The sequence below is a fragment of the Pyrus communis genome, chromosome 10, assembly GCF_963583255.1.
Source record: "Pyrus communis chromosome 10, drPyrComm1.1, whole genome shotgun sequence".
NCBI lineage: Eukaryota > Viridiplantae > Streptophyta > Magnoliopsida > Rosales > Rosaceae > Pyrus > Pyrus communis.
This window is the reverse complement of record NC_084812.1, coordinates 9,564,843-9,679,869: the sequence shown is the minus strand read 5'-3', so window position 1 is coordinate 9,679,869 and position 115,027 is coordinate 9,564,843. Positions and strand designations below refer to the sequence as shown.

General features: G+C 36.8%; 16 protein-coding genes and 1 pseudogene across 16 annotated transcripts; 11 read left to right on the top strand and 6 right to left on the bottom strand.

Annotated features, from left to right (window-relative positions):
- Positions 1-7,137: 7,137 nt before the first annotated feature.
- Positions 7,138-9,557, bottom strand: LOC137748973 (GDSL esterase/lipase At2g23540-like). The gene is made up of 5 exons (XM_068489158.1): positions 9,172-9,557; positions 8,758-8,888; positions 8,396-8,644; positions 7,918-8,173; positions 7,138-7,620 (listed from the first exon to the last, which is right to left on the bottom strand). The coding sequence occupies exons 1-5, from the start codon at positions 9,437-9,439 to the stop codon at positions 7,388-7,390; spliced, it is 1,137 nt and encodes a 378-aa protein (XP_068345259.1). The 5' UTR covers positions 9,440-9,557; the 3' UTR covers positions 7,138-7,387.
- Positions 9,558-11,497: 1,940 nt separating this feature from the next.
- On the top strand, positions 11,498-15,206 carry LOC137748951 (uncharacterized). The gene is made up of 5 exons (XM_068489139.1): positions 11,498-11,985; positions 12,339-12,575; positions 13,058-13,141; positions 13,898-14,027; positions 14,115-15,206. The coding sequence occupies exons 1-5, from the start codon at positions 11,696-11,698 to the stop codon at positions 14,859-14,861; spliced, it is 1,488 nt and encodes a 495-aa protein (XP_068345240.1). The 5' UTR covers positions 11,498-11,695; the 3' UTR covers positions 14,862-15,206.
- A 7,885-nt stretch (positions 15,207-23,091) lies between these two features.
- Positions 23,092-26,968, top strand: LOC137746937 (uncharacterized). The gene has a single exon (XM_068486946.1). It carries the CDS (start codon positions 23,778-23,780, stop codon positions 26,640-26,642), a length of 2,865 nt encoding a protein of 954 aa, XP_068343047.1. The 5' UTR covers positions 23,092-23,777; the 3' UTR covers positions 26,643-26,968.
- A 3,078-nt stretch (positions 26,969-30,046) lies between these two features.
- On the bottom strand, positions 30,047-30,481 carry LOC137747822 (MFP1 attachment factor 1-like). The gene has a single exon (XM_068487964.1). The coding sequence runs from the start codon at positions 30,479-30,481 to the stop codon at positions 30,047-30,049; it is 435 nt and encodes a 144-aa protein (XP_068344065.1).
- Positions 30,482-30,983: 502 nt separating this feature from the next.
- On the top strand, positions 30,984-34,631 carry LOC137747692 (uncharacterized). Its single transcript, XM_068487848.1, has one exon. The coding sequence runs from the start codon at positions 31,399-31,401 to the stop codon at positions 34,267-34,269; it is 2,871 nt and encodes a 956-aa protein (XP_068343949.1). The 5' UTR covers positions 30,984-31,398; the 3' UTR covers positions 34,270-34,631.
- A 780-nt stretch (positions 34,632-35,411) lies between these two features.
- Positions 35,412-40,088, bottom strand: LOC137748857 (uncharacterized; annotated as a pseudogene).
- Positions 40,089-41,355: 1,267 nt separating this feature from the next.
- Positions 41,356-43,277, top strand: LOC137747821 (B3 domain-containing transcription factor VRN1-like). The gene is made up of 4 exons (XM_068487963.1): positions 41,356-41,826; positions 42,281-42,629; positions 42,728-42,900; positions 43,008-43,277. The coding sequence occupies exons 1-4, from the start codon at positions 41,356-41,358 to the stop codon at positions 43,275-43,277; spliced, it is 1,263 nt and encodes a 420-aa protein (XP_068344064.1).
- Positions 43,278-45,489: 2,212 nt separating this feature from the next.
- LOC137746847 (B3 domain-containing transcription factor VRN1-like) lies at positions 45,490-47,519 on the top strand. The gene is made up of 5 exons (XM_068486855.1): positions 45,490-45,597; positions 45,675-46,190; positions 46,301-46,574; positions 46,912-47,132; positions 47,271-47,519. The coding sequence occupies exons 1-5, from the start codon at positions 45,490-45,492 to the stop codon at positions 47,517-47,519; spliced, it is 1,368 nt and encodes a 455-aa protein (XP_068342956.1).
- A 1,088-nt stretch (positions 47,520-48,607) lies between these two features.
- LOC137747820 (B3 domain-containing protein Os03g0619600-like) lies at positions 48,608-51,902 on the top strand. The gene is made up of 7 exons (XM_068487962.1): positions 48,608-48,718; positions 48,836-49,399; positions 49,499-50,075; positions 50,235-50,437; positions 50,558-50,834; positions 51,165-51,268; positions 51,663-51,902. Exons 1-7 carry the CDS (start codon positions 48,608-48,610, stop codon positions 51,900-51,902), a joined length of 2,076 nt encoding a protein of 691 aa, XP_068344063.1.
- A 3,625-nt stretch (positions 51,903-55,527) lies between these two features.
- LOC137746536 (B3 domain-containing protein At1g49475-like) lies at positions 55,528-56,562 on the top strand. The gene is made up of 2 exons (XM_068486554.1): positions 55,528-55,637; positions 55,724-56,562. Exons 1-2 carry the CDS (start codon positions 55,551-55,553, stop codon positions 56,267-56,269), a joined length of 633 nt encoding a protein of 210 aa, XP_068342655.1. The 5' UTR covers positions 55,528-55,550; the 3' UTR covers positions 56,270-56,562.
- Positions 56,360-58,004, top strand: LOC137747819 (B3 domain-containing protein Os11g0197600-like). The gene is made up of 4 exons (XM_068487961.1): positions 56,360-56,588; positions 56,678-57,220; positions 57,324-57,532; positions 57,660-58,004. Exons 1-4 carry the CDS (start codon positions 56,360-56,362, stop codon positions 58,002-58,004), a joined length of 1,326 nt encoding a protein of 441 aa, XP_068344062.1.
- Positions 58,005-60,619: 2,615 nt separating this feature from the next.
- Positions 60,620-64,136, top strand: LOC137747818 (putative B3 domain-containing protein Os03g0621600). Its single transcript, XM_068487960.1, has 5 exons — positions 60,620-60,934; positions 62,403-63,008; positions 63,204-63,296; positions 63,424-63,477; positions 63,873-64,136. The coding sequence occupies exons 1-5, from the start codon at positions 60,620-60,622 to the stop codon at positions 64,134-64,136; spliced, it is 1,332 nt and encodes a 443-aa protein (XP_068344061.1).
- Positions 64,137-66,587: 2,451 nt separating this feature from the next.
- LOC137747188 (protein root UVB sensitive 4) lies at positions 66,588-69,507 on the top strand. The gene is made up of 10 exons (XM_068487237.1): positions 66,588-67,163; positions 67,374-67,520; positions 67,700-67,846; positions 67,943-68,005; positions 68,106-68,182; positions 68,321-68,426; positions 68,588-68,690; positions 68,784-68,935; positions 69,035-69,100; positions 69,232-69,507. Exons 1-10 carry the CDS (start codon positions 66,687-66,689, stop codon positions 69,469-69,471), a joined length of 1,578 nt encoding a protein of 525 aa, XP_068343338.1. The 5' UTR covers positions 66,588-66,686; the 3' UTR covers positions 69,472-69,507.
- A 208-nt stretch (positions 69,508-69,715) lies between these two features.
- On the bottom strand, positions 69,716-74,393 carry LOC137747187 (extra-large guanine nucleotide-binding protein 1-like). Its single transcript, XM_068487236.1, has 8 exons — positions 73,022-74,393; positions 72,787-72,924; positions 72,596-72,700; positions 72,313-72,498; positions 71,557-71,737; positions 70,980-71,209; positions 70,691-70,854; positions 69,716-70,419 (listed from the first exon to the last, which is right to left on the bottom strand). The coding sequence occupies exons 1-8, from the start codon at positions 74,129-74,131 to the stop codon at positions 69,828-69,830; spliced, it is 2,706 nt and encodes a 901-aa protein (XP_068343337.1). The 5' UTR covers positions 74,132-74,393; the 3' UTR covers positions 69,716-69,827.
- Positions 74,394-78,320: 3,927 nt separating this feature from the next.
- On the bottom strand, positions 78,321-79,891 carry LOC137749063 (protein JINGUBANG). Its single transcript, XM_068489246.1, has one exon. It carries the CDS (start codon positions 79,753-79,755, stop codon positions 78,496-78,498), a length of 1,260 nt encoding a protein of 419 aa, XP_068345347.1. The 5' UTR covers positions 79,756-79,891; the 3' UTR covers positions 78,321-78,495.
- Positions 79,892-82,057: 2,166 nt separating this feature from the next.
- LOC137746544 (uncharacterized) lies at positions 82,058-102,062 on the top strand. The gene is made up of 36 exons (XM_068486562.1): positions 82,058-82,530; positions 82,643-82,727; positions 82,881-85,093; positions 85,673-85,787; positions 85,971-86,831; positions 87,368-87,653; positions 87,733-88,112; positions 88,269-88,395; positions 88,477-88,601; positions 89,240-89,904; positions 90,028-90,142; positions 90,289-90,405; positions 91,244-91,338; positions 92,033-92,190; positions 92,893-92,948; positions 93,045-93,258; positions 93,828-94,247; positions 94,332-94,609; positions 94,789-94,874; positions 94,965-95,051; positions 95,153-95,414; positions 95,554-95,961; positions 96,071-96,167; positions 96,582-96,901; positions 97,689-97,805; positions 97,964-98,131; positions 98,335-98,457; positions 98,567-98,656; positions 98,776-98,882; positions 98,957-99,105; positions 99,467-99,549; positions 99,640-99,735; positions 99,815-99,937; positions 100,498-100,581; positions 100,987-101,130; positions 101,610-102,062. The coding sequence occupies exons 1-36, from the start codon at positions 82,250-82,252 to the stop codon at positions 101,937-101,939; spliced, it is 9,465 nt and encodes a 3,154-aa protein (XP_068342663.1). The 5' UTR covers positions 82,058-82,249; the 3' UTR covers positions 101,940-102,062.
- Positions 102,063-105,757: 3,695 nt separating this feature from the next.
- LOC137748676 (uncharacterized) lies at positions 105,758-107,658 on the bottom strand. Its single transcript, XM_068488845.1, has 5 exons — positions 107,523-107,658; positions 107,382-107,434; positions 106,387-106,566; positions 106,195-106,275; positions 105,758-106,094 (listed from the first exon to the last, which is right to left on the bottom strand). The coding sequence occupies exons 1-5, from the start codon at positions 107,577-107,579 to the stop codon at positions 105,926-105,928; spliced, it is 540 nt and encodes a 179-aa protein (XP_068344946.1). The 5' UTR covers positions 107,580-107,658; the 3' UTR covers positions 105,758-105,925.
- Positions 107,659-115,027: the final 7,369 nt, after the last annotated feature.

Below are 115,027 nucleotides of genomic sequence, written 5' to 3'. Positions count from 1 at the left end.
AAAATCTAATAAATCTTGTAAAATGTTTCTTTAAAACTCATACTACTTTGTGTATCATAGCATAGCTGGACCCCTTCATTTCTTGTAATATGTACAGTATGTACCTCAAAAATAATTAACGACACAATTAAGCTTAATAACCAACCACAAGGGGTTTGTCTAATGGAAAGCAAGGAAATGTTTGACACTTTTAATTCGTGTTTAAACTTTTATGAATGTATTGTGAGGCTACCTGACTTTACTTTATCGTACTTTTTGATATAGGGTTCAAAAATATGTTACAACCTCAGACGGTACTAACGTTGCATATCGTACTTTTTGATATAGGGTTCAAAAATATGTTACAACCTGAGACGGTACTAATGTTGCATAAGGAGAAAGATTAGTATGCCATCAATGAATCTCAAACAACTTGGAGACCATGGCTTGTGTGTAATCTTAATAACCAAACCACATACAGTACTAACGTTGCATAAAGAGAAAGATTAGTATGCCTCTATGAATCTCAAACAACTTGGAGACCATGGATTGTGTGTAATCTTAATAACCAAACCATGCATGCTTTATTTATCGTGTAAGTTTAAATATAAAGCCATGCATGTATATATGACCTAAAGTTGAAAACAAATTGATATAGAAGTTCATGCAACGATCCGAATTCATGCATTTATTAGACTTGTACTACGTTGCAGATAGAGGTTACATGGGGACAAACTGTTTCTAACAATTTGAAGGGTGTGTCGAAGAAAAATTTGCTCCATTATGTAGAACCCTAAAGTAATATGTGGATGAATGTTTTGTTATATCCTTTTTAATTTTTTACCAAGAACGTTCTCTTTTAAAAATACACCATAATCTTTTCAACCATAATGACCGGTGCCAAATCTAATTATTAATGGAGAACTTTGTGTTGCCATGCCATCATGAATGGAACTACATGAATGGAACTAATTATTAATGGTTAACTATTAGGCTGAACTTAGTATTTGTTAAGGAGGGATAAAGATCTTTTTTTATTTTTTATTTTTTATTTTTGGGGGGTTAAGTATATAAACTAAGCAATTTTTAGGGGTAATTTCAAATTAGTTTCGGTTTTTTTAGAATATTTTAAATAATTATCTAACGTTTTAATAATTTAACATCCATTAGGTCACTATTGTTAAGTGAGAACCTTGACAAGTATTGAAGCGAGATTTCATTCCACGCCATTTATAAAGCCCTAAATTTCCAAATCAATCCTTTTTAACTAGACAAAGTTAGCGTTTAACTTAGCTAAAACATGTCAATTTAAGGATTTAGAACTCTAAAATGATGTGTTAGTGAAAATTAGACTTAATATCTGTCCATACCATCACTTAACTTTAATGACATTGTCAATTAGCGGTAGTGACGTTATCACTTAATGTCGGTGACCTAACAAGTGTTTATTTTTCAAAACGTTAGGTAGTTATTTGGAATATTTTAAAAGGTTGAGACCAATTTGGAATCACCTCTAAAGGTTGAGACCAATTTGGAATCACCTTCAAAGTTGAGTAATTATTTGTAATTAACCATTTTTTTAATATCTAATAACATTTATCTCTATATTTGACATAAAAAATTAAAAATAGGTGGGTCATAAAAATATTGTCCGGAGAAGCACTAGCTATCTTAAAGAAGCATTTCGACGCATTTTTCCAAAAATTAATCACTTCTTAAAAAAGCACATGAATAGGCTAGCACTTAAGTTTTTAATAAGAGTAATGTTAGAGAGACTAAATTTGTAGATTTGCTAACTAAATGATGTGTCATTAATATAAATGAGCACATTTATCAACGATTAAATAATAATTCAATCATCAACTTCCATGTTATTTACTTTACAAAATTTTATTTACAAATTTAATATCCCTAATTTACCCGTTTAATAAAACTTAAGTACGTTATAAAAAGATAACTTCTAACAATAACACTTATGAGCTACTTGTTATGTAAGTTGACATTAGTCGATTTGGTTAGTTAACCATATTCATGTTTGTAAACAACAATAGATAATTAAGCAATACTAAGTGATAGTTTACCCGTCGGGGGCAGATCCATTACTGAATTAAGGTGGTCCCGAAAGTCAGGAAAAATGTTTGAGAAGGTCTTTCGAGGACCTTCCAGATATTTGGTATGTGGTCCATAGTGTCCATCAAGTGTCAACGAAATACCAACTAAAGAGATCTCGGCAACACTCATGAGTCATGAGCAGGTGTCAACAACACTTAGACCTGGTTTGGTACTGAGGTGATTCTAAAAAAAATTGGTATAAAAAAAAGCTGGGAGCTATTTTTTTGTTTGGTAAACATTCAGCTTCAGCTTTTTTTCACAGTTTTGGGTGAAAAAAAGCCAAAAACAAGAAGCTGCAAAACCTAACTTTGAAAAACTAGCTTTTTTTCACATCCATTTTACATAAAAGTTTACCAAACATTATAATACTGCTTTTTTTTTTTCAAAAGCACTTTTACAAAAAAGTTTACCAAACACTCTGCTACTTTATTTCACAGCCGCTTATTCTTACAGCACAGCAGAAACAGTTTTTTTTCAAAGCACAGCAATACCAAACCAACTCTTAGTAGGTCTTGCTTACAAGTTGTTGACTAGCGTTAAGCGTAGCTAAACAAATGATCACATTCCAACTAAGAACTCAACGAAATACCCCACTTAAAATCTGTTTTATAAGATACACGAAAAACTTGTATGTTTTACACAAGAGATCTCAAAGGTTCATCATGGATGTGTCATTAGTGCCAATATTGTGTGTTTAGACAACATTATATATACGATGTAAACAATGTCTAATTAACATTAGACAACTTCAAAATAAAAAAGCAATAATGCGTATTATGGAGATTTCTAGTAACGTTACCAACCTTTCTGTTTGGAATATTTTTTCAAACAAACATTAGATCAGAATTACTAGTTTTTGTTTTGCAATTGCAAAATTTTGATGAACAAGTTTGAGAACGGTACTCAACACATCTTTTTGGGTTTGAATAGGACCAACCCTAATAAGAAAAACAAGAACGAAAAAACAAAAAGAGAGGGAGAAATTGGGATTAGACACTAAATTCTTTTAAAGATTTAAGATTAGAAGTACATCAAAGTAGTTTTTATACAAACAAATGCAGATACAAAAGATTGTATTATACTTTTGTCTCCATCGCAAAGTCTTGGATAAGAATAAGATGAAGGATTCTCCCTCTAAAATCAGCTCCTATGAACAAGGTATATAGGGGGCCCTATCACAGCGACACACGGCGGAGAAAATCAAGTGGCCTGGTTGTCGGTCAAGAGGATAATAGCACGCTCAGCCACAGAGGGCCACAAAAATGTCTCCGGCAATCAATCATAGGTCGCTTTCAGCCCTGTCAGTCTCCATCCACTCCTCCCCTACTGCTTACTGCTCACAGGTTACTGCTTACTGCTTATTCGATCTCCGATCAGCACTGACAACGCCTCCGTTTTCTTCCTTTCTCCATCAGTTGAGAGTTTTGATCAAGGTTCTAAAAGACGGTTGGCTCTAGTTGGGCGGCGAGTTGAGGTCTAGCGTCCAGACGGCTAGGCGGGGTTTAGGCAGATTAGGCGAATTTAACTAAATTCATTATATTTCATGTAAATAAGTATATGTGTATACTTAAAATATATATAACTTCATCATAAACTACAAAATAGAATGACACATATTATGAAGTATTGGACCATAATGAAAATATGAGGAACAAGCATATAATGTGTTCTCATTTAAGTATTTAACAAATCTCTTACAATTTATTGAAAAAAAATAAAATGCAAAATGAAAGTTATCTATTTTCTGCCTAAGTGAGTCGCAACCTAGCTGAGTGCCTAGGCGGACGCCTCAGCAAGTCTAAGAGTCATTTCTTAATTTTCAAACGCTTAGACATTAATCTGAACGGTGACCAGTCACCTAACGCCTAGGCGGGGATTTTTGGAACAATGATTTTGATCGCTATCTATGTCTCTCTTAATTTGTCTCACTTTGGGTTGTATTTGGCTTTTTTCTTATTTCTTACTTAAGTGTTGATAATTTGTCTCTCTTAATTTGTATAGTATACAGTGATTTTGATTGCTATCTATGTCTCTCTTAATTTGTCTCACTCTGTGTTTTATTTGGCTTTTTTCTTATTTCTTACATGGAATGATACACATGTCTCTCTTAATTATCATTGATAAATGTGATCATTGATAATTTGTCTCACTCGGGGATTCTTACTTAAGTGTTGATTAACATGCTTATTTCTTATTGGTAATACAGCATTTAGTGTGCAAATTTAGTCTACAAATTTAATCTACTAGCATTACTCAATTTTAATATACTAGATAATTAGTGTTGGCATTTCTTGAACTAAATACAGAAATCGAACTGAAAATTACAAAATCAAAATTACCAAAACCGAAATATATCCAAACCAAAATTTACCACTTTTCGGTTCGATTTCGGTAAGCAAACTATAGTTGTGTATTTGGTTGAGATTAATCTCAACCATTGGTTCATAAAGAAGGTGAAACCGAACCGAAATCTATTTTTTAGAAATATATAGTATATTAGTGTGTTCGGTTGAGATTAATCTCACTCATTAGTTCATAACAACAAACTCATTCAATCATTCTCTCTCTTTTACCAGACCACCGCCATTTGCTACTGCTGCAAATTTTGCTGAATTTTTTAAGTTACATAAAAATTTTACATTCCAATTCAAACTCTCAAGCTCACATAAAAATTTTGCCAAACTTTGACACTCAAAATCTCTTAAATATGGGCTAAATTAAGATAGCCTAAAAACTTCGACCTAACAAACAGAGGCCAATTCAATTTTTCGTTTACCAAAGTAAACCGAAACCAATTCAAATTTTCATTTTATCAAACTTTGGATCACCAAAAATTTCGGATCATTTTCGATTTGATTTTTAGTTAATCGAAATTTTGTATTGATTTTCAGTTTAACATTTTTGGTTTGGTTACCAAACCGAAACCAGCCCTATACTAGACTCAGTGCATAATATCCTTTGAACAAAAAATAAAGAAGGCTGCATGTTAAATTTTGTGGTGATAGCGGTGCACATTGTCATAAAACAAAAGGAATCTTAATTAAACATTTCCGGTACTGTTTACTTTTAATGTTAAGAACATTTAACTTTGAAAAGTCATTTCTAGTACTATTTACTTACACCTTTATTTTATCATTTTGATTAAAAACTAAAATTTTTAAGAATTTTTCATCAGTTTTCCTTAAAACAAACCTTTGGTAAGAAACCTATAACTGCCGTACACAAATATGAATTATTCAAGCATGCTTGATGGCGCCAGGTGAGACATCTTCCAGCATCTTGAAAAACGTCTTCAAACTGTACAAGCTTGTGAACGTAAGATTTAGATTCAACATGAAAGCTTGAATTAGTTGAAAGAGACATGGATGTGCAATATATAATTTCACACCACAAGACTCAAAAGTAAGTTCTAAATGATTTGGTTGCAGAGTTGATTTTGCTGGGGAATGAAATAATACTTCCACGTTCTTGTTATTTTTTTTGTTACATTGGAAGGGACATCGAACTCTGAACTCAAGGAATTTTTTCATTGTGACAGGAACATAAGTAGTATACCATGTGTTTTAATAAAATTGGTTTGAAATTTTATTTTTAAAGTTATTAACTTTTTAGCACACATATCCCACTATTTATATGGTAACAGGTGGTGTACCACCCCATGTACCGATCACATTGAAAAATCTCTCCTGAACTAAAGGTTTTCATACATTGTTCTCTATTCCAATTTGAACGTAACTACTTACACATTTAAAGTTCATCGAACCAAAATTTAATAAAAATCCTAAAACCAAGTCCCCAAATCTCCCAAACCAAATAAGGCATAAACATTATTTGAAAAAGGGCTAGCATTTGTTACACCAGTTTACATAATAAAGGCATGCATGGTTGTACCCACTCGCCTAACCAGCAAGTCGCCCATGCACAAATTCTTAATAAAAGGAGAGCCCTGCGAAGGGTGGAGATTAATCTTAAGACTGGAACTAGATTGCTGGAGGGTGTAGAGATGGGTCAATAGTTAAGCTGAAAAAGAGCCAGCTTTCAAACTTGTTTGGATAGAGCTGGCTCAACTTAAGAAGAGAAAGCAGAATCAAAGCTAAAGTCAAACCTTTTCATTGCTACCTCAAGAAAGGCAGAAACTGGATCACTAGAATGTGATGGAAGAAAATTCCAACTGAATCATTAACCCTGTTTGGACTAAAAATAGACTCTTGGGACTATCCAAGGCCCATATGAATTATGTCTGAAGCCTAATGGTTGTGCAACAAATAAACAGTGCATGACCTAAAATTTAAAAGTACTTTATGACATGGCAATTGTGGGTGGCAAAAACCCTCTATCACACAGAAGGAAAATTACTTAGTCGAGTTTCACAGACAATAAGTACTTTCCAGTCGCAATTTCTTAGTTTCAAGGGGATAAAAGCTCAAGTATCCAAGTGAAAACTCATCATCTAACAGCAATCAAATCAGCCACTTGGATTAGAGGGAATGAACTAAAAGGGCTTACTCTGGAAGAAAGAGGCTGTTCTTAAAAGGTAGCAAAAGTAAGAAGAAAATTACATTCAACTCAACATACAAAAAGACTTCAAAGCTCTGTAAACCTACTTTTTACAAATTCCCTTCGTAGTTCAAACACTCTTTATATTTTTAACTCTGCTGCTTTCTTTGTAGTATCGATTTCCTGTATTGAATTTCCTTTCTCAACACATCTTGTACTTTCAAGAACTTGCTAGACTAGCGAGTAGTCTTGCCCGAATGCATGTATTTACTGTATATCTTTAATTCATTTACCTTTCATGCAAGTTATTATTCTGTTGATTCAAAATCTAACATGCCTTTACTTTTCATCACTTTAAATACTTTATTTTTCAAGCTAATTTGTCTTGTTTTCTGTCTTTACATTTACATGAGAATTGCAAACTGACTTAGAATACAGTTTGATTAATTTGTGGTTCTCCCTTGGTATCAACATACAGAAATTATAAAAGTCCTTGTCACCAAGTCATAAAAAAGAACTTAACATAGATTTAACATCCTTATGGTACAATCCTTTTGATAATGAAATTGAATTACTTATGGAGTAAGCAAACAACCTAAATCAAACAACCAATCATTCAATCTGTTGGTATGGGCCTATAGTAGCATGCCTAAAAAACACTAACTCATTTAAGATAGCCTGAAGGCCTACTCAAGGCTTATCAAAGGCAACCTTAAACTGACACAGAGTTTACCACAAATGCAGGGGTATGTCACCAACAAATCCAGCAGCACATTAAGTTACCCACCATTACATTAAGTTACCCTAATCCATGGTCTCTGAGTTGTCTGAGATTCATTGGAGAAATGATTCTTGTGTCTCCATCAAGCAATTTTTTGGCAAGTATAAGGTTGGCAGCTTCACTTGGATGGTAGGGATCCCAGAAAACATGCATCGACCGATCCTTGCAGAGACTGGATTGTGGACCACATGGAATTATACCTGCGTATTGGCCACCAATTCCACAGCATGCTACACTTGCTGTTGTAAATCCTGCATATATATCAATACAATTAGGGAAAATTGGAACATTTACGGAAGTTCTAACGGAGTTATTCAAAATGGCTATTGTTTCGCATTGTGACAGGTTCAGAAACCAATATTCACTGAGTCTAATATAATAGGTTTGAAATTTAGTTTTGATTTTCTTCTCAGAATCCATACGATTGTTGTTATCACTCTAGGTATCGAACTCATCATCTATATGGGTAAATGCTAAGACTAGCTCTAGATTATAGTGTCACTAGAAATATATAGCTCATTAAACATGTTAGGTTTATTTGGGCTTACCATATTTGTCATAATTTGTAATGACATCCATCACTACATCATACACGTTTGCATAAACAAATGTTGATCCTGGAAGGTTCTCACTCAGTTCAGCAAGTAAGCCCTTCAACCGCCCATTGTACTGAAGAGCTAGCTTATTTGGCAAATCCACACACTGGTCTGGATTCAGTTGATTTAGGGTCTTTTGGTAAGGTATGCATCCAATAGGTCCAACATTTCCAATCACAAATTTGCGAGCATCCAATTGATAAAGTCTCTGCACAAATCAATTAGTCAATAACCATAATTAAGAACCCAATTAATCAAGAAAAGTGGTAGTGGATTAACTTAAATATGTATGTACAGATGTGGGTTAGGTAATAAAAGTGTGACCGCCTTTATACGCCAAGGTTGAATATCCCTTCCACTAAATTATAGTAGTTTAGAATATCCTATTAAAAAAATTAAAATAAAAAAACTTTTAACAAAATATACGTACAGTAAGTTGGACTCTGAAGTGAGAGATCAAATCATCAATAAAAGCATCTGGGCTCTGAGAAATTCTTGCTCCAATGTAGAGGACTGGTAGTAGATAATTGTTCAAAAAGTCATTGGACCCAATTGTGACTGAAAAAATAGATCTTTTCATAATGTACTCTTTTGCCTGTGATGGACCTAATACGTTGTCGATCTGCATCCTTGTCTGGTTGAAAAAATCAACTTGGACATCCATTCCCACCCTATTAACCTGCAACATTTATGGTTTAATCCTCTGTGATTAGACAAAACATGTGTTATTTAAGTGCATAAATTAAACTAAAGCAAGGTTAATCCACAGAGGGTTGAGAGCTAGCTAATTACAAATATTCTTCCTGTTGCATTCATAATCCCTGCTGCTCCTGATGCATAATTCACCCCAACCAATAGGGCTTTCCCCTTGGCATCTGGTGACAAATATGGGAGTGCATACTTTGGTTGCCCCAATTCTTCTCCTGCATAAACAAATAACACACCCCAAGTTAAAAACTATGTTTCACAACGTTGATAAATGTCTCAAATTTATATCGTCCTCTACAGTCGATAAAAAATAAAAACTCCCATGCAACATGTTATACACCCCTTTCTTTCATCTTACTCGTCATATATACTAACTATGCAATGTACAAGATAAAAAGAAATGAGTATACAACATGACATCTGTAAGTTTTTCCCGTACGCACGTTAGACCGGCTTATATTGGAGAAGAGGTTATACTACCAACAAGGATACCCTTACCAACAATATCACCAATGGTTCTGCCATTGGTAAACCTTCCAGTTGGTTTTCCTCCAGACGCCTTGAAATCAATCCCGTTCGGAACCATATTGGCCTTCGACAACGTGGGCAAATAGTTGTTGTTTCCAGCATCAACCAGAGAATCACCAAAGATAAAAGAAGCTCCTAACCCTTGATTCTCAGCAGCATTTCCCAAATAACTCAGATTAAAAACGATCAAAAGAACAAACCCTACGCAGGCCACAGTGTAAGAATACTCCATGGCCATGCAGTTTTGAAGCTTCACAAAGTCGATGATATGAAAACTAAGTCCTAAAAAGTAACTATATATGCAGCAGCTTCTTGCTACGAGAGAAGCTAAAAGAAGCCATTGGTGAAAACTTGTAAGATTTATACTGTTCTAATTTTCCAGCTGCTGCTGCATTTGGTGTGGCCTATTTGTAGAGGTAAAGTCCTGATCTATGAACACGTTTTGATGAGTTTAGTTGACCAACATTGGTGGGATTTTCTCAACCGTTGAGGACATTTTGAGGTTGCTTCTGCAACCATGCAAACAATGACTCACTCGCGTCATAGAATCATAGACAGTCATAGGGGGAGCTTCTTGTTGGCTTTGTTAGAAGTTGATACAACTGCTATTTAATTTATCGATTTAATTATTGATCCGCATGCAGTGAGTCCATATCTCATACTATAAAACCAGATTTGATTAGGTTTTTTTTTTTTATAAAAAATTATACTAGCATAACTCCTTACTTTAATCCTGAGAATGAAAATTGATAGAGGTCTTTAATTTGTTCATTGTAAATTATTTTGGTCATTTCGTGAAAAATATGTTAATATCCTCATTAAATTGTTACATAAACGACCACGTGACTACCTTTTAAAAATTATTTTTGTCAATCTAAAATCTTCACTTGACGAGGATTTTGACTTATTTTTCACAGAATGATCAAAATGATATACTGTGGACAAACACAGACTACTTCTATTGAATTTCATTATTAAACATCAAAGCGAGAAGTTATGCCAATTTCAAAAATTATTTTAACTAAAAACCGGTTTTGATTAATATATTTAAAAGATTTTGAAACCCAAAAGTTGAAAATTTTAGATCCAAACCTACATATTGACCAAAAAAGAACCCAAACCTACCTCTAGACCCACACACCTTCAGTCGTACAGAATTATATTGTTGTTCATGAGATAGTGTTCTGTCCAATAAAATTTGGTCAGAAAAATAACTACCTGAAGAAACTCAAGCCCAAACGAAAAACCAAAACAAAACACCGCCAACACCAAACAATCCGAGGCTATAGGCAACCCAATCTCCTTCAGTGAATATTAATTATCTAAATGTATATTTATGCTTAAATTGAATAGTCAACCAATTAAAATATTAATATTTTTTATAAAAATTTATAAATAATAAAATATAATTTATAATTTTTTTTAATCACTTAATTATTCTAGACCATTGTGACACATATACCAATGGCAACAATTCCAATTTTTCTGATTTTTTTAATGCCAAAAAACCTGGACCATTGATTTGGAAATCCAACTGTCCAGATACATCATCTAGTCGTTCGGGTCGAATTTCAAAATTTTTTTACCATTAGAAATCCAACGATCCAGAAATATGCCGTTGGAAATTCAACGTCCTAGATTTCACCACGTCACTCCTTTTTTTGGAGCCGTTAGTGCGCCTGCATGCCAACCTAACTCGTTGAAATTCTATCATAAAAACTAATGCGCTATTACAAAAAGTCTGTAGCATTTTGACGGTCAAAGCTCGAACTTTGTCAGTGACCGAGTTGAGCAACGAAGTCTAATAACAAAACTTAAATTGGTTACCAAAAAACTAAAATTGGTTGCCAAATAAATCTTTTAAAATTTTTAAATAACATTAAATATGGAAAAATTAATAACCAAATCTTTTTTTTAGTACAAATAACGAAATCTTTGTTAATAGGAATTAATAACGAAATTTGAAAAAAGGAAATAAACAAAAATGATTATGAAATGGATGGCATTACATAAATTCGTGCACTTAATTTGTGCACCAAATGATGTCGCATAATCTATACCGTATAAATTTTTATTGCAACTATTAATCAAATTTCAGTTTGAATTAAAGCACATATTTAATTAGTGACTCATTATTTTGCGTACTTAGCATTATTCTTATTAAATTAGTCGTATTTTCCATTAATCAATAAAGAAAAAAAAAACAAGCCAATAGAAAAATATAAACCCCATGCCGAACATGCCCCAAAATGCCAATAAAGAAAAAAACACACTGAAAAAGGTGCGTCCTAAATTAGGAGTCCTAATGCTTAATCTCTCTCCCCTTGTTTGCTAAATAGGGGAAAATCCACAATTTGGGCTCCAAATTTGACCGTTGGAGCGAGGGATTCAAATCGCCCACTGCGACTCAGAGTCCAAGAGAGAGAGAGAGTAAATTCAAGTCACCCACACCCGCAGAGACTCATCAGATTCCCAGAGACAGAGAGAGTTCACGATGCCAACTCTGGGAATGAAGACTGTTGCCCTAGAATCCTCAGCAAACCCTAACCCTCGAAGCAACAATGAGCACCCCCAAACCCCCAAGTCTCTGTACGAGCAGTCCAGAGAAGATCGAATCAGAGAAAACCGCGAAAGAATGCAAAAGCTCGGCATCGTTGATATCTCTCTTCAGCTCAAATCCAACTTTCAATCAATTAGATCAACGAAGAGCTATTCCGGCCGAAGTACGACGCTGTCTGGACCCACTTCCGTTCGGTCACGAGGACCCACTCGTCGTTCGTCTAGGTAATCTTTCCCATGCCCTCTCTGTTAACTTCTTGGATTACGAAAATTTTCCCTTAGAAATTAGAATATTTAACCAAATGGGTCTCTGATTCTGGTGGATTTTTACTGTCTCTGGTTTTGAATGTTTGATGGGTTCTCAAAATTTGAAAAATTACACACGTTTTTGCTTTAAAGATTGAATCGTTATTCGACCAGGTCTGTGATTGTTGTTGGTTTGAAGCTGTTTCTGAGTGTGAATGCTTTTTGGTACTTGACTTTGGAGAATGTGGATTGGGTCCTCAGTTACTTTTACTTCAATTTTGTTAGAGTTGATTTCTTTTGGTTTTTTCCATGTTTTGGTTTTATGGGTTCAGATTGAAGAATGCGACACCAGTGAGCTACGCAGAGGTGCATGTGTCGAAGAAGGATGAGGCTTCGTACATGAAAGGTATTACGCTGGAGGAGGGTGATAGGCCGGAGATCTACACACAGGAGCATGAGACGCTATTGGGCAACACTGATAAGACCTGGACTCTGTTTGTGGATGGTTATGGAAAAGATGGAAAGCGGATTTATGACCCGGTTAGAGGAAAGACTTGCCATCAATGCAGGTATACATTTTTCTGCCAAAATGCAGCCTTATGTAAATATCGAATGCCTTTTTTTAGACTCGGAGAGAATGATAAGCTAGGATAAAATAAAAGGTTTGGGATATTTAAAAGATGATTAAGGGCTTGTTTGAAAGTGCTTTTAAAATGATTGAAAGCGCTTTTGATGAGTGCTGTTGGAACCAATCCTTAGTAAAATGCAAGTGAAAAGCACTTCAAGTGCTTTTGGAACCCAAAAACATTTCACCAAAAGTGCTTTCAGTCATTTTAAAAGCACTTCCAAATGAGCGCTAATTAGAGTGGAGGACAAGGTAAGGAACATAACCGGTATGAACATGGAATATTATAGTGACAAAGTACTAATGAAATATTCACCCTCCATGTCCATAATTTCAGTGTCATTTTCTTGCTATCAGCTAGTACAGGTCTTTCTGGACTAGTGCATTGGCTGAATATATTTGCAAGATTGAAATTCTGTTTTACAGGCAGAAAACTCTGGGCCATCATACTCAATGCAACCAATGCAACAGGCTCCAAGGGCAGTTTTGTGGCGATTGTCTGTACATGCGGTAAACTTTATACTCTTGAAAGTTTCTTCTCTCATCTACTATCAGTTTGGTCCCATTGGTTTGTAAACATTAGGCAGATTGTTGTAACGTTGCAAAGCGGTTAATAACCGTAGACTCCTAGAATGCTCCTCTTGGGCACTTGCTTTGATTGTCAAACTTTACAACCTGCTGTTTTTTACTACTGGGTTCCCACTTATGCTGTCCCTAATTTGAAGTTGACATGTAGATTCCATTTTTATTTCTTTTATGTGAATTGCAACGTGCTGACCTCAGTGACGCTTGTCTTACAATCCTTATATCAATTTCCTTGCATTTTATGGGAGTGAAACAAGCTGGGTGGAGCTTAGGCTGCAGTGGCATGATGGAATTATAGCAAGTTTTTTTTTTTTTTTTTTTTGTCTGTCAACTATACACAGAGAAGTTCCTTTAGAATACTATGACTGCAGACTGTCAAATTCCAATGAAAGTCAACTTTAAATGATATATAGTATTAATGATTAATGTATTGCATGGACATTCCCCCGGAAGCCCCAAAAGGAAAGGAAAAAAGTGGGTGGCTAACAAAATTTTCATCGGTTGGACTTCACACATCTCGTAGGTTTTGCCTCAGATATGTTCTACACAGTTGGCTTGTATGAATCATCCTTTTTTGCTTTACAAGAGGGCTACGTAACCTCTTTTTGTAATGGTTGACTCATGCATTCTTAAATGTGTTAATCCAATGTTTATACTTATTTATTTATCTTCTTGGAGCAGATATGGGGAGCATGTAATTGAAGCCAATCAGAATCCAGATTGGATTTGCCCTGTCTGCCGCGGAATTTGCAACTGTAGTTTCTGTCGGACAAAAAAAGGATGGCCTCCTACTGGCATCCTCTACAAGAAGGTTCCTTTCAAAACCATGCCACATATTTTTTGTTCCCTCTTTTGTCCCTGGGCAATGGGGCTAAGATTAATTTTGTCTACTTTCCAGGTATCACAACTAGGTTTCAAATCAGTTGCACACTATCTCATTCACACCCAACAAGGACAGACAAATTCAGGAGAAAATCTGGAAACCACAAATCAAGTTTCTGCAAAGAGGTCGTTGCAATTCCCAGATGTAGATGCATCATGTGAAGAAATTGTCAAGGACGACAATGATATTGGAGCGATAAAACTTCTAACTTGGCAAGAAAGAGATGACGAGTTTAAGAGTGAGAAGGAGAATGATATCGAGAATAGCACAAATCTAGATATTAACAACCAAACTTCTGCAAAGAGGGGATTGTCCTTTTCAGATGTGGTACAACAGCCTGAAAGTTTTGGATCACCTGAGGTTGACCACAAGGTTGGTGACCACCTTGGATTGTCAAAGCTTCAATCTGAGACTGAGAGCAGCAGAGATGATCGTCAAGGTGGGAAAGAGAATACAATGCCGTTGATGGATATGAAACTTGGTAGTAGCAATAATGCATTGGAAACTAGCTCAAAGTCTGAAATGAAGCCTGCTCTGGATATTGAACCAAGCACTGATAGTATTGGTGGAAGACTAAGGCAGAGACGCAGGAAAGGAAACGAGCTTAAGGATGATGACTTACGAGAGGAAAAAATGGAAATTCCAGATAGCAGTCCTGCATTGGGCACAGGTTCAAAGCTCAACAAGAAGCGTGTTCTTGCTGAACCAAGTCCAGACAGCATCGGTGGAAGATTGAGGCAGAGGCGCAAGGGCAATGCCTAAGGCAGCATCCATGATGTCGAAAACTAGCAAATAGGACATTTTGTTGATGCAAACACTCTTGGTGTCAGTCTAGGTAGCTGAGAGAGTATTGCAGCAAGACTCTAATCCGTATGATTTCTTTCAGCAAGGATTGAGTCGGGTCTTTTGGTTAGCGTGACAGAATTGCGTATGTTGCAAGAAACCATGTTTTTCTGTATGTTATTGACAGTGGTTTCCAACCTTTTGAATTCAGTCAAGGTCCTATTTTGTTATGAACCAGTAAATTGTAGGTCATTACATTTCAGACGTGTTAATTTAATGACCTTCATTCACCACATATTGGTAATTGTTAATTTGCTTCCCTTATTTGTCGAATTACATGGTAATTATACACTGATGTTGGATTTTCTGCTAATTAAAATAGTAAACTCTGCTAGGCTCCTAAAAAGTCCGTTTTCTGTTAATCATGGGCCATTCCTTTGAGATACTAGATGTATGAACTGGCCTCTCATTGCCAATCCATTATTAGAAAGGTGATCTCATTTACATTGGAGAGATTCTACCGTGCAACCACGGGATATACTTCTGATTACACTCAAACTCTTGCCTTTCTGCTAGCTTTTGGGCCCTCTGCCTCTAGTGAAGTTAGCCACAATAGGTTCTAAGTAGACCATTGAGTTGAGCTTTGCTGGCTTTAGAAAGCACTTTGATGCAATAAAAGCTCAAAAGAAAAAAAGCCAATTGCTTATGAAGGGGAAAAGTGGAATGTAGATGTGATTATCAACTTCATTGGATACTCCAACTTTAGGCAGAATTTCTCTTACCACATCATAGATACCTAACCCCACGTGATTGGTTGGAGTATGAATTTCCATTTGGTAGCTATTTGTAACATTTCAACAATGTCATCTTGCTTTCCAAATATGTACAAATATAAAGGATCGAAAAAACAATTGGTATGGTGTATAATTACGTTTTTAGAGTGCAAAATGATTATTCTGATTTCCTTAACAAAAATCCTGAAATTAATTTTTGGAATTCAAGTATATAAAGCACTAAACCAAAGTCCTAACCATCCACTAGTTAGTTTAGAGCAGTGTATTCGATACCTTGCACCTAAATTTGAATCTTCTTTTATATACATTAAACAAATTTAAAATATCGTCTTATACAAGAGAGAGAGCACACAACAAGGTTTTAGTGCACAAGTACAAATAACATTGAAGAAAGACTTGAAGAGAATCCAATATCTAGAGAAAAGGAAGAGGGGTTGAAAATGTCGTACGTAATATATATGCAAAAGCATTCATATGAAGAAAAGAAAAGGAGGTCACCCTTTTTGCTCATTACTTGCAAGTAAAGATCCCACTTTTGGCAAAGTTGGGTGTTCTTGTGCTTTGAGCCTCTGAGGCACATCATTTTGCATTTACTTAGTTGGCCATTACGTAAAGCAATTTAACCCTTTTCTTCTTTTCGTAAGCATGCAAGAGAAAACATTGAGGCTTCGATATTCGAGCAAATGGTAATCTTGGTAGCTTCTTTAACAACTATCAATATTAATGAGAAACAGTTTAATGATTTAAATTATCGTAAAATATTAATGAGAAACAGTTTAATGAATTAAATTATCGTAAAAATTTATTGTCTTCTAAGTATTGTTAATATAAAATTCAATAATAGTCAAACTTAATAATGAAAACCTAGTAATTTTTATTTTCAAAAATTTAGTGACTTATTTTATAAAATGCAACGTCAATAACTTATATTCGAGAAATTCTTATTTATCGTTTACTACGTTCATGATCATGTCCAACTATTGGACCATTTGATGTAGTCCTCCCTCGTGGTCTGACAAGGCATTGTAGGTTATTCAAAAAGATTGTTGGTCAACCATGCATGCATTATGAATATGATCTTTTGTTGGATTAGAATTATCTTCCCTCATTTTTTTCATTATCTTCATCATCTTTTCTCACATTTTCTTATTTTATTTTTCTTTTATTATAAAAATTTAATATAAGATGTTGACGTGGCTTAACCATGACTGTTCAAATAGGAAGAGAAGGAAATAGAGAGAAAAAAAAGAGAAGAAAGAATCATACTCCCGTATTCTTAAGTTGGCTTCAATATGACAATTGATGTTCCGAATTGTCATATAAAATGTGATTAAAACCACCAAATTCCAACGACCATCAAATTCCAACCATGTCAAAGAATTTTCTTTGATTTGAAGCCCAAGTAACGTGTCCATTTTATATTTTGTAACTTTTTGGGTCAAATTTAAAATTTGGAATATAGTGAGAAGGGAGACTTTTAATTTGTATAGTTTTGGTGGGAATTATTATTGCCTGTTACACTCACGATGGTGTATATAATTGTCCTTGTGTATGAATGACATATGTCTTGGATTGATTTGATCAAGTAGAATTCAGTTAAGTATTTTTATATGGTTAATTAGTATTTTTTATCCGAATTATACATGGTTGACTCTATTTTCTAATTCCTTTTAGACAAAACTATGCGCTTATGGCGATCGTATTGATAAAAACTCAATATCTAAAAACAATGAAAAAAATCCTCAATATCTCAAACGGATAACTTTTGATTGTAGCTTGAAAGTGTGTGACTATTTTATGTGTTTTAACAACTTTTGATTGTAGCTTAAAAGTATCGGGTGTTTCTTTATGAGTACCTAGGGAGACAAGTTATGTTGTAAATTATTTTACATGTTTTAACAAGAATTGGACTACAACCTGATTTGTTCTATTGTTAGGATATATTATCATAAAATTATTCAAATGTTACTTTTTATTTATCGAAAGAAATTTCATTAGAATCAAAACATATATATGTGGCCGACATGTTAGACATCCTCTGGTTTAGTATTGCTGTGCTTTGAAAAAAAAGCTGCTTCTGCTGTGCTGTGAGAATAAGTAGCTGTGAAATAAAGCAGCAGAGTGTTTGGTAAAATTTTTTGTAAAAGTGCTTTTGAAAAAAAAAAGCAGTATTAGAGTGTTTGGTAAACTTTTATGTAAAACAGATGTGAAAAAAAGCCAGTTTTTCAAAGCTAGGTTTTGCAGCTTCTTGTTTTTGGCTTTTTTTCATCCAAAATTGTGAAAAAAAGCTGAAGCTGAGTGTTTACCAAACACAAAAACAGCTCCCAGCTTTTTTTTATAGCAGCTTTTTTCAGAATCACCTCAGTATCAAACCAGGTCTTAGAATTCAAGAGACTACATATGTCAAAATAACATCACAAACCTACAATTATAAACACATAAAAAACACAATATGATTCTTCAATCATGGAGAATCCTTAATCCTAAACCCTAAACCTAGTCATGAGAACTAAACATTGCAAGTCCGATAACTATAATGGAGACTCCACGAGGAAAATACCGCACCAACGTCTAATGATCTTCCAATTTTTAGCAAAGAAACCCTGCTGTCAATCTCCTCCAATAAATGTCGAATTATCTTTTTATAATCCTTTATCAAGCACATAAACCACATACACCATCACCTCAAATATGAGCAACAATCACCACTCTAAAATATTGTACAAACCACGACCACAAAAGCTTTAAGCTCTCCTCGAGAGATGATCATGCATTAATGTTTTGATTATTTCCATCCATCATAAGTTTGTTTCAAGCTTAAAGCTTGTACTTAATCACTTTTAACCTCGAAGCTACACCTGCTAAACACACCTCAAATATGAGCAACAATCACCACTCTAAAATATTGTACAAACCACGACCACAAAAGCTTTAAGCTCTCCTCGAGAGATGATCATGCATTAATGTTTTGATTATTTCCATCCATCATAAGTTTGTTTCAAGCTTAAAGCTTGTACTTAATCACTTTTAACCTCGAAGCTACACCTGCTAAACACACTACAAGTTGAAATGTATAACATATCTTTTTCTTTTTGACTTTTTGGCTTTTTCCTTAACTTTAGTCTATAGTCAATATAATCAGTCCAAAGTCGAAAAAGTAAAACTAGAATATTGCAAAATCGGTTCTTGTGTGGGGAGGCAGGTTCTAGGGCTGTGTGCACCATGTCCAAATCTCTCTGCTATTGAGGAGAGGGGAATCCAAAGGAGCTGTATGCTTATCAATTGTCTTGTTTCATTTGTATGTGTGCTTTCAGCTTTTGCTAGTAAACTAGGACGCTATATATTTCTGCCTAAAACTTGCATGATGTTGATGCACCAACAACATTATCATCTAATTGTTAACATCTCAGGGTTGAGAGATTTTTTAGTGTGACCATCACACAAAGTAGTACACCACGTGTTTTTATATAAATAGTGAGATATGTGTGTTAAAAGATTAATAACTTAAAAATTAAAATTTTCCACCACTTTGATCAAAACACGTGATATACCATCCGTATTCCCGTCATAACTAAAAATTTATCCTCAAGGTTAATGTCACACTACTAATTATTTGTTTCAATTAGAAGTGAAACCATTCAATAAGAACTTTAATTTATTTTGTGAAGTTTTCGAAGTATGGCTCTATCCTCTAACACTAAACATCTTCCACATTGGCCACAACGACTTACACACGTCTAGTTTTCATACGTTGGAAATTGGTTGTCTTCTTGAGTTTAATTTTTACATTGTTTTTTGTAGTAGTTAGAGTTTAATAACTGTGAGAATCATGTTTATAAGAATCAAATTTTTGTGAGTTTTGATTCAAATTTAAGAGAGTCAGGGTCAAAATTTTCGACTGCCTTGAAACGCCTTGAGCTTTTTATTCTATTTATATCATATATATATATATATATATATAGTTTTTTTTTCTCTCTACAACAACGCTAATAGTATTAATAATGCACAACAACATTATAAATGCATGAGATACATGTAGATGATTATTAATTTTGACATGGTCTCATTAAGGAGATTCTTTTAAAGTGAGATTTTTTATAAAATCTTCGTCATCTCATTTTTTTTGTATAATGGTTATAATATAAAAATTAGCACGGAAATTATGTTAAAAAAATAAAGTGGCGAAGAGTTCATAAAAAGTCTCACTTTGAAGAGAATTTTTTAATATTTCTCATGTTTTTGCTTTCTTTTACTAGATCAAACCGATTGTGATAACAAATTAAAAAAAAAAAAAAAAAAAAAAAAAAAACCTACTGCATTAAACTTCTATTGGTAACCTTTGACACAAAAAACAAAAAAAAATAAAACAAAACAAAAAACTGCTATGAATACAATTACTAAGGAAATGTTGTGTCGTGCATTCCTATCTTGAAGACAGTTTTACTTCATCGGTATCCTACATCTTGGAAACGATCATCATAAATTAAAGGGAAAAAACTTCCGGTACTGTTTATTTTAACAAAAAATTATATTTTTACATTAAAAAGTCAATTATGGTACCATTCGTTTTACCCTTTATTTTGTCATTTTCGTTAAAATTTAAAGTTTTCAAGCTCTTTCCATTAGTTTTTTTTAAATTAAAACCTAAAAAAAGCACTCCTTCAAAAGGTATCCATTAATTTTCAACATTCTTCTTTTCAACTCTCATGGGGTACATATTGTATGTAATGGATAACTTTTTAAGATGCCGGAACATGACCTGGTACGCTAACTCTAAGTGCCATAATATAAGCAGTTGAATTTTTTTTTCAAGTATCTAACCATGTGTATTGTGACACTTGATGTACCGAATCAAATTTGCAGCGCACATAAAAATCTCTCTAGGTGATGAAATACCTGACTATTTGCCTAAAAGAAATCATTCATTTTTCACAAGTAAAATACCGTTTGATTAAGTTAACATGTATATAAAGTTTTCTTTTGTGTTTTTATACGTACGTAAAATTGTGATTAACTATTATGAAAGAATGAATCATTATCCATAAGAATGCAAGCCGTGTTCTTATATCTACATCAAAGTTAGTTGTTGGCATATTTATATTTTGAATATTCATTCATAAAAATATAAAGGACCTGCATAATATATAAAGTTTGAGGCTTGCCACTTTCAAACCTCTAGAAGATATGGCTGCGGTACAATAATATTAATATACAACACAAGAAATATCTTATGAGATATATGAATATCAAGAAATGAAGATATTCCAAGCAAATAATACTAATATTATCAAGAATATCATTTTTAGAATGTGCATTGAGTTTAAACCCAATAAATTAAAGAAAATAAAAGTCTTTTACGCATTCATGATGGATATAAAAGGACAAAACACTTTATACCTTAATCAAATTGCAAAGCAACAAATTAAGGGTTTTCATTGGTTTTAAACATTTAAAAAAAGAGGGGATGTTATCCACATACTCATTTGTACCTCTCACACATATCTCTCAATTTTTGGCTGTCAAATCAAATGAATTTAAGAAAATCAATGGACAAAAATTTAACAAGAGTTTGTAAAAGGTAAAAAGTAGTGTACAAATAGCAATACCCGAAGAAAAAAGTGTTGAATCACCAATTGTGGAGACATCAAAGCAAACCAAGTTTTTATTTGTTAATGAAGTGGGGTTAACATTCAAGAACACACTAAACAAAGGAAACCAAAGCCAACTTAAACAAGATTTGAAATCTTTATTTGTCTAATTGATATAAGAGTTGACTAAGTAAGATGTTTAGATGTCATTTTATGGTGGTGGACAAATAATAATAGGCCTAATTGTTTAACTTATGTTTTACTATTTTTTTTTCATGAGGGAATATGCTTATTTAACTAACTGAAAAAGATAGCAAGTGGACAACTTGGAGATGAGATCCTATATGTTCAGATAAGTTTCACAAATAACTAATAGCAATGCAAAATCTTATAAAATAAAATACAATTAGCAAATCAAGCAGGTGAAAATTGTCGAGAAGAGATCCTCTCCGGATTTCTTCCACCAAGGCCACCATATTAAGTGATCCGGACATTTGAAATTTCATCTAATGACCCACCTGTTTTGATCCCTTAAAAGCTATAATAATTTTAGACCATTTCATGAAATTTCAAAGACCCGGATTACTTGATCCGGTAATCTTGGTGGAAGAGATCCGGAGAGGATATCTTCAGATCTCTTCTCGACAATTTGTACCTGCTTGATTTGCTAATTGTATTTTATTTTATAAGATTTTGCATTGCTATTAGTTATTTGTGAAACTTATCTGAACATATAGCTTGAACACAGCAATTTTTACATCATAGAAATATTTCTATCAGAGTGAGAGAAGAACTTGTGGTAATCAAGAATTCCATCAGAGATTTTACATGATATGTTTTGGGAATGCTAAATAAACATATATGTTTTGTTTTGTTTTTGGATAGATTGATAAGATAAGAGACCAATAAGTCAAAAGCTCCAATCCTAAACACTAAACAAGTGTTACTTTCCCACATTCTAAATAGCCTTATATAAAATCATGAGAATTTTTTTTTTTTTAACAAACAATATTATCTATATTACGAGATTAGAAGAGTAGATTAAGTCTCACAATGAATTAACAATAATATGATTCAAATTTGATTTTGGTAAGAATTAAATCTAAAACCTTTCACTTACAAAGTAAAAGAAATATCTATACACCGTAGTACTAAATGACAAAATAAGAGAGATTTAAACATGAACATTATGAAGCAAGGGAAACACACATTTTTGTTAACTCGTTTAACCAACATTTTCTCAAGATTAGTGTTTTAGAAGACCAAATAGTAAAAAAGAAAAAACACTGATTTGCGATTGAAATATACTATTTTATAATATTAACATAAAATTATGACGTGAAATGATATAAAATTTATAGAGAGTTTCACTTTAAGAAAGTCTATTTAGCATTTTTCATATGAATTAGGGATAGTGCTCTTCATACACTCATTTTTACATTCCATATACTCTTATTAATTTTTATTCATTGATCTTTCTTAATTTATTTAATTTAATTGTCAAAAATTAAAAAATATGTGTGAGAAGTAAAAAAAATAAACGTGTGTGGAGATGGCACTACTGCGAATTAAGAGATAGAACTACTGCGAATTAGGCAGCTACCTCCCGCCTAGTTGGACATAAATCAGCTGTTGTAGGAAGCCAAAGCCAACTGATTATTTGACTTTTAAGGCGCGACTGTGGAAGGGATGGTAGTGCCTTCCGTGGGTCCCACCACCAACACAGCTAAACATCAAAGCAACCTGATTATTGTCGATCGATTAAAAAATCGGAAAAGAAAAATAAAATAAAATAAAAATAAATGAATAAATGAACACCATTTTCCTTTTTGGTTTTGTGAAAGTCAATGTTCTTTCTCTCTGTTCGTATTAGGAGGAGCTATTGGTGAGGTAGTTTGTAGATTGGGTCAAAGTTAGAGAGAGAGAGGAGAGAGGAGAGGGAGAGCTTGCAATTAATTGCGTTGCAGTGAAAGGCTTTAATTCTTGAAAGAAATTTCTAACATTTGTGCATTTGGGAATTTCTTCTTCTTTGCAAAAAGTTGGTTCCTTTGGAATTTTGGAGATCTGGGTTTTTAGGGTTTGACCCCCTGTCCTTTAATTTTCACTCCTTGGGGTCGTTTAATTTTCTTCTTTTTTCCCAGAATAATTCACTTTGTTGACGTTTTGTGGAAATTGGGTTTCTTTTAAATGCTATTTTGGGTGGGTTTGACCTGGAAAATTGTTCGAATGCTTCACTGAGCCACCGGCTTTTTTCAGCAGCGGCTTTTGGCTTTCAAGTAAATTCGCTTGCTTTCTTCTTCTAATTTTGCGTTTGGAACCAAAAGCTGCTTCCTTTTGAAAATCCAATTGGAATCCAGAGGTGGTTTTTCTTTGATCTGGCCAAAAATCATCTCTTTCTTGCCTGGGAGGAGCTAGGGTTTGATGGGCTGAATCCAAAACCCTAGTGTTTCTGCTGCTCGGAGCCAATTTTCCCCTCTGGGTATTTTGATTCAGATTGAATTCAATTAGCTTTCATGCATTTTTCACTATGGAAGCCCTTATATCAGTGTGCTGCTCTGCTCATGGACAAGAAGAGCAGCGGCAGCAAACGGAAAGATGGGTCATCGGATTCAAATCTTGGCATCCGGAAAACGACCTCAATTCTCCGAAAACTTCAGGAGAACAAGCTTAGGGAAGCTCTTGAGGAAGCATCGGAGGATGGATCACTCCTTAAATCCCAGGACATGGAGTCTGAGCCCCTTGGCAACCAAGAGGAGGGCCTTGGCCGGTCCAGATCCCTTGCTAGGCTCCACACCCAGCGCGAATTCCTCCGTGCCACTGCACTCGCGGCTGAGCGCATATTCGAGTCAGAGGACGCCATCCCTGAACTCCGTGAAGCTCTATCGAAGTTCCTCACTATGTACCCGAAATACCAGTCTTCGGAGAAGATCGATCAGCTGAGGCTTGAGGAGTACTCACATTTGTCTCCAAAGGTATGCCTTGATTACTGTGGTTTTGGGCTTTTTTCGTATCTTCAGACAGTGCACTACTGGGAGTCTTCTACATTTAGTTTGTCTGAGATAACTGCAAATTTGAATAATCATGCGCTTTATGGTGGTGCTGAGAAAGGCACTGTGGAACATGATATAAAGACTAGGATTATGGATTATTTGAACATTCCTGAGAATGAGTATGGTCTTGTGTTTACTGTGAGTAGAGGTTCTGCATTTAAATTGTTGGCCGAATCATACCCTTTCCAAACGAACAAAAAATTGTTGACTATGTTTGATTACGAGAGCCAGTCTGTGAATTGGATGGTTCAGAGTGCCAGAGAGAAAGGTGCAAAGGTTTACAGTGCCTGGTTTAAGTGGCCAACCCTCAAACTGTGCTCAACTGATTTGAGAAAGCAAATTACGAACAAAAAGAAGAAGAAGAAGGATGCTGCGACTGGTCTTTTTGTTTTTCCAGTTCAGTCTAGAGTGACCGGGGCCAAGTATTCTTACCAGTGGATGGCATTAGCACAACAGAACAATTGGCATGTCTTGCTTGATGCTGGGTCATTGGGTCCCAAGGACATGGATTCGCTTGGTTTATCCTTGTTCAGGCCTGATTTCATCATCACGTCATTTTACAGGGTCTTTGGGTTTGATCCAACTGGATTTGGCTGCCTTCTGATTAAGAAATCAGTTATCGGATGCCTTCAGAATCAGTCGGGGTCAACTGGGTCAGGAATGGTGAAGATTACCCCCGAATACCCAATGTATCTTAGTGATTCTATAGATGGTCTGGACAAGTTGGGTGGAATTCAAGATGATCATGTAGCTGAAAGTGGTGAGAAACCCTCCAACTCTCGCCATGGATCACAGATGCCTGCTTTCTCTGGAGCATACACGGCTGCTCAGGTGAGGGATGTATTTGAGACTGAGATGGATCAAGATAACAGCTCGGACAGGGATGGAACTAGCACCATATTTGAAGAGACGGAAAGCATCTCAGTAGGGGACATGATGAAGAGTCCTGTGTTCAGTGAAGACGAGTCATCAGACAATTCAATTTGGATCGATTTGGGTCAGAGTCCACTGGGTTCTGACAAATCAGGCCAGATTCACAAACAGAAGATTTCCTCTCCTTTGCCTCCATTTTGGCTTCTTGGGAGGAAGAACCATAAGCAACTTTCCCCGAGACCTACTTCTAATATACATGGCAATCCAATATATGATGACAAAGAGGTAAATTCAGGGTCACACGATGACTCCCATGTGCTATCATTTGACGCCGCTGTCTTATCAGTTTCAATGGATTTGGACCGTGTCAAGGAAGTCCCTGAAGAACAATTTGCAGAAGTCAGCCCCACTTTACAGAATGGTAACATTGGTTCTGATCATCATAACGGGGAGATCCGGGAAGGTGGTGGAACCAGCAAACCTACTGGGTCACTGTTGAACTCTGCTACAAATGGGTTTTGTCCCAAGAATTCAACTTCAACGTCTCGGCATTGTAGCCTAGAGAATGGATCAGCCACGGAAAGTTGCGCTGAGATAAGAGAGAGCGCCATAAGAAGAGAAACTGAAGGTGAATTTAGGTTGTTAGGAAGAAGGGAGGGGAGTAAATTTACTAATGGTCGATTATTTGGTTTGGAAGAGACTGAAGCACCAAGCAGGGGGAGACGGGTGTCCTTTAGTGTAGAAGATAACTGTAGAGATCATGGAAGCCATAATCTTGAGACAGGAGAGGTATCTGCAGCTAGTCTGGATGACGAAGATTACACCAGTGATGGGGAATATGGTGATGGACAAGATTGGGACAGGAGGGAACCGGAGATCACATGCCGACATATTGATCATGTTAATATGTTGGGCCTCAATAAAACGACCTCCCGATTGCGATTTTTGATCAACTGGCTTGTGACCTCGTTACTGCAGTTAAGGTTACCTGGTTCAGATGGAGACGGCAGAACAAATTTGGTTCACATCTATGGGCCAAAAATAAAATATGAAAGAGGTGCAGCTGTGGCTTTCAATGTGAGGGACCAAAACAGAGGGTTGATCAATCCTGAAGTTGTTCAGAAGCTGGCTGAAAAAGAAGGTATCGCTCTTGGCATTGGCTTCCTCAATCACATACGAATCATGGATACCTCAAGACAGCATGGGGCTTCGAATCTTCAAGATACTACGCTGTGCAGGCCGATGGAAAAAGGAAGAAAAGGCGGGTTTGTACGGGTTGAGGTTGTAACAGCTTCTTTGGGTTTTCTCACCAACTTTGAGGATGTTTACAAGCTATGGGCTTTTTTGGCCAAGTTTCTAAATCCGGCCTTTGTCAGGGAGGGTGGGCTGTCTACTGTCGAAGAAGAATCTGAGACAAAATCTGAAGCATCTCACGATGAGATTGTTCCGAATTGAGAATCAAATTTCCTGTGTTTGACATGTAAAATTGTTTGGTGGTCTCTCAAAACGTCTAAGCAGATGATTTCCAAGCCAAAGCGGGAATGGTTCTGTTCCTGTATGGGTGGATTCTGTTGTTCGTTTGCTCGGAAAACTCAACAATGCAGGCAGATGAATTTGTTGATTCATATTTGTTATTGCTCTGTATTCCCTTTCTTTCCTGTTTCACTTTTGGGGGTTCTTGTAGAGTTGGTTTAGAAGTTTGTATCATCTTCAGAAATGGTAATGCAAAAGCAGAGTTAGGATTGTAACTACTGCCCTTAGTCCACTTTCTGCTCTTTCAGTATTTTATTTCTTGCAAGGAAATTCAGATTTTGCTCCTCATTTTTCTCTCTGTTTTATCATGTTTCCCCGGAAGATGCATGATAAATTCTGGAAAGTGATTGTGCACTCGCGTTTTGTCCCGCTGCACTTCTCTCTCTATTTCTAGCCTTTTGATTGAATAAATAAAAGAAAAATTGCGTGCGGAGGAGGAAACTGGAATGAAAGTTGCTACCCCAAAGTTTCCCCTTGATTAAAATTGAGAGAGGCCATGGAAGATGGGATCCTTCTGTCTCTATTTAAGTTGAAGATTCATTTCAAATTCAATGTCTATTATGTTTTTCAGCTTCTATTTTTCACCCAACCAGCTGTTTAGTTGAGCGACATTCTAATCTAAACCACGCGGGAATTTGAAATTGGGTAAGGAGGTCGCATTGCCCTAGCTAACTTCATTATGCCAAAGTATGCATAAAACTTGTTATTTTTACCATATGACAACAGCAGAATATGGATACACATTGAGCCATTGAATGAGAATCTTGTCAAACCGAAAAAAGTAGAAAGAAATTAAAGATTAAAGAGCGGCAGATTTAAATGTATGGCATGGAGGTCTTTTTTTTTTAGTAATAATAATCAGTAGGCCATATCCAATGAGTTTTGTTTCCCCTGGAATTACACTGATTAAAGTATATATCATTAGACTTCTCCTTTAGCTTTTTGTGCGTTATGTGGCTCTCTCTCACTCTAAACCATTTCCGACTATATATTTTCACGTATCTATCTCTTTTGCCGAATGACAATGCATGCAACCAGTTAAAAGATAGATTCTCGCTTTTAGTTGAAGTTGGTAGCTTATTGTCACTGCATTATAAGGCAAAAACGCATCCCATATTATAAGGAAAATCTTTTTATTCCAACCAGAATAATACAGAGAGAATGGTAGTTATGGGTTTGACTCCTAATTTTATCTATATTGATAGAAACCAAATTTGGAGGCTATTGGGGAACCTAATTTGTAGATAGAGGAAACCTATTCTTGGTAGCTGGTGGGAAATGAAATTTACCATTTCAATTTTCATCACCCTAGTTTTTTAGTATACTTCGGAATATTTTATATTTTGAGATTTTTAATTGTTACAATCTTGATCAAGAATATAATAATTAAGATTTAATAGTTAAAAATCTCGGAATATAAAATATTATGAACCACCGTAAATTTTTTGTTCAGTGCTGCCCACTTTTTTCATTTAATCGGTTCATTAAAGAGCTGCCTGCATGTTTTCACATCCATTCAGGTGCCACAACCAAACTCCGTATCCAATTGGACCTATTCATATCAGTAAAAAACTAACAAAAGAGCATTAAAGGAAGGATGCTCGAACTCGAAACACATTATAGAGTGGTGTTATCCGCATACCTTTTTTACCTTCACACATTTTTCTCTTAATTTTTGATTGTCTGATAAAAAGTAAATTGATGAAAATCAATGAATAAAAATCAACAAAAGTGTGAAAAGTAAAAAAAATGTGAGAAAAACACTATCCCATATTATAACATTGCGAAAAGAAATATCATTTAAGTAAGAGTAAGTCGACCTCTTTTGAATACTGTGATAAAGGAGAATAGTTATATTTAATGAAAAAGTAAACAAAAAAAGGGGAATTATAAGGGAAAGATTAAACCCCATTTAACCAAAGCATCCAAACAAAACAGGCAGTTAAAAGTTCAAACCAAGAAAGATCCATGCTTTATTTACAGAGAATTTTAACAAAAAAACTTCCGGTACTGTTCGCTTTAACAAAAAACTATATTTTTACTCTAATAAGTCAATCATGATACTATTCACTTACAACGCTTTTTTGTCATTTTCGTTAAAACTCAAAATTTTCAAACCATTTTTTATTAGTTTTCCTTTATTTATAAGCCTTCAAAACTGCAGCATGAAATAATTTAGGGCATTAATTGATGCCTCAAAGCAACCAAACTTCTACTTTTCATGTACAATTTGGTTGTGGATTTAAGGTATTTGGCAGAAAAGGAAAAAAAAAAAAAAAGTAATCTTTGAAGCCACACTCCTCTGCCACTGAAGATACGAAGTGAAAACAATCTAAGTTTACAAATTCAATGATAATAAATGCTTTCTCTTTAGGTTGACGGTTGAGAGATTCTTTCATGTTTCCGTTTTACCATGTGGCAATCATTCATTGAACATTGAGAATATTTTTTGAGTACGTGATGAGTAATTATTGGATAATGACGCCATTTGAACTAAATATCGATTTTACGAGCATACAAAGAATGCTAACAATCTTATTTTTTGCTAAACAAAAAAAAAAAACAAAATTAACCCATCCCAAAATAAGCACCGGATCCCTTCCATCTAATCCTTCTCATCAAATAATCTAAGCCCTTGAAATTTGATCAAGCGGCTAATGTTATTATAACTTTTAAAATGGGCTCGTGTTTTTGGCCGTTGGATCAAATTCAAATGCCCAAATTATTTGATAAGAAGGTTTAGGTGGAAGAGATCCGGAGATGATCTCTTTCCTCAAAATAATCTATTCAAAGGCCAAGAATAAGTTGAAAAAAGTCGTTTTGAGATTGGAATGATAGATTGAGGAGAATGAGGATCCTCTTCGGATCTTTTTTGTGAGGATTCTAAGGATCCTCAAATTGTGTCCATTCATCGTACATTGTGCGGTCAGTTTTCGTCAGATATTATTCATATTTAATTTTAAATAAAAATATTTAAAATGATTTATGATCACACGATGTATGATAAATGGACGCGATTTGAGAATCCCCATCATCCTTACAAAGAGAATCCGGAGAGCATCCTCATTCGGTTGAGGGGTTATGAAAAATCCATTTAGGCTACCAAGTTGGAGAGAATCAGCCTCATCTAGGAGTGGGCACGGGTCTGGCCAGGCCCAAATTTGAAGGGACCAGACCAGACCTGGGTACAAAGGAGACGGGCTGGGCCGAGTCGGGGATTACATTTTCTTATATAGGCATCACAAGAAATCCATGATAAATACGAACAGATCTTGATATGAAAGCCCTAATATGAAGCTAAGAGTGACCTAACACACATGGAGAGATTAGTACTCTTTAGCCTTAGCATCCTCACTAGCGACAGTAGCGGTAGGTTCCACCGCAGAGCTCACAGTCTCGGACTCCGTGGCGTCATTTTGAGTAGTGGAAGCAACGACATTCCTAGACTTGACAGTGTCGGGCATGCGCTTGCTGATCTCCTTGGAGTAAACCTGCAGGATTTGAATCCCGTCCTCCTTGATGAGGTGATGGGACAACGCACTCGAGATGGTGAAGGAGAGGTGACAAATCAAGAAGATGGTGGTGGGGTGGTTGGGTTCTGTAAGTCTGGGTCCTTGGGATGTCAAATCGAGATGGCAAGAGAGAGGTGAGAGAGAGATGACAAATTGAGAAGATGGTGGTCGTCTAGGCCGTCGTGTTGTTGGGGTGGTAGAGGGAAGGAGACGACACACTAGAGACGGAAAGAGAGACTCGATCGACATAGTGAGAGTGACAGTTGAATTCGATAGATTTGAGGACGAGCAAACCTAAAACCAAGGATTCAGATTGGATGGAGAGATGATCTCTTCAATCTCATCTGTCCATTCTAACTACAAACGGGCCAGTCCAGGTACCTGCGTTTCCTATACTTCAGGAACCGGCCCAAACCGAACATTTTAAAGGCCCGCCTTGCCCCGCCGAGTTTCTGTTTTTATAAAATAGGAACCAGCCCATACCCGTCTCCAACCTTAGGTACTCGCCCTGACTTGCGGTTTCTGTACCTGTTTGCCCACCTCTAGCCTCAACCTCAGCCAACTGATCATTTGACTTTTCACCATTGACCGCAATAGGAAAGTGGCTCCAAAGGGTCCCACCTCCAACAGATTAAAAAACCAAAGCCTGACTGTTAATTTGTCATGGATGGATTGATTGATTGAAAATTGGAAGGCCAAAAAAAAATGCACATACAGAGCAGAAAAGCACCATTTTTGTGAAAGTCAATGCCCTTTTTCTCTCTGTTTGTTAACCAGGGATTGGTATGGGAAGAAGATTGTAGAGAGAGAGAGAGAGAGAGAGAGAGAGAGAGAGAGAATTGTAGAGAGAGAGGGTATTGGGGGTTGCCAAATCAACACACCTATGTGTTTTGGATTTACAGAATCTGAGTAAATGAGAGCATTTCGTGAGGTGGTGGTAGTGGTGGGCTTTCTTTCCCATTAAATGTGCTGCTGCACTGACAGTTGACGTTTGGTGGGATTTTTGAGCTGGAAGAAGTACCCACCTTTCCTTTCAAATCGGGGGTTTCCCATCTCTGTAAAAGTTCCAACCTTTCTGAAAATTCAACCCAAATCTCAATATATCAAGATTTGGGTTTTGTTAATCTCCCCTAAATCTCAATTCCCAAAAGAGGAATTAGGGATTCATGCATTTTTCATTGTGGAAGTCCTTCTCCCACTGCGTTGCTCTGTTCCTGGACAAGAAGAGCAGCAGCAGAAGAAAGAAAGATGGGTCGGATACGAACTCCGACGGCAAGAAAAACTCGTCAATTCTCCGGAAGCTTCAAGAAAACAAGCTCAGGGAGGCTCTGGAGCAAGCTTCGGAAGATGGGTTTCTCTTCAAATCTCAGGACATGGAGTCTGAGGCCATTGCCTACCAGGACGAGGGGATTGGACGGTCCAGATCGCTCGCTAGGCTCCATGCCCAGCGGGAGTTTCTTTGTGCCACTGCTCTTGCTGCTGACCGGATTTTCGAGTCCGAAAACGCCATCCCTGAGCTCCATGAAGCGTTCACAAAGTTCCTCACTATGTACCCGGATTACCAGTCTTCGGAGAAGATTGATCAGCTGAGGGTGGAGGAGTATGCACATTTGTCTCCAAAGGTATGCCTTGATTACTGCGGGTTTGGGCTTTTTTCATACCTTCAGACACTGCACTATTGGGATTCTTCTACATTTAGCTTGTCTGAGATAACTGCAAATTTGAATAATCATGCACTTTATGGTGGTGCTGAGAAAGGCACTGTGGAACATGATATAAAAACTTGGATTGTGGATTATTTGAACATTCCTGAGAGTGAGTACGGTCTTGTTTTTACTGTGAGTAGAGGTTCTGCATTTAAATTGTTGGCTGAATCGTACCCTTTTCATACGAACAAGAAATTGTTGACGATGTTCGATTATGAGAGCCAGTCTGTGAATTGGATGGCTCAGAGTGCTAGAGAGAAGGGTGCAAAGGTGCACAGTGCTTGGTTTAAATGGCCAACCCTCAAACTCTGTTCCACTGATTTGAGAAAGGAGATTTCAATTAAGAAGAGGAGGAAGAAGGATTCCGCAGCTGGTCTTTTTGTGTTTCCGGTGCAGTCTAGAGTTACTGGGGCGAAGTATTCTTACCAATGGATGGCACTGGCTCAGCAGAACAATTGGCATGTCTTACTTGATGCAGGGTCTTTGGGTCCCAAAGACATGGATTCACTTGGACTGTCACTCTTCCGCCCTGATTTTATCATCACATCGTTTTACAAGTTATTTGGGTTTGATCCAACTGGATTTGGCTGCCTTCTGATTAAGAAATCAGTAATCGGATGCCTTCAAAATCAGTCAGGGTCAACTGGGTCTGGAATGGTGAAGATTGCCCCTGAATACCCTTTATATCTTAGTGATTCGGTTGATGGTATGGACAAAATGGCTGGAACTGAGGATGATGAAGTAACTGAAAATGGTGAGAAAACCACTGAAACTCGGCAGGGAAAGCAGATGCCTGCATTCTCTGGAGCATACACATCGTCTCAGGTCAGGGATGTATTTGAGACTGAGATGGATCACGATAACAGCTCAGACAGGGATGGGACGAGCACCTTATTTGAAGAAGCTGAGAGTGTCTCAGCGGGGGAGCTTATGAAGAGTCCAATCTTCAGTGAAGACTATTCATCAGACAATTCGTATTGGATTGGCTTGGGTCAGAGCCCAATGGGTTCCGACCATTCTAGTCAGATTAACAAACATAAGATTGCCTCTCCTCAGCCTCCATTTTGGTTTTCTGGCAGGAAGAATCGTAAGCAAGTTTCCCCAAAACCTGCTTCTAGGCTGTATGGCAGCCCCGTATTTGATGATAAAAAGGCAAACTCAGGGTTACATGATGACTCTCATGTGCTATCATTTGACGCCGCTGTCCTATCAATTTCTCAGGAGCTGGACTGTGTCAAGGAGGTCAGTGAAGAACAATTTGCAGAAGCATGTCCCACTTTACAAAATGGTGAAAGGGCTTCTGATCATCATAATGGAGAGATCCAAGAAGAATGTGGAACTATCGAACCCTTGTCCAATGGGTCAGTGTTTAATTCTGGCACAAATGGATTTTGTCACGAAAATTCAACTTCCACTTATCAGCATCAGAACCTAGAAAATGGATCAACCATTGGAAGTTGCACAGAGATTAGAGGTGGTGCCATAAGAAGAGAAACTGAAGGTGAATTTAGGTTGTTAGGGAGAAGGGAGGGGAGTAAATATGGAAATGGTAGATTTTTTGGTTTGGAAGAGAATGAGCAACCAAGCCGGGGGAGAAGGGTGTCCTTTAGTGCTGAAAAAGACCACGTAAGCCATAATCTTGAGACAGGAGAAATTTCTGCAACTAGTTTGGAGGATGAAGAGTCCGCTAGTGATGGAGCATATGGTGATGGGCAAGACTTGGACAGAAGGGAACCTGAGATAATATGCCGTCATCTTGATCATGTTAATACGTTAGGTCTCAATAAAACCACCTCCCGGCTGCGATTTTTGGTCAATTGGCTTGTGACCTCTTTGCTACAACTAAGGTTGCGTGGATCAGATGAAGACAAAGGAACAAATCTTGTTGACATCTATGGCCCAAAAATAAAATACGAAAGGGGAGCAGCTGTAGCTTTTAATGTGAAAGACCAGAATAGAGGGCTAATCAATCCAGAAGTTGTCCAGAAGCTGGCTGAAAAAGAAGGAATCGCACTTGGCGTTGGTATCCTCAGTCACATACGAATCATGGATAGTCCAAGACAGAAAAATGGTGTTTTGAATCTTCAAGATGCTACCCTTTGCAGGCCAATGGAGAACGGCAGAAATGGTAAAAAAAGCGAGTTTGTACGCCTTGAGGTTGTGACAGCTTCTCTTGGATTCCTTACCAACTTTGAAGATGTTTACAAGTTATGGGCTTTTATAGCAAATTTTCTTAATCCAACCTTTATCAGAGAGGGTGGGCTGTCAACTGTCTATGAAGAATCTGAGACGAAATCTGTAACATCTGTCCATGATATTGTTCAAAGTTGAGAAACGAAATGATCAATTTGATGGCGAAATTATTTGTTACCACTGTCTGAGCATCCGAGCTGATGATTTCCATGCTGAAAGGATGGAACGGCTCTAGATCCTGATTTTTCTGTGAAGTTGCATTCTTTTGTTCTTCAACAAATTGCTCATGGATGCAGGTAGATGAATCTGTTAACCTCTGCATTCTCGTTTTTCGCCTTTTAGGTTTTGTTGTAGATTTATGTTTCCTTTGTTTTCTATTTTCTGCTAGAAAGAAAGGGTTGTTGTAGAGTTGGTTTAGAGATGTGTATGGTTTTAGGCAAATTCATACAAATCTCTAATCCAAAAGCAGAATTAGATTGGAATTGTTCCCATTACTCACACTCTGCTCTTGTACAATTCATGGTATAAAATAATTGATTACTTGTGAAAAAAGATCCTTTGATTTTGCACTCTTTTGCTTTTTAGCATTGTTCTTATGAAGATGTGTGATAAGTTTTGCCCTACCAGACTTCGAAAACCGGCAAACGGACCTGGCTAATGACGGCTTGGTTCGGATTGGTTGTCACCGGTGCTTTTTAGTCACTAAATTTAATCGAACCGTGTCCACACCTAATAAAAGAACGTATTTATTTTATTTTATTTGTGTAAGGCTTTGGGGTGCTTTTCTTAAAGAGTTGGTATTATGGAAAATGAAATGATCAATTGACGACGTGTCAATTAAATGGTAATTATTTTAACAATTGAGATTTATAATATGATACTTCCGGCTGATCTTAGTTTTAAATCAAATATCAACCAAACGTTGATGACATATCACTCAAATGTTGACCATTTCAAGAATTGACAATTGAGATTTAAAATCTGATCATTTATGGCTGTCATTGTAAAGAAACAAAGCAATGACACCTAGCCAGCAAATACACATCCCACATTATTTAGGAACCTCTTGTGGGGGAAGTGGGTATTTGGGAAAAGCTAACTTGTGAAGGAAACTTTTCCAGCGTGGGTCTTGACAGTGATCGGTTGACAAACTTGATCCCATTGAATTTTTTCTAGTTGCCAACTGAAACTATTATATCAAGATAGTGACATACTTACATATATATATATATATATATATATATATATATATATATATATTATATGACAGAAAGCTTCTCCAAATAGATAATGTAAAAAATTAAGAGGATAATGCCACCTTTATCTTACCTTTAAATTCAATGACAAATGTACTGAACAAAATATGAACACATTAGTTGAAAGCAACTTATGCCATACAGATTATTGGTTTCCACGTGATAGTGTTCCAGTACCACATGATGGTTTCTCCGGGGATGATCCTTTGTCTTGATTCCACAGGTTGGTTTAGCATAATGAACTAAATTTTAGACCATGTGTATGAAGACCTACAGTGATTGAAAGGGAATCCAAAACTTGAATAGGAAACCGATAAGTTTTGCGCTGATTCGATCCTGGTTGGCCGCTAGCTTCTCTGTTGCTGATGAACAGATGCACTACGGACAGGAAAAGCGAAATCTAGGGTCTATGATTCCATCACCTTTATAAGAAATGCAGACTCCAGTGCCGACTCCTTGCACTGGAGGTACCTGTTTTCCTCCACTTATCTGTCGTTAGATTAAGCAGTAGGAAACTTTAACGAAAAGCTCCATTTTGCAGATTCCCAAACTCCAAACCTGAAACATGTCAAGCAAATAGATCATGAACACGCTGCCAACTCTTTCTGTTTTTCTGACTTCTGAAAATCCTCCTTGTTCATCTTGTGAGAATATTCACATCCTTGCAAAACAGTTAAAAAGTGAAAATTAACGTAGGGCATATGAAAAATTACCGTGTATTGAAAGATGAGGATATCATGACAGCTGGAAAAGGAACATCCTTCTGAATATTGTCATAAGGAGAATAGTCACGTATAGCGTGAAAATCATCAATGTCCCCAGGGTATCCAAACTCTTCATAGTCAGCAGCTGTAAGCGGTAAAATGGGAGAGAGAAGAGTGTTTGTTGCGTCTAAAAATGGAACCTGAAGCACAGAGCAAATGAATTCATTTCTGAAGCTAATCACAAGAAATTCAGCATGACTAAGTATATTTAATACAAACGATAAAGAATGAAATGCCTCCTTGTAAACAAATGCTTGAAAAATGAAGTTCCCAATGCATTAGTTTCCCTCAATTACCAATCATCTTTCAATTACAAAATCACAATTGTCAAGAAATTATGATGAGATTCTCTTCGAGTTGAGAAGCAAAACAAAACCCAAATTAGAAGGAACAAAGTCTATTTAACCAAAGCAAACCACATAAAAACTATACAACAAGAACAAGAACTAATCAGAAACCTAATGACAATAAAAACCAAAAGCGGAAGAAGATCCATGTTTACCTTCAAAATTTCAGCCTTAAATAGATATGGGGTTTGATTGATGGCTGAAGCAACCATGAGTCCTCCAGCACCATGACCCCAACCAGCAAGTTTGTTTTCATGGACAATCTCTCTGTCAACAAGAAATTTGGCACAGGAGATGTAGTCTTTGATGGAATTAGTCTTCTGTGTACGTCTTCCATCATGGTGCCTCTTCTTACCTCCACCTCCTCCGCCTCTGGAAATATTATCCAGACATGGTTAGTAGGCAATCACAAGGCTCTTTCGAAAGGAAAAATAATGTGAGTTTGCAATGCTGATGATGTCAATTATTTAGTATGCCTGAAATTAAGCCACAAATAACTTAGAAATGGTATTCAACACAAACCAGACCTAACATCAGCATACGCAAGATCCAACCAAGATCAAGAAGGCTTTTCAACTCACTGCACCATCGCTTGTCAAGAAGCTCACCGTAAGCTCCATGGACATGAAGCAATCCAGGGTTCTGATCCTCTTTCTTGTTTTTGCGGGAGTATACAACAGTCAATGGAACCAAAACTCCATCATAAGAAGATACATTATACTGTTCACAAGCATAAAACTCAGAAAGATCTTTCCACAACTGAGCATCATCAGAGTTGGAATCAGTTATAAGATTCAAAGGTTTTGAATTTATGGCTTCCTCGTTGATGCTTTCTATGGAATTTGTTCCAACAAAACTCGTGTTCTTTCACGAAAAATATTCTGCTGTTCAATGATATTCCAATTTCCATTTGACAGGTCATAATCAACCACAGCATCGGGAATCTGGGAAAGTTAAGAAGATTGGGTTCATAATCTGAACTTTGGACATGGAACACAAATGGATAGATGACTCCAGAGTAGTGCACATTCAGTAATCTTAAAACAGAAGGATGCATATTGTGCTTATTTATTAAACCTAATCTGAAAAGTGAAAACCTAGAACATCTAAAAATTTGCAAATTCTAAACCAAGCTGGGTAGACAATGGAAATTTTGAGATCAATTGTTTGGTGAAAGGATTAATTTACACAGCCCACTTAGAAAAGGAAGAAGCTGAAATTACAATCGTGACATTTTAACTTCTTTTCTTTGATGGAAACACAATATGAATGCATAAATCTATGGAAGAATCCTGCAACAATCTTTAGAAATGATCATTTTTACTCACATACCACAGGTGATCATATTGTAAAGCGCATCACTGGTGAATGGTAATCATTATTTGGTCCAGGTGAAATTTGCGTAACATATTTTGGAAGAGGCAGGAATTGTGGGTGAAGCTCTTTTAGGTGCACTGGCCCCTGAGACAGCATGAGGTTAAAAGAATGAGAATATTAACGGTCAAGAGAAAATTTTAAATTCTTCTACATTGAAATTGTTGATAACAATGCATGATGCACACATATGACATAGCCCAAAATTGGTGCTGTTAACCTACCTTCCCAGCAGGCAAAGGTACAGTGACAGAACAAAGTTTAAAGTTTCGCCCTTCCCTTAAAATAACTACCGAATACATTCTGCAGTAAATCAGATAGTAAATTAATGCCTGGGGGTAACTATCCACATTAAACAAGAAAAATACTCAGATAAAACAGATAGTCGAACTGAAATGCTCATACTTGATGCTAGAGAAAAGAGCTACTAACAAAAAATCATTTTAATAACAAAGAGAACTGCTATAGGGCATATCACAAGGAGAGAACAAAAACCATTCAAAAGCAGAAAACTTTAAAATAAAAAAAATGAAAGATTAACATGAGAAACAAACGTAACACATAGTTAATCACAGACCTCCCATATTCTTGGACTGGAAGAAGAATGCAGTGGACTCTGAAGAAGATAATGGTAATCAACTGACTGGTCCGCTTTGGCAGCATCCGTAAACAGATAAAGAAATCCTTGGTGATGCTCAAGTATGCCATGTGATATACCATTACATTCCCAACTAAGTTCATCCCGGACAATGGATTAGCTGCATTTATCAAAAACACCTAAAATGAAGTCCAAATTACTAATTACTATATCTCTTTTTTTTAATTTATTACTATTAAGGGGAAGCGGAGGGTTCAAAACTATTACAATAATTTAGGGAAGTGGGGAGTTTCGAACCGGGTACACCCTACCAAGGAGAATATTGGACCACATGCAAAAATGGATGCTTTAGCCAATTACTATTACAGAGTCATCTTCAAAAGTATACCTTGGAACTTGGAAGACATGGTGGAGAAGGTATACACTGTCACAAAACGGAAATCGAATGTTAACATAAACTTCCTCATCCGGTTCTTCTAGAATCAAAACATCATCATCAGTTGATCCAATCGCGCTACAATATATCCTGATTGACCAAATAGGCTAGAATTACCAACATTTCACTCAAGTATAACAGAATAGCATGCATAAACAGCACAATTTCGCATAATACTAGCCTATATGGCCGCCTGTTTTCATCAGTGACAACATAAAGCAACGCCTGCCCGTCTTTGGCCCAAGCCAAATTCGAAACACACTCTACTTTCGGCTTACTACACAATGCACCAGAGTTCAAATTCCTAACAGATAATCTAAACAAGTCACCCTCCTTATCATAAATTGTGTAAGCTATAAACCCACGATCCGGCGACACTTCCGATAACTCTTCGTAAGCATAACACATAATTAAACTCAAACTAAATTCCCAGCAAAACAAAAATTTCCAGCTTTTAACATAAATTAGTAAAAGATTGGCAATTTACCCCCACATCTTTGGGACTCCTGATTGTAATCAATGAGCTTCTGCTCGATCCCCTTTCCCGATGTGAAATCGAATCCGGAGGAAGGCGATTTGTGCGAAATGAACTCCTCGTTTAAACTCGCGAGTCTCCGGCAGAGCACCGGAAGTTGCTTCCCCTCCTCCACGCGCCGGTAGTAGAACCTGCAAGCATTTGATTCTCACTCTCAAGCATCGGAAACCCAGAAATACCAGGGGCCCCAGCGCAGGGGAGGGGTGGAGAGGTCGGAGGCGATGCGAGAGGCCATCTCGGCCTGGAGCTTGCTCTGAAGGCGGTCGGTGCGGGACATGACGGCCTCCGTGTACTTCTCCTCTTGCTCCATGTACATGTCCAGGTGGCGCAACGCCACTTTGTCGTTGAGCTTCGACATCCAGCTGTAGGAGTCCTCCCACGGGTGGTCGTGGAAGTTGAAGCTCGGGCTTCTGCGGCGGCCGTGGCGGCCTTGGTGACGCCGTCGACGACGGCTTATGGGCCCAACGCAGACGGCGGCAATGCTGACGGAGGGGTTTAAGGAGGTGGCGCATGGTAGGGGGTTACATTGGTGGTGGCCCTGGTGGGTTTACGCTGGGGGTTTAAGCGAAGCCAAATTACAAAAATGAATTTTGTAGTTTGACCATGTGTCTAATTCAGTCGCTTAACGGAACTCTCTATTCTCGAGTGAAAATATCAATATACTCAAAAAAAGAAAAAATAAAAAAATCAGTCAATGTAATTCTCATTTTATGAACTTTGCGACATATATAGGATTGATTGTGCCGCCAAAAATGTAATAGTCAATGATCGAACGGTCGAAGATTTCGTGTATACCATGCTCTGAGCACATGATTTCATTTCAGTTTAAAAAAAATAGAGTCAAACCAATTTAGAAAACTCTGATTTGATTGACATGGTAGATTTTCTGCTTTGTACAAAAGCATATCAAAAGTTTGTGGCTTTTTGATTGGGCGGTCTGATTTCTGGAGTCTCTGGCCTGCCAAGGAGCTAGCAGTGTGGAGCACACAAAAATTTAAGTAACGAAGAAAGTACAAGAGAAATTGTTATGAGAGATCAGAAGTGGTCAAAGCAATGGCATGATAAACGGTTCAGATCAAATGAGAAAGATCCAACGGTGACTGCAAAAACACAGACCACAGGCTTTTTTTTTTTTTTTTTTTTAGTATATTGATATTTTTACACTGAGAAAATGAAAGTTCGGCTAAATCACATAATAGATAGCTTAATTTGGTATCGAATTCGTCATCCACGAAATTCAAACCTAAAATCTCTCACTTCTTATTGAAGAAGAATACTACTAAACTGTAATACTAACAGCGTCCCCAAACATTTAAATTAGGCTCTTTTTTCATCTCAACTCTCACTCATTCAGTATCTCTCTCTCTCTCTCTCCTCCAATGGCTTCTTCCAGTTTCTTCAAGATTGTCATGGAAAAAGATCTTCAAGAGAGAGAGCTTGTAAGTTGATCAAAACTTTGCTTCTCGTCATTTTTCTCATTTTTTTTAACTTGAAAGTTGGGACCTTTATAAAATGCTCTGTTTTTTGGCCTTTTATTCTTCATTTGTTTCTCTTCATATGAAATTTTAGCTGCTGTACATGTAGTTTCTTGAGAAATTCTTATCCTTTTTGGTTAATTAGCGTTCCTTTCCAGATTAAAAAAGCACAACTCTTTTACTGATTACTTCTCTTAAAATACATAAGTTGTTGTTTTCACACTAAAACTTTGATCTGCTTCCTTGTGGAACTTATAATTAAAGCCAAAAGCACTCATTTCGGCTTTTAACATAAGCTAAAGCATGGCATCATTTTTGGCATCCCAAATGAACCATTTTTATAAAATCAAATCCGATGCCGATGAGCAGTCCAAATCATAATGTCCCTTCGTTAATTTATGTAACATGTAGTCTTGATATTGTAGATAACTATAGATGCATGGACATATTAATCAGAGCAAGTTATCCATTGCAGAAACTTCCAGAGAGTGCTGTGGTTATGTATGGAGATTATCTAGGAGACAAAGTAGTTCTCAAGGTTCCGAATGGAGAAAAATGGCCGATAGGATTGACTAGCCGTGACGGCAAGGTTTGGTTAAACAAGGGCTGGTCAAAATTCGCAGAGTTTTACTCACTAGACCATGGTAACTTACTGATATTCAGCTTTGAAGGAGATCATTCTCACTTCCACGTGCGGATTTTCGCGAGGAGTTGTTTAGAGAAGGACTTCGGTTCATTTTTTAGTGTTGAAGACCACTTAAGTGGTGAGACAGATAATGTTGGTTCATCCGAGTCACCTCTAATGGGGTCGTGTAGCAAGAGAAATGGTGAAGGCCCTGCATTTCCACTGAATGCACCTCCAAGCTTCTTCAAGGTTGTCCTGGATGATACACTTCGAGATGGGAAGATCGTAAGTTATAACTTTGCTTCCTTATATTCTATCTCTACCTATATTCTCTCTGCTTGAAGTTGTGAACTTTAGTTGATATTCTTAGCATGAAAGTTGAAATCTTGTGGTGATATTTCTCATCTTCTCTAGAAAACCGTTGACTTGCCTTGCACATATCCTGCATTTACCTGCTCCTATGTATATTTTGATCTTGTTTTCGAAATGGTGTATATATCGTAAATCGTAATATCCCTGTGCTAATCAAACTTTACTAATTACTGGTATGTTATATGATGTTTCTTGCAACGACTTGTTCTTTTAAGTTGGGACAGTATCGGTGATATTGGTGGTGGATCATTTTGGGCCTATAAAGTTTATCATAATCTTCATTATAAATTACATAAAACAAGCTGCTGAATGTTCCAGTAATATTTTCTTGTTTTTATTTCTTCATGAAATATGCTATCGACTACAGAAAATTCCACCGATAGGTTCGATGAAATGTGAAGATTTTATCGGAGACAAAATGTTCCTTCAAGTTCCAAATGGACCAGTATGGCAAGTAGAACTGTCAAGGCGTGATTGTGAGATTTGGTTACGAAAGGGCTGGCTGAAGTTCGCTCGATTTTACTTCCTCGAGCTGGGGTGCTTATTGTTGTTCACCTACAAAGGGGTCTATTCCCATTTCCAGGTTCGCATTTTTCGAAGGAATACTTTAGAGATGGACTACTTCAATTTAAGTGATGAAGATGAAACCGATTCCAATTCAAGTGGGGAAATTGAATGTCAAAGAATGAAGCATGACGAGGAAAGGAGGACGCACGGTATCTTCACTATGGTTTGAGTGCACATTTAGAATACTTTTGAGATTTTCCTTTTCTTCTAAAACCTCTCATAGAGTTGAAGAATTGGAATTAAACAGGTGGTGATGGAGGCATGTCTGCTGCACACAGATCACCAAAGGTCCTTTTGAGAACTGGTCAGAGTGAATTGGAAGATAAAACTGAAAGAGCCTTTGCAAAAGCTAGAAGTTTCAAATCTCGCAATCCATTTGCTGTGATCAGAATGCGACCATCATACATTTCAACTCACTTGGTAAGCTTTTTTGCAGCAACCCCCGTTTGTATATGTGACTAACATCAACCCCGTTTTGGCTTCGTCCATATGTGTTTAACTTGTTTTATTTTATTTCTGTTTTACAGAAATTACCTATATACTTTGCCCAGGAACATATTTGTGAAAGCGGCGAACGCAAAGTGACTCTAAAGATTTCAGATATGAGATCTTGGTCTGTTAAGTGCATTATCCAGTTATACAACTGTCAGACATGTGCAAGATTCCAGGATCATGGTTGGAGAGCGTTTGCAAGAGACAATAGACTTGAAGAAGGGGATGTGTGTGTATTTGAGGTGATACCGAATACCTCTAAATGTGCACTCAAAGTTTACATATTCCGAGATAAAGATCAATGATGCGGATGCCTTCAACAACGCTAGCGGAAGAGCACGACTTAATGTTCTGATCAGCATAGTTGTCATTAGTGACTATTTGAGTGTCTTGGGTTGTGAAGAAGATATTGAAATGATGAGATAGTCTAACTTCATTTGCAGTCACCTTAGAACCGAACAATTTGAACATGATCTGATGGATTGATCGATGATGTCAAATTATTGTTATTCAGTTTCGAATTATTTTTCTACTAAATTTATGGTGTTTCGGATGATTCATCGTTTCAAGGATTGAAGTGGTTAATATTTTCATGTTCGGAGCTAGTATTTTTGTGACAGAACTATACCATGCTTTCGAAAGAAAAAACAAAACTGGGGGCTGCACTGATGCGCTACTGCGAGAGTCTGATTTCTATGCTGATGAGATGCTAGTTACATATGCAGAACAACTCAGCTATGTGCCTGGCAGCTGCAATAACCTTGTTGTTTGTTGACTTCGCTGCAACATTAGGTGTGTGCATGCCCAAAAACTTACAGAAGTATGAACTTGTTAGGTCATCGTTTAAAGTTTCGTTTTTCTTCAAATTCTTTGTAGTTATGTCCTTAAGATCGTGTGGTAATGATCACTCGTGCTTAGTTCACGGGGATAGTATTTTCTTAGGGATAATACTAGAGAGACTAAATTTCTAAACTAAATTTTGTAAATCAAATGATGTGGTGTGGATTTTTAGTATCAAAGTATTTCTATTTCATGAAGAGTTTTGAATGTACAAGGCAATACATGTAGGCAAGAAAAGTAAATGGTTACAAGCAACCATCTTTACATGAAACCCTAGAGACCGGGTAAACCTAGGACACATACTTTTCCTTAATTTAAGGAGATTTACAACAGACCCAAGACTAAGAAGTAATCAGCAAGTTAAGGACCTTGAATCAAGGAAAAAGAGAAAGCTAGAAAGCTGGCGGTTGACATTGAGCATCCATGATTACTTGGAGACTTGTGATATGAGATGACATGCTAAGGTTTAGTGATTGGTTCCAACACTCCCCCTCAAGCTGGATCGTGGAGTGTAGTCGAGCCAAGCTTGCTCAGGAGCCGTTGAAACTGATGAGAGGCTAGAGCCTAGGTGAATAAGTCAGCCAATTGGTCATGGCTCCGAGTGAATTGAGTTTGAATATGTCAGTGCAAGGAGAACAACTGTTTCTGGCAGTAGGAGCTGAAAATGCAAGCCTAGAAGTGTTCCGTTGATATGCTGTGTTTTAAATATAGTTATGCTAGAACGGATTGCGCCTTATATGCAATGAAATGTGTTATGAAAATTGTTGGTGATGTAGGTGCAAACCTTCCCCCTTTTTTTTTTTTTTTTTTTTTAAGCAAATGTTGCACTTTTGGGTAAATAGGGGACAATCATCGAGCAAATTCCACTTGTATTTTGTATGCAAATGTAATGAAAATTTTTGTGAAATTCAGTTTTCGTTGTATAGATTTTGGGTTTCGGATTTTGAATAAAGTAGCATTGTAATGAGATTACGTTCTTATCTTCTTTTACTTAAACTAGGGATAAGGTAAATTGCCCCCACGCCTAATGGACATTGGGTTGTGTCCCTAATTGCCCAAGGAAATCCATAAAAATCCTAAGAAATCTATGAAAAAACTCCATACAAATCTGCCAAAATCTAAAAGAATTGTAAAATTTATTAAAATCCTTTGAAATATGTCACTGAAAAACAATCTATTAAAATCCTGAGAAATCCAAATCGACTACACCCCCTAAGATTCATACACCCAATTGTCTTAGTGGATAAGACTTGGTTGTTGTATAGAGAGAGAAGAGAGAGAGAGAAAAAGGTTAGTGAGCGAGAAGGGAAGGGAAGGGAAGGGAAGGGAAGGGAAGGGAATTTGAAGGAGAGAGAATCCCACTCCATTTATACAATTTTAATTTCCATATTGTAACATCTCAAATGCATTAATAAAATTCTCCTTGTATAGTCGAAGTTTTCTATAATGAAGAAAAAAAACATTAATGATGATATCTAGTTTTGGTTTGGGAAGTTGAAGAAGCTTTGGCGTGTGAGAGAGGCTCTTTAGCTTCTGCCTTCTGGTTGGCGGAGCCTTCTTGACCAAGGCATTTGCTGTTTTCCAAAAACAAAACGCAATTATATAACAATGCAGCATGCAACAAGCTATGAAATACATCTGAAAAGCTCCCCTAATTTTTAAGTAGAACTACGTGCAATGGCTTCTCTTCTTCCGGAAACTGATCGTGCACGGCCAACATTTTCGGCTACCACTCCACATTTTTTCAAGATCATCCCGAATGACGCTTCTAGATACACAAAACTTGTAAGTTCACCTTTTTCTCTTTACTTCTTTGAGCTAGCCAGCTACTTAATTGAGTAATTATTTTTGTTGTTGTACAGAGGATTCCGAAGAAATTTGTGAATAAATATGGAGAAAATATATCAAATCCAATACTTCTTAAGCTTCCAAGTGGTGTAGAATGGGAAATCCAAGTAAGAAATTGTAATGGTGACATTTGGTTTGACAAGGGTTGGCCGGAATTCTCTGAGTTTTACTCTCTTGATTATGGAGACTCTCTAGTTTTCCGCTACGAAGGGAATTCCATATTTCATGTTTGCATATTTGATAGAAGTGCCACGGAGATTGAGTATCCATTACCATTTCCGGAGGTGGAAGAAACTGATGAAGATGATGATGAATCCGTTGAGGTTTTGGAGGATTTTCCATCCTGCCCAAGAACAAGGCAGAAATCTCCGTTGCCATGTCCTCTGCCTCGCATGAAAAAGAGAATAAGCACTTCTTCAGGTAAAATATTCGGAAACAAAAGCTCTTCAAGGAGGCATCCATTGACCAAAAATGAAAAATCTATAGCTCTTCAGAGATGCATTGATTTCAAATCTGAAAAGCCTCACTTCATGCTTTCTATTGACAATCAAACATTCTCTGTTCAAATATTTATTTGTTATCCTTACTTGTTGCCATGCAGTGTTCAATACGATTTAAAATATATATGAAGAAGTAAAACAAATTACTTTTGCCTTCTTTGTTTTTCTTTTTGAAGATTTTGCCTTCAGAGTTTGCCAAGAGGCATCTTATGCAGCAACCAACTGGTAGCGCCATCCTTTGTGTTCCGGATGGAGGAAATTGGCGTGTTAAATTCACATATGCAAATCAAATATCTCGGTTCTTGTGTGGTTGGCTGGCGTTTGTAGGAGATAATGATTTGAGAGTTGGTGATGTGTGTGTCTTTATCTTGATTAAGGACATTCCACTCTCGTTTGAAGTTGTCTTTTACCGTGGTACAGAGGCAACAAATTCTCTTTTTCTCCAAGTTTACAATGAATCGGTTGTTAATATTCGAATTTGTGCCCCGTTACAAATGCATAGCTTCCACATAAATGTTTTGTTCCATTTTAGGACCTATTGATCAACTGACATACGGTACAGACCGTTGATATGTCATCAACAATGTGACATCCTTTTCACCAAGAGAACTTCACATGTTACTGATGCATTCTTCCCAATATTAGTTTTATTATCGATCTGCATTGAGAATTTTATGTTGTATAAGTTAATGCTTTAACTAGGTCGCTCTGGAAATGATTATATACTTTGTTGATTTTGATTTTACTGTAGGCAGGTACAAAATGGGGAAGATTAATGGCCGGCATGTTAGTCAGAGGCCTTGCACTTCATCTTTGAGTGCTTCTGAAGTTGCCAACAAGTCAAAGATTTCTGATCAGGTTGCTCAAAGGCCTTCATGTTTGAAGGCTTCAAGGGTTCTTGAAACTGCTAACAAGTTCATCCCAAAAAATCCTTTTTTTAGAGCCACTGTGCGGTCACCATCCAAGCCAATGGTAGGGTCATTGACCACATATTTATACAACTTTGTTTCAAGCCTTCAAACACAAATACTCCATGAACCTTATTAGTTGTGCGTATATTATGTATATGTAGTTGCTCTAAATTAGGTATATATCATTCATCATATGCAGTATGTACCAGCCGAGTTTGCCAAGAGATTAAAATTACAAAAGAAGCAAACTGCAGCTCTTCGGGTCGGAGAGCAATTGTGGCCTGTTAATATAATTGGTTACAACAATGAGGGAAACAGACATTCGCACATTTCTGGTGGGTGGCGTGTATTTGCAGAGGAAAATCGTTTGAGAAAAGGAGATGTATGCACATTTGAGCTGATCGAGATAAATGACATTGTGCTGAAAATTCATATTTTCAGAAGTTGATTACTCAAAGTGTGTACTGTCATTTAAAGAGGGACGCAGAGCACAGTTACCATGTTATGCTGCGAAAGAGACCTCATTTGGCTGCAGTTTCAAAGATCCATAAATACAATTTGTAGTTTGTATTTTGATATATTAGTAGCATAATATCACTACTGTATGAAGAAAGTTGAAGTCTAATCGTAAAACCGTAGTAAACTAGTTATAAGGCCTTACATGGTCCCTTTTATATCCTCAACACCATATATAGACTGTTTTGAGTACCAAGAAGTTTGCGAAGAGTTTCATCGGACAAACATTTTGCTTTCATACAGGCATATTCTTCTCTCTTCACATTCTGATCCTCAGTCACCTCTCTATAATGTATAAGCCTGAGTTAGTTTCATAGAGTTTTGCTGAGTTGCCTCATCCAATTTTGCAACTACGGCGCTGGATTGTATGGTGGTTTACTGGAGAATATAGTTTTGAGAGGAATATTGATTAGACGCTTTTAATGTCATCTTATAGTTTGACGTTAACTTTGTTGCTAGTATTATAAACATTGTGTTGAAAACATGAATGACAAAAAATCCATGAAAAATCTCACTTTCAAGAAATTTCCCTTACCATTTTTCTATAAAAAAAAATAAACAAACAATAAATTATTAAAAAAAGAAAAAAAAAAAAAGAGAAGTTTGCACAAATACCAACTAAAGTTATAATGGTGTGCAATTACCAATATGTTCAAAACCGGAGAAGTGTTATATTATAAAATACTGTGCAAAAAATATAAGATGACGGAGACTTCTCACTTTGAGAGAGTCTCCTTATTACCTCTAGCATTTCTCTTCTCCTTTTCCATATTATTATAGCATCTCAGATAACAATGATATTTAGCTTCGGGTTGGGAAGTTGAAGAAGTTTTGTAGCGTCGGAAGTTGAAAAAGTATCTCAAATAATGAAAGCTTAAATGCGGCAGAAATTCGCAGCGCAGCCTTCATCATAACAATTTCTATTTTCCAAAAAAGAAGAACAATTATTACAACAATTACCTGCTCCAGCAATTTAATTAGCTGCATCCTTTGGAAAATTACAAGTCTACAAGCGCTGCAATGGCTTCTCTTCTTCCGGAAATGGATCCTCGTCAACGGCTGAGCTTTTCTCCTACCACTCCCCATTTTTTCAAGATCATCCCAGTTGAAACATCTAGAGACAGAAAACTTGTAATTACTCACATCTGTATCAAATATTTTTTTGACAGAAGATTGCTGATGAGCTAGCTAGCTAATTGAGCTTCTTTTTTTTTTTTTTTTTTTTTTTTTGCGTTTGTTGTTGTACAGAGGATTCCGAAGAAATTTGTGAACAACTATGGAGAAAATCTATCAAATCCAGTACATTTCAAGCTTCCAAGTGGTGCAGAATGGGAAATCGAAGTGACAAGGCGTGGTGGGGAGGTTTGGTTTGACAAGGGTTGGCCAAAGTTTTCTGAGTTTTATTCTCTTGGCTATGGTGACTGTCTCATTTTTCGATATGAATGGAATTCCAAATTCCATGTTTGCATATTTGATAGAAGTGCCACGGAGATTGAGTATCCATTACCATTGCCGGGGATGGAAGAAACTGATGAAGATGATGATGAATCTGTGGAGATCCTGGAGGACTTTCCGCCGTGCCCAAAAACAAGGCAGAAATCTCCATTGCCGTCTCCTCTTCCTCGCAAGAGAAAGAGAATAAGTACTTCTATTGGTTCTACAAGTAAAAAATTAGAGACCAGAAGCACTTTATGGATGAAACCATTGACTGAAAATGAGAAAGCTATTGCCCTTCAGAGAGCCATCGATTTCAAATCCGAAAACCCTCACTTCAAGGTTGCCATGCAGCCTTCCTACATATTCAACCGATTGGTAAGCTTTCTATGGTAAAATCTTCTGATATGATAACCATAATTCTCTTCGAAAATGTTTTCTTGCTGCCTTATTTGCATTTTCTTTTTCTTTTTGAAGATTTTGCCTTCTGAGTTTGCCAAGAAGTATCTTACGCAGCATCCAACTGGTAGTGCCATCCTTCGAGTTCCGGATGGAAGAACTTGGAGTGTTAAATTCAAATATGATAACAAAAGAGCGCGATTCCTGCTTGGTTGGCTGGCATTCGTAGAAGACAACAATCTGAAAATCGGTGATGTGTGTGTATTTATGTTGATTAAGGGCTTTAAAATTACATTTGAAGTTGCCTTTTACCGCAGTAAAGAAGCTGCAATTTGTTCCATTTCTTCTGCTGCAAAGGAATGTAGTGGGGGCCTGCGAACCGCTCAGAGAGGCCAGGAACCATTCACAATCTCTGAAAGATCAAGAGCATATAAAAGCTACACATCTCTGGACGAACCTGATTATGAAGGTGAAGATGAGGACTCTGTTGGAATCTCGGATTTTCAACGGTGCACGAGAAAAACGAGGGAGAAATCACCATTACCCTCTCCTCAACCACTCAAGAAAATCAGAACTAGTAATAAAGCAGCAAAAAAACGCAACATCAACTTTAGGCCAACAAAGATTGAACCTTGCTCAAAATCTGCAGTCAACAGTAAGCATATATTAGAAAATTTGGTTACGTTTGAGGGTATGAGGAACATACTTTAGGCACTTTAAAAAAAAAAAAAAAAAAAAAAAAAAAGAACAGTATTGAATTTATTTTTCCATCACTTTGACTACTTTTAACGCATTACTTTTGTTTTGGTCACAGGGGAAGATGAATCAGATGATGATTCTGTTGTATACTTGCACAAATCTGCCTCCTGCACGAAAAATATCAAAAAATCTCTTTTGGCATCAACTACAAGTGGAAAAGCTATAGCTCTTGAGAGAGCCATTGCTTTCTGTTCCAAATCTGTAAACCCTTCGTTTTGGATTGTCATGCAACCATCGTATGTCACTCAAAGTTACTTGGTAAGCTTTTGTATATAGAGAATCCTTTGAAGCAAATAACAAGATTAATGTTAATTATTCCAATATTTTTCTGAAATACTTTGTTCTCGTCCTAATTTCCTGTTTTCCATTTTTTCAAAGCATTTACGATCAGAGTTTATCAATAGACATCTTAATATGAAGTCTGCTGGTCGTAATGCCGTCCTTCAGGGTCCGAATGGAGGAACTTGGTCTGTTAAACTCAAATGTGAAAACTCGAAAGGCAGGTTCCTGCAAGGTTGGCAAGCATTTGTAACGGACAATAATTTGGAAGTGGATGATGTTTGTGTTTTCACCTTGATGAAGGACGTTAAACTTTCTTTCGAAGTTTTTTTGTTCCGCACTACAGAAGCTGCAAATTGCCGCATGTCTCCAACTGGTAAATAATCAGCTATTAATTTTAGAATTTGTGCACCATAACTAGGTTTGTATAGGTTGGTTCAGTAATGGAACTGTGGTCCGTTCTTCAATAATGAACTGACTGTTGATTTGTCATGGGTAATGAACCGGCTGAGGTCGGTTCGCCCATAGCATTATTGTCAGCAAAACATACGAACATATTATCGAATACATTTTCGACAATATTGATGCACTTTAAAGAATGGACGTCCTGCACAACGTATTTCTGTGGTGCATAAGTTTAATTATGTCTAACCAAAAATTTTGGCCGAGGAAATATTATGATTATACTTTGTTGGTTTTATTAAAGGGCCTTCCGATACATCTTTGAGCGCCGTTGAAGCTGCCAACAAGTTCGTTTCAAGCAATCCATTCTTCAGAGTCACCCATGGTCTGGGGTCATCCCGTGTGTTGGTAAGTATCATTGACAACATATATTTACAACTTAATACCTGTTAATGATCTCCATTATACACAGGGCCAGTGCGAAAGTTAAAAGTAAGGCCATTTTACATTCAAATACTTATTTTTTTTAACCATGTATAAATGCCAGAAACAAAATTTTATAGCTAAGAATCATCGTCAGAAATCGTCAATTTACAAATATTATCATGCATAGGTGCCACCCATACATCGTTGATCTGTCACATATGTATTCATACTCAAATAGGTTTTTTTTTTTTTTTTTCTATGTATTTAGAAAAATGCTTTGTGGTTCAAAAAAACAGAAAAATGCTATTGAGACTCAGTTTCACAAACAGTTCTAGAAACTCTCTTGTGTTTAATACTATATATCTATTTTGTGCAGCGTATTCCAACTAGTTTTTCCAAGAACTTCATTGAAAAGAAGAAACAAATTGTGAAACTTTGGGTTGACGATAGAATGTGGCATGTGAGCTTGACTGTTCATTGGCGTAAGGCACTTAAATTATCTGCTGGCTGGGCTGCATTTGCTAAGGGAAATTGTTTGACAGAAGGAGATGTTTGCATATTTGAACTTCTCGACAGAAATAATATCTCACTGAAAGTCTACATATTTAGATGTTGATTATTGTGGTGTTTAGTTTGGCTTGATAGGGTTTTGCTTTGTTGGGTTCCACTGCTCTTTGTTAGAACTGTTTGTGGATGCTTTGGTAGACCTTATGGGTTCTTGCCTCATTTTGGTTCAGTCTTCTTTTCATTTGGTAATAAGAGCAATATCTGAATATCTGATGGATTATGAGTTAATATTGCTTTAATTTCAACTAGTTATGTGCAAACATCTAATTACTTCAACTACTTTTGCATGTTCCTGGACTCAATCAGATGCATGCCATTGTATCATTGATGTTCTATGTTCACATTTCATTGCATCTGCTCATATTCAAATTTGATGTCAGTGCCTTGTGTTCTGAATTAATGGGCTGGTTATCGGAAAGTGTTGGAAATTGGCTCGGCTGGTCGGTGGACATGAGGGAGTGGCGCCCGGCCAGTTATGCACAAGAAAATCAAGGGAGAAATCTCTGTTACCATGTCTTCAACCATTCAAGAATATCAGAACAAGTTCAACTAGTAAGGAAGAAAAACCTAGCACAGCAGTCACGATTTCATTGCTTCAGCATGGGGAGTGACTATGAATGAATTTTGATTCTAAACGCCAAATGGAAGGGATGAAATGACAATTTAACATATGAGGCTCATGTGCAAGCTATTAACGATGGACATGGCTCTCCTTCAAATACATTTTTTTTTTTTTTTTTTTTTTTTTGAACAAAACGATATTATTTACACCTTAGTGTAGGGGAGTGGGCTAAGTCTTACAATAGTAGGTTATAATGTATTCCTCAAGTGCTAGGCTTGGAAGGATTCAATGGGGAGGCCATTCATTCAAGCAATTTCGAAAACGACACGAAATATGGTGGGAAAATTGTTTTGGTCGTTGGGCCTGGAAATTCAGGCATGGAAATTGCTAATGATTTGTCAAACTGGGGAGCTAAACTTCCATTGTTGTCCGTAGCCCGGTAACACAACGCCAACTAAGCTATTTTGTTTTAGCTCCTTGAATGTGCACTCAAATTTGTATTGATCATCTTACTTTGCCTACATTAATATTTAAACTTTTGTAAAAATCGCAGGTACATGTTCTCAACAAGAAAATGGATTGACTATTAATATTTAAACTTTCGTTGTGCAGATGATGCACATTGTATATCAAACGACATTAGTTCGTGTTTGAACTTACACTACAAGAAAATGGATTGACTATGATGGATTATCAAGCGTGATAGAGTAACGTGGCATTCATAGTATATTCATCTGATATTACAAAAAAAAAAAAAAGTCGTTTTCTTTGAACCTGCTGACCAGATATTATTTGTAAGATTCATTATTTTTATTCTTTGAATTGATTTTTCCACAAGTTAATTGATTCTTTGCATGTGTTTTTGGTGAATGAAACTTTGATATACACCTGGTAATTTCTTACATGATCTGTTAACACGATACGTAAACGATATGAAAATAAAAGATTTTGAGTCGACACGATAACTAATGGGGGTCACACGATAAGAACCCGTTATTAATGGATCCTTAACAGATTGACACAAGAGTGACACACGGATAACCTGTTTCGACACGTTAAGAAAAAAGTTACAGTGTATATGTATATAGTGAATATTAAAATATGTATTATTGAATTATTATTCTATATAAATTTGAACATTTTAAGTTTTATTTATTTTTATAATATACTATAGGCAAGGAGTAAGATTAAAAAATGATAAAACACATTAAAAATAAAAATATTAAGTAATTTAAAAATATCAAACACATTAAAAATATAATAATTAATTTACAAGTGTGAAAAATGTGAAAAAATATGCGAACGCTCATGATCACATTCAGTACGCTTTGAGGATGGGTACATTGTGGTTTGAATTTTTAGAACCATACAAACCCTCATGAATAGTATTTTTAAGGGAGTTCAAAATAAACCAATATCATTTCCCTTGATGATTCATGAAAATTGAAGGGTTTTACTATAAAAAAACGTGCAAGGTTTCCTCAACCTTGAAACGCAACTCCTTTCGTTTTGCATATCCTTAAACATTTGGTATTTTGTAGTAATGTACTAATGTTTTTCATTAGACTCTTATTTTGGAGTATGTAATACTTTTTTTTACAGTAAAAGCATTCTCAAGTTGCTTCGTGTAATGCGAGAATTTCAGCATGGTTAGACGAATTGGCAACTAAGATCAGTTTAGTTGACCTCCAAGAGATTGAGGTGCCTCCAATGGTAAAGACATAACCCATTTGAGAATGTGTCTTGTGCGGATCAGATAAGTATCCTATATCGGCATAACCAACAAGGCAAGAATCGACTCGAGATAAGGAGGAGTTTGGCTAAGTCGCACAATGAGCAACCTAATTTGGTATCGAATTCGTCATCCACGAGATTCGAACCTAAGACCTCTCACTTCCAAGTGAAGAGGAATACCATCAGACCGTAGTACTGAGTGGCTAGAGTGTGTACTACTTAAAAGACAAATGTTGCTTTTATGTTTTGAAGTAAGATTTATGTGACAATGTTATATACATATACAAATTTAATATTATGTTTTCAATTTTTTTGGGGTCAAATTGTGTTTTTCATTTCCATTATTTATTAATTTAAAATATATTTTCCTTAACGGGTAACGTATCGGGTCATGTTATTTGAAAATATTAATGGGTCGATTTTGGGTCGAGTTATAATGACACAAACATAAAAAACACGACACGAATGTCAGGTCTAATTTGATACTTGGAGCGTTGGTCACATCAAAGAGAGTATTTCCTCCAATAAGGTTGTACCTATATTTTTGTAATACAAATTTAACTACATTGCATTTATTTTTTGAATTAGAAAATTTCCTCTTAATTCAAGTACAATTACAGCTAACTAACATCAACTCAACTATTGAAAGACTAAGGTGGTTTGATAGTATTTCGTTTTAGTTTTCAATTTTAAAAAAAATTAAAAATAAAAAACTTATTTGATAATTATTTTTATTTTAAAAAAATGAAACCTAATAACAAAATAAATGAAAACTAAACAGTTAAATTTTAAAAACTCATAAAAATAACGTGCGTGTGCTTCATTCATCATGGACTCAAATTTTATATCAAACCCCAAATATAACTTTTAATTTAAGTCAAAATGTAACATTTAAGCTCGATTTTTCCTTCATTAGAAATGACAAAGAAAATAAAAGAAGATTAATAAAGAATTCATGAAAACCAATCATAGCAGTCCGTTGGGATGTAGCTAGTTGTAGTAAGTACTGACTAAAAAGCAGTGACTATTCAGCTGATTAAAATCATTAGATTCTGTGTCCTGGGGATAGTCTCTTACCACTCTTCTCACTTCTCGAGATTAACCTATCTAGTCGGTAATCTATAAGAGAATTTATTGAAAGGGATCCGGATCCTTTTTTTTTAATTTAGAAAATTCGTACGGTTAAAATTTGATTTAACGGTTAAAATTATTATAATTTTTAAAATGAACTTTGTGTGTTACTGTTAGATTAATTTTTAACTACACAAATTTTCTGATTTGGTGTAATTTTTAAAATTTCATGATTTGGTGGATTAGAAGATCCCTTTCCAAGTTTATCTATCACATATGATATCAAGCGTCAACCATCTCCAAACCCAAAGCTTTTGAATCAGTTCAACCATGGCTTCTTTACGGCCAACATTTTCATCTACAATACCGCATTTTTTCAAAGTTATTCTTGATGACACATCGAGAGACACCAAACTTGTAAGCTTCTCTCTCTCTCTCTCTCTCTCTCTCTCTCTCATAAAGATTAGAAAATGTTCTTTTAACTTAAATTTCGACATGTGCAGAAGGTTCCGATGAAATTTGTGATGAAATATGGAGAAGAGTTATCAAGTCCAGTATATCTTAGACTTCCATGTGGTTCAGAATGGGAAATAGAACTGAGAAGATGTAATGGTGAGGTTTGGTTTGAGAAGGGTTGGCCGGAGTTCTCCAACTTTTACTCTCTTGACTACGCTTTTTGGCTTGTTTTCGGGTATGAAGGGAATTCAAGATTCCACGTCTTCATATTTGATAGAAGTTGCACAGAAGTTGACTATCCCATAAAATTGCCGGAGAAGGAAAAAACCGATGACGAAGATGACGAGTCGGTTGAAATCTTGGATGATTTTCCTACAAGCCGAAGAAGAAAGGGGGAGAAACATTTATCTTTACCATGTCCTTTGCCTCCGAAGAAAAAAAGAAGGAGCTATTCAAGGATGCATCCATTGACTGACAAAGATAAAGCTATAGCTCTTCAGAGAGCCATTGATTTCGAATCTGAAAAGCCTCACTTCAAAGTTGCCATGCAGCCCTCCTACATATTCGGCCATTTGGTAAATCCCCTTGCATAAATAATAATCAAATGTTCTCTCTTTTCAAATAAACAAACATATCGTTTTCTTTTGAAGATTTTGCCGGCGGGGTTTGCCAAGAGACATCTTATGCATCAGCCTCATGGTAATGCCATCCTTCGTCTTCCTGACGGAGGAACTTGGTGTGTTAAACTCAAATTATACGAAAAAGGGAAAGTGCGATTCGAGCGTGGTTGGTTGGATTTTGTAAGGGACAATAATTTGAAAACTGGAGATGTGTGCGTATTCATCTTGATCAAGGGCATTGAACTTGCATTTGAAGTTGTCTTTTACCGCGGTATTGTCTCCAGGTTTACATGTAATAAGTTGTTATATTCGATTTGTGCTCAGTTACGAATGCATAACTTACACATACGATTTGTTATTTTCTTTTTTATTGTTGGGAAGGCGGCCATGCCAAAGGAGCTAGAGCTGTCGATCGGGGAAAGTGGGAAATTGGCACATCTAGCTCTCACGATCCTTATGCTGGAAAAGAATGCAGTGGAGGCCTGAATTTGGAAACTGGTTATGAAGACCATGATGATAAATCTGTCGAAATCCTGGATGATCTGTGCCCGAGAAAATCAAGGGATAAATCACAAGTAATGCGCAAGTTGGAAGAAACTGATAAACATGATGATGATTCTAATGATGATATTAGTAGAGATTCTGATGAAGTACAAAGTGATCCAACAATACCTGAGGAGGAAGAAACAGATTATGAAGACGATGAGTCAGTCGAAATCTTGGATGACTTTTCACCCTGCCCAAGAAAAACAAGGGAGAAATCTCCATTACCATGTCTTCGGCGACACAAGAAAATGAGAACATGTTCGAGTAGTAAAGCAGCAGAATGCAACACCAGCTTCACAGCAACAAAGACTCAACCTTATGAAATCAAGAAGTCATTCAGAAGCAAAGATTCGCATTGCTCTAAATCAGAAGTGAAAAGTAAGGAATGTATATTTAGTTTTATTTTTATCTTTTACCTTGTTCTGCCTTCCTACCGAAAAAAATTAAGATGCCACTTTATGTTTCTTGTAATATCTGATAGGAGAACATGATTTTCCCACAATGAAAGAAGTTGGAGGCTTGTCTAGCAGTCCAATATTCCGAAAACGAACACCTGATGTGTTGGGGAGGGAACATGCATTGACCAAAAGCGAAAAAGCTCTGGCTCTTCAGAGAGCCAATGCTTTCAAATCTGCATACCCTTCATTTCCGGTTGCCATTCAACCAGCTTATATCCATAGTAGTTACCTGGTATGTTTTATGTACAACACATTCTGCGTGAAAAAGATTAAGCACATACCCTCTCAAAGAGCAGAATCACAATAGTCTCTCATAAAAAACTTTCTTATTGTCTTTCCTGGTCTCTGTTTCATTTTAGGGTTTGCCATCCGAGTTTGTGAGGACACATCTTAACAAGCAGCGTTCAAGTAACGTAATCCTTCAGATTTTAGATGGAAGCACCTGGCCAGTTAATTTCAAATATGATGTAACACCTCGATTTCAGAATGGTTGGTCGGTGTTTGCAAGGGAAAACAACTTGAAAGTTGGTGATTTATGTGTTTTTGAATTGATCAACCGCAATGAACTTACATTTGAAGTTGTCTTTCTCCGCACCACAGAAGCTAAAAAGTGCTCCTCGTCAGCAGGTAAATCTGTTCATTTGCTAGTGTATACTTCTCCATTATGCTTGCATCATAACTTAGATTCTAGGATTTCTTTGTAATTTTTGGGGAATCCAGACCATGGAGGAGGAGCAATTGATCAAGTTGAAATAAAGAGAAGGTCCAGATGTAAAGTCAAATCGGGTTGTGAAAATGGTGTGTTGCACTCTTGATCCTTAATTTACTTGAAATTGTCAAGTCCACAAAAGTGAAAAATGCAGAAAATTTTGGTACTCAGATTATATTTTGTATGTTTTACTGTAGGAGAGTACACAAAGTTAAAGATTTCTGATCAGGTTACTCAAACGCCTTCATGTTTGAAGGCTTCAAGGGTTCTTGAAGCTGCCAACAATTTCATCTCATAAAAATCCTTTCTTTAGAGCCACTTTGGGGCCAACATCCAAGGCAATGGTAGTAGGATCGTTGACATAACATTGCTTCGAACATAAATACTCCAACCTAATTACTTGTGCACGTATGTGTATATATGTTGTGTATGCACTATGCACGAATTATGTTCACTATTTATCATTCATATTTTGCAGTATGTACCAGTGAAGTTTTCCATGACATTCCCCCTACGAAAGGCGCAAACCGCGACCCTTCAGGTCGGAGAGCGATTCTGGCCTGTGAATTTGATTGGTTACACTAATGAGAGGAGACAAATGATCATTTCTGGTGGATGGCTTGCATTTGTGGTGGATGGCTTACATTTGAACTCGTCGAGACAAATGACATTGTGCTGAAAGTTCACATTTTCAGAAGTTGATTAGGAAAAGTTATTAATTTCTTTTAAGTGGGATGAAAGACCTCAGGTACCAACCACATTTTGCAGTCGAAATAGACCACTTTTTGCTGTAGTTAGAAAGGTCTATGGATACCTGGGATCACTCTGTATTTTGCTGTGTTAACTTTTGTGCTTTAAATATTTTTGGCCTTACAATCCTGGGGTTTTATTCAAGGTGCAACTTCCTATGATTGTGATGTATAAATCATCTTTTAAACAAAAAGTTTATTTGTGTCGTGAATGCAACTATTAATTAGAAATGCAATCATGTAACTTTAAAGTAGAATCCCAATAAGATTTGGAGTCTAAGGCCGTGTTTGGTACACAGTATAAGGAATCGGATATGACTAATAGTACGGACTAGATTGTTTGGTGTCCTTTCGTACTAAATAGTCGCCGGATTAATTTAAGCAATCAGATAGGATAGTCGGGTATATACTTTCGTAACAAACCATTCGAAAGAAATCAGATAACATTGTTTTTGTTTTCCATGTTTCTGTTGTGCAGATGATTCCAAAAAATATTTTGAGGGAATACAGTAATGATCTATCAAGCAGAGTATACCTTAAGCTTCCAAGTGGCTCAGAATGGAAGATAGAAATTAGGGCTGGGCACGGGCCGGGCCGGGCCCAATTTTGAAGGGACCGGACCGGACCTAGGTTCAAAGGGAACGGGGCGGGCCGGGCCGGAGATTACATTTTTTAATATAAGAACCGGACATTACCCGGCGCGGTTGAAACGGGCCGGTTCGGGCCGGGTCCACGGGTCCATTTTTTTTTTTGGTTGTTTGAAAGAAAAAAAAAATTGTACATATTCACAGATTGCAAACTGCACAGATTGCAATCTGCACAAAAAACTGCACAGATTGCAAACTGCACAGATTGCAAACTGCACAAAACATAAGAGGCAACCAAATTGATATATCAAAATAAACGCAGCTTATAATTTGGAGAACCTAAAATTTAATTGAACTACTATATCAGAACCATCATAAACATAAGAGCCAACCAAACTGATATATGAGAATACAACATAGCTTATAATTTGGACAACCTAAAATTTAATCCAATTAAAACATGACAAATGAACAGATAAAGATGCTCCCACGTAACAAACTAAACCCTCACCCTCGACTGAAAACAGACGATGCACCAGCCAAGTTACCGTCTCCTCTATACAAACAAAACCTGCAAAACCAATCATGAACCAAAAAAATAAAATAAAAAAACAAAGTATATACCATAAGCCTGAAAAACGCTGAGAAAGGAAATTCCAGAAAGAGAAAACAGATGGAAGGCAAAGGCTCTTCAATTTTAAACAAAAAAAAAACAACATATCAGTTTCATTGTCTCTTGTTCAATATGTAGACAAATCGCTGGCTTCAACAGCACAAAATTAGCAAAACCAAACAAAACCCCAAATTGATTTTAAAAAAATAATAATAATAGAAAACATTCCACCCTGTTCATATCCTGCATCTCTTCTATAAGACTATAACTGTTTCCATCTGAGACCACATAAAAACCTCCAAATTCAATTTAACCACCCATGAAAATCCATAAGCGAAACTGGGTTTAAAAATTCACCCAAATAAAGATTCAACTTTTGTATACTTTCGAATCTATCAAAATCAAACTTTTCAGTTTAAAACAAAAGAAAAATCAAAAGTTGAAAACCCTTACACTGATTCGGTGTTGAGTGAATAAACGAAGAGCTGAAAAGGACACAAAGTGAGACTTGAAAGGGGACGACCGAATGCGAGAATGGAAGAAGAAAAGCAAAACGCACAACTTGCAAAACGATAGAGATGCAGAATTTGGTATGGGAAACTGAACAAAAAGCAAAGTGCGTATAAACTAAAAACCAAACCTCATGATCGCGACGGCGGTGATGTCGTCGGGAAAGAGTGAACAAGAATCGGGAAGATGGGTTGTGCGGGTGCCTAGGTCTAGGATGAGATGTCGAGGAGAACAATCAAGAAGAAGATCGAGGTCGAGGTCGAGAGAGAGTAAAGACGGAGAGGTCGAGGTCGAGGTGAGGTCGGACTTCAGAGACGGAGAGGTGATGTCGGACTTCAGAGACGGTGAGGTGATGTCGGACTTCAAGAAGAAAATCGAGGATGAGAGACGGAAAGGTCGAGGTCGATCGAGAGAGAGCAAAGACTCTATTAGGGCAAAACCTAAAACCAACGGTCATGATTGGAAGGTATGTTTATTTTCAATCTGGGCCGTCCATTTCAATTACAAACGGGCCGGTTCGGGGCCCCGTTTTTCTATAAATCTGGAACCGGCCCGACCTTAGAATGCCATTACCTAGGCCCGCCCCGACCCGCCCCGTACCCGCCCCGCCTATACCCGCCCCTACCCGCGGGCCCAAGACCCGTTTGCCCAACCCTAATAGAAATGACATAATAAGAAATGAACCAACAAAAAATGTAAGCAAATATAACCATAAGCAATTTCTAATATATTGCTGTTGGGGTTTCTCAACCTATGTGACATTATTTTGTAAATTCTATCTTTTGTTGAACTATTAACCCTTTTGTTTAACCAAAAAAATTAAACATAGTAAAATACGTTAGAGGAATGCTAACGCATGTTTCCCTTATTCCGCCAAAATATGTTTCTCTTTTGTTGAACTATTAGCCCTTTTGTAAGGAGATTTTTTTTTAAAAGTAGAACTTTTTATGGACTTTTTGTTACCTCATAGTTTAACGTCAATTTTCATGTCAACATTATAAAGCATTGTGTCAAAAATATAAGGTGACAGATAGTCTATAGAGGTAATTTTTCAATATGTAAAGGTAATTTCAAAGAATAAAAACCACAAAGAAAACTTTTTTTTTTACAACGATATTATTTACACTAATGGGGAGGAGGGTGAGCTTAGTCTCATGGTTTAAATTTATCTTTGTCGCGAACTTAAGATCTCTTATTTACAAATAAAAATAAATACTATTAAACTGTAGTATTAAGTGGAGAGAACTTTCTCACCTACTCCAGACCACCGTTACTTTTTAGGCACACCACCGTTGCTTTTTGGGGAACGTAAATTCGCAAAAAGAGGAGAGTACTTTCTCTCCACCATTATTCCTCCGTTTTCAGAAGAGAGAGAAGTGAAAAAAAACGAAAATTCGAAATGGCAAGAAGATCAAGAAGAAAACCCTCCTTTTTCAAGGTTCTTTTAGGTGAATTTTCTAGCCAGTTGGAACGTCTACCTCCTATTTATACTCTATTATATGCTTCACATAAAAATCACCGTTGTTTTCTTCATATTTTGTCTTTTGGAGTCTAATTATTTGGTTATGTAATAAAGGAGTCTTAAACCTCCCAAAGTCTCTTAAACCCTGAAGAGAAATTTTGGTAGGGTTGTTTGCTAACGTCAGCTCGTAGGCCTCATCCTTTAGTGAGAGGCGTCCTATATATGCGTGCACCCCTTAAACCCTACCTCTTCATTGAAGGCAGACTAAAATCCCAAGAATATGTAATTGGTAAAGTTATTGAATTGTTTATGCTATAAGAAATCCCCCCTTCAAATGACTTTCATTGTCACTCTTTGGGCATAAATTTCTATCTGTGACAAAAATATGTACTTGATGACTACATCACATATTTATCATAGCTCTTTGCTTAGAACTTTTAATGCATTCCTGTCTTCAACGTTTACATTGTAGATTGATAATCTACATCCGAGTCTTTTGTTACAGCAAATCCCGGCGGCTTTTCTCATGCATTTTAATGGAAACGTACCTCAGCAGTTCCACCTTCGAACCTCAGCTGGGACTTGGTGTGTTAATGTGGAAAAAATTAATGACAGGTTCTTTTTCCAAAAGGGTTGGAAGAAATTTGTTCATGACAATGGTTTAGAGATTTGTGAATTCCTTGTTTTTCGATATGCCTTTAATTTGAGATTCTACGTTGACATATATGGAAGAAATGGCTGCAAAAAAGAGTTTGTAACAGTGACTGGGAAAACCGAGAGACTTCATGAAAAGGGACATGATCATGTAATTCAGAGAAAGACCCCAAGAAATCATGAAAATCAGAATGTAGATAATCGAGGCCTAAAAGGCTCCACTTATGGAACTAGGACTAGTCAAGGAACTACTCCCATACAAGATGAAGGCTATGAAGCAACTGATGATACTGATTCTCAAACATTGATGCATCCGCGGTGGCTACAAGTACTGGGAAAGCTTATTCCCGTCGGAGAGACAATGTTTTTGGATCTGAAAACCCTTTTTTCAAGGTTGAAATGCGGGACACGTATATCCATAGATGTTACTTGGTAAGCTTTTTTTATGGAAACAACCGTTGGAGGCCATTACAACTTCTAACTTCTATTTACATACGTCTATGTGGAACTGAAAAGAATTGAGCAATGATATTTTTAGATATAAAGTTAAATCACTATTATTCTCTCCTTAAATTTTATTAGTCTCTCATGTTTTCCTTTTTATTTTTCATCTTTTCAGACCGTGCCTTCTAAATTTGTTAATGCACATCTCATTGAGCAGCCTAGTACCATTACTCTTCGGGTTTCAGATGGGAGAACCTGGCGAGTGAAAGTGGGATTTCAAACAAGAGGGTGCCAATTCTTAGCTGGTTGGATCACATTTGTGCGAGACAATGAGTTATATGTTGGCGATGTGTGTGTCTTTGTCTTGATTAACAAGATTGAATTTTTATTTGAAGCTGTCTTTTACCGCAAGGAAGAAGCTGAAAATCATCACATCTCGTCCCCAGCAGGTAAGTAATCTGCTAAGTTTATCAATTTCTGTTCTCTGTCTGCCCTCTGCATAACATACACTTGTTTTCTTCTTTCTTTTTCGTTTTGGGAAGACAATCCACTTCAGAGAGCCGACGGTTTCAATTCTGCAAACCCTTTTTTTCAAAGTTGTAATGCCGTACTCGTCTATCCATCACCGTAATACTGTAAGATTTCTATAGAAAACCCTGCTGACCCATCGCAAGTTCTGCTAACTTCTATTTGTACACGTTTGAACAGAAGTAAGCAATGACACATTCACAGAACAAACAAAATCATACGTGTATATATATATATATACACACACACATAATATATTCACATCATGAATTTTATGTTGTCATTCATGCTTTCCGTTTTTCCTTTCCTCTTCCAGTGTGTGCCATATAAGTTTGTCAAGACACATCTCGCTGACCACCCTAGTAACCTTACCCTTTGTGTTTCGGATGGGAGAACTTGGCCTGTCAATTTGGTGTATGAAGGTCCAAAAGGCAGATTCATAGGCGGGTGGTCGGCATTTAGGCAAGACAATGATTTGAAACTTGATGATGTTTGTGTCTTTGTCTTGGTTAACAAGGTTGAGCTATTTGAAGTTGCCTTTTACCGCAAGCCAGAAGCTGCGAATATTTGCGCCTTGTGACCAGGTAAGCGATGTATTATGTTGTGAGTTTCTGTTCCATTAGGTCTGCCTTCTTCATAACTTAAAGAGTCTTAGACATGTTTTGTTCATTCATTTTTGTTTCGAGGAAGGCAAGCAATGACGGTGGATCAATTGGAGTCGAGAAACTGAAAGAGAAGCGTCGTAGTTGTAGATGAAGCTTCACCTCATCACACGCTTCTCCTGCAAAAGAAAGCAGTGGAGGCCTCCAATTACTCATTTGTTTTTCTGAATACCTTTTTGCTGTACATGATGAGAGGATCCATTGGACAATGCAGTGACCCTTCTTTTTATTTCCACCTTAGATATATGTATTACCTATTATATTTAGGGTTCTAATAATTTTTTAACTTTTAAAATCAGAAATTTTCAAAATATTTTTTTATCAGAATAAGTTCATAACGCTTGGTTAAATTTCAGATCAAAAATTTAGAATTCAAAGAATCTGTAATTACATTCCATTTCCGATCTAATTTTTTGCAAATATTATAATTCGAAAATTTCAATGTTGGAAATAAAAACACCATTTCAACTATCTACCGCTGTTAAATAAGTGTCCCACCTCTAGAAAATAAAAAATTGATAAAGTATTCATAAGGTTCTAAAAAACCTAGACGCTAGTCGGGCGGTGAACTAGGGCCTAGCGCCTAGGTGGCCTAAGCGGATTTAAGTAAATTTAGTATTTATTATTTTAATATGTACATATTTACTCATAAAAACTATGCTTCCATTTTCATTAGTTTTTAGTTCACAAAGAATGTTCTTTAATTAATAGGTAGTATAATAAATAATTAATTGACAACTCTCATTAACAGATTGACTAGGTTTATTTTGGACTTTACTATTTGGGTGGACAAGCCCATTAAAGTGATTGGAAGCCCATTAAATTCTCACTAAAACAAACCAACTGACGACGTCGTTTAACCTTAGGTTATTTTAAAAGGTTTCATCGTCTTCTTCTTCTCTTCTTGACCTGCTCAACCTTTTTTTACCCAGATGGCTAATAAATGAAGTGGTGCGGCTCCAAAAACTTAGTTGATCTGCTGACTCCCAACGTCGCCTTGTCTTACCTAGCTCCTTGCCCCGCCTAACGCCGGCTAGTGGGTGATCCAATTTTTCTACAGATTAGGCCTTAATCGGAACGGCAACCAACCGTGGAGCGCCTAGGCTGCCGCCTAGGCCCTTTTTTAGAACACTGAGTATTCATAAAGGTGTATATAAGACATACATTCCTTCAAATGCCTAAAACACCAAACGCATAGTTAATGGTTCTGTATTTCTGACAATTCCCCTGCTTAGTAGAGAAAGAGCTGAACAGGAAGAAGAAAATTGGTGATGGCAAGATCAAGTGCAACAAGAGCACCCACTTTTTTCAAGATTCAAACCTGATAGCTTTGAGTTAACAGTATTTAGAGTATATATAGCAACCTTTAAGGGGAGGGATTCTTTTTTTCTTTTTTTCTTTTTTTTATAAAAATAGAGATTAGCTATAGGGTTAACACCACATCGAATTTTAATGATCCAAACTATTCATTTTTCAAGTTGCACCTCATAGATCATTCTTGCAAAATATTAGCCAAATCGGAAATGTTTAAGACATCTAATTGAGTTCAAATAAATTAACGAATACTTTGTTATATAAGAAACAATGAAATCTTTTCTTGCAAAATATTAGCCAAATCGGAAATGTTTAAGACATAATTGAGTTCAAAGAAATTAATGAATACTTTGTTATATAAGAAACAATGAAATTTTATCTTGATAATTAAATAGGTAAATGGATTCGGATTGAATTGAATTTCTGCAATGATAATCTATGAATCAAGACTTACAAAATAGACGGTTCAAATCGTTAAAGTTCGATGTGGTGGGCCCACACCGAATCCCCATTTTTAAAAAGAAAAATGGGAATCCCTTTGGATATATATAGAGGTTTGCATGTTATGGATGTATAAAAACAAAACATATAGATGAATTCGATAAAAGGATCACGAACTGTCTATTTATTTGTTACAATGAATTGACTAAGTAATCTTAATTTTAATTTTTTTTTTTGAAAAAAAAAATAACATTTTTATAGTAATATGTAACATAAACAATTCCGATCATAAACACAATAGCTACAAAGTATTTTGAAGAGCAAGTCCATTGCCCCTCATCATCTCTTTCTGAAATTGGGAATATTATCTCTCAATTTATTTATTTTTATAATGAAAAGAAGAGAAAAAAAAAAAAAAAGATCTCGGTCATCAGTATTTAAGTGGTTCTACGCTCCAAAACCCCAAACCCTCCACCACCGAAACCATTGCCCCTCATCATCTCTTTCTGAAATTGGGAATATTGTCTCTCAATTTATTTATTTTTATAATGAAAAGAAGAGAAAAAAAAAAAAAAAAAAGATCTCGGTCATCAGTATTTAAGTGGTTCTACGCTCCAAAACCCCAAACCCTCCACCACCGAAACCACGCCATCACTTGGCGCGAAAATTAGCCCCAATTCATTAGAAACCTTAATTTTTCACAGTTAACTCTCATGCAATCTGCCTTCTACACGGCCTCCAGCTCCCACCAGTTTCAGCTTCCATGGAAAATCAACAAAACCCAATTCGCAGCTCAGAGACCAGTCCCCAACAAGCTCAAAACCTGCTTCAAAGCTCCGACCTTTTCCAATTCTCTAAGAACTTCAATTGGGTACGAACCAGAAGAAAGCCTTGGTAAAGAACCCTTACCCGCCAGGCCAGGTCGGCTTCCGGTCGTGATTCGGAGGTCAGGTAGGGTTTCTAGGTACTTCTGGGATGGTAATTGTTTGCAATTAGTTGGAGTAGATGGCGGTGCGGCGTCGTTCAGTTTCAATTTCGATGATGGGTTCAGAAAATTGTATAGAATCTGTAGTTTGGCTGTTAGGGATTTCTTTATTCCTAAGCAAGTTAGTGGAAGTTATATGGATTATGTGAAATGGAAGTTCTTGCATCGGGTTTTCAGCTCGGCACTACAGGTCCTTGCCACTCAGGTACAAACTTATGTGATAAAAGTGCATCCTTTTTCGATTAATTGATTGAAATTTGAATGAAATATGACAAGCTCAACAGAAGGAGTACTATTATACAGAAAGAATAAGTGAAATAGTTGAGCGTTATAATCCTTGGAAAATAGAATCAAAGATTTTATGAATGAATTTTCGTTTATATGGTTAGTTATACGTGGGGATGCACTGATTTAGGCAATGTTTCGGGCTATTGGGATTGGCTTCTCTCGTTCGCTTCCAGCAGCTGCTGCCCTTAATTGGATCTTGAAGGATGGACTTGGACGGCTGAGTAGATGCATCTACACTGCTAGTCTAGCATCTGCTTTTGATACTAATTTGAAGGTAAGGCTTCTACTTCTGTTATGGAACGGAATTTCCTTAATTGAGGTCGTTGCAGTTAGGGTCTATATCGGTATTTTGGTGTTTGAAACCAAAGTACTGTGGATATTGAGTGCTTATGCTTTAGAGTGATTTTATTAGCTACAAATACATCATTGATTTTGTCTTTTTCTCATTTGTAGAGAGTTCGGTTTTCAACGTCGGTGTTGTTTACTTTGAGCATTGGAGTTGAGTTGCTGACACCTGCATTTCCTCAATACTTCTTGGTTCTAGCATCCTTAGCCAACATGGCAAAACAAATAAGTTTGGCTTGCTACCTAGCGACTGGTGTAAGAACTGAAACATGTTTCCTTGCTTACTTTTATGAGGTTGGGTTTTAGCGCCTTCCCATTTTGAGTGCCAGTGTTCTTCCCTTGTATAAGCAGTCTGCTGTTCATCGAAGTTTTGCAATAGCGGATAACCTTGGTGAAGTTTCTGCAAAGGCACAGGTAGACAATGATATTTCCTACAAATAAGTCGCTATTAGTTATCTATTGTGTACTTGAAAATTGAAACAGGACATATTTTGACTGTTGCGATGATTTTCAGATTCAAACGGTGTGCTTTGATAACCTTGGGCTTTTGCTTGCTGCGCTGTTAAATATGTTGTTCAAGAACAACCAAAGGTTCCTTTTGAACTTCTATATATACAGAACTAATGATCTTTAGTTTACTTAACTTTTCTTCATATTTGATGTCTTCGCTGTTATGATGGTCGATTCTTTTTCTTTGCATGCTTTTCTGACTTGTGATTTATGTGCCAGGTTGCAAACAGTCTTACCATTTCTCGTATACCCCATTTTCTCAGCCATAGACCTTTTGGGAATATATCAAGGGCTTAAACATGTCCATTTACAAACATTAACCAAGGTGACTGAGCATTTTCTCCTTCAGCATCCCGCACTGTGAAGTTTTCCTATGATAACAATCTGATGTATATGCGTCTTACCCTTCAGAGGACTAAGGAAGTGAAATTTCCTGATAAATGCTGTAATTTCATCGTCTAATTTTTGTATGGTTCTCATGTTCAGGATAGACTTGAAATTCTACTAAATAATTGGATCGAGTTAGGTTATGTTCCTGCACCTGCAGAAGTAAGTAAAGAAGAAGGAATTGATTTCCTACGGAGCAAAGGTTAGATCTTTCACATGCATTTCTTATCCCCTTGTTTCAGTGTTTTATATAAGCACATATAAGCTTAAACCAAATGACTGAAGTTTGAATCAGACAAGGGATTATGGCCTATCAGAATAGGGTACCTGGATCCCAAGAATCAAATCCCTGAGTTATCCATGATGACAATGCAATCTACAAGTGCTGACGACTATTACTTCGTATCCATGGAGATCTTGTACACAAGAATTCGAAGGACAAAGCAAGTAAGTTTATTAAATTATTAATCAATGTTCAACCTAGGTGTCCTGTGCTTATGTATCATACTCTAATAGTTATCTTTTCTTTCTCTTGATGATTTCTAGGCGGGCATCCTTCTTTGTTTACGGGAAGGAGCTGGAACTGCGGACGTTATCATGGGTTTGTTGCAGGTAAAATGAATTTTCTTGAAGGAAAAAAAACTTATGAATGATTGATTATTAACTTGGTGTGATGCTTGCACCGTTAAACGGTTTATGGGGCTCCTCATGTTCTGTCGTTTGTGTGATAATTTGCCGTGCAGGCATGCTATATCCGCAAAGCTGTTCTTATGAACAAGTATAAATGGGAGACCGTGGTAGATGCCGGAGATGCATTAGACTCGGCTCCAAAGGAGTGGTCTAAATTGGTTGAGGAGTGCAAGCGCCGTGCACAAGGCGATATGAACGTGTTGACCGAGCAAATTGTGACATTGGGTTGGGCTGCTAAACACATATTATTGAATACGCAAGAACAGATTCGATACAGTTTTGTGGATGACTGAAGATTCTGTATGTCATAGAACCTTGTGTTTTTTTCATTTCTCGGCCATCGGTGGTTTTTCCTTGGTGGTATGGAGAATTTTGGGGAATACACAGAAACTCAAGTGCAACTATTTTGTAACGGATTGTTCTACTTCGATTTGTGTATTAGATGTAGGGCGGGGAAGAGCGAAAAGTAGAAATAAATCGCATCTGTATTTCAGTTCTTTTTCTTCTCACTTGAAAATCTTGAAGCTGCAAGGCAGGTGAAAGGCAAAGATCTTTCTATTGATCATATACAAACCATTATATATACAGTGGAATTGATCAATGTCACACAAACGTATAACTGGATTTATAAGCCTTTTCGGTTTTGACATCAATGTGAAATGCTTGCCTCGGTGCTATAGAACGAGTAATCAAAGCTAAAGTTGGCCCTCTCTTCGTCCCATTTTAAAATCTCCCTTGAATATTTAAGAGCTGCATCGACGCTATCGGGCTGCAGTCCCTTCACCACGGAAACGTACAATTTCTTCCTGGTTAGAGAAGAATAGAGCCTCTTGAACTTTGCTGCAATGTAGTGAGATCCTAAATGACCCAATGAGGGGCTGCTGTTAATGTTGTTGCTGCTCGTGTTGCTACTCGAGCGATTACGACTAATAACTGGACGAAAATCTTCAAACCACTCACAGTGATTTAACGGTACCCGTTCCACCTTATCCTCGAATAAATCAAACTTGTTTAGAATCAAGAGGAAGTCCATCTGTTCAAAGGTCGGATGAGTGACGATGTTTTCAAAGAAAGTCCTGGCCAGCAACATCTTGTTATCGAAAGACCCGTTCCCATCAGCAGAGAACTGATCATAGTCGCTCAAGGACACGCAGAAAATGACCATTCCAACATCTTCAAACATCTCCAACCATTTGCAGTTTTCTCCAAGTCCTCTTGCATTTACTCTAATAAGTTGGTACCTAAGAAGCAATCAGACAAATGAAAGGTTAATTAAAAAGAATGGATTATTATCTCAGTGACCCGTAGAAGTGAAAATTAGAGAATAAGAAAGTAGACGTCAACTCAATTTGTTCAACGGTATAAGGAATCTATTTACTTGCATAAACTTTTACAAACACCTATCCGCACGTGAGCTTTATCAGTTACGATTAATATTTATAAAACACAAACCCTTAGTAAGCACTAAGCAGAACAGGTCCATTTGAATGCGCAATTAACGGGGGAACATACCTAAGCAAAGAGTCATGCTGGTCAGTAGTATTGATGGAATCTTCAGATTCTGCGTTGGGAAATGAGAAGTCCACACAAGCAAGCCCATTAGATGAAGTGACACCTTCAGCATATAATATATCTAGATCTGTGGGCTCGTAGTCTATTCTTAATATGTCAACAGCCTGAAAAGGGAATGAAGACCAGGTCCATTAGATTAAGCAAAAGATAATACTATGATTACTATTGACCAGCATGAGTATCATGCAAACAATTTACAAGAGTTAACCACAGAGGTCACAGGACTTACCCTCTCTAAGAAATAAGTAGCAACACTAGGTAGCATTTCCAATTCATTTCTCCGCTTGTATGTGGCCTGAATGGCTGAATCATTCCACAATTCCTCAACTAATGGTGCATATTCACGAGTAGCCGCTGGAAAAATGGCTTCCAGATTGCCTGACACCATAGTCTTGAGAAGCCAATCAGAGAACGCTTTCAGCCTTGGGCCAATGGAGTAAAGAGTTTTCTCATTGTTTCCTGTTGTTAACCAGCACACAAATTCTATAAGCAATATATCAATTCTAACATGGTTATTCGGAATGCAACCCTCTCCAAGTACGATGCAGACTAACCAACCTGACTAGTGTAATTATAATATACATTGCTAATGAATCAGTGCAAAGGAAAACTCAAGTGTAATAAGTTACTACATATCTTTTGTACTTGTTTTGGATATGAATATCTTATAAAAATTGATATCTAGTTCCGTTACTGTATATAATTCAGTTTCCCAATCTGAACAACATAAACTGAGGTTATGCACATGCACACATGTATCAAGTCAAAGAAGAAATGGAAAAAGTTATAAAATTATAGACTCGTACCATTGGCATCTGTTTGACTGGACGAACATTGCTTCCTCATCCCATCCAAACATTCCTCTTCAAAATGCTCACGGCCCTCAAGAAGCATACCAAGATAACCATACACGTTACTCTGTATTGTACATTTGATATTTTCACGCTCATCCTCCAAGAAAGGGACAGCTTTATATAGAATCTTTGCCTGGAACATTCATACGTGAATGGTTAGGGTTTATATTTGGCAGATAATAAAAATTATATTCTGAAATACCAGAAACGACTTAGAACTGAAAACATGGGGCAAACTTGTTGGCTAAGAAGCCCATCCTAGTTAAGCTATCTTGATTCAAAGCAGTTACTATTCCTTTATAGTATGATTGCTTATAACATAACATGTATGGCCTTGCATGCAATAAATCAATTCAGAATCCCATTGAGATCAAAATATAATTTTTAGCAAGTATGCTTCATCAATATCAAGTTATCAACTGCATATAACTTTAAGGCAGAAAGCTTGACCTAGAACTTGTTTTCTCATTTTTGGTCAACACAAAAACTAAAACTTAGAGAAGCAAGCAAGAAATGTAATTATTAGTACACCACCAAAGATTTTGCTATTACAGCATCCGCAAATTAAAGCATTATGATTAGAATCCGGACCCCTAATTCCTACATACATACGTTACAAATAGGTTGATGTGGAGATATGATCTATCTCTTGAAACTTGAAACATTAATAATTTAATCGAACAAATAATTTCAGATTAAATCAATCACCTGTTTAAATATAGTACTTGTTCCAGAACCATTATATCCAACTAAAAGAATCTTCTGAAGTATTCTCTGCTCAATGTAATCAGGGACGACTCTACTACCCACATAGTTCAGGGATTCTCCACAAGGAGTTGAAGATTTAGAAGGGACTGGTAATGACAAGGCGGCACAAACAAGCTTTGTTCCAGCCTGAAAAAAAGTGATTAATAATAGTTTAATATACATCAAAATCCTAACAAGCAACCAAAACATAACCGAAAAATGTAAGTAATCTTCAGAACAATACCTTGCCCCAAATGTATCCTTTAGTATTTTTCTGGCCCTCCTCTTGGTATGAACCGTCCTCGTTTACCCAAAAGTGTGGTTTACCAGCACATTGAACCCCAGCCAACTGCAATGTTCAACAGAAGGTGTAAATTAACCCTGCACAATAACCAGTTGCAACAACAATTCATATGTCTAGAAAGTCCATCCAACCTGCAACATCCGAAGCTCAACTTTAGTAATTTCCCGACCATTTATATAAACCTGTGTGTTTCCATTGCTAGCATTTGCTTCGATGGGACCCCCAACACTAAGATGGGGACTAATTATCTGGGAAGGCTTCTGTCCTTCCTGTTAAAATTCGACAACAACACAAAATTTCAAAACGTGTTAGCATTTGATGAAACAACAAGAACCAACAAAACAAATCTGAGTAAACAATATTCACCTTTCCCCAAAGACCAGAAACTTTATCATACCAATAGTTCCCTGGTTTTAATTTCTTCGGCGGATTTGGGCAGGTTTGTAATAGAACCAGCTCCTCCGGACAAAGAGGCTGTCCATTCACACAAATATAGTCCGAAGGCAGCTGATTCGCCTCACAAAACTTTTCGGCTTTCATCACCTGTCTAACCTCCAAATCATTCAACAGCCGCTTGAGCATTCTAGAGCACTTCCCCAAGCTCCCTCTTTTCGACTCGTCAATAGGAAACCCAATGCAACTCACACATTTTCGACCTTCGGGCATCGACCCCATTGCCCTAAGCACACAACTACTACAATACTTAGCATCACAGACAATGCAAACCTCCTTCTCAGTAAACCTCGTCCCCTTCAAACATCTATAGCACGCCTTCTTCTTCCCTTTGCTCTGAGGCTCCCGCTTTGCCTGCACAACTTCGGCCTCATCTTCATCAGCTCCATCGTCCGACTCAATATCCCGAAAAGTCACCACCGGCTGCCGCAGTGCACCATAATCCAAAGCCTTACTGGATGAAACCCGAGACGACGGATAGTCCAAGCTCAAAACGGACTCCGTGGAGGCCCAATCCTGTTCTGGTTCGGGCCGGTTCGAATCGCTGTTGAAGTCCACACTCTCCTTCCCGCCACCAATCACATCGGAAAACTCACCCGACCTGTAATTCAACGCGTTCGAAAACTCCGACGCGCCGGAGCTACTCAATTCACCGGACAACGCACACCCAACCACACTCTCCTCACCCCTCTCCTCAAATCCAATCACCGACGTCGGCGAAACCGTCGACTCAGAACCTTCCAACTCCTTCGTGTAATCCTCGCTGCCCCGATCGAAAACGGAAGTCGGAGAGACCGTCGATTTAGACACCTTGAGCTCTTTCGAGAACGGTGCGGGCGCCATCACCGGCTGGACCACCGGCAGGGTCAGCTTCTCGGGCAGCGCAACCCCTCCGACCACCGCCGCCACCGGAATCCTATCGATGTTAATCGGAACCGCCCGCGGGAGATCGTAACTGACCGGAGGACCGTTGTACTCTATCGCGAACGAGTACTGGTCCCCATTGTCGGCGTCGGAAGGCATTTCGTCGGCCGAATCGAGCTCGGAAATCTTAATTTGAGCGAGAGCAGCACAGAATCATCTGCAAATTCAGCACGGGATTATGAGATTGCAAATTCAGAAGGCAATGGCTCGCTGAGGGGTTGATTGGAGGGGAGGGGAGTGGAAATAGTGGAACTGGATTGGGGAAAAGAATGGAGGAGGAGGGGAAATAGTGGAAATTGGTGGGTCAGTGGGTAGCGTTTGGGGAGAAGGAACATGTAATGGGAAAGTGAATGGGCGGAGAAGCGCAGAAAAATACAGCGAGCTGGTATTTTGGATTGGAATCTTTTTTGTTTTTTATTTTTACTTTTTAGTCTTTCTATTTAAACGCCGTAATTATTTAAGGATTATTTTTTGTTACGTCCCTTAAACTTCATTGTGATTCACTCCATCTCCCCCTCACTTCCCTCCCCTAACCCGCATGCCGGTATACCTTGCATTTTATCTATGTGTTACTGTTCGTATATATTTGCAGGGGTTGGTAAAGAAGATTGAAATTCGGTGACTATTTCTTGTTCAGCGGTTTCAATGACGAAATATGGTTGTGGAGTGCTTTTGGTTGCGGTTTGTTTTTTGTGCTGCGAAGTTTTGGTCGAATTGATGAATTTGCCTTGGTGGCTGCTGGCAATAATTTCATCATGGTGGCTGCGGTGACGGGCACTACTTTGTCCACTTGGAGAATAGGAATTAGGGTTTTAGTTTATATTTATCTACTTATTGGGCTGGATTTTTTGTGTATTTCCTAATGTGTTTTGAGTTGTTTTGCCTTCCTTTGAGTTGGCTTGTAATCTCTTTTCGAATTAATGAATGTTACTTCTTGATCAAAAACAATAATAAGAGCTCTCTTGTCCCTAATCAAAACCTTAAGATAAGTTCATCTATCATTAGATTAATCCAAAGGCTCCTATTGAAGAGGACCTCATAGGTCTTCAAAATAAGGACTTAGGTGAGCATATTGATTTTCATCAAAGTTGGTCCACTTTCCTTAGTGTGATCAACCTTGATCAAAATCAAGGTAGTGCTCCTAGAGGTATAAAGTTTTTATCTCAATAAGTGAATACATCAACCCTAGGATTAAAGATCTTCAAGGAAGTTTGTAAAATTTTTGTTTTTCACCCCCACAAAATCCAACACTTATTCAATGGCAGAACCACTCTTTAGATTATAACTCTAAAAATTTGCTCTTGCGTCAAAGGAAAGTGTGTTACGGAGCAATTTTACGGTATGCTCTGATATAACACGTGTATTTATTTTTTATTTTTTAAAAAAAAATTAACATAATCCATATAAGTATGACATATTAATCATGTTACTCATTCATATTATAATACGTGACAAATGTTCCAGTTACACAAAAGATTATTGTGTGTAAGCAAATTTATCAATTTGTGTGGCCGCATAACAATACTCGTATTAGCGATGTAATCATTATTGTTAAAATGAAGAGAAAGTTTGAAAATATTACAATAGTTTAAAAGATGAGAAGTTTCAAATCAAGACGTATGTGTAGAAACTTAATCTACTAAAATATTGGAACACATGCAAATAAGCAGTCATTGTTGATTAATGTTCTTTCTTTGGATATCATAGGACTGCATCTCCAATAACTAATGCTAAAAAAGTCTCTAATTAGTCAAATTTTACGGAATTTATTGTCAAAATTTTGAAAACAACATGCCAAAAAGTTTGAAATTTGGAAACCATAAAACCACTAAATTATTTTTTACATATAATTAACAACTTTTGTATCATGTTCAACTTCAACATTTGTAGTTCTAACCAACCAACCCTACCCCACCTCATCACCTAAACATATGCATAATCTTCTATTACACCAAATAAAAAGTCGAATTAATTATGTTTGATTAGATATATGTTTGCTAGATTCGTGGTTAAATGCGATGGTTCTACAGCAGTGCGGCTTCAATTCGTGACTGTAATGATCATGGATTTATTTCGGGTTTTAGTTGTTTTGTGTTATGTTGGCTCGAATATTGTTTATGCTAGGTTTTGTTGTTGTAGCTTTTTTAGCTGTTTGTGTAAGCCTTGGCTGCTTTAGGTGAGCTTTTTGAGGTTGTTACATTTGCAGTTATGTTAAAATTCGTCTCATTTACACGTCTTGACATACGGTTAAAGTTATTTTCAATGATTTTGCTTTGAATTTAAAAAAAAAATTGTAATAACATGTTCATTTAGAAGTATTTTTAAAATAACTGAAAACACTTTTGATGAAAATATTTTTAAAATCAATTCTTAATAAAAATTTAAGTGGATCATGGAAAAAATTAGAAAGTAAAACACAAGAACGGTTACAAAGTCATCTTATTCCTACCCTTATCTTTTAAAGTTAAGCGTGGTTAAACCGACTACTTTGTAATTCGAACACTTCAAGCTTTCGGGATTTTGTGAATTTGATTCGTATGTGTAAAAATAGTGCACTTTGAGTTTGATTCATATGCCTCTCACAAAAGTCCAATATACAGTAATTACTATATATATATATATATATTCATCCACTTCTTGTCATCTTTGACTCTCTTATAAATCTGATATTCCCCAAGACCAAAAATTAAGTTCAAAAGAGAGAATTCTTAATTGCATGCAAGAGTCAGGACACAGAGAGGTTCCTCACACCTAAAATATGCTTCTTTATATTATTGAATACTACTAAATACAACAACAACAAAACCTTATTCTATTAAATTGGGTTGACTGTATGAATTCTAGAACATTATTGTGCTCCGTTTTGCGCCACGTCTTCCGTTAGCTACAAGTACTCCGGGTCTTTTCTTAGAGTCTATTTCCAAGTATTCCTATGTCTTCCTCTACCAATTTTTCCATGAGCCTTTGTCTCATGATCGCATATTCTAATGAGAGCATTTGTAGGTTTTCGGTTTATATGTCCAAACCACTTTAACCGATTTTCTCTAATCTTATCTTTGATTGCAGCCACTTTTACCTCGGGTATTCTCGTTCTTAATTATGTCATTTTTCGTATGCTCACACATCTAACGAAGCATTCTCATCTCCGCTACACTTATTCTTTCTACATGTTGCTACTTGACCGCATAACATTTTGTGCCATAAAGCATTGCTTACCTTATTATCGTCCTATAAAATTTTCCCTTGAGCTTTAGTGGCCTACGACGGTTGGGAAAACACACCCAATGCACTCTTCCACTTCATCCATCGAGCTTGTATTCTATGGTTGAGATCTTCGTCCAATTCTCCATTCTTTTGCAAGATGTATCGAAGATAACCAGAGCGCTCCCTCTTTGGTACTTCCTAATTTTCAATCCTCACTGCTATATCATTTGGATCCCCATTCCAACGAACTTGCACTCTATATACTTTGTCTTTGATCTACTTAGCTTCCCGCCAAAGATACATATGCTTAAATGTATTTCACGAATAATGAGAAGACTTTTGGTGATGATGCATAGTTTAACACGTTTAATTCGTCTTCTTTTTACAAAGGGGAAGCATACCCCAGAATCAAAGAAGGTGTGATGTCTCAATCATCATTATAAAGTAGACAGAAAAAAAATAAGTTGGTTAAGTTTCTCCAAGCCATCTCTAAATACTTTGCTTGGTGCTTCCATGTTTTCCATGTACAAAATATTTAGCACAAAAAAGGTTCCTTCATAATTTGTTAACATTTTCCCTAATTCTATCTCCTAATTCGTTGGCTTTCAAAAGTAGTCAGTAAAATACGAAAGTTGAATCGTTTATGTGAAAACATGTTAATAACTCTAATTTGACTAGTACACCCCCTAAATTGAGCCAAACAGAGTACAAGGTTGTTGAAGCTTGACTTGAATATATTTACTGTGCTCAACCTTGTTTGCAAAAACTTGACTAGCTCGGCTCACATGTGGGACAAGTAAAATTCGAGCTTTAAACTCAATATGGTATTATAATTTATTCATTTGAACGGAGGAAAATTTGAGCTTAAAATTCGATTGAGCTTAATATTTCTTGCTACTTCTCATAAGTGCTTATCCTCAACCAGATAAAAAAAATTACTTTTATTCAGGTCTTAAGTTTGATTTTTTTTCTCTCAAAGTTACTTGTAAAAAAAATTTGATAGAAGTTAAACAACAAATACACTAAATTAATTAACTACGCAAAGAAACTTTTCCCAAGCATATGTATGTAATTTGTGGTGAATATTTGGCATTCCACATGCCTAAAAGCTTTAGGTTTACAAATAACATGATTCAAAATCCACCGTAACTTAGGCATGAACAATATTTGGATCAAGAAAATGGGAGAAGCATGCATGCATGCATAAAATCCCATATATTAATCACACAACAACAATCAGATATTATATCAATCAAACCCTAAAATCTTCTTGAACCCATTTCCCCTCCACGAGAAGCAAAGCTAGGCGCCGAGCTCAACATCGGCACACAATTCCCATCGGACGTGTAGTGCTGGTGCTTCTGGTTTGGCACCATAGGCAGCGCTTGTTCCGAAACCCTCCACATCTTCACCGACTTATCCAAGCTTCCACTATACACGATCCACCTCTTCTCCCCGGATGTCGACTGATCGTGATCTCTCTCCACAGCCAAGCACTTAACCGGCCCCGTATGCCCCGACAGCACCGACAGGCAAATGTGATCCCCGTCGGGGCCTAATCTCCACACGCAAATCCCCATATCGGCGGAGCCACTGAATACTAAGCAACCGGCCGTGGCCAAGCACAGAACAGCAAGTTTGTGGCCTCTCAAAACACCGCCGTGTTGGAGGTTCTTCTCCCGTTCCCAAAAGTTGACTAGCCCGTCGGACGAGCCACAATATATGATCGAGGCGTCTGTGTTCACAGCTAGGGATGTGATTGCGTATTTCTGCTTTAAGAGCGTTTGTGAGAAGAAGTGCTTAGTACCTTTTCCTTGTAGCTCTTTCCGCCAAATCTTAACCGTTCCATCTGCGGAAGCGGTGAAGACCAACCCATCAAATCCAACAACCAATGCATTCACGGCGTCGTCATGAGCGTTGATCGACTCCAAGCACTTGAAATCGGAAACCCTCCATACCTTAAACGTTTTATCCCACGACGCAGAGTAAAGCAACGTTTGATCTTCGCTCAAGCTCAAGCATGAGATGGAGTCAAAATGCTTGATCCATAGGACTTTGCTCTTGCCTCTCACTTCAACGTAATTACTCGGCTTCATGGAACACTTAATGTAATTCTTCAACGTCGGTAAAGTTCCTATGCGCTTGTGGTTTGCGTTCTTGGAGGACACCTTCCAAACCCTAATTTTCCCGTCTTGATGACCGGTGAAGATCTTCTCCCTCGCTATGATTATCGCTTTAACCAACCCACTGTTCGATTTGAACCCCGAATACTCTTTGTGCTGCTTCCAAATCCGAATGTTCTTGCTATCCGACCCCGTGTACAACAAGTCTCCAGAGGCGGCCAGTGAGTATATGTGACCTTCCTCGCGCACCAACGCGCCTATGGGGACGTTGGGGGAGAAGTTATCGTTAGCCGTATCTGAAGCATTATTATTATCGTCGTTGTTGATATTGTTGTTCATATGAGAAGACCATGGCGACTTATTCAGAGGAGACAAAGCGGTCTCCTCCGCCACCATCGAGTCTGGCTCGTAGCTTGGGGGATCGAATCGAATCGAAAAACCCGAGTTGTCGTGGTCCGGGAAGTTCTTTAACCCTTCGAACTTTTGGATACGAATGCTGTTCTCTTCGGAGAATATGCGGTTGTCTCTGGACGAGCTTTTGATGGATTACATATAATCGTGAACAAATGAAAGGAATAAAAGAGGGAAAACCAGGTGTTTTTTCTTTTTTTTTTTTGGAAGAACCAGGTGTTAAGGAGGCCGCAGGCTTTGAAAAGCAGCAACTGCAGGCTGGGAATTTTCCCTTTTTTTTTATTTTTTATTTTTTTTATAACTTTTTAGTAAAAAATACAATAAAATTAGATTTTCCCTTGGCAGCCATTGTGGATGATGGGCTGGCCAATCATGTGGCGCCACGTCGGATATACCCAACAGAACGGAGATAAAGGTAAAGCTGCAGGTTGGATTGTGACTTGGTCAATGGACCAAAATTGGTCGGCAGGCTTCGTGCTTGGATAATGATTGTGGTAAAGAGATGGATAAAATAGGAAACACAAGAGACTTGATCAAATTATTACCCAAATTTTATGTATTTTCTTATCTTATGTTATTATGTAAGCATTAATTACTATTATCTTGTGTTATTATGTGTGTTTCTAGCTTCAATTAGCTAAGTGTCCAATAAAATCATAAGAAGGGAAAAACAAGAGACTTAATCAAATAAAATGAAGAATCTCATTGATCAGAAATACCATTGTATGATTACATATACAAAACCTACGCTCGGAGGACAAAATTTTGCATCACCTTCTGATGAACTTGTAAAAGATAACGCTTCTTCGGCAAAGAAGCCTTACCATGAGACATCATGAAAAATGTTTTCATAGTCATTTTCCAAGCGAACAGACAACAAAACCACAACCAAAGCCAAAAAGAACAACACAACACTAAACAAACTCTTTAGAGGTACAATTCCTCAACTGCAAGACACCTAACCAACATGAAAGATAAACTCACAAGGCAACTCTACTGGTCAAACTCAACACTGTCAAGACACACAAAATAGACATCATACCATCACTTGAAGACCTCGCAATGAAAAACGACATAAAAAAATGGCTATGAATCCCTCAAACCACTGCTATGACCCCTTGAAGGAAATACCACACCACCATCTAATGATCTTGCATCGTTGAAAACAAATTTTGTTATGAGTCCCCTTCAACAAATGTCGAGTTTCCTCATAATCCTTCCTAAGCGCACAAACAACAAAATGACCAACTCATATTTCAACAACAATTGTCACTTTAAAATTCAAGTTGAGCAGTTTGTTATAACTGCTTAAAAAGCTCTCTTCCTAAAAAGGAGAGAGTGACCACAACCTCAACCATAAAGGCACTTCTTGATAAAGCGAGAGTGTGACAACTACTAGAAACATGAAAAGAAAGAGAAAGAAGGATAGCCTCCGACCCCATGCTTGGGCTTGGCGGCGGTAAATTTTTTTCTTTGATTTCTCTCTAAAAAACAAGAGTATTGATTTTTGTATAAGATAAAACTTCCATTTCCTTCTTGAGGATGAGCTCATTCCCTCACTTGCAAATCACGTATATTCACACTAAATTTTGTACAATCGTAACTCTCAATTTCTTAATCATCATTTGAAGATCATTTGATATATTGGACGACTAAACGATTTCCTATTCGAGTGATTATTTTGTAAAGATGATCTTCAAATGAAGATTACGAAATTTAAAGTTCCGATTATAAAAAATTTACGATAAAAATCTGTTATTTGCAAGTGGAGGAATAAGAGAAATGCTTTAGTATATTGATGCATGGTAGTAGATTGGCGGGTCAAGGCCTTCATGACGTACATGGATGGTGAAGAAACTTGGGGACTGGTTAAGCTGAATTGAAGTACTTAATACAATCACTTCTTTATAATCAGACAAATCGTTGAATAGAAGCATGACTAGAGATACTCCACTACCTGTTTTTTGCTGCCATGTTTAGTTGTTTGCCTCTCGGTAGGCTTTTTTTGTTTGCTTTGGCATATTTGCCTGGATTTATATAAAAGAAAACAAATGAAAAAAAATTTGAAAATTTTGAATTTTAACAATAAGAACAAAATAAATGGTAAAATGAATAGTATAATGATTGATTTTTTAATGTAAAAATGTGATTTTTGATTAAAATAAATAGTAGCGTGAACTTTTCGTTAAAACTCTCATATATAATTACACAAAAAAAAAAAAAAAATCATGACCTTTAGGTTGATTAAAAAAAATACATAAGTATCTGAAGAATCCCCAAAGCCCAACCGACTCTAAGAAAGCAGCTGTCCGATTTTAGTTTCGTTTCCCGCCGGTACGCTCGCACCCTTCATCTACAATCTTTCACTTCACCTTATCGTTCCAATAATTTTCCGTTTGTTTCTCGAGAAAATTCCGATTTCTCTAAATAGAAAAACAACGATTACCCCAATCTCCCACCGTCAGAATACCCAATCACAATGTTCCCGAACACCGCAGCGCGACGGAGACTGGCTTCTGTGCTGCGGCCATGGCTCCAGGAAGAGCCCGAACTCGATCTCAAATTAGGGGTTATCAATTCCCACGCGGTCGCCAGGAACCTCCGGTTCGACACTGGGGCTCTCAACGAGCTCTTCGACGAATCGGCCGAGTTTTCCTTCTCAGAGGTCACTGTCGAACACTTGAGCGTTCGGTTCTCGAACTGGCTCGTCCCTGCCTTCTCAATCGAATTTCATGGCGTCAGTGTGGAGCTAGCAGTTCGGTAAGTCACTGCTTCTGCTTTTTCTGTGTTCAATTTTCCTCTTTTTTTAATTTTTAATTTCTTTGCATTATTTGGTTTTTGCAAGCTTTATTTTTGGGTTTTTCTTTGATAGGGAGGAGCAAAATTTAAAGCGAAAACCGAGGGAGGAATATGCAGAAGATGTGAAGAAGAAGAAGCTTTCGGAGATAGATCCCGAGGTAGGCATTGTTGTTGCTAAATGCTAATGTTGAATTTCAAGTTTTTTGTTTGTTTGATGTTCTCTATTTTAGTTGGGTGAAAAGTACTTGTTTTGTTTACTTGATTGGTGATTCGCAAATGTCAAACCCTGGGAATTTTCGCTTCATTTTCAGGGTAGTGCTTTACATGGTGTTTTTGAAAAGCTTGTGGCCACTTCTACTCCAACAAAAAGTTTTAAAGACACCCTTTGGAATCTCTTACTGAAACACTGTCAGCTTCGAGTGCAAGATATCAATGTACAAGTTAAGGTTCCCATCTTAAATGATTCACTTGTTTGTGTGTTCGACGTAAGAGATATCAATGCAGATCCTCAGTATCTTGATCACAGGTGTCTTCTTCGAGGTCTATTTGGTGCACTCTTTCTACCTTTGAAAGAGAGCTCTTTTGTTATAGCAGGCAGTAGTTTTGAGGTGGGGTTCAAGAGAGAAAATCAGCTCAAAAACGTGTTGTTATTGACTGATTTGTGCACTTGCATTAGATTAAATAATTTTCAGCTTGTGGATGTAAATCTTCAATTTCCAGAATTACGTTGTACATTTTCTCCGGATGACATTTATTGGTATTCAGCATTGGGTAAATTGTCATCCCAAGGATCTCGTTCTGCTAGAAATGGTGTCCAACTATGGAAACTAGCTGCAAGAAATATGGACAACTTGACTTCAGGTTCTAGATGGTCGTTGCAAAAAGTAGTTGGTCTTGTTTGTTTATGGCTACGTTATGCTAATGCTTACGAGCAGTTATTGTTAGCAATTGGATTTTCTGATGATCACTCATTGAAGAGATCAGCTACTAGAATTTCTCAGGACAAGATGTTTTTGGCTTCTGTAAAGAACCAATGCAAGGTGATTTTTGATATAGAGAAACAGTTGCCGGCTGAAGCCATTGTACAGGCATGGAGAATCGCCCGTCATAGAGCAGCATCAAATGCTCAATCTACCAAAGATAGTTTAAAAAAATCCTCCGTGATTACTCACTTCGACTTCCTTCTCAAGATCCTTCTGGTACTAGCCTGTACCTGGAGAGTTCTGTGCAAGATATTCCACTTTATCATACACTTGTTAACTTTTAGGAAAGTATTGGACGAAAAGCCAGACAATGCAAATTTGGATATTGTTTCTGGAGGTCCGTGTAAAGATTTTTGCTTCATCGTGATCTTTGGAAATGTTCTAATCACTATTTCTCATATAAATGAAGTTCAAATCTCAGTAAATAAACAATTAGAATCACATATTGGAATCTCTTGTTCAGATTTCCTTTCATTTCGTCTTTCAGTTGATTCGCTGTTCTTAAAATATGTAGAAGACATGTGTGAACAGTCTGTACTTGTATCATGTGGGCAGTTGAAGGTTAGATCCTCATCTCTTTCGAAAGCTTCTGTTAGAGAAATCATTTCAAATGTGGAAGAACATTGGAAGGAGAGTAATGATGATTTGAAGAATATTCTGTGGGGTGAGCCAGCACAAACTTTTCCCCTTTCAGAAACTTACAAAACTGCTTATGCTGATCATGCAGAAGGTGCTTGTGCCTCATTTTTGAAAACATTTCTTGGAGACATGTGGTTGAACTGGAAAAGATCCTGCAAAAAATTTGAAAAAAGTGAGATTCAGTACTTTGAAAACCCATTCCTTCTCTGTGAAATTAAAAACTGGACATATCCAGACCTCAAAAACTCAGAGTCTGGGCTTTCGAAGTTGTTTTTGACTATGGGAAAGTTGAATCTAGTTTTGGGATGTCCCTCCATACTATCGGTATCTCTGCTCTTAAAGCAAATACAACATGCTCTATGCTGGACGGAGGACAATGGTCAGTCAGGGGTTCTGCTACATTCTCCAAGAGCTAGTAATGATAGCATTTGCACGCACTATGCTAATAGATTGGAAATGGCATTGGTTAAGATGCTTCCAGAGAAACATGTTCAAATAGGGATATTTGCAGCTGGTCCTCACATCCGTATGTCATTGGGAAAGAGTTTTGGTTGTGGCAGCAAAGACATAAATCATCAAGTGAGTCAGGAGGATTTTCACCTTGCATTTGATGTGCACAGCATAGAGGCTGCAGTATGGCCAACCTCACAATTTGATCTGGCATCATTTGTTGCACCCTCAGGAGCTGATGATGTAGAAACAAAGTGCCTCAGGTTGGAGAAGCCTCTCGGAGTTGATAAATTTAAATCAGATAATGGAAAGTATCAATCTCAGGGGTCAGTTTCTCTTGGTTTTTATTTACACGTTGATGGTTTAGATGCTTACCTGATCGACTCAGCAGGAAAAAAACAAAGTGACATTTTAGTTCTGAAGCCAATGACTGTGTGGATGTCATCCTTAAGGTAGGATTTTCTTGCTGTGTTTCACTCTATATCTGTTCTCCTGGAGGTTTGATAGCTTAATCTCACGTGCTATTTTCTCCAATATTTCAGAGAGGTTAAAACGATGGTTGCCTTACTGAAATTTTCAACTTAGTTTTCATTCGATCTATGTTTTCTAAACCCTTTAGCCTTCACAGAGAGTAAATTCCTATGGTTTTCGTGAACTTCATTTAGGCTTAATATGTTGCTCATTAGTTTTTAAGAGTATTCTTGTCACATTCTTTATTAGGATGACTTCTTATTTTCAAGTGCATTGAGAATTTTATTGACTGAGTAAATCTTCATTTGAGTCTGTCCTCTTTCACTATTCTTTTCACGTTTCCAATTTTTTTGGGAAATGAAAATGCTTTTTTCTTTTCTTCTCCTTGTTCCTTTTCTGAGCATGTGATTCTAAAGATCATAAGAAATGAGATGCAAAACAGAACCTTCTCTTCCCCCCATTTACTCCCACCCTTCAAACCCAGAACAGAATACAAGTGCATTGCATATTGACAAAATTATCTGTCTCGTCCTGATAGTAAGAATTATTTTATTGTGCAGGGAGTATGCTCATTCATTTAGCACAAATTTTGTTGCTCTCTCAGCTGCTTTCTATGGGACAGCTGAAGGATTCACTATTTTGTCATATACAGATGACATTTATGTTTTCCTTCAGGTGATTGTGTTTGTCTTCTGCCTATCCAAAATCAATAACTTTTGTTTCGTTTTTTAGGCATGATGTTATTGTTTATTAATACTTTTAATAAATCATTATGATACAGTTTACCCCTGTTGGTGATCTTAATGCACGGCAATTTGATTTGATACCATTTTTGACTGAGAATATTCTCTCTGACAGGTGCTTGCCAATTTATCTTCTGCAATGTCATATTCATTTAGCAGTTTTGCAGCTCTAAGTTACTCGCCTTTTAAGTTTGCAATACAAGAATTTGCTTTTCCTGAATCTGAGAATGCGGAGACAACTGTACATGGAGCTCCCTTCAATTATAGCAGTTTCCTAGTTTCATTTAATGGGTCCTTCAAACTCAAGTCTATCGATATCATTCTTCACAAGTCAAGGATCAGTGGTAATCTGAAGAGTTGTATAGGAACCTCTGATGTTTCAAGTAGCAAAAAGTTAGCTGATCATGACTTGCCTGACTGTGGCATTTGGATATCAATTCACCAAACAACTGCTGATATATCTTCAACAGAAGGAAAAGGGAAAGTTATTTCTTATTTATCAGAAATCCAGTCTATAATTTTTAGATATAAGAATCAAAAAGGAGAAAGTATGGATCATTCTGCACATGGTGATCTACTGCAATCTCTTGATTGCTTATATGAACTCTCACTTTCTAGTTGTGTATTTCATTTATTGCTGCCTCTCTCTCAGAATAACCCATCTTCAGGTAGTGTTAGTAATGCACTTGGTACCTCAACTTCTGTTGGTGAAATAGTGCACGTGGAAAATCTTCCATTCACCACTGATTCTGAAAGCCCAAATGGTCAGAACTGTAGCTTTTTTCAGGAGACAGAATTTGCTTCAAATATTCCACCACCTGATGCAAGTCATTGGTTACTGATAAATGTTACATTGGGTTATATTTATATGGGAAGGTACTCAACAAAGAATGTTATGAACGGAGATCAATTAAACAAGTTTGTGTCTTCAGTTTATGTTGGTGGTGAATTTCAGACAATCTGTTGCGGAATTCAGGTGATAATTTTATTTTCATTTTGTGTGAATTAGAGAGGGATCAATGGTTTTCGTTATACTTTTTGGGTTTAAAAATCTTTAAATACAATTTACTTTTTAACTTTGAAGTAAGTTTCAGTTAAGTGCTTGGATGTCTAATTAAAGCAATCAATTTCTCTAATTTTCCAGTAATGGCAATCAGGTAAATAACATTAGAATTGAAATGATGAAGTTTGTTTCCAGTTGTTAATTGAATTATATTGTCATCATTAAAAATGTGAAAGCAACAGCATCAGATTATTGTTGGGGACTCTTTTTTGGGTCCCAACACAGATAAAAGCAATTTTGTTCTTGACGGTCTTTGATAAAAGCAATTGCGCAATTTTCATTTTTTTTTTTCACGTCTGCATAGCTAGAGATCTTAGATCTTTGTATTGTAATGGTGATCTTTTCTTTGTGGTGGTTATAGATGGTACATATTTACATGCCTTCCATGCATTCATTTTCTCAATTTAAGTAAGCTTTACATGTAAATGACTCATGATGCTACTGGGCAGGGTGGTTTTCTGTTCCTTGAAATAAAAGCTTTGGCTACCTTCATCAACTGTTTTGCTTCATATCATCTTTGTTTTGCAAATCTTGTATCTTGTTTACAATCGTCTGATGAACACATTGAAGAAGCTGCAGTTTCTGTGCATAAGACCAGACAAAATAATCATTGTATCGACGAATATATGCAAGAGGCTCACTGTACATCTCCACATGCCAAGATCACACAGATGGAAGCCTTCATCTTAAATCTATCTCAGTTTTCTTGTGCTCTTTTGATTGAAGACGAAAATGGTATATGCGCTGTTCACCACTGTGTGTCAGATGCACACTTACTACGTATGTGATTTACAAAATGGTTTTATGTTTGCAGGTGGTTTGCAGGAAATTGTTCTTGAGGTTGATGTCCAGTTTAAGTTTCAATTGGAAAACATGAGAAGAAAACTTATATTTGATCTTTCTCGCTTGTCAATACTTTCTAGGGTCTTTCAAGAAATTGTGGAAAATGAAATCCAAATTTCTCATTTTTCTGTTAATGATGCATGTTCGTCAAGAGATCCTGGTTCAGAGGATGAGTATTCTGTACCTAATTCCCTGCCTGAGGCATTCCGTCTAAGTCATGTCGTGAAGCATGCAGGTGCTCTCATGTCAGTTGAGATGCCTTTAAGTGATCCTTTGTGCTTGAATGAGGTTTGGGTTGGAAGTGGATCTATTTCAGGTTTCGATATCACAATATCCCTATCTCAAATACAGGTGAGCAAGTATATACTACTCTGGCTGTTTCTACACGTTTTGAACAACGGGTTCATGCTGCTGTTTCTTTGTCTAGTATTGTTGAACTTGTGATTACCATTAATGTCTTATTTCCAAGTCATGTGCCACTGGGTCTAATCTGCTTTATTTCATTAGGTGCTTTTGTCTATGATTTCATCCTTCTCTGAGGTAACCAAAAAAGAGATGGTCAGTGAATCGGATAGAAGGCACATGTCCAGTGGCGAGGAATTCAAAAACAGTATGGAGACGTTGGTTCCGAACGGTATACATCTTCCCCAAATTTATAAGTCCTCTTGCTTGCAGATTTGAAGGCACTTGATCTAACAAATATTCTGTTCTGTAGGTGCAATAGTGGCAATTCAAGATGTCCATCAGCACATGTATTTTACCATTGAGGGGGAGGAGAATAAGTACAGTGTGGCGGGTGCAGTTCATTATTCTCTTGTTGGGGAAAGGGCTCTTTTCAGGGTATGATACATTTGGTACTACATGGTTCTAGTGGCTAGACCAAAGATTCAAGATGAATACTAGTGTTCCAAATATAAGGAAAAGGGTATTTAAATAAATAGTTCTAAGTAGCTTTCTGCGTAGTGATATCATTTTGCAGCTGTTTGTTACTAAAATATTTCGTTTTAAATACTGATATCAAATCACACAAATATTTCGTTGTTCCCGTAAAATAGCACTTTGAGGGGCTAACTTGATATCAAATCACATTTTCGGTTGTTCTCTTAAAATGGTACTTTGAGGAGATAACCAGATAATTTATGTGCATTGACTATCAGAATGGATGTTCTGCTGTATGGTTTTTTGGCCTTTATTTGATTTGAATATTTTGGTTCTATGTTTGAGTTATGTTGTCAAGATACTCTAATATATACTTTCAGAGGTTGAGGTAGCCATTGTGTTATGTTGGAACGAACAAGCCATGTGAATATGAACAACCGAAAATGTATAAGCATGATAAAGCCATTAAGCTATTGTGTTATGTTTCAGTAATTATGACTTTATTTCGTTTTGTACTCGGTCTGTATGACTCTTTGGTTGTATTAATTGATTTCTCTTCTTACCTTCATTGTGTGCCGTCTCTACGGAAACTCATGTAGGTCAAGTATCAAAATCAAGGGAGATGGAAGTCATCAGTTTCATGGTTCTCCTTGATATCATTGTACGCTAAGAATGGCACAGGGGAGCCTTTGCGCTTGAATTACCGTCCAGGATCTGGTTTTGTTGACTTATCTAGCGCTAATGATAATAGGTGGGCACTTTGGAGAGCACTTTCTTGTGAGCCTGAAAATACTGACGGTGACATTGACTGGGAGCCCAACAATCAATTGGTTCAAAAGACATTTTATCTCTTGAACAAGAAGAATGACTCTGCTGTTGCTTTCATAGATGGGATTCCAGAGTTTGTTCCCAAGCCTGGAAATCCATTCAAGTTGAAAGTGTTCCATAATGTTTCTGTAGCTCGTGATGTAAAGATGGATAGTTACCTTGGGGAGGCATCTGTAACTGGTCTGCAACATGATGCACTCAGGGATGATGGAAAAACTTCTGCGAGAAGTGGAAAGCTTCCTTGCATTGATATTACCTTTGACAATATTTCTTTGACCGTTTTCCATGAACTTGTAGATACAAAAAACATGTTTCCTCTCCTTCGTGGTTGCATTGACAGAACCAAACTTACTGTCCAGATTCTCCCTTCTAAAACCAGGGTGATAAGCACGTCAACTGCACTTCTAGATTACTTTGATGCACAAAAAAACTTATGGTGAGTTTTTATTCTGAATAAAGTTGAACAGATTCTATTAATTTCTAATGGTTGCTTTTACTCTGTAATACATTTTCCTTTGGTTATGTTTCGATACATGTCACTATTCTTATGTAAATGCAGGAGAGAGATTCTCCACCCAGTTGAAATATGCATCTTCTATCGTTCTAGCTTCCAGCTTCAGGGATCTGAAGCTGTTTCACGAGTACCTGTTCATATTCACTGCAGAACTAAAGAGGTTAGGTTCTAGTTTCTTGAATGATCTTGTGATCTTATCATTTAAGGACCCATCAAATATAATTAAAACCAGAGGAGAAGAAGAAAGCACTTTTTTCTCATATATATCCTCTATCTTAACGAAGTTTTGTTATTTCCTATTCACAGTTGAATGTATCCCTATCCGAGCTTTCAATGGACATACTTCTCTTTGTAATCGGGAAATTACATTTAGCTGGTCCTTATTCAGTGAAAAGTACTAAAATTTGGGCCAATTGCTGCAAGGTTTGCTACCCTGTTATGTAATCAATCTATGAAGCATCAAATATTGTACTTTCATGGAAAATAGTGTATGTAGCAAATATTCTCTTGACGTCAATATGTTTCCCAGGGATTTTGATAGCACAACCTTAATTAACCATGAATCTTTGCATGCATATGCAACCATGCATAACCTGGTTTCTATGCCTATCATCTGTCTTGTGAGAGTGAAATTCTAGTTTATCAATATGTTAAAGTAGCCTGTATATTCATTTGTCTAATATTTTTACTACATTCCATGAATTTCCACCGGCCTTTATAGCTGTACCACCAATGAGTTCCAGTGGACCCCAATGGATACTCTACTGGTGAATTGCTATTAAAGCTCTTCTGCTTTTGTGGATAATCGATCAACCTTATTGTTCATGAGTTTATATAAAATTCTAATTACTAGTGATAAGAAATAGGGTGGGTCTGAAATGAATTTAAATATTGATATTGTATTCTCCTACTTAGTATGTATAATTTTAGATGTCTAGATAAATCTGTGTTTTACAATTATTTTTCCGGAACTACAGACTTCATAAGTTCATGCAACCTTTGGGGGGCACCTTTTGAAAACTTATTAATGGAATATGTGCTGCTATTGGTGCCTGGTGCCACATCTAGCTGGTCCTTTATATGTATTTTTGGTTTACATTTTATAGTAGAATGTGTAAGGAGCTATTGCACTAAACTATTGTTGTCTCCACAATACAATATCTTGTTAAGGTTGCAATATTGGTGGACTTTTTCTCTTCATTATTTCCACCCACCCCCCCACAAATTTGTGGCTTTTATAACAAATTCTCTACAATGACAGGTGGTGAACCAGTCAGGATTGAACCTTCTATGTCACTTCTTTGACAAGCAAAGTGTAACAGTTTCCAAAAGGCAGTCTGCGTCCATTATTTTAAGGTAGCTTATTGTAATACTGAATTTCACAAATCCACATTGTCAAGACAGGGTCAGATGAAATATCTTAACATAACTTTCCATTTTTTGTAATAAAAGTGTACCTTGTTTTGAGCTCTACAGGTTATGATGGTTTATGTGAAACTTGGCAGTTATGTTCATTAATGTTGCTTTAGCATTCTTAAGGCATGTGAAACTGAACGTGTGAAGTTTACTTTCAGTATGCTAGACATCAATGTTAAGTTTGCCCTGATGTCTTGAATGAAGGCAAATTCAAGTAATAGGCATGCATGCTAAGTAGGTTATCATATGAGCTTGATTACCTTTTAATTAGCATTAAGAAACCATGTAATTTGGAATTGATTTGAATTGACTCAATAAATCATTTATTTGACTAGGATATTTCATGGTTTTAAGAAATTTTGAAGTTTTTTGTTCCGCATTTTCAGAGTAACAGTTTCATTTATCAAAACTTCTATCTCTTGTTGGTAAGTCTTAAAGTTAGCATTGTAGGATCTTTATATGCATTCTCTCTCTTGGTTGGTGGGGAAGGGTTTTATGTGTTTTGGGTTGACGTTATTGAACTGGTTTTCATGCTTTCTCATGCATTTGCTTGAATTTTCTTCTATTTTTATTAATCAAGTTTGCTTTTCTTATCAAAAAGGAAAATGACTGATCTTAATTATTGCTTAACCAGAACGTGCTCTGATTTGGAAAACAAACCTTCAGAAATTGCGTCAGTTGCATCAATCCAACTCGCTGATCCTAATAGATCTTTTATGACTAAATCAATTGAGGTCTCTCTTTTAGATGCTCGAGTACTTGCTTCGAGAACACGCATAACATCACTTCAGGGTATGCTCTATTTTCTCTAATAAGTATTGTGACTTTTCCCCTGTTCTTTGAATATAAAGAGCTTTGATTATTATAATCAGCCTATGGTCACAACCTCATTCTCTCTGTTATCTTAGTAAAAGGAATAAAAAAAATTCTCTTTTTCCTTTCACTTGTCCAAATGGTTATAGAGTTGGATCCTAAAGTCGAATGAATTGTAAAGGTGGAATTATTCATAGTGGATTGAGGGTGAAGTGAAGTATGCTTCCAAAGTGATCGAAATGTAGGAATGTGAATTTTAAAACAAACAGTTATTTGTCAATGTCAAACATGTAGTTGACAAAAAAAAAATGTCATACATGTAGGATATTGATATGCACTCTTGTGCATGCTTTTATTTGACCTGTATGCATTGTAGACAGAAATTAGTATGGCTAAGTTTTTAATAGCCAATTCAGCCGAGAAGTACTTTAATAGCTGATTCAGCCGAGAAGTTAGCCAAGGTCAAACTAACCGAACGAGTTAGGAGCCTAATTGACCTCCTTTTAATTCTGTTCCAACTAACTAATTTTTCAATGTTACTTTGCTAGTTTCTTTTTTAAATTCAATTAAGTGTTGAAAAAGATAGAAACAGTTCAATTGAACTGAATAACAAATTATTCAGTTTTAAAGGTCGTCGAGTTTGGATTAATATTTCCTTTTTTATTTTTTGTTCTTCGACAGATTCAAGAACTTACCCTGGGCCATTTGTTGTTGTTGATGTTTCAAGGAAGTCCGAGGTATTAATATCCATTGCTCTGCTCTGTATGTACATAATAGAGATGCTCTACTATTCAGATTACTTTCATTGTTATTAATTTTCTGTTTGTTTGTAGGATGGGTTGTCAATTGTTATTTCTCCTCTGACAAGAATACATAATGAAACCGGACTGCCTGTAAAGCTACGATTTCGACGAGCTCAGCAGAAGGAAGATGAGTTTGCTTCTGAGGTGCTAAATGCGGGTGATACAGTTGATGACTCCATGGCCATGTTTGGTGCTATAAATCTGTCTGGTGGAGAAAAAAAGGCACTGATGTCTTTAGCTGTTGGTATGCGTTCTCAACACCATTTTTTTCAATTAAATCATAATCTCAATTTCTATTGACTTCAGTCCATGCGTAATATATCTCTTAACGTGATCAATCAGTTTGGACAACTTATTATTTGTGCATCACTTTAAGGTCATAGGTAGTGTTTTTTGACTGTATGCATCTGTGTTGATTTTCATCTCATCTATGGGCATTTGCACAATTCTGTCAACTGTATATATCCTGTAAAGCCTCCCACTAAACTCAGGAAAGTAAAGGATAACCCTGGTAATCTGAATGTGAATTTATCTGGAAACTTAGGCTTCTGCGAGGCTGATCACAGTGTTGTTCTATTATTGCTGTCAATAGCTGTAGAGACGTGTCAAGCCTGATGCCAAGAGAGAGATTTAGGCTGTTTCTGGTTGTTAAAAGTATATATAGACGTGTTCACCTACCAAGGGCATAACAATGTTGTCTTGCTTATAAAGAAAAACTAGGACATGGTATCCTTTGTTTCATTTTTCTCATTATCCTGTTTGCTGTTTGCTGTTTGCTTATCTTCTGAAACCTTAATGGTGACTGTTATGCAGGTGACTTCTTGTTGTCTTTTAGACCTGAAATTTCAGATGGGTTAATGAATTCCAAGAATCCACTCATAGTGGAATGGTCAGATGATCTTAAAGGTGGAAAGGCAGTCCGTCTCTCTGGAATTTTTGATAGATTAAGTTACAGAGTGCGGAATGCTTTGTTTACTGAATCGGTGAAATGTTCCTTCAGCACTGCATATTGTATCCTTAAATCTGACGAGTCCAGTATTTCCAACATGCATTTTCTAGTTCAGAGTATTGGGAGAAGTGTTCCTGTTGTAGAACCTAATAGGTCTACGGATGGTCTTGAAAATAGCAAATTACCAGTTGCACTGCAAGAGCAAAAGGATATTTATCTTCTTCCTACCGTACGTGTATCCAATTTGTTGCACACCGAGATACATGTTTTCTTAAGTGAATCAGGTAAGCAAAAGGAATCTGCTGGTATCATCTGTTTATTTTATTTTATTTGACAGTTTCTAAGTCAAATTGTTTGTCCCATTGCAGATCGATGTTCCACTACTGGGTCTGACAACAACAGAAATCGATCAACTGTGTCATGTGGTTCGACGGTTGACTTTTATGCGAATCCATCCATAATTTACTTTACTGTTACTTTGACTGCTTATAATACAAGCTGCAAACCAGTGAACAGCAGTGATTGGGTAAAAAAGTTACTGAAGCAGAAGAGTGATGTCCCTTGTTTGGACATTGATCTGGAATTTGGGGGGGGAAAACATTTTGCTTCCTTAAGATTGTCTCGAGGGAACAGGGGCACGCTAGAGGTTAGTTCTGCTATGGCTTCCAGTTTCTACCATATTCTTCATGTATATCTAGACAAAAGATGCCTAAAGCACATTTTGGATTTTTTTCTAGTTCTGCATGCTGAACGAGTTCTGCCAAAACATGGCTAATTATTTTCGTTCTATATCTTGTTGGATTTAGTCTCTTTATCCATTTGCAGGCTGCTATTTTCACGTCATATTCCCTGAGAAATGATACAGAGTTTACCCTTTATTTCTTTGCCCCTAATAAGAAGCCTCTTTCTAGGTATTCCTTCTGTCCATTAATATTGAAAAGTATTAAGCACTGCGCCTACTGCCATATCTTGCCTATTTGATAGCCATAAACTATGTGCAGGGATGAAGTTGAGAACTATGGTTCTAGCATTCCTCCAGAGGTGGGATTATATTTGCCTCCAAAGTCAATTGGATCTTGGTTTTTACGGTGAGAAAAATTATTTCATAGGAATTTTTCTTTAGTTGCATGATTTTTACAGGTCTTCATGTTATTGCCTTACGGGCATCATATGTACCCTCTGTTTCCAGACCCAACAAAGTGTCTCTCAAATTTCTGAAAGATAATGCATCAGAGACACTGATCGACTTGGATGCTTTATCGGGCCTTGCGGAAGTAAGCTTGGAAGTGGAGGACGGATCTGGAGTCAAATATATTACAAAGCTTGGGGTTTCCACGGGACCACCTTTGAGTAAAGTGTTCGTTCCATCACAAATAGTAACGATGGTCCCAAGACATGTTGTAGTTAATGAATCAGAAGAAAGTATCCAAGTTCGTCAATGTTATTTACAGGTTTGCTCTCAATGTTATATTTTGGAGGTTCCTTTTCGTTTATTTTAACACATCTTTATTTATTGATTTTTTTTATTCATGCATTTTAGTGTTTATTTTTTCATTGTGTTCTGACGTTCTTCATATCTAATTGGAAAAGGATGACTCAGTAGGCATGATCCTCATAAGCAGTAAGCAGAGGGCAGCTCTCCAGCTTCGGGATGGATTCAAGAAGAGAGAGTTCGGTTTATTTGAGCATATTATGAAGAAGCACAGAAAAGTTAATGAAGATTCACTAATATATCTCCAGTTTCGGTTGCATGAGTCTGAATTAGGTTGGTCAGGGCCAATATGCATTGCTTCTCTGGGAAGATTTTTCCTCAAATTCAAAAAGCCTTGTATGGACCAAGTGACAGCAGTAGAAAGCAATGTAACAGAATTTGCTGCTGTTCATGTTGTGGAAGAAGGTTCTTCTCTTGTGTTACGCTTCCATAAACCTCCAAACGTCAGTCTACCATATCGAATAGAGAATCGCTTGTGTGATGTATCTGTAACTTACTACCAGAAGGTTCTGCTGTGCTACTTTTCTTTATTTCTCAACTGCTGATTTTTTAGATACGGATTGTGACCATGACTTGTGTGCTAATTTGCACTTTCTGTTACTTGACTTTTTCCAGGATTCATTGGAGCCTGAGATTCTTGGATCTGAAAGTGGTACCGATTATGTCTGGGATGATTCGACTCTCCCTCATAAGTTGGTTGTCAGAATCAATGGTAGCCCCTGATCTCTTATTTTGCTGTATAAGCACTTCAAAGTAAATTCCTTAGATTAAAGTAATAATTTTATTCTCAAAAAAAAAAAAAAAAATAATAATAACTTTGGTAGTTTATGTCAACATGGAGATGATAAAGCTTGCAACTTACTTATTAGCACATCTTTGTTACAGTAAAGAGTCCAAAGACCTATCTTCTCATTCATTTCAAGATCACATATGTTTCTTATATGCTTTGGGTGCTGAATTATGGCATGGAAGTAAGGTTTTTAATAAATCAACACCCATGTGCAAAGAGTGCGCAATACTGAAAGTACCATTGTAGGGTATCCATAAGATATGATGATTTTTCGTCACTGTCAAGGTTATTGGTAGTTGAATGAGTGGCTTAATGGGCTACTGATTTTTCTTGTAGATAGTCATCAGCTACGTGAAATTAACTTGGATAAGGTGAGGGCATGGAAGCCTTTCTACAAACCAAGGCAACAGAGTGGGTTGGCATCTCATTTACCATTGGGCAAGAGATCAGGAGACCAGGGAATTGATTTTGGTGAGTTAAATGCCAGGGAGATGATGAAGGTGGGGTATGAAGTGTATGCAGACGGTCCAACTAGAGTTTTAAGATTTTGTGAGATTTCCAGGAGCCACAAGGGTGATAAATCATTTCATTCATGTCAGAAAATTCAACTAAGAGTTCCTCAATTTACAATCCACCTACTTGAACAGGAAAAAAAGGTAAGTGAAAGAGTTATCTTGAACACTTAGGTCACCATACTGTTATCCTGCTTTGTTTTTTGATATTTTATGCAACCTCCTGCCCAGATCCTTTTATTTTGTCTGCATTTGCACTAAGTTTGGAGAGTTACTAATTGTCTTTATCACAAGATATTAGATCTCAGGGGTAGGATTCCTGAAGGTTATATTTTTTATTTGTTGCAGTTGTGTTATAATGAAAATCTGTATTTGTAATGGGATTCAGACCTCCGTTGTTGTTTGTCGTTCATGGTTGGGCTCAACCATTCAACATATAATTTTAATATATTTAAATTTCTATTTCACTTGAAACATAAACTTCTGTTGCTGACTTTGTGCTTCAGTTCTTAGTTCTTGTACTTGAACCCATTAACCATTGAAAAATTTAAACCTCACTTACACCTGGTGGAAAAAAAATTGAATGCCTTGATATTGACTTCTAGTGCATGTATACGTATGGAGGCTAGGATGCAGTAGGTGTGATTTTGTTATTTTTATTTTACTTGACAATGTTCAAGTTGCTTTTATTATGCTTTTATTATTAAGAATTTACTTCAATCACGAGCTTTTCATATGAATGACAGTGAATAGCCATTGTTGATGAAAATTGTTTTTATTTTATTTGACAATTTTCAAGTTGCCTATGGTCTTGCCGTTTGAGTTTACATCATTGTTTTACGGAGAGAGTATTTATTAATGCTGGCATGGTGTCAGATTTCTATACAATGTTATTCTACTGAATACTTTATTTGGTTATTTGATTCTGAAGGATGGAGATGAAACGGGACCTTCAGCTTATACACCAATCATAGCTGCAAGAATTGGGAATGTTAACTTTGATTCTCTCTTTACTTATGAGCAAAAGTTCTGCCAGATCTGTGTACAGGTATTATTATTATATATATGCTTGTTGCTTTACTGAGAGTCAGTGAACTTTACATGTCAGTTGTCTTCTGTTCTTTTCTTGTCGAGGAGGGTCTTAGTAAAATGCTTGTTCATTTTATTTTAAATAACCTTTTTGGTGCATTCTTGAATTTGATGCAGTCACTTAATCTGGAGCACAAGTGGGTGGGAGCTCCTTTTGCGGCAATGCTTCGTAGACATGAGTTAGACTACAATGATTCAAATGACTGTGTACTCAAAATTGTTGTTGTCTTCCTTTCAACTAGCTCCAATGTCGTACAAGTTAAATACTCATCTATTGCTCTGCAGGTAAATCACCACTTAGACAATACTTTATGTTAATACGTTTTTCTCCCCTTCTTGTGCCTTTGTATATGTCTTTTCTTTCTTTCCTTTTGTGCTGTTTGCTTATATAAATGTTAGCTTGTGGCCTATAGATTTCATAGTATTGTGTCCACTACTGCATAGGCTGTTGCAGCTTTGAATTTATGACTTGGTCTTGTCTTCCACAGCCAATGGATTTAAATCTTGATGAGGAGACATTGATGAAACTCGTACCATTTTGGAGAACATCTCTTAGTGATTCGAAGAGTGGGCAATATTATTTTGACCATCTTGAGATCCACCCAATAAAGGTTAGATGCTTTTCATTATATTTCCCTATAAATTGTCTTAATTATACTTATAATTGGTCATCCCGAGTTACTGCACTCTCTGGGAACTGAGTTTGTATGCCCTTTTTAGATTTATGCCAACTTTCTTCCTGGGGACTCATTTTCAAGTTATAGCTCAGCCGAAGAGACTCTGAGGTCCTTACTGCACAGTGTAGTAAAGGTGACACAAGATGGACCCCTTCTTTTGTTGGACCTTCAATGCTTAGTTCACTTTTTTTTTCTTTTTTTTTTTTAATACAGAATTTCACCATTTATTACCTTATTCTTGTAATTCATTAGGTCCCTGCAATAAAGAATAAGGTTGTAGAGCTCAACGGCATTATGATCACTCATGCTTTGATAACGATGCGTGAATTAGTTATCAAATGTGCACAACATTATTCATGGTAAACTTGTCATATAGACTGTCTTATTTGTGATTCTTGTATGTTCGTTTCCGAGCGCTTATTTGATTATCTAGGTATGGCATGAGGGCTGTCTATATTGCAAAAGGAAGTCCATTGCTTCCACCAGATTTTGTGTCGATTTTTGATGATCTGGCGTCATCCTCTCTTGATGTGTTTTTTGATCCTTCTCGTGGGTTAAAGAATCTCCCAGGTTTGACGTTAGGTATGCTTTTCACACTTTCTTTTTTTCATTCTTCCTCTTTTCCTTCTGTTTAACTTTTCCTCATTTCATTGATAATATTTTTTTTTAACAAAAAACTAAAATTTTTTACAAGCAAAATCAATGAAAAACTGTGGACAAGTACTCCTAAAAAATATACAAACCATAACAATAACCCAGCTTAGTAATTCCAAGTCGTTACCGTCTTTTTTTTCTTTTCTTTTCCCGTCTCTGTTATCTTGTAATTCCATATTCATATGGTCAGATCTTTCAGATAACGATGTATGGTCCTGACTGTGAAGTGTCATTCTGTTTTATCTCTGACTTGAAATATGTTTTTTGCTTCTTTGGCTGTATGTGTCAGGCACGTTCAAATTAATCAGTAAATGTATTGATGGTAAAGGGTTCTCAGGGACAAAACGCTATTTTGGTGATCTAGAAAAATCTGTAAGTGATATTTACTTTTTGTTAAAAATATGTTTGTGAGTTTCGGGACATATCCAACCCATAACCATCAATTTTGTGGTGGCTTTGCAGTTGAGAACAGCTGGGACAAATGTACTCTTTGCTGCAGTCACAGAGATATCAGACTCTGTTTTGAAAGGTGCAGAAGCAAGTGGTTTCAACGGAGTGGTAGGATTATTCTTATTACATTACTAGCTGCATATGTACTGTTGGAACCTTTTACATTTTGACTGTCATGTATTTCAAGGTGACTGGCTTTCACCAAGGAATACTGAAATTGGCTATGGAGCCATCACTACTGGGGACTGCGTTGATGGAAGGTGGCCCAGATAGAAAGATTAAGCTTGACCGGAGTCCTGCGGCTGATGAGGTAATATGCTTTTCATGCTCTTCTGGTAAGACCGTAAGAGTTCTAACAGTATATTTGGGGCACCTTCGTATTTCATTGCGTGGCAAGCTTTCAGGCTGCATAGCTTCTGTGTTTTAGGGCACAAATGTTATGACTTGAGCTCACTAACGGACACCAGGGTGGCAATGCCTATGGCTTAAGTACCTAGTTTGTCATTAAAAGTGAGGTTAAGACACAAACCCAATTTCAATAGAGAGAAGTAGAACAAGTTCAGTTGATTAAAATAGAATCACTTTATCAAAAATGGTAATGATTGATTGCTATTACTTAATGTAAATTGTAATTTGATGACAGCCTTGCCATATTCCTTCCCTTGCCTTTGTTTCCGCCTCTTAACAGTGTGGTCTGAAATTAGTAACTTAGTGAAATTGCACAAGACTATGACAAAATATACCACGAACCATTCTTAGAATGAAACATTGAGGCACGTCTTTATGGACTGAATGCCCATGTTGTGGTGTCTTTATTTGTTTGGTCCTTCGAAGATTGCTCACCTATTGATTTTTTTTGGATTACTGCAGTTATATATTGAAGGATACTTACAAGCCATGTTGGACACTGTGTATCGACAGGAGTATCTGAGAGTCAGGGTCATTGACAATCAGGTAGTCTTAAAAGAAATTAGAAAGTTTGTCATAGATAAGACTCATTTCGTTTATGTTTTCATTCTTGATTGGAACTTATCGCTCTGGATAGTGACTAGTTCATACATTGTATGGAAGAGTTGCATGGAATCTTCATCTGGTAATGATGTCAGTCTGTACGCTTGAAGTCTAACAACAGAAAGCATGTCTAATGGGAAATCTTACATGAATTTTCTTAAATTTAGGTGATGTTTCATTGCCAGAAAATGTCAGCCTGTACGCTTGAAGTCTAACAACAGAAAGCATGTCTAATGGGAAATCTTACGAGAATTTTCTTAAATTTAGGCGATGTTTCATTGCCAGAAAATGTTCTGATTGAGATTCTAATAGTTTTGTGTGTGTGCGCGCGCGTGTGTGTGTGTTTAGGTTTACCTCAAAAACCTACCCCCAAACAGTTCCCTCATAGAGGAGATTATGGATCGGGTGAAGGGGTTTCTTGTGAGCAAGGCATTGCTAAAAGGAGATCCTTCAGCAGCATCTCGCCCGCTGAGTCGTCTTCGAGGTGAAAATGTAAGTGGATCCCCTTCCTTCACAACCTTTATTTCTTTGTTATGATTTTTGTAATTAGTCAGAAAATAAGTGCTTTTGATATTAAACGTACTAACATTGTACTCACACCTTACCCATGTTGTCTTGTGTCTGTAACACAAATGGCTCATGATCCTTCTAATTTTTCGACTTTTTATCGTTCCATGTGCATTAACTTGAACTAGATAAGTTGCATATCTCATTATCCGGGGATGTAACAGAAGATGTTCCGAGTCTGTCAATTGCATTATTATTTCTTCCCGCTTCGAGTTTTTCAGTCCATGGAAGAACATGTGGATATCCCAATATGAACTAAAACCGGTTTTGCTTATTTCTGTTCCGCATTAGTTTTTCCTTGGCTGTCAATAGTTTTTTGGAAGATAAATATCATGCAGTAACTTCCCTTTCTGCATTTCACCCATCAACCATTACAAGTAACTAAAAGAGAAACTTTACAACAGGAATGGAGGCTCGGACCAACGGTGCTTACGTTGTGCGAGCACCTGTTCGTAAGCTTCGCCATCCGGTTGCTGAGGAAGCAAGCAAACAAGTTCATCTCCAACATCAAGTGGAAATCCGAAGACAACAATCCTAGTGCAGTTGTCCCAGCAAGCCAACCACCCAAGTTTGTTGCCGGCCTCAAGTGGGGCGTCGGCAAGTTTGTTCTGTCAGGGATCGTAGCATATGTAGACGGTCGGTTGTGTCGCTGTATCCCTAACCCTGTGGCTCGCCGCATCGTCAGCGGCTTTCTGTTGACTTTCCTTGACAACAATAACCATAACAATCCATGAAATATCCACGTGGGTTTAAATATAGTTTTTTTTACCGCATGGACCATTTATCCGATCAGGTCTTTGTTTTCTTTACACATAGTTACTATTTTTTTTAAGTATAATCTAAATTAAAGTTGGTCAGAGTGAAACGGCCCGCGGATTATAATCCAAAACAACATTAAAGTTGGTTAGAGTGTAATGGCCCTCGGATTATAATCCGAAACAACCGAAGTTGCCCATTGTTTTGTTTCCTTGGGTCGCTTTCGTGTTGCGCGCCATCGGAGGGACATCTTTAAGGAAGCTCCAAATCAACGTGCAGATATTTGTTTTGAGACGTGGATGAGATAGAAAATTAAAAAAGAAATGCTAAGGGAATTCTTCCAAAAGTGGAACTCTTGATGAACTCTATGGATTCTCTAACACTTCATTTTTTAGCATAATATTTTATAATATTGATACAACAATTAACGTTAAATTATAAGGTGATAGAGTATCCATGAATTTTTTTTTTTTTTTAAGAGAATCTCTTTTATTATTTCTTAAAGTTAAAAAGGATGGACAATGATTGTCTGCTCTCCTGTTTTGTGTGGTCATGGTTAAATCACGTCAACATTTTATATTATTTAACCGTGACCACATAAACAAAAGGGCACGGGAGGGCAGGAGGGCAGACAATCCTGAAGTGGGAGGACAAACAATCATTGTCCAAAAAGGATAATGCAACACTTTTACAAAACCTTATATTTACAATCACGATGTACTCAATGCAATAATTAACTATGCAATTATACAGATTTCTGCATATTCACACTCTTGTAGCGTCAACACTTCTGTTTCTTTTTTCTTCTTGTGTTTAGATTAATTTCTTGATTTAGAACTTATAGGTTTTTTTGTTTTTTTGTTTTTTTTTTTTTGAGATAACGTATTGTGAGTTAAGCTAATTAATTCTGACAGTGTTGTTCATTATCTTAAACTTGAGTCCACATTTTCTTCCAGTAAATTAAAATAATTAAGGGTTTTTTTTTTTTCAATTTGTAAATAAATATAAAAAATAATTGACAAAAAAGAAGGATAACGCTGTGGGGCCGGCCAACCTGATTTAGAAATCAGTCGTCAGGTGTCTGACCAGAAACAAACTCCGTGTTATTTTTACAACAAGAAACAGACAAAGGAAAGTAAATTACTTTTAATGGTAATTACGTCATATAACTTTCGCCCACATAATGTCAATTTATAGATAAGGGCCAAAACATAAACATCTTTCCTAAAATTCGTACTCATTTCTCCAATTTCAATTATTGACAATAATTGAAGTTTTAGAGAATTGTTATTCGGACTTCAAAAATTTTATTTATGTATTTTCTTATTTTGGTAAAAAAATAGAATTATTAGATTAGGGAGCCAAAAGAATTCGAACCCTCACAGTTGTTTAAAGGAAAAACACTCATATTTATTGCTATGATAATGAGTCATTTGATTTAGAATGTCGATAACAATTCCTTAAAGTTAACCAATTAAAAGTGAATTTTTTTTTTTAGACGTCGACTTTTACGTGACGGAAACAAAATGGTCTAATCTACTACCATCAGTGTTCAAAATTAATGAGATACCGCTATTGCATCAATTCACTTTAAACAATAATACTCCACCTTTTGTAAAATAATGCAAAAAAATGAAGAAAATAAAAACAATAAGGCAACTGAAATTACACCTTTGAGTCAGCAATCACACAATCATCGACCATTGGATCAAATGTCCATGGCATTAAAAAAAAAAAAAAAAAGGGTAAATTGCCGTTTGACTCTTTGAACTATTAGTCTAGTTGAAATTGATTTCTGAACTATTTTTTTTGGTAATTTAACTCCCTGAACTATTTGAAATAAGTCAATTAATTCCTTATCATTAGATTCCGTCCACAATTCTGTCAAATTCAAGGGCAAATTAGTCTTTTCATCATCAATTCTTACATATCACTTATAACCACCAATAAATTATGACATGTGAGCACATAATAATGTGTAAGGACAATGTGAAATGGTGTGTAATGCAAACGTTTGGTTTCTTTATGTTTCTTATTATGCTGTAAGTTTTTGAATTATTCCGTGTCCATGTATCATTATTTTATTAGCAGTTATAACTGACAAGTAAAAATTGTTGATAAAAAGATTAATTTGCTTTCGAATTTGACGTAATAGTAGATGAAATCTAACGACAAGAGGTTAATTGACTTATTTTAAATAATTCAAAAGAATTAATTTATCAAAAAAATAATTCAAAATCAATTTCAACTAGGATAATGATTAATGATTTAGGGGATTATACCGCAGTTTATCCTTTGAAAAAAAAGGAAACCACAGGCAGCACAGAACCTTGAAACCCGAAAAACCACTTCCTAGCTAGAACAAAACAACAAAACTGCACTAATACAGTAACTCCAAAAACCACCGATACCACTCTCCTATAAAACAAAGCCCCAGAAGCCAGAAGCCAGAAGCCTTCAATTCCTTTTCCTCTCCCCTCATGGCTTTCATGATTTCCAAAGCTCAACAGCAACAACCATCAACTTTCTCAGAAGCTGCTTCTGGGAAGGTCAAAGATGGCCATGAAGTCTCTCCTGAGTCACAGAGCTCCATCACAAGCCACGTCTACTTGAAATCACCCACTGCAGCTTCCTTGGACAGAGATGTTGTTCTCAGACGCATTCGCAACCATAAGCACGTGAGCAAGGTTAAAAGTGCTTTTCAAGCTTTCATAGGAAGCAGCAGGAGCTCTCCAGAACCTGCGACTAGTCCTAGGACCCCTACTTCTAACATCCACCATGAGACATGGCTGCACCAGGAGGACTCTTTCTCCTTCCCTTAGGCTTAGTAACATTAAATCTATTGATTTTGTACTTCTATTATTATGTAGTGGATGAGAAGCACTTCTGTATTAAGCAGCTTTTCTCATAATCTATGCATGTAGCTGCTTTCAACCCATCTCAAAATTTCAATTCTATGATCAAAGGTTTGCACATGTTTTGATATGATGTCGAGAAAGGAAACAGATCACTGAGTGACTCCATGGGAACTTGAATGGTGGTTTTTACTTTGTGCATAAATCCAGGGCATAAAAACAAACCATCTAATCTGATGAAGGAAAAGTGGGGCAAAAAGATTTTACTTTTTATTTCGTTTTTGGTAAATAGGGCAAAAGCTTTTTGTTTCCACTTTGCAACCAGTTAAATGGACACAACAATTAGATAACGCGGATACGTTTTTAGCAAAAGCGAAGTTGATTAGATTAGTGTGTTCGTTTTTTTCATTAAGTTCGAATTTTCATGTGAATTTAGCAAAGTTAGTTAGAGCTACTCCTATTAATTTAGAGTAATTTAGCATTTTGAAAAGTAGAGTAATGTAGCGTTTTGAAAAGTAGGTAAGATATAATAACACCTCCAATGGTATTTCCCAACATTTCATCATATACTTTTCCAGGTGCTGTTGTTGGCACTTCAAAACAATTATCATGCGCTTAAATTTTTTACATTTAAAAAAAAAAAGCACTTATAAAAAGTTCACAATAATTTTTTAAAGTGCTAATAATATCTCTATTCTAAAAAAAAAAAAAAAAACCAAAATGGCTCATAGGATCATAAAGTATTAAAACACTGATCATACGATGGCTATTTCTACCTTTTTATTTTCTTTTTTTTTAAGAAGGGTGATGGGATTTGAACTTTAGATTTCTTTTAAAATTATTAAATTAATGGACAAAATTTTCAAAAGATAAAAGAAGGTCCGGGCCACAAGATAAAAAAAAGAAGAAAAAAACGCGTTCTTTCATCAATGAAACAAAAATGAAAGAAAAATATGCTAAATATGATGAAGAACAATGTGTAATACAACACAACTGCAGAATCTAAAAGTTCGACGGTTAAATCCCGTGGGAATTGATCCCTCCCCATTTGCTCATAATTCGTAGGCATGTCCTCGTCGGGGGGCCAAAAATGCTGACATTTTAGTTTGTCACTTTTTACTTAACAAGCCCGAAGAAGAGAGGAGGCGTAATGCTTGGTTGGAGTTGTTCAACACTGCAGATGATCTAGGTACCTGCATTCTCCTTTTCTCCAAGAACGCTAAGGAATTCTGCAAGCATTGAGGGGCAGGTGTCTCCTTCAATATAATAGTATCCACCCTGCAATTCGGATTTCGCTTATAAGAATGATCGCATTTCATTCATAATGGCGTGGCATTAAACGTAATCTTTCGCTGTCATTATAGAAGAGGTCACTCACCCTGAGCTTTTTAGCTTTTTCTTCTTCTTAGTGGACTTTGAGTCAGTCTTCTCATCCTCAGAGTCCGAGAGGAACTTTTGCCTGCACATGGAATGTGGTCATTTGGTTACAATCTCGTAACTAAAGATCAGCATCTACATACAAAGAGAAGAGAGAAAGCGAGGCAGAGAGAGAGAGAGAGAGGGGTCATACTTCTCACGAGCTGCAAGCAGCTCAACGATGTTGCTTGGAAGCATCCCTCCATTACCCAAAGATTCTTGGTTTGCTTCAGGTTCAGAGGCATCTTGAACACTTACAGACGGCTTTGGAGTTTTCTTGGGTGTTTTCTTTTGGGCCCATTGTCTACGACGTTCTTTTGCTTCACGAACCACCCTATATAAAGTACTATCATTTTCTGTTAAAATTTATTTCTTAGGCAAGTAATGCAAAATGTGGATACCGTAATCTACACCAAGTTTTTATCTACAAATGTTTCACAAACGGGTGCTTCGACCCAAAAAACAGAGAAAAAGAAAGAAAATCGATGACCAGTAACACTTATTGACTAAACTTTTTATTACTCATATCACAGGTATAAAACTTGTCTACATAACATATGTGTTAGAACATTTTCAGGCTTGCACCAACCTTCAAACAACTCCTCAATTACTCCATGAGGTTACTGCGGTTGGTCGCAGTTGATCACATATAAATACATTCATCATTCGATATTGCAGAAAGCAGTTTTTTCAGTACATTGCCAGGTAAGATACCAGACAACACAAAGCGTCAAACTTCTTCCAGCCTTAGAAACATATAAACATGGGAAAAAAAACTATCAGATAGGAATTCAACCACAGAACTTCGATGTGATCCCGCGAATTCATTTATCTATTCCATTTAATAACACGATTTCAAGCCTATCACTTTATCAAGAAGCATAAGAAAAAGAAACATAATTTCGTATGTGCTCTGACTAGTGAGAATTGAGAGAACACTACAAAGAATCCCAAACAGAATTCCGAATTTCCAAAATTTTTCGGGCTTTTCGTCTTTTAAAATCAAGCCACGCAGCACAAGTTTATCATTTTCATAAGAACACAGTCCAGCTCAATCCAATGAATTTAATTTCCAACATTTATAAAGCAACAAACCGAAACCTTAAAAAATCAAAACATTGTTTAGCAAATAGAGCAAGGTGAACCCACCTGGATTTGTTCTCTTTCTGGAGCTTGTTAAGTTCTTGGTCTTGTTGTACTCCCTGTAACCATTAACAACGTACGAACAAAGTTCAGAACTTTATGGCCGGAAATAAAACATGAACTTTCAATTTTCCCCAAAGAAATTACCTGCTCGGCCGTGAGCTCCTCCGGCGCGTCCGAGTCGTAATCTTCTCCGTTCGACATCGGATTCCAACCCCTTTTTGTGTCGGGAGAATTTCAGGAGCGTCTAGGGTTTATGGTTTAAGGCCTTAACCTACTCGAAGAAGACGATGCTGGTTGTGCAACTTTCGCGTCATGGAAGAGTAGGTAATCGAATTCGAGTTAGTATTGGGCTGGGCCTTGGGCTTGACTCTTATGGGCTAAACAACACGGGCCCAAAATTATTGTGATAATAAAAGGGGTGGGTCCTTTTTTGATTGGAGCAATATATTTCATCACCACAAACAACCAATTACAAGGGTGCCAGATGAGTATATATGTTCTAGTAACCAATTTCTTAATATGAAGGTAATTAGCACAAAACAAAAATAATTTATGAACCTCTATACGGCGACCATAGAAACCACACCACTAAAACAAGGAGTGGGTCTTAAATGCTGTTTAAATGCAATTTTAGAAGTCAGTAAATGTGAGATCAACACAATTGTCAAATTCTCTAAATTCTATAGGTTTTTACCAACTAGCTACCCATCTAGTTGTATTTTCACTTGAAATGTTGAAAGAGGTCTCAAGTTAAATTCTCCTCTTTGAATCGAATTTTATTTCCTCTTAGGGATTACGATAGGTTTACTATCTTTACGAGCCTTGTATAGTTTTATGTTACGTAAATTATATGATCCTTTTTTGTATTTTGTGTCACCGAGTTTTGTTCTACAATGGGAAAGAGGAATCTTAGAATAAATGTTGAAAATAATTTGGAATGTATTTAGAAAAATATTTTTCATTTAAAAAAAAAAAATCTTATGTACTTAAATGGTAATTTCATACCCTATATAATTATTGAATAATTAATTTTTATGTTGAGTATTCTAATTATATGTGGGCTGCTAACTTAAAAACTCACCCCATCATAGAAGTGGATTAGCTTGAACTTGTATCAAGCTGGACTCGTTAAAGAAATAAAAAAACTAAGTCAAAGCTCGATAAAATTCAAATAAACAACTTAAACATTATGATATTCGGCTTTGCTTAGCTCAGTCTATTTTTTTGGCCATATCAATTGAACACCGAAAAAGAGTGGAGTGTCTTTAATTAAATGTGGAGTGCTAATAAAAACTCATCATTATATAAGTGGATTAGCTTCAACTTGTGTCAAGCTGGACTCGTTAAAGAAATAAATCAAGCTAAATCAAAGCACGATAAAATTCAAATAAACAAAACTTTAACACTACGATATTCGGTTTTTGATAAGCTTATATTTATATATATTTTATATCAAATTCACTTTTCTTTTCTTAGTTAGTTCTTATATTTTTGAGTTATTTACTTTGTTTTTGTGTTTTGTAGGATTTGTCAAGTAAAGAAAAGAAAAATAGCACAAGTGAGATTTTAAATAATAAATTTGTCAAAACTGCCTGTGCAAGTTAGCTGACTTTGGAAGCAAGTTGTGGACAGCTCAGAATAAATTAGAGAATGAGCCATATATGCTTGGAAAGCTACAGATGTCTATTTTATGGAGCATTTCACGGATTACTAATGTCATTTTTCTAGAAGAAGTTATGATCATTTTAACACTGAAAGGTTTCCAAGAGGCTGAGCAGTTTGTAACTGACAAGAAAGCATTGAAAGCAATAAATCCAATAAATCTAGCAGCCAAAACTGATGCAATTAAGAACAAACCAGCTGACACCTATTCAAATATCAGAGGAAATGGAATTAAAGATGAGAATTAAGAGGGAGTAACTGGCATAAAGGCTACCCAAGGAGTTACAATTGTTTTACCATTTCCTCTCATTTATTGTCATCACTAAATGACTATTAGTGGGTGAGTTAAGGAGAATAAAATGATGCAGCAAGAATTGGTTTAAAAGTAGCGTTGGGGAAGGAAGTAAAAGGGAAGCCTCAGTCGATTTCTTTCGATTCTATTTTCTCAAACTGAGGTCTATCTTCTGTTTTAACTTAAGGATTGTGTAATTAAATTTTTAGTAGTTAGGCGCTGTTTGAAGCCCCGAATATGATTGCAAGTTTGTTATGACATTTCGTTTGAATTACTTTTATGAACGGATGAAAATTGATTCACTACTTGTCTCATTGATGAATTCTTTATGTGTTTTCTATGGATGCATACTTAGTAAGCATATCTTGGATTCTAATGCTATGAATATGTGTGTGCCTGCCCTTGTCGAATGAGGACCTACATGTGTTCTAGAGTAGTACTTGTTAATTGCGATTAACATGTGAACCAATTTCTAGGATAAGTAAGACAACGCCAGTACTTACGATGCTTTGTGATGATTCAAACTCTTTTTGTTCTTAATGATTTCTACTTGTTAAATCTATGAACACGCCATTCTAGATTGCATGTTAGGGACTAAGTTAAGTTGAAAACGCCATTCTCTTAACATACTACATAAGAAAGAGTAATAGGTTGAGTTCTAACATTGAGCCAACTTGATTGCATCTTCATCCGGAAATAGAAGGAATTTGAATGAAACATAACATGTTTGCATGATTATTTGGTAATGGATAGCAATTCCCTTAACTCGTTTTTCTTAATCTGCGAACTACTTAAAATATGTTTTTGTCATGTTTTTGTTCGATTTAATTTAAATAGCAAATTAACTTCAAAAATCTCAAAAATTTGTGTGAGTGTAGCTCTGTGTGTCTAGTATCTACATATAAAATTTCATAGACTTTAGATAAGTGTAAGTTAATCTAATAATTACTTTTCGGTGGCTGGTCAGTAGGGACAACAGTCCAGTTTTTGTGACATTTTAAGTAGTTAGATAAAATAATCTTTTGCGGGAAAGACCCTTATTTTCATATGTTACAATTGACCAATCTTATTGTTAATAAGGAAAATTAATAGGCCATTTGTGTGCTACTTTGTGGTGTGCTTTTAATCCTATCAGTTTTGCTCAGCTCGTCTATTATTTTTGGCCATATCAATTGAAACACCGAAAAAGAGTGGAGTATACGTATTTAATTATATGTGGGGTGCTAATAAAAAATCCCATCCCATTATATAAGTAGATTAACTCGAACTTGTATCAAGTTGGAGTCGTTAAAGAAATAAACCAAGCTAAGTCAAAGCTCGATAAAATTCAAATAAACAAAACTTAAAACACTATGATATTCGGCTTTGCTCAGCTCGTCTCCATACTTTCTGGCCATATCAACTGAAACACCGAAAAAAGAAACATTATCCCACATGTTTTGTAGTGTTTAACACGCAATATGATTAAAATTGGTTGAATCAGATTATAATTTCCACTTTGTATTTCCTAAACAGTATGCGCCCACAATTGTCAACCAAGTTAAATCTGATCATGCAAATTGCATAAGCCCGTCTGTTTTACACGTACGGCGATGTCGATACTCGTCATGCAAATTACACCATTCCCATCCATACCTGATATAAATATTATCTTACCTCGGTGAAACAGTTCTTAATTTTGTATTAGCGATGATTAATTAACGTGTAGTTTTCTGGCATGCACTAGTGCTTTGGCACCGACTTCACTCCAACGATCAAAGAGTACAGCTTTGTCTATTAAGCAGATTATCTGTCTTTGAACCATATTTTTATTTGTAATTTGACAACTGATTGAAAACGACGTTAAGTCCCAGCCAAGAGAGGTACACACAAAGTTGTAGTACGTAAACAAGGGTACTAACGTTTTGAAGAAGTCGTTGAACCAGCTCCAACGGCTGTTTGGTAATATTTACTTTGGTAATATCTACTTCTTTATTATTGCTAATGGATTTGGCACCCGAGACCCCCATATATATATATGCTGTTGACTAGCTGGTATTTTGATTAGGGAGTGGGTATACAGATGTCGCTGTAATTGTTTACATTAAGTTTTATTTATTTATTTATTTGGATAGTACTTACATTCCTTACTTGAAGGAATGAGCTTATTCCCTCCATGCAAATAATGTATACCCATGCTACAAATTTTATAATCGGAACCGTTCAATTTTTTTATCTTCATTTGAAGTTTAGCTCTACAAAATATCATTTGAATCGGAGATCATTTAGTCATTGAAATGTATAGGGTGAATCAACGGTGTAGGTACCAAGTAACACATTCATAATGAACCATTCATTTATTTGGTACGTTTGGATGTGTCAATGATTTTTCGATTCGAATGATATTTGGTGCGAGTGATCTTCAAATGATGATGTTGGAAGACTATAAATAAATTCGAAAGGACATGTGTACCTTTTATGCGGAAGCTTGAATCTCAACACGCTCCTATAAACACAAACAACTGCTCTGACCCTCTGTGCACGTCTAGAACCTCGCAGGTCGTCGGGTTGGTTACGGTATGTCGAGTTACCCCTTGGTTTTCACCTCCCAAGACCTAGAGCTTAAAGTGATAGCTCTAAAGACCTAACTAGAATATTTGAACTGTGGAAAAGCTTGTGTTTCTTGTGTTGTCTCTCTTCCCCAAAGCCTCCTTATATAGTGGTTGGGAAGAGTATACAAAGACTGAAAAGCCCATGAAAATCCTAAGTATATTCTAATATGAATATCTCTTGATTTTCATCTAATTATCATATAGATAATTAGGAGGTTAATATCCTCATGTGGGTGGAATATCCTTCGATATTTATTTATCCCATAAGATAAATCCTACACATCCCACTCACACACATAGGGTGTGGCATGCATAGTCTCAATCAACACACTTAGTTCACATCCATTCTAGTCTATCTCTTCATACAGGAAATGGAACACGCGAACTTGCTAGAACGAACGTACATAACCAAGAGCACTGCCATTAAGCTATCACTAAACTAACAATAGTGCATCACTCGGAAGTTCATCGCTTTATGCCTTAGACTGTTCATCACACACCAGACTTGACATTCTTTATCCCTCATTATGAAATTAAAAAAAAAAATGTCATGTCTCACAAGTATCATGTATCCATGTTTTATGTTTGATAACAAATATCAAAAGACGCCGCGCAACTAATGAATCACATGACATGGTGTTTTCTTTGAACTGTCTTCCTTAAACTCTCATGTAAGTCTAATTTGATTTAACTGCTTGCCCAGACATGCCTCTTGGGACAGTAGCTAACTTGATCGTCTTAGATAAATGTGCTAAAGTAGCGATCATTAAACCTCATCTTTCTATCTCAGACTTTAGTTCAAAGGGCATAAGGGTGGAATCATATAGATTCCTTGTGGTTCACACAATGATTGAAGTAGGGATCAATTCATCATTCCCACTATCAATTGGTTATAGCACATACAATATGATTTGTAAGTTATGGTGTATCCTCATTTCAATGAGTGTGTCACATGTCCATTGGCACCCACCTAGATACTTATATCTGGCTTTACAAGCTTCAGCATGAAACAAATCTCATGTTCGACTTTTGTTAAGTCTCATCTTAGACATTTCTAAGGCGATGTTTACCTTGTGCATATTGGTACGTTCAACATACACGTGTCCGGTCTCGCAGTCCAATGCGTTGAGGACATAAATGTTTGATCCTACTCGCTATCTCAACGCCAAGGCGAATCGTTCGTGTGAAAAACCAGTTCTAGCTTGGTGACACTCGTAAAGATGTGTAAATAATCATTTCAAAAATAAATAAATATGAAATGAAAAACTTCAATGCCTTTTTATTCAATAATAATGTCAAATACAAAGAAAAACACATTAAACCTTACATAAACCGATATTCTTTACATGAGTCAAAAACGAGCTTTTAATTATGGGTTTAGCCATGGGATGAGTGAGCATATTATTGGTCGAGATATGTATCAAAACTACTTCACCCTTGGTAACCTTGTTCCTAAAGAAATAATATTGTGTATCTATGTGCTTAGATTTGCCATGATACTTAGGATTTTTAGTGTATGCTAAAGCCGAAGTACTATCACAGTAAACAAGTACAACTTCTTGAGCATAAGCCGTAACTCCCATATGTCGTGGAAACCTCCTAAGCCAAACAACTTCTTGAACAATTGATCTAAGGGCAACATATTCTGACTTCATTGTGGACAGAGCAATCCAAGTTTGCTTCTTGCAACACCAAGAAACAATTCCACTTCCAAGGAGAAAAGCATAACTTGAGGTGGACTTGTGTTCATCTCTGTTGCTTGCCTAGTTTGCATCACTATATCCTCTCAACTTTAGATCCCCTCCTTGGTAACATAGGGCTAAATCTTTTGTTCCTTGGAAGTATCTCATAATCCTCTTGACGACTTGCCAGTGAGCTTGTCTAGGATTACTTTGATAGTGATTTACCACTGCAGAGGCATAGGGGACGTTTGCCATTTGTTTTTTTCTCTTTCTTAGTCTTTATACACTATTTTAAGGACAATATCGTGCCTCCTTCCATAGGAGTGTCTATGAGTTTGGAGTTCTCCATCTTAAATCGTTCAAGTACCTTCTTAATGTAAGTCTCTTGAGCCAAACTTAGAAGTTTCCTTGAACGATCTTTTGTGATCTTAACTCCAATCACATAATGTGCTTCACCCATATATTTCATCTCAAAATGGGATGACAACCACGTTTTCGTGGTTTCTGCGGAGGTTTTGTCATTTCCCACTATTAGAATGTCGTCAACATACAGAGAAAGTATGAGAATACTTTTTCCAGATTTCTTAAGATACATACAGTGGTCTTCTTCAATCATCTCAAAACCAAATTAAGTGATTGAATTATGGAATCTAATGTTCGACTGTCTAAACGCTTGCTTAAGGCCATATATGGAACGTTTTAGGTGGCGAAGTTTGCGCTCTTGTCCCTTGGCCTCGAAGCCTAGAGGTTGATCCATGTATATCTCCTTGTCTAGTTCTCCATTGAGAAATGTTGTCTTAACATCCATATGGTAAAGTTCCAAATCTAGTTGAGCAACAATAGCTAAAATGAGGCGAATAGAGGCAAACTTCACCATAGGGGAGAATATTTCTTCATAGTTTACACCCAATTGCTGAGTATCCTTTCGCCACAAGGTGTGCCTTATATTTGTCAATTGAACCATCCGCCTTGCGTTTGATTTTTAAAACCCACTTGTTTCCAATGGTTTTATGCCCAGGCTGAAGGTTAACTAACTCCCAAATAGTATTTTTGTCCAGGGAGCTCATCTCTTCCTCCATTACAATTATCCACTTTTCTTCGGCCGTTGAAGACAATGCTTCTTTGTAAGAAGAAGGTTCGTCTTTCTCTGAAGGTATGCAAATGCAGGCCTCTCCATCAACCTCAAAATGACGTTTGGGAAAGTGGCCTCTCTTGCTTCTTCGAACTGTGTGACCTTGAATTTCAAAGGGTACGCTCCCATCATTAGGCGTATTCTCTTGAGTGTTTATGGATACATTACTCCCACTGGGTTGTGCACTCTCACTCGGATTAAGTCATCCTACATTATATTCAACGACCATCAGATTGGAAATTAATTCCCCTCATTCGCTTAAAGATGTTACGAGTTCTTCATCTTTTTCC

Coding starts and splice junctions, on each gene's coding strand:
- LOC137748973 (XM_068489158.1), bottom strand. CDS start 9,439: ATGGCCATGGAGTATTCTTACACTGTGGCCTGCGTAGGGTTTGTTCTT. Junction 8,889..9,171: donor AACCATTGGTGATATTGTTG/GTAAGGGTATCC, acceptor TTGTTTATGCAG/GAGAAGAATTGGGGCAACCA. Junction 7,621..7,917: donor TACAAATTATGACAAATATG/GTAAGCCCAAAT, acceptor ATATATATGCAG/GATTTACAACAGCAAGTGTA.
- LOC137748951 (XM_068489139.1), top strand. CDS start 11,696: ATGCCAACTCTGGGAATGAAGACTGTTGCCCTAGAATCCTCAGCAAAC. Junction 13,142..13,897: donor GGCGATTGTCTGTACATGCG/GTAAACTTTATA, acceptor TTCTTGGAGCAG/ATATGGGGAGCATGTAATTG. Junction 14,028..14,114: donor CTGGCATCCTCTACAAGAAG/GTTCCTTTCAAA, acceptor TCTACTTTCCAG/GTATCACAACTAGGTTTCAA.
- LOC137746937 (XM_068486946.1), top strand. CDS start 23,778: ATGCATTTTTCACTATGGAAGCCCTTATATCAGTGTGCTGCTCTGCTC.
- LOC137747822 (XM_068487964.1), bottom strand. CDS start 30,481: ATGTCGATCGAGTCTCTCTTTCCGTCTCTAGTGTGTCGTCTCCTTCCC.
- LOC137747692 (XM_068487848.1), top strand. CDS start 31,399: ATGCATTTTTCATTGTGGAAGTCCTTCTCCCACTGCGTTGCTCTGTTC.
- LOC137747821 (XM_068487963.1), top strand. CDS start 41,356: ATGGACATATTAATCAGAGCAAGTTATCCATTGCAGAAACTTCCAGAG. Junction 41,827..42,280: donor CACTTCGAGATGGGAAGATC/GTAAGTTATAAC, acceptor TATCGACTACAG/AAAATTCCACCGATAGGTTC. Junction 42,630..42,727: donor CGAGGAAAGGAGGACGCACG/GTATCTTCACTA, acceptor GGAATTAAACAG/GTGGTGATGGAGGCATGTCT.
- LOC137746847 (XM_068486855.1), top strand. CDS start 45,490: ATGGCTTCTCTTCTTCCGGAAACTGATCGTGCACGGCCAACATTTTCG. Junction 46,191..46,300: donor AATCTGAAAAGCCTCACTTC/ATGCTTTCTATT, acceptor AAGAAGTAAAAC/AAATTACTTTTGCCTTCTTT. Junction 47,133..47,270: donor GGTCACCATCCAAGCCAATG/GTAGGGTCATTG, acceptor CATCATATGCAG/TATGTACCAGCCGAGTTTGC.
- LOC137747820 (XM_068487962.1), top strand. CDS start 48,608: ATGGCTTCTCTTCTTCCGGAAATGGATCCTCGTCAACGGCTGAGCTTT. Junction 49,400..49,498: donor CCTACATATTCAACCGATTG/GTAAGCTTTCTA, acceptor TTCTTTTTGAAG/ATTTTGCCTTCTGAGTTTGC. Junction 51,269..51,662: donor TGGGGTCATCCCGTGTGTTG/GTAAGTATCATT, acceptor TATTTTGTGCAG/CGTATTCCAACTAGTTTTTC.
- LOC137746536 (XM_068486554.1), top strand. CDS start 55,551: ATGGCTTCTTTACGGCCAACATTTTCATCTACAATACCGCATTTTTTC. Junction 55,638..55,723: donor CATCGAGAGACACCAAACTT/GTAAGCTTCTCT, acceptor CGACATGTGCAG/AAGGTTCCGATGAAATTTGT.
- LOC137747819 (XM_068487961.1), top strand. CDS start 56,360: ATGCATCAGCCTCATGGTAATGCCATCCTTCGTCTTCCTGACGGAGGA. Junction 57,221..57,323: donor CTCTAAATCAGAAGTGAAAA/GTAAGGAATGTA, acceptor AATATCTGATAG/GAGAACATGATTTTCCCACA. Junction 57,533..57,659: donor ATATCCATAGTAGTTACCTG/GTATGTTTTATG, acceptor GTTTCATTTTAG/GGTTTGCCATCCGAGTTTGT.
- LOC137747818 (XM_068487960.1), top strand. CDS start 60,620: ATGTCGTCGGGAAAGAGTGAACAAGAATCGGGAAGATGGGTTGTGCGG. Junction 63,009..63,203: donor GGACACGTATATCCATAGAT/GTTACTTGGTAA, acceptor TCATCTTTTCAG/ACCGTGCCTTCTAAATTTGT. Junction 63,297..63,423: donor GGAGAACCTGGCGAGTGAAA/GTGGGATTTCAA, acceptor TTTTATTTGAAG/CTGTCTTTTACCGCAAGGAA.
- LOC137747188 (XM_068487237.1), top strand. CDS start 66,687: ATGCAATCTGCCTTCTACACGGCCTCCAGCTCCCACCAGTTTCAGCTT. Junction 67,847..67,942: donor CTTGCTACCTAGCGACTGGT/GTAAGAACTGAA, acceptor TTGTATAAGCAG/TCTGCTGTTCATCGAAGTTT. Junction 68,936..69,034: donor GAATTCGAAGGACAAAGCAA/GTAAGTTTATTA, acceptor GATGATTTCTAG/GCGGGCATCCTTCTTTGTTT.
- LOC137747187 (XM_068487236.1), bottom strand. CDS start 74,131: ATGCCTTCCGACGCCGACAATGGGGACCAGTACTCGTTCGCGATAGAG. Junction 72,925..73,021: donor TTTCTGGTCTTTGGGGAAAG/GTGAATATTGTT, acceptor GAATTTTAACAG/GAAGGACAGAAGCCTTCCCA. Junction 71,738..72,312: donor CAAGTACTATATTTAAACAG/GTGATTGATTTA, acceptor TGAATGTTCCAG/GCAAAGATTCTATATAAAGC.
- LOC137749063 (XM_068489246.1), bottom strand. CDS start 79,755: ATGGTGGCGGAGGAGACCGCTTTGTCTCCTCTGAATAAGTCGCCATGG.
- LOC137746544 (XM_068486562.1), top strand. CDS start 82,250: ATGTTCCCGAACACCGCAGCGCGACGGAGACTGGCTTCTGTGCTGCGG. Junction 90,143..90,288: donor TTCACTGCAGAACTAAAGAG/GTTAGGTTCTAG, acceptor TCCTATTCACAG/TTGAATGTATCCCTATCCGA. Junction 98,458..98,566: donor TTGAGATCCACCCAATAAAG/GTTAGATGCTTT, acceptor TGCCCTTTTTAG/ATTTATGCCAACTTTCTTCC.
- LOC137748676 (XM_068488845.1), bottom strand. CDS start 107,579: ATGTCGAACGGAGAAGATTACGACTCGGACGCGCCGGAGGAGCTCACG. Junction 106,276..106,386: donor CTGCTTGCAGCTCGTGAGAA/GTATGACCCCTC, acceptor TTCCATGTGCAG/GCAAAAGTTCCTCTCGGACT. Junction 106,095..106,194: donor AAAAAGCTAAAAAGCTCAGG/GTGAGTGACCTC, acceptor TCCGAATTGCAG/GGTGGATACTATTATATTGA.